The sequence below is a fragment of the Hylobates moloch genome, unplaced genomic scaffold (genome assembly GCF_009828535.3).
Source record: "Hylobates moloch isolate HMO894 unplaced genomic scaffold, HMol_V3 SCAFFOLD_13, whole genome shotgun sequence".
In the NCBI taxonomy this organism is placed as follows: Eukaryota; Metazoa; Chordata; class Mammalia; order Primates; family Hylobatidae; genus Hylobates; species Hylobates moloch.
Genome location: NW_026652288.1, coordinates 78,594,575 through 78,738,753, shown reverse-complemented (window position 1 = coordinate 78,738,753; position 144,179 = coordinate 78,594,575). Strand labels below are relative to the sequence as shown.

Sequence of the window (144,179 nt, the reverse complement as noted above, 5' to 3'; positions counted from 1 at the left end):
ACATGTTGAAGTTTTAACCCCCCATATCTTGAAAGTAACCTTATTTGGCAATAGGGTCTTTACAGATGTAATTAAGACATAAACTAAGAAGTCATACTGGACTAGAGTGTGCTCTAAATCCAATCATGGGGGCTTTTATAAGAAAATCACTGGTGTCCTTAGAACAGAGGACACAGAGGCACACAGAGCAGAATGCCATGTGATGACAGAGGCGAGATCTGAGCGATGTGGCTGCAAGCCAAGGAACACTAGGATTGCTGGCCACAACCGGAAGCCAGGAGAGAGCCAGAGAACAGATTCTCTACCTGAGCCCCCTGAAACGAACCAGCCTGGATGACATCTTGATTTGGACTTACAGTCTGCAAAGCTATGTGGGAATAAATTTCTGTTGTTTTAAGCCACTTAGTTTGTGGTACATTGTTATCTCAGCCCTAAGAAACTGACACAATATCCTACTTCCTATTTGGCTTCTCTCAATTCTATTTGTTCTTGAAACTTTTCGTGGTACTTTCTCTCCAAGTCTAGCAGCTGCAGGATGAGAAAGGAATGGCTTGAAGTCTAGAAGAATTTGAGCCCTGACTCAGCCTGTTTTTAACTCTTTGAATTCAGGCCAGTTACTCAGATGGTCTGAGTCTGTTTTCTCAACTATAAAATAGAGATTAAAAACTTTCATTCATTCTTTAATTCATCCATTCATCTGACAAGTATTGATCGAGTAGTAACTGTTTGTCAAGCACAGTGTGAGGCTTGGGGATTTTTTTTTGAGGATTAAATGAGATGAATATGAATATACTTTATCATTTGTACCTCAAAATACAAACCAAGGTGCTATTATAAGTAGGATTAGATGTATTGATGAGAATCAATGTTCTCGTTCCCTCTGGTCAAACTGGTAAATATTTGGTTAAAAAAATGGTTGCTGGTATTTCAAAGGACTGGAGGGAGAAACCCTTGGATGATCATAAGAGGGGACAGGATATGAGAAATTCATGAATTTATTCATTACTCATTCAACAAAGCAGACCTGGTTATATTCCTCAGAGTTTAGCCAAAGCCCACCATCATATATTGTCATTGAGATGGTTGATAATTGTGTTTTTTTTTCCTCCAAAAAGAGATAATATGAACAGTCATGTTTACTCATTAAGTAGTAGATATAAAAAAAACTTGGTATATCAAGGAGAAGGTAAAGTAGCTACTGGTGTTACATTGGCAAAACATGTAATAGAACATAAGAGAAAAAGTTATATGAAATATCTTGTAAGTCATGCAGCTGAATATTTGAAAGTTCAAGTCACTGGTACCTACATATGCACAAATAAAAGTGTAAAAAACCCTCCTTAGGAAATCTTTCAGGAGTTATCCTCTGATTTCTGTTGAGACCACCCGGCCATTTGAAAGACTACTCCCTCCACAGTTAGATGGCTTGACTTTCCAACTCTCATAAAGTGAGCAGCTGGCTGGGCGCGGTGGCTCACTCCTGTAATCCCAGCACTTTGGGAGGCCGAGACGGGCGGATCACGAGGTCAGGAGATCGAGACCATCCTGGCCAACACGGTGAAACCCCGTCTCTACCAAAAATACAAAAAATTAGCCGGGTGTGGTGGCGGGCGCCTGTAGTCCCAGCTACTCGGGAGGCTGAGGCAGGAGAATGGCGTGAACTCGAGAGGCGGAGCTTGCAGTGAGCTGAGATGGCACCACTGCACTCCAGCCTGGGTGACAGAATGAGACTCCGTCTCAAAAAAAAAAAAAAAAAAAAAAAAAATGTGAGCAGCCAAGAATAAGTGCTGTCCCATTAAAACTTTATGAAGTGATGTAGAGCCTGTTTTTTTTTTTTTTTTTTTTTCGGAAATCAGCTATACAGGTACTCTGTAGTAAAATTCCCATACAGAGGTACATTACTACTGGTCTTCTAAAAAAGATTGTGCTGGAATGTGGAAAGAGTAACAGAGAAAGAGCTCTGGACACACACCTTGAGCAGCTGGATCCACTGGCTTAACTCTTGGACTTCCAGCCTCATGAGTCAATAAATTCCCCTCTCCCTTTTTCCCCCAAAGCTAAAAAAAGAAAGACACAAGAATAAATGTTAAAATAATGATAGTATGTGTTTGTGTAAATAATACACAAAGATTTAAGGTTGCTTTTTAAATATTGTTTGTAATAAAAAGACCTCCAGCTATTACAGAACTTAGTGTATTAAGATTTTAATACCACAACCTACATTTTTTTCATGATATAAACTTTATTTTTTTTAAAAAAAGCTCAACTTGGCAATAATCCGTTCAAGATTCAAAGAGGAGTAATCATATCTCCAAACCTTGCCAGCAGTAATTCAAAATAAACTACCTAATCAGCAAGAGGAGATTTGTTTCATGGACTCTGAGGGAATTCTGGCAAACAAGGCTCATAAGTTTAATCAGCATCAAAAAATTGTAAGGGAAATATAGTAGCATGAATAATATTTAACTGTATCTATTCTGAACCATCTCACAATTGTATTCATAAGTTGTCCTGAAACCAGCCATAGCTGTGAAGGTTTTCTGCTGTTATAGCCTAAACACCAGACCCTTCTCTTTAACACCTCCACGATAGTTCTTATAGGGTTGACTGGTTGAGCTAAAACTGAAGTGAGTTAATATGGTCTGACTGTGGGAAAGATATTATAGAACTGAGCAGTAAGAGACAATTTAAGGCCTAGTATGTTCTACTTAGTGATGACAAAGGTACATAAGGGAATATGATCAGTTAGAGAAAATATGAGAATGCCCAGCACGGTGGCTCAATCAAGCCTGTAATCCCAGCACTTTGGGAGGACGAGGCAAGTGGATCCCTTGAGCTCAGGAGTTTGAGACCAGCCTGGGCAATGTGGTGAAACTTTGTCTCCGCAAAAAAAATATATAAATTAGCCAGGCACGGGGGTGTGCACCTATAGCCCCAGCTAGTTGGTGGCTAAGGCATGAAGATTGCTTGTACCCAGGAGGTGGAGGCCACAGTGAGCTGAGATCACGCCACTGCACTCCAGCCTGGGTGATAAAGTGAGATCCTATCACAAAAACAAAAACAAACACATGAGGAATTACTAGATCTAGAAGGATCTTGAAAATTTTGTATATTCACATGCACACATAGATATTCAGCTAAAAAGAGATACATAAAAAGAATAAGATCAAGTCTTTTGCAGGAACATGGGTGGAGCTGGAGGCTATTATCCTTAGCAAGCTAATGCAGGAGCAGAAAACCAAATACCACATGTTCTCACTTATAAGTGGAAGTTAAATGATAAGGACCTATCAACACAAAGAAGCAAATAACAGACACTGGGGTCTACTTAAGGGGGAGGGTGGGAGGAGGGAGAGGAGCAGAAAAGAGAACTATTGGGCACTGGGCTTAATACCTGGGTGATGAAATAATGTGTACAACAAACCCCCATGAAACATGTTTACCTATGTAACAAACCTTCACAGGTACGCCCAAACCTAAAATAAAAGTTAAAAAATGGTTAAAAGAAAGTTAAAAAAAAGTTTAAAAAGTTAAAAATATCTAAAACATAAAAAAGAGATACAAATATCACAATCTAATTTTTCATTTCAACCCCTTAACTTTCATTATAAAATGTTAGTGTTGAAAAAAACACAAGAGATGATCTAATTCATTTTTCTCATTTCGCAAGTGAGTAAACAAGGACAGGAAAGGCGAGATTACTCATTCAAGGCCACCAAGTGTGCAGAGTTGGTTGGAGTTAGGCAGACCAGATCCTGATGAGTCCGTGAATAGGACGAGAGCCTTGACGTGGGTAAGCTTATGTTTCTGGAGAAAGTCCTTCCCCATTTCCTGTCTTCTTCCTGTGGGCCAGGTACTTGTCAGCTTGTATATCACCAGCCCTTAGGTTCTCTACCCATATGCTCTTACTGACGGTCCAAAGGGTCCACATTTGTTTGTTTACTAGAAACCAGATGGCCAACTAACAGGAAACCCTAGAAAACCTTTCCTTATCTATGTACATCCAACAATTGCAAAGATATGTTCCCTTTGTTTACAGTATTTGATTGCTTGATGAGAATCCAGAGACATTTCATTCCCTTTCATTAGTATTTCCTTCTTGTACACTTAAAATTCTGCATTGTCCAAGAAAAAGTGTACTTTAAAATGTATGTGAAACAAACTGAGGTTTGTTTAATTTAATGAACGGAGGTTCATTTGATTTAAATGTCACCATTAAAGTGGGTTTGTTTCCTAAGTGTTCTTTTTTTTCTATCTATTGCTTATAGCTATTTAAAAAAAGAAAGTAAAGGATTTTTGAACTCAGCATCATCAATATGATAAAATAAGGACACAAGCACAGGGCTGGTGTGTTTTGAGGCCCCTGGCTTGAGAGGTGTCTTGTCGTCTTACTTTTTCTCCCGAGGCTTGGGCTTTGAAGAGAACAAAGTAGTTCTGGAGTTTCTCTCCCTTCCCGAGAGTCATTATTATCTGAAGAGCAAAGAAAATAAAGGAGAATGTTGCTTCACCGCAGCACTTCTCAATCTTTCATGCTTGTTTCATCTTGTGGTAGTGGTGGCAATGTTCCAGGCTATGGGGAAAATAGGCTCTTACATGGTGTGCTTAAGCAAAGAGTAATTCATTAATACTAACACAGATGACTACATAGGAACTAAAAGAAATAAACAAAAGGAAGAAGCCCTTTAGGCCTGCTAGCAACAATAAAGCCACTATTCCCTGAAGAACCACTCCTACGAAACAGTATTCTCTCTCAGGTACCTTGTCCCTAAAATTTCACACCCTCTATTGCTTTTTTTCCCAGCCTCAGTGTAATCCTAAGTGAACTATAATCTTAAGTCACAACAGAAAATTAGAATAAGATGTAAGTAATATATGTTATTCACTGAACTCACATCAGATATAATTGCTTTATGGAGATTCTCAAATTTGAAACATGTTCAGCTTTTCAGGCTTGCATTACAAATTCAATATAAAAATTCCTATTTGGTGATTTTTATTCAGTCAGTCTTTAAGGAGAGAAGATTAGCAGCAGCTGTTTTTTTTTTCTTTCTCAGATACCTGACAGTTACCCTTTCCACACAAAACTTTTCTTTCATTTTAACATTCTTTAAGTGGAAATCTTTCTAAAGTGCATATAATAAGTTTCCATGACCCTACCAGTAGGGAAAACAAAATGTAATTTAATTCTTCACTCTTCTCAGGATTATTAAAGCAGGTCCTGGTTCTCCATATGAAGACATTTCTTTGTCACAGAGCAGCATGGCCGTTGATAAGTGAATTGGGGCCAAACAAGCAGCTGCTAGGTAGAAGAGATCTTTCTGAGTCTCTGAGCCACTGGTCATCAAATACTTAGCATCAGGACAGACAAGTGGAGCCCTGATATGGCTGTTCTCAGAAGTTCTGGGAAGGAGTCCTATTTAACTCATCCAGAGCAAAGGCTTGGCATGTGACCACAGCTACACCCAGAATTACAGATGGGGCTGTCTCATGATTCTGTGGTAAGTTTGCTTCTTTACTTGGCTGCTGCTGCACAGTATGTCATTTACTACCCACAACGCTGTGAAAGAGGACTTCTCCTGGCTCCTTTCTAAGTGTGTGCATACGATGCAAAACCAAGTCTTCTGAGTGCCAAGTATAACTGGATAAAGGACAATGAATGAAATAAGATAATCTATTTTCTAGAAATACCTGAATAATACAACCCAAAGAATGTGCTTTACCTTCAAGCCTATGGAAATTCCAAGTAAATGTAATAATCCCCACCATTGAGTTAAATGGGTAAAGTTACAAACGTATTTTAAAGTACTAAAAACTGATCCAAACTTAGTCAAAGCACTGATTGCTTTATGGTTTGGGGCAAAGGATTAATCTTTGAAGAATACAGATACTATACATAATTAAAATCTTTACAAGGCAGATATTAATTTAAATTTCTTCATATTTGTGGGTATAGTTCTCTAGAAATATATTTTGTTGACAGACATTGATACTGATATCAATATCAGTAAGAAAATATTTATAAGAAAACATAAACAAAGGAGATTTGTTCATAACATTCACAAATGTTATAATTCACCCTATCAAACCTTCCTTTCCCAAGTTCTGGAATTACATACTAGCTCCAATTTTATTTTTTCAATATTATGTGCATTTTACAATTTTTTTTTTACCATTTTCCTATCTTGGCTCCTTTTTTCCTAATGAATGAAGCTCATATGCCTTATCTTAGTGTTGTTAACCTTATCCATTCTTTGGGCCTAACTTATGTTTCTAACTTAATTTCTAATCCTCATTTTACAAACCCAAAATTCTTGTATTATTAGACCTTTCATCATTTGTTGAGAAAGCTTTGCACTGTCCTTGCACCATTTCTAATGTGACCTGGAGCCTCTGTGACCCCTCCAGGCAAGAGGGATTGGTCCTTTATCCAAATTTCCGTAGCCCTTTGTACTTACCATGTGGCATCCATCATGTATTGTGCTATGTTATTATCTGCACACATCTTATCTCATTAGATTGTAAGTAACTTGAGGGCAGAATGTGGGCCATTTGCCCACATGGATGAGTATCATTCATGCTACCTAGCATAGTGCCTTCTATATACAAAATGCAGGATAATAGGATGATATTATATATGTATGAGTCAGATCCCTCTCAGTTGCAAAATAACAGAAATGCAGTCCAAGCTGGCTTAGTCTCTAAAAGGGGAATTTACTGGATCATATAAATGCATAGTTTAGGGATGCAGTTGATCTCAAGTATAAAAAGATTGAGGAGCTCAAAGAATGTCCTTACAGTTCCCTCTCTCTTCATCTCTCTACTCTTTCTATATCCATTTCACTTCATTTTTCAAGAAGGTATTTTTAACATGGTGGTCAAGAAAGGCAAAAGCAACCTCGTCTCTCATATTCCAAGAAAGACAGTCATTGGCTCTGCTTGGATTTCATATGGTCATACCAGATAAAGAATGAGAGCCTAGTTTCCCATGAAATACAAATACAAATGATAATAGTTTATAGATTTTGTAGTAAAAAACTATAAAATTACACTATAAATTACAGACTAAATTAACTTTTTAAGGACCTTCACAGATTAATGTAAGAGTTACCTTTACAATTTTTTAAATCTCAGTGAAAATATCACATCAACTAACATGTATTGCATGGCTTTGTATTATGTTCAAGAGATACAACCGATAGAAAAGCCGACATTTCAACCACTGAGGAATCATGGTCTAGCTGGTGGTTGACAAAATGTAAGGCATAACGAATGAATATAAGAAATGATATTGTCCAAGTGTTAAATATTTCAGCACAGATTATAACCTTACTAATAACTCAAGAAAGAAAGAATGATTGTGGAATAGAATAATCATTGAAGATTTTGTGGAGACAGTGAAAGCTGTTTTGATTAAAGAAGGAAGAATTGTTTTTGAATTGTTGGAAAAGGGTGGGAAGAAAATATGATCGAAGGAAGGAAAGAGAATGAAATTGTCTAGAGGTAAGCATTCTATCTGCAGAGACTTAATTGTAGGCTCACTTATAATGGATAATTTATGTTGAGAATAAGATTAGATGGTTGAAGTAGGTTAGCTTAAAGAAGGCTTTGAATCCTGGGTTCATGAGTTTAAATTTGATCTCTTTATTACAACTTTATTGTATGCAGGTTTTAAAAAGATGGAAATGACAATTCAGCTGCAGGTCACGATGTGAAAGGAGGACAGAAGCTATAATATTTCTGCTGTGAAATAGGGGCCACGACTTACATTTATACAGCTTGTGCAGTGCACAACCCTACTGGGCACCAATCACATTGCAGTTGAATGGTGTCTCCTAATATTGTGCAGTGCCTGAATTTTTAAACAATATATGGCCCATCCATATGACTTTCAAGAAAAAAAGAACACACCAATTTGACCAATGTGGAAGATAGGTAGATGCCATGTAGAAGTTGGAGAGAAGGTTTAAGAGAGAAGTGAAGACTAGATTATAGAATACCTTGAATGTTAGGCTAAGAAATATGAACTTTATCTTGTGTTTAATGCAGGGCAGAGTTTGGGAAAGCCACTGGGAAATTGTGAATAGAATAGTGAAGTTACAATTAGTGTTTCAAGAAAATTAAATTTGGCTACAGTATTCGGGGTAGATTCTAGGGACAGAAATTGGCAAAGTAGAGAACTGTTAGAAGATTGTTAGAGTAGTGCAGAAAAAAGTGGGCCATAGGATAGAAAGCACAAGAGTGATTTGAAGGGTATTTTGAAGAAATAGAAGGAGAAAGAAAGGCAAACAGAGTGAATGTCTTACAAAAGAAACACATAACCTAGGACCTATTATCATTATTTAGGTAGAGAGTAAAGGACAAAATTATATATTTTTTCAAATCACTCTCAGTGAGTATACTACTGGAAGTTATATAACTCTTTGCATTTTACAGCGTTTTCAAATATATTATCCCATTTGGATATAGATAATTTTTGAAATCACGAAGTAAAGCAATTTCCTAAGCTTATATAAAAGGGTCACATATCTAAAAAATAGAAATTGTTATCACCTACAATAGAATATTGTAATGACAGACTTACCTATGTTTATCTAGATGAGAAAAAAAATGAATGGGCAGTGATCCCAGCATGTCTAAAACCCACCTTTTTATAAGCCCTGGATTTTATTCCTTGTAACACTCCAGGCAGCTGTTCCTTGTCATTCCTCTTCCTATCACAGATCTTCACCTCAGCGCTTTCTAAAAGCTTTCTTTGACTCTATTTCCATCCTGTGTCATCTCTTCACTTGTCATCAAAGCTGCTGACAGAGTAGTGTATGTTTCATGTCTCTATCTCCTCTGCACTAAGTCACTTCTCAACCCTTTCCATCTCTGCAATTGCTCTCCCTGAATATAACATGAATCTTCTGTTTGCTATGTCTGTTGAACACTTTTCAATATTTACCATGTATAACCTCTCTGCAGTGAATGATACAATTTTCCTTTGTCTCATTTTTAAAACTCCTACCTTGGCTTCCTGGTCTCATTCTGCTTTATTTTGCTTCTGTGCCATTAACTTTCCTGTCTTTTCATGTTAACAATTTTCCAGAGCTCCATTCTTCACCGTCTACTCTTCTTATTATGCATACTTTTTCTGAGAAATTTTATCCACTCCCTCTAAAGCTTATATACTAATAGCTCTCAATTCTATATCTTTAATCCAGATCTAAAGCCATAGATGTATAATTGGATTCCCTGTACCTGCTTCATAAAACATGCCTAGCACCTAACTTCTTAGATGTGCCTCAAATCTGTTCTTCCTTCCATACTCTCTTTAGAAAGTATGGAGCCACCATTCATGCAAGGATCTAAAGTAGAAAACAGAAAGCTGTCTTTGATCCTTTCTTTCATTTTTATCCTCCACGTGATGGTCAATTTTATGTGTCAATTTGACTGAGCCACAGGTCAGTCAGATATTTGATTAAACATTTCTCTGGGTGTGTTTCTGCCTGACTTTCTTCAAACTGGAATATCAGTGTTCACACAAGACATCACTCTTCTGCCTTCACACTTAGACTTGGACAGGAGCTTGTGTTATCAGCCTTCCTGATTCTCAAGCCTTTGAGCTCAGACTGGAACTATACCATCCGCTCTCTTGGGTATCCGGCTTGCAGACTGCAGATCTTGGGCATTTCTGCCTCCACAGTCCCATGGGCCAATTCCTTCTAGTAAATGTATTTCCATAAGGAAAAATATATATCCTATTTCTTCTGTTTCTTTGGAAAACCCAGACTAACACAGATTTTGGTATCAAGAGTGATTGTAGAGGCATTGAATTTTAAGAATGAGTTTTCTGAATTGGCTCTGGGTTTTCTGGAGTTGGCTCTTGCTATGATCTTAATGTATCACCCCAAAATGTTGAAACTTAATCCTCAGTGTAACAGTATCAAGAGGTAGGGACTTGAAAAAAGTGATTAAGTCATGAGGGCTCCACCCCCATCAATAGGATTAGTGCCATCATGATAAGAACTGAAAGGCACGTGTTTTCTCCTATGTTATGTTAAGATGCAGCAAGAAGACGCCATCTTTAAAGTAGAGAGAAAGCTGTCACAAGAAACTGAATCTGTTGGTGCCTTGGTTTTGGACTTCCCAGACTACAGAACTGTGAGCAGTTAATTTCTGCTGTTTATAAATTACCCAGTCTAAGGTATTTTTGTTATAGCAGCCTGAATGAACTAAAACAGCTCTCTAATATTATTAGATTTAAATATAACATGTCCAGTAGTAAAGTAATTGATGATAGTTCACATGATCTCGCAACAGAGATACGCAACGTACCTCCATTGGATACTCGTAGTCAACTACTCACAAGAAGCAAGGAGCTAGGTGACTGTGTGTATGATGCTTACAAACATTTTGGAAATCTAACAGATATAATAAGGCTAACTGATTGTTCCTAATGCAGCTGGACAAAGTGGTGAAAAAAAAATGATGAGCTCAGGGATTCCAATTCTCAACTCAGGTGCATTTATATGATCTGAAAAGCTTCTATGTGTGCCCTAAGCAGACTCTTATCTCACAGTTCCAGGGCTGAGATTGCTGAAAATCAAATGCAGAATTTCATCCTGTGATTGGCTAAATTATAACACAAGTTGAACTCCCAGTCTTGAAGGGTGTCAACTGTTAAAGTGAGGGCATTGATTAGGAAAAACAGGGGTTCTATCGGTTGGAATATGCTTATGTGGAAAGAAGATCCTAATGAAGCTGGGGACATTGAGTCCCTAAATTCTGATGAGTCTTCTCTTCAGAAGACTGTAGAAACAGCTTCTCTAGTAAAAGTGGCTTCCCTACCCTCAGGGGTTAGTGACTCCCACCCCTCATATTTTTGGCCTTTCCACCTGAATCTGAGGGGATCAATCCTGCATTGCCTAAGGAAACTGGAGTGGCCTCCGCTGCAGCAGCTACCATGAAAGATAATACTGACTCTCCTCAGGACCCCACCAACACCCCACTTTGCTTCTAGACTAGACTCAAGTCCTAGTAAGTCCCTAATAGGAAAATATAAGCTGTATCTCATGAGGAAGTATGCTACATTCCAAAAGAACTATTTTATATTTACACAACAAAAATATGGGGAACATGTGTAGGAATGAATATTGAGGAAGTGGGATAATGATAATAGAAACATGAAGTTGGATCAGTATGAACTTATTTTGGTCTCACTAAGCAGAGATTCTCCATTTAATATTGCAGCTAACGGAGTGAGGAAAGGCTCTACCACCAGTGTGTCCGGTTGGTTGTCTAAAACATGGACCAAAATGGGACCCATCATGAGTGAAATAGAAATGCCAGACCTGCCTTAGTTTAATGTATTATAAGGAATTCAAATGCTTAGGGAGATTGAAACGCTAGAGTGAATTTGTCATTTAATACCTACTCACCCACCTGGAAGGGTCCAGAAGACAAACCCTTCACCACTACTGTGAGAAATAATTTCATAAAAGGAGCGCTGACATCCTGGAAGAGCTCTGTAATCATTCTTCTCTGTAGGCCGAACACTATAGTGGGGACTGTGGTCACTAAACTGAAAAATCTATATGCAACAGGAATAATTCAATCCCAGGGTGGCAGGGGCAAAGTGACAGCACTCAACCACCAAAGGCAAAGTGGATATGGTTACTGTAATGAACAGCAGAGTCAAAGCAGCAATCAGAATAGTCTGACTTGCACAGACTATGACATTGGATAGTTAATCATGATGTTCCTAAAAATAAAATAGGAAACATACTAAATTATTGTTTGATCTGTATAAGCCAAAAAGTTTTAGGTCAGGTGGACAAGAATCTAACCTGACTAATAAAAGGAAAACTGCCAAAAATTTATACTGTTACTCTTTCTCCCAGCCTTCCCCAAAGGGATCTATGGTCTTTTATTAGGGTAACTATTTACTGAGGAGAAGGAAATAATCAGACCTTTGGGGACTACTGGACACTGGCTCTGAACTGACACTAATTCTAGAAGACTCAAACATCACTGTGGTCCACCAGTCACATTAGAGGCCCATAGATGTCAGGTAATCAATAAACTTTGGCTCAGGTTCATCTGAGTCTTCTCCTCTGTCAACTGATCATAGGGAACTCTCTAGGATGCTACCGATATAGAGTAGGAGAGAGAAGGTAATGTGTCAGTTTGATTACATTGGCCTGCTTTCATTATGGAATGGGCAGCATTTTGTTCTTAGTGGAATAAAAACTTATTCTGGGTACAATTTTTTTCTTGCTTGCATGCAATGCTTCTGCCAAAACAGCAATTCATGAACTTAAAGAATGCCTTATCCATCATAATGGTCTTCCACACAGCATTTCTTACAATCAAGAAACTCAGTTCACAGGAAATGAAGTGTGGCAATCACCCATGTTCATGAAATTCACTGGTCTTATCATGTTTCCCACCATTCTGAAGCAGTTTGTTTGATAGAACAGTGGAATGGCTATTGAAGAATCAGTAATAGTGCTAGTTAGGTGGCAATAACTTGCAGGGATGCAGCAAGATTTTCCAAAACGTTGTATATTATCTGAATCAGCTTCTCCCATAGCTAGGATTCCAAAGTCTGGGAATCAAGTGGTGGAAAGGAAGTGGCACCACTCACCATTATCACTATTGGACTATTGGCAAAATTTTTGCTTCCTGTTCCCACCCTTATGCTCTGCTGGCCTAAAGGTCTTGGTTCCAAAGGGAGAAAATTTTCCACGAGGAAACAAAACAATGATTCTATTGAACTGGAAGTTAGGACTGCTCTCCGGCCGGTTTAAACTCCTCATGCATCTGAACCAACAGTATAAGAAGGGAGTTTTTAGGCTGGCTGGGGTGATTGATCTTGACTACCAAGGGGAATTAGAGTACTTCACAATGGAGGTAAAATTAAGAGAATGTCTGGAATATTGGAGATCCCCTGGGGCATCTCTTAGAATTACCATGACTTGTGATTTAGGTTAATGGAAAACTACAATAACCCTGTCCAGGCAAGACTTCTAATGAATCAGACCTTTCAGAAATGAAGGTTTGGGCCACTCTACCAGGTAAAGGACCATGATCAGCCTTGATGTTTGCTGAAAGCAAATAAAAAAATACAAAATGGATAATGGAAGTAGCCTTAAAAACAAGCAATGACCACATGACCAGTTACAGACATGAGGACTGAAATTGTCCTTATGAGTGTTTCTACTTCTTTTGTTATATGTTTGTGTGTATGAATATGCATATATACATAAACATGTACATATATACACACATAAATGTATAATAAACATCTTTATTTTCTTCTGTCTCTTATTCCTTTATCATGTAACGTAAGTTGAATTGACTTTATGTCATAGTATTTAAGTATTTTTAATTTTATATTAATGTATTTAAGTTATGCAATATCAGGAGAAAAATAAACATCACTCAAGGACTTTACCTCCTCTTCTGGGGAAGAGGTTAGCGTGCTTTTGGTTGTACACATGATAGTTTTATCATGTAAATTGAATTATAACCTTGTTATTATCTATATTTGGAGATTAACTATGTTTACGGAGATCCCTATGGGTGCCACACTGACAAGGAGTGAACTTGTGATGATTTATTTTATGTGTCAACTTGGCTAGGCCACAGGCTTCCCAGATATTTGGTTACACATATTTCTGGGTGTGTCAGTGAAGGTGTTTCCGGATGAGATTAACATTAGAATTGGCAAACTGGTAAACATTAGAACTGGCAAAAGCAGGCTGCCCTCCCCAATGTTTGTGGGGCTCATCCAAGTTGTACAAGAACTGAATAGAATTGAAGACCCAGTGAGAAATTTTTTTGCACTGCCTGACTTCTTGAAACAGACATCAATCTTCAGACAGATATTGGTCTTCTCTACCATTTGGACTTGGACTCAGACTGGATCTTACACCATCATCTCTCCTAGTTTTCAGTCCTGTAGGCTTGAACTGGAAGTAAAATATCATCTCTACTGTGTCTCTGACCTTCCAACTGCAGATCTTGGATTTCTCATCTTCTATAATTGCATGAGCCAATTCCTTAGATTGTTTCAACACAGACTAATACATTCCATATAATGAATCATCAATTCACTTCTACCTGGAGTTTTTCTCTCACATTTCATCTCAATTCTCACTGCCACTATCCTTATTAGTCATTCACAGTATAAGTTTAATGACGTTCTAATACCCGCCCCCCTCTGGTTTTGCCACTCTCAGATCTGGTGTTCACACCACTCTCAAGGGAAAGATTCTAAATTAAAGACATTATGTCCCTCCCTGTTCAATATTCGTCAATAACTTCCCAATGCTTTAAAGAAAAAACATAAACTTATTAGGATGACTTCCATAAACTATATGTTCTTTATTATCTGGCTTACTTTACTTGCCATAATTGTTTTGAGATACATTCATGTTATTTTGTGTATGAATATGTTCATCCTTTTTTATTGCTAAGTAATATTCCATTGTGTAGCTATACCAAACTTTGTTTATTGATTCACCTGATGAAGGACTTTTGGGTTATTTTAAGTTTTTGGCTATTACAAATAAAGTTGCTATAAATATTTGTGTAGAGTCTTTTCATGGGCATAACTCTTTGTTTTTTGTGTAAATACCTAGAAGAGAAATGGCTAGGGCACATAGTAGGTATACTTCTTAAGAAACTTGGCTGAGTGCAGTGGCTTATGCCTGTAATCCTAGCACTTTGGGAGGCTGAGGCAGGTGGATCATTTGAGGATGCGAGTTCAAGACCAGCCTGGCCAACATGGCAAAACCCTGTCTCTACTAAAAATACAAAAATTAGTCGGGCATGGTGGCACACACCTGTAATCCCAGCTACTTGGGAGGCCGAGGCAGGAGAATTGCTTGAGACTGAGAGGCGGAAGTTGCAGTGAGCCAAGATTGTGTCACTGCACTCTAGCCTGGGTGACAGAGCGAGACTGTCTCAAACAAAAGAAAGAAAAGAAACTGCTATTTTCCAAATTTGTTGCCATCATGTTACATACCCACCAACAGTGTATGAGAGTTCCAGTTGCTCCACATCTTCACTAGCACTTGGTATGGTTTGAATATATTGGGACTCATTTAATGGCCAATAATGTGGTCCATTTTGGTAAAGGATCCATGTGCCTTTTAAAAGAATGTGCATTCTGCTGTTGAGAAGAATTTTCTACAAATCTGAATTAGGTCATGTTAAGTGACAGTGTTGTCCAGGTCTTTTATATCCTTACAGATTTTCTGGCTATGTGTTTTACTAGGTAGAGAGAAGAATGTTATAAGCTTCAACTATAACTGTGGATTCAACTATAAGCTTCAACTCTTAGTTCTCTTGGTTTTTCCGTCATTTATTCAGGAGTCCTGCTATTAGATGTATACACTTTTAGTATTATTATGTTCTTTTGATAAATTGACCCCTTTATTGTTAGGAAATGACCTTCTTTATTCCTGATAATATTATTTTCTCTGCAATCTACCTTGATGTTAATATAGCCACTCCATGTTTCTTTGAATTTGTGTTATTATGTGCCATTTTTTCCTTTTCTTTTGGAAACGTTTAAAAACTTTTAAATGTTTAAAGTAATGTTAGACTTCCAGAAAAATTGCAGAAATAGTAGAGTTTCTGTACACCCTTCCTCCAGCTTCCCCTAATGCAAAATGTCTCTTTGTTCTCCCAGGTTATGTCCTCTATTAGAGAGATTGCCATGCTCCACCTGGATCCCCCCCATTTAAATGCTGCATCCTCCTCTCCAGGAAGTAGGTAGAAAACAAACATAAGCTTTGCTGCTTTTGTTTCCTGTCTCTCTAGGATTACTTTTGCTTTTTGTCTAATGTTTGAAATCATTGTTTCATATGTTTGGTACAGTTTTTTAGTTGTTCCAGGCTCTAGTGTAAATCTGGTCCCCCTATATAGTATTTTGAACCTACTTTTTTCTCAGCATTCAGCATATTATTGAGTATTCATTGAAAGCATTGGTTTAGTGAATAATGTAAGCACTCCATGCATATTCACTTGAACACCTTTACCATTTTCCTGCACAGAGGCTTTCAGTGTGCTTTCATTCTCAACAGCCAGTAACAGGCTATTTTTGGAGGACTACCCTCAGTCTGTTTGCACATAAATGGTAGGGAAGTTTCTGGGAATTTACTCCCCTTGCCCTATCCCTTAATCAATGACTTCATGGAACAAGAATATAAATACTGCAGCTTCCTTGCTCCTAATGGAACCAACTCTGAGTTATGATCTATACTTTCTCTACAGCCCTTCTGAGAGATTGAGCAAAAGTTACTTTCTAAGGGATTTTGCTTGTTTGCCGTCCCTCCCACCACCTTACTGTTTTTTAAAATAGGAATTCCTCTTAATAATCCTTTTTCACATTAATCCTTTCTTTCGGGTCCATTTCTGAGGATCCCACACTAGCATAACCAGTTGAAATTGCCGGTTAATATTCTTATTCTTATTCTTCTTATTATACCGTAACTTAACTATATAATAATATTCTTATTATACCGTAACTTAACTATTCTTCAATAGTTCAACCTTTAGGTTGTTTCTATTTATTTTTCCTACAATAGCTAGATTTGTAATGATAATCTTTGCATGAAAAAATGTTTCTCTGGGATCCAGATTACTTTCTATGGATAGATTCCTAGAAAGGAAATTACTAAATAAGAGCCTGAATGAACATTTTATGGTTCTTGATCGTATTGCCAATTTGCTTTCCAGAAAATGTGTATCAATGTATAGTTCTCTTTGCAGCATATCTTTTAAAATTTTTTACCATATTGAATTAATTTTAATATAAACTTTTTTAAAACTTTGCTAATTTTATTAGTGATAAAAGATTATTAGTAGTGTTTCCATTTCTTTAATTGCTAATGAGATTGAAAACTCTCTTACATAGTTTTCAGTTGTTTCTACTTAATGAATTATCTGTTTATGAACTTTGTAATTCTTTAATTACCATAGTGTTTTCAACAATGTACATAAAGTTACTTAATTTAAAGTTGTAATTTATGCAATCTATTAATCTGTATAAATATTTTCTTATGTGTTTGCTTTTAAATTTTTTAGTATTGTTTGAAATTCAACAGTTTAATTTTCAAGTAGTCCAATCTGTTTGTTTTCCCTTGCCATTTTTTCTAATGCTTCTCTACTTGGAAAGTTGTACTACATTTTAAATCAGATAAATGTTATCCTATATCTTCCTCTAGATTTTTTTCTTCTTATCTCTCTTTCTAACATTTATCTTATGAATTCCTCTGCTTTTTATTTTGACATATGGCAGGGGTGAAAAATAGATTCCATCTTGGTGCCAAGTTGATTCATTTACTCAGTAAAAATTTATTCAGTGTTTACTATGTACCAGGCACAGTGCTAGACATGATTAGGAAAAGAAAATGTTGAGATGTCTATTTTTTAAAGTGTTTTAAAGAGATTTTTTAGATGTTGTTTGTGAAGCTTTTTAAATTTCTCAAACAAAAAGAAATACAAATACAACACATCATGCTAGTCACATCTGAGATCAACTAGAAAGTGCACTTAATTGATTACTGAAGATGGAAGAGACAGAGGATGGGAGAAATGTGTGCAATGGCAGTTCCAGTGCTAGGGATCTTGCCCTCCTTTGATATGGTGTGATATCAACTCACTCCTCCTAGAAAACAGATCTTATGATCATAGATATGCTCAACAATGTTAAGACTGCAAATGAGTAGAAAGAATCATTATCCTGAAGAGAATAAATTGATTATTATGGTTTACTAAAAAATACCTTTTTTTCTCTCTTCATCTAATTACCTAAAAGTAGTAAGATATAATAAAAGTTTTTCTATGAATATTTTAACATTCTTGTGATTATATTGTTTATACCACTTTACATTCTAAATCCATTTAACATTATGAAATATTTGCATATGTCATAAACTACTTAGTAAGCATCACATCTAACAATTAACATAAAAAGAATTTTAATGGACCAATTACTCTTTTCAAAGAAGAAATAGTTTCTCTTCTTAAATATTTATGCATAGGTATTGTCTTGCAGATTCTCTATTGGGGATATTATCATAAACTCATGCCTATTTTTTGAGTGTACCCATTTAATCAAAGTAAATTAATACAAGCACACAAGACCTTAGGCCCTCAAACAAATTTCTTGTTCAATTATCTAGGCAATCTTTTCAAATTCCTTCTTTTTAGTAACTCTTCAGATCATTTGTTCAATAATTTATTGAGCCTTTAATATGGAAAATGAACTACTGTGCGATAGGATATTGCCATAAGAAATAATGGTCCATACATTCTAATGACTGAGGCAGACCCTTCTTTGTTTCTTAGAATCTATTCCTAAATGTAGCACTTCACATCTTTAACCTATCCCTCTCCACTGGTTCCTTTCCAAACACTGTTGAGTATATGCTATCCAAACAAGCCAAAAACCAAAAATCAAATGAAGCCAAGACTCAAAACCAAAAAGCAAACTTTATTTTAACCTGGTTTCCTCTATTGAAGCTACACCCAATTTAATCTCCCTTCTCAGCCAAACATATTAACACCAAAGTTCACCCTTACCACACCTCTTTTCATATTTACTTTTACCCATTTATATGCCATACTCTTGCAATTTTCTACCTCATCCCTACTCTGTTAACTCTATGGCCTATTTGGCTTTATTTTACTTGCCCTCTCAGTAGTCCTATCAGTAACACTCCCCTCTCTTGAAGAATTCTCTTCTGGATTCCTTTGGTTTCCTGGTCACTTTTTTCACATAATTTTTCTCGACCAACAATTCCTCCTTTTACCTTACTAGTCATTTGAATGTATAGTAGAAGCAATTAATGTTACTTACGCAACTCACTGGATTAGAGGAGGCTCTCCTCTTCTCTGTAAATCAGATCAACAGAAGCCTCCCTGTCCTTCCCCTCCACACTTCAGGGCTGAAGACTGGCACATAAGCTAATCTCAAATAGGTATGTACATGTCAACTGAGCTGTGTGCTTAGCAGAGACAAGTGGTTTATTCTAAGACTGTTTATGCAATTGTTTTTGCTGTTTTCATTATGTAATTTAATCAAATATTATGCAAACTCAGAAATATGAGGCTAAAAAAGAGTTATTTCTATGAAAATTAAGGTGAATGCTTTGGAAAAGCTCCATGATGGCTGATAGCGTAAAGAAAAGTTGCAGTCAAATTAGGTGAGCACCAAGACCAAGAAAAAAAAAATCCTTTACATTTAGATGCATTTTACATTGACATTATCTTACCATCCACCACTCAATGAAGCTGAAACTGGAAACTGAATGGTTTTCTACGGCTAAAAGACAAACCTAAGCTCTATCCAACAACAGGTCCACACATAAAGCAGAGGCCTTGGTGCCACATTAAAAGAGAATTCAGTGAAAGTACAGTAATATGTTTCTTATTTTATTCTTTATTATTTTTATTCTTATTTATTTATTTTGAGACAGGGTCTCACTTTGTGACCCAGGCTGAAGGGCAGTGGCACCATCATGGCTCACTGCAGCCTGGACCTCCCTGGTTCAAGCGATCCTCCCGTCTCATTGTTCTGAGTAGCTGGGATTACAGGTGTGAACTACAATGCCAGGCTAATTTTTGTATTTTTTTTTGTAGATACGGGGTTTTGCAATATTGCTCAGGCTGGTCTCCAATTCCTGGGCTCAAGCAATCTGCCCGCTTTGGCCTCCCAAAGTGCTGGGATTACAGGCGTGAGCCTGTACGGCCCATTTATATGTTTTAAGGTGTCTTCGCATCACTTTTATAATTTTTGGCTTTAACTGACTTCACTGATTAACCAATCACTTGTCTCAATTACCTCAAGAGGCTACCTTCTCTAGGAATATCTTGATTGCATCCGTAGGCCTATTCTTTTCCTGTTCTGCTCTTTCCCTGAGCAATTAAATTTCCAACCAGAGCTTCAATATAGTTTTTAAACAAATAAATACAAAGCCCGCAAACTCTTTGAAATGAGGATCCCTTGTTTATTCATCACTGCATCACCCATCTTGCACTCTGTCCTTGCACTGTGCCTTTCACACAGTAACTATTTTAAAAAATGTTGAGACTTAAAGTGTATTTAAAAATTAGTTATAAATTATAACCCAAGAATTAGAAGTCAGTCTTGAATGAATGTGTCACAAGAACATTTCTTTGTTTTGCAATCATAATTTACCCTTTCTCAGCAACTAAAGAAGCTCATTTGACAAGTATAATTGGAAAATTATCATTTTAAATTGGGTAGCTGAAGCTTAATTTTAAAAAGTAAATGGTAGTTTTTCTGAAAGGTAGGAAACTTTCTGAAGGTAAGCAAATGGTCCAATCCATTTTAGGTGGACAAAGACAAGTACCACTACGGCACTGAGTTTTACCTAAAGTGAGAAGTTTTGCTTCTCAAGTGCTGTGGGTTAATTTCTTAGGCAATTTTTCTCTGAGCTTTGCAGGAGAGCTATGGTTATCCTTTCCATTTTACAGATGAAAGAATTAATGGTACCAACAGTTACTTACTCTTGACCTTCCAGATCGTTTGTAACTTCAATGGGATTTGTGCCTTGACGCTACACATCTTGAATCATCTTCTAAATTCTTCTAAGGCTGGTTAGAATTGGGCAGGAGAATCAGGGACAAACTAGCAAAAAGTCAAGCCACAATTGTCACTCATCTGCTCTGCAGGCAGTCTAGAATTGTGCCATTGGAGTTCAGTCTTTTCATTTAATAGTTTCTCTCAAAATTGTTGGGTAGAATACTAAGTTAGTAACTCAGTTTTAATATCTTCCTATTAGTTAACATATCCAGTTTTCTTTCCTCTGATTAAGCAGCTAGTTAAAGGAAAGGAAGAGTCATTTTAGATTAGGCTACTTTGTCTTGAAGAAGGCAAGTCCAAGTGTGTGTATGTGAGTGGGTGAGGAATGGGAGGTTGGGAGAGAAGGGCATAGTCATAGTCTAAGATTCTGGAAAACTAAGGGGGATAACTAAAATATTGGATGCCAGGAGCTGAAGAGTTGAACTGGAGAGCAGAATGAAAAGGAGCAAGAGCGATCCAAGACAAATGTTTCTATTGCACAATTTTAATTTGGGCAGAATTTAATGCTGTGATAACTCAATTCTTCTTATATTTTGTTTGAAAATTTGTTCCACTTTATTTCTAACTAAAAATATTGGTAGTCATTTTGTTCTGACTCAAAATATTCCTGAAAACTATAGTTTAAATAACATTTATGAAGCAGATTATTATTTCCCTTAGGAATAATTCTAAAATTAAATGTTGAATTTCTGACCCAGGACTTGGCATTGGATACTTTATAAATACGACCAGCCACCCTCATCACAATTAAAAAATTACTATATGGTGTATCATATTAAAATTGTAATGCCAATTTTATAAAATGGTCATGAGTAAACTAAGTATAGCTTTCATAAAAATAAATCCAATAAACTATAATATTTTGGGGGAGGGGACATTAAAAATGTCATGTTTTACTGGCCACTGATCTTTTCCATGGTCTCTCTGCTTATCTAAAGTCTTTGACTATTAAAGGCAGTGAGTTGGTGAGAAGCTGGATGAGCCATTGGAAGATCTAGGAAGTTCACTTCTGAGGCTCACATATGCTCCTTTTCCATTCTTTCTAACTTCCTATGAAAATAAACTGAAAAAAAATAATGTGGTAGTTAGCTCATTATATGCTAGCTGTAACAAACATTAAGCAACACATTCATAATGATTTCGTGTACTGCCTTAGAATTTGGAAACATTTAGGGTTGGCTAGATCTCCTGCTTTAGAATGTTGTTAGAGGTTTGAAATGATAGTTCCTCTTCCTTTAGACTAGCTACACATCCTGTGGCAAATAGGGACTTCTAAATCACGTCCATTATTAGGAGTCTGTGTTCCAAAGGTATTTATTTATTTTTATTTTATTTATTTATTTTTTTGAGACGGAGCCTCGCTCTGTTGCCAGGCTGGAGTGCAATGGCACAATCTCGGCTCATTGCAACCTCTGCCTCCCGGGTTCAAGCAATTCTCCTGCCTCAGCCTCCCGAGCAGCTGGGACTACAGGCACACGCCACCACACCCAGCTAATTTTTGTATTTTTAGTAGAGATGGGGTTTCACCACGTTGGCCAGGATGGTCTCGATCTCTTGACCTTGTGATCTGCCTGCCTCAGCCTCCCAAAGTGCTGGGATTACAGGTGTGAGCCACCACACCCGGCCTCAAAAGGTATTTCTTAGTGATATTGACGGTAAGGTTTCTCTCATTGAAAAGCATTTTTACAAATAAGAGCTAATCATCTACTTTCTCCTCTGTCCTCCTCTTCAGACATAGTTGAAAACTACAAAGGTGGCAATGTAGTGACAGACGAAAGCAAGGCATAAAGATACATTGAGTGGGGTTCAGTTACTCAGTTATGCATTTAGCCACAGACCTTTTTCATTTGTTAATCTTCTAAAAATTACTACTAAGTCATTATCAAAATGCTATGAAAAAGGACTCTCAAAACATCTCTCACAAAATGTTCAAAAAGACTTAATACCTTGAACATAGCTTTCTTTACCTCTCAAAACAGGTCAGGTAAAGGTCGCAAGCAGCAAGACAAGTGTATTCATTAGGGGACAGCAAACTGATGAAGTGGCAAAAAGGTGAAGACATCATAGAGTGAAGATTGTTTTATAGGACAAATAACTTCTGTAATTGTCAGACGAAAAGGTTAAAATTAGTTTAACACTGAAAAGCTATTTTAAATTTTATTTAATATTCATCACCTTTTCTTAGGTGATGATTTCTCCTACAAATTACAAAATATTGAGTTCCATTTGTAGTAAAGAAATTTAAATAAAAGATTTAGACAATAGAAATTATTTACTCTAGGATCCTAAATATTATTAATTTAAAATCTTACTTTTAGAAATTACACGTCAGCTGTCTCTCTCAACTTTTTATTTTTTCCTCCCCTCATTTTGAAAATGAACAAATTTGATTAAAATGACAAATTCACTTAAGTTAGAGAGAATTAATGTTCCCAAATGTTATATTTGCCCTTCTCAAATGTAAGATCTTGAGTATCTTTAAGTTAATTTCTTCCTGCCTTAGAAATAAAATACTAAATCAGTAAAATTCTTCACGGTTTACAATTTAAAGTTAAATATATTGTTAAATATATGGAATATAGAAATATAATTATATATACTATTTTTAAAATAACAAAGAAGAGAAAATAAAATAGAATGAACAACACACCTTCCAAGACCAGTATAAACAGCTCATATGTTATAATTGCTACCCAAAGGCAATGTATGTAAATTCAATTTATAGGCCTTGGATAGCTTCCTAATGTTGGCCGCTCAAAATCTCTATACTGATATTTTCAGGAAACTAGCAGCATACTTTACCTTGGAAATGTAATATTATAAAAATACCACCATTAGTGATTTTATGTACTTCTACATACCCTTCTTGAATTTGAATAATGGATAAGTTCAGGTAATAACTTTTGCTCTCTTTCAAATTTTATGACTAAAATATTGAGTTGTGTTTTATGGCCTGCATTTATTATGTTCTGTAGAGTCAGCCAGCAGCTTTAGGCAAAGAACATCTTTGGAGTCTGGAATCAGATGCAAAGGAATCAGAGGTTTAAGATGAATCATACATTCAGGAAACATAATAATTTTACAAAGATTCTAAAATACATATTGTATAATATATGAGCAATAATTTTCCAACCTTCTATACAACATCTTTTTCTTTTGTGGCTAGGATAATTTTCTTTTCAAATATGGGGCAAGATTGTTGTCATAAACTTTTTTTATTTATTTATTTTGAGACAGAGTCTCGCCTCTGTCGCCCAGGCTGGAGTGCAGTGGTGTGATCTTGGCTCACTGCAACCTTTACCTCCCAGGCTCAAGGGATCCTCCCAACTCAGTTTCCCGAGTAGCTGGGACTATAGGTGCACGCCACCACGCCCAGCTACGTTTTTATATATATATATTTTTTTGTAGAGGAGCGGTTTTGCTATGTTGCCCAGGCTGGTCTCGAACTCCCAAACTTAGGCGATCTGTTCGCCTTAACCTCCCAAAAGTGCTGGGATTACAGGAGTGAGCCACCATGCCCAGCCTAAATTTGCATAGTGTTTTTGGAGGAAGAGTTTGTTTAACAAAGTACTCTGACAACAGTAAGGAATGTTTAGTTATGAGGAATTTTAAAGGGATTCCAGTAATTATCCAATCTTAATTTCTGAGAGTCAAACTAAAAAAGAGGAATTTAAAGTGGTAGATTTAATAACAAGGAAGATTATGTAGTATTTACACAACAAAACTCCCAAACTCCTTTAGATTGTTTTCTTTTACAATCAGATTCTCATGTTAATGGAGATACAATTTCTTACTGTAACTTGTTTAATAGAATGAGAACACTGTTTCTATTGAAGAAAAAGACATAGAGCAGGGTTTGGATCTGGATTCTAATCTTGCTGAGTAACTAACTTTATGCAAGACCTAAAAGGTCCTAGAGCTATCACAGTCACTTTGATAAACTTTGGCTTCTTTACCAACATGAAAGTCTAACACCCTGGCTGTGATCAGTGAGACAGTGTATCTGTACACGAAAGCATTTTGAATAATATAATGCAAGTTATTATTTATTAAGGAAAAGCACATGCAAGACACACTTTATTTTCACAGTGGTATAAATGCCACAGGCTAGCATCTTTATAAATTCAGTTTATTTTATGGCTTTAGCAACCTCTAATTTCAGAGTCCACCTAAAAAAACTTTTGCACCAGGAACTGTCTTTCTGTTGGCATTTAGCTAAAGAGATTTACCCCCATTTTGAGCAGTCACGCCCATTAGCAATGGTAACGACTAAAGTCCAGTTAGAATATAAAAATTATGCAGTGTATCATAAATTACCCCACACTATTGAGACAGATAAAATTTACTTTTCTTAGAATTCAGGTCAACAGCAGAAACAAAAATTATCATTTGTGCATAACCTTAATTTTTCCCCTCAAGTACACAGAAAAAATAAATGCAGTATACATTTCTTCGAAGAGGTTTGTGGTTATTACCTTTCCTGTGCTGTACTAGTTTTTACATAGGGAACCTTTGTTGCTCTTTAAAATGTAATTTAGAAATGTAACTGATGTGTTTTGCCACCAATAAAACAAATATATATGACAAAATGAATGGATACTCACTTCATTGTTGGGTAGAATACTAAGTTAGTAATTCAGTTTTAATATCTTCCTATTAGTTAACATACCCAGTTTTCTTTCTTCTGATTAAGCAGCTAGTTAAAGGAAAGGAAGAGTCATTTTAGATTAGGCTACTTCACCTCAGTCTGTACGATTTGTTTTTAAATTATTCTATTTGCAGCTAGAGGAGAAATGTGAGATCATTTCTTTCCTCTCTGCCAATGGCAAGCCGATTTCTCCAGCCCACGTGGACAATTGAACATTAAGTCTAGCGTGTTTCAAGTCTCCCAACTCCTGCCGGGCCATCTGTGGGCACACAATCTAGGCTAGTACACTGGATGGGGTAAGGCAGTCGACATGGCATCTCTGGTTTGACTACCGGGATTGTGCTATGTAGCTATCCCATGTGTCTGCCGCATCTGTTTATTGGGCAGGGAAAGAAAGTGTACTCAGCAGAGTGCACACAGTTACTGCCATCCATTCTTTCGTTCACACATACATTTTACTCCGCTCTCCACGTGCGTTCCGAGAACAGGATCACAAACACACACACTCAAATACACACACACACACACACACGTTCACCGAACCTCACCCAGACTCAGGCCCGGACAAGTCCCCCGCCCACCCAAAGCTCCCCGCCCCTCGCCCTTCCGCCTGCCTCTTCCTACCCTCTCCGACTCCACGTGGGCGCACCCCGGCGCCAGGCGGCCGCGCTGCCCACGGAGTCCCTAGCCGGCCCCGGCACTGGGAGGGAAGGCGCGGCCCTGGGGTCGGACAGACAAAGCGGGCATCCAATCGAGCCCGGCACTGCCTCCCCGAAGGGAGGGAGAGTCTGCTCGGACGGGCCCAATGAGCAAGGAGCCCGAGTGGGACTTCCTCCCGGAATCCCGTTGGCCAGAATAGCGGGGCCGTGGGTGACACGTAAGTTGGGCAGGAGGTGGCGGCGCGGCAGAGGCTGCAGCCGACCCGTCAGTGACACCGCTCTGCCGTCCCCAAAACCAGCCGAGGCAGCTGGCCCCCACCCTTCCACCCATTGGGCGGGCCGCACGGGGGCGCGGCCCGGAGTCCTAGTCCCTTTGTTGGGCGCGCACCCCCTCCCTTAGGTGGCAACAAAGTCGTGCAGTGGGAGCCGCCGCGAGGGGGCGGGGAGTGGCCAGGGCGGGACTCCAAGAACTGCCCGGGGGCAGCGGGGCCAAAAAGTGGGAAGAAAGAAAAAAGGCAGGAGGCATCTGGGGACAGGCGCGAGGGCAGCCGGCTCTGAAGTATGCTGAGGGCCCTCTCCCGGCCCCAGGCATTCGCGGAGAACGAGCCTCGCAGAAGTTTGGCTGCAGCTGCCCGGGCGGCGTCGATGGCTGCGCGCCCCGCGACGCGCGGGGGCTGAGCGGGCGCCACTTCCCCTCCGGGCCGGCTTTTGTGTCTGGCATCTCCTCCTCATGCTGCGTCTGGCCACCTCCTGCGGCGGCCGCTGCTGAGACGCTCGCTCGGACCAAGGGGAGGAGACGGCGGGGGCGGCCGCGGCTTTGGGTCCAGGCGGGACTATGGGAAACGGGATGTGCTCCCGAAAGCAGAAGCGGATTTTCCAGACGCTGCTGCTGCTGACCGTGGTGTTTGGCTTTCTCTACGGCGCGATGCTCTACTACGAGCTGCAGACGCAGCTGCGGAAAGCCGAGGCGGTGGCGCTCAAGTACCAGCAGCACCAGGAGTCCCTTTCCGCCCAGTTACAAGGTACGGCTAACGGGACGCGCGCAGCCGGTGGCCAACTTTGCCCCGCGCCTCCACCCGGGCAGGAAACGTGGCTTTGGTGAGCTATTGGCACTGTGGTTGCCACCTCTGACCTTCAGGGACGTCAGAGGTGAGCGTTTCAGGACTGCCGGCCCCAGAGTGTCAGGGGAGATGACATTCTCATCCTCCCGCTTCTTCCTCCCAGCGGTTAGGTTTAGAACTTGGTAGCACCAGCCCATCGTCCCACTGGGCGTTTGGTGGGCGGGTGCACGGAGAATCCTTTACCCGAGCGCTTGTCAAAGGCCCAGCTGCAATCGGGGTAGGGAAACTAGTAGCCCCCGCCGCTTCTGCCAGCCCTGCTCTAAGGAGCATTGTTCCGTGGATTCTAGGTATTTGCTTTCTTGTTGACTTTGTCAGTTGCTTAAAAAATGAAGAGTTTGGCAGAGATTTCTCAAACTGTGCTGTTTTTCAAGGGAAAATTAAGCCATGACCCAGCAGCTTAATTAAAGCCATGGTCCAGTCGAATGGAAGGAACCTAGATCTGGCCCTGCTAGTTTCTTATTTCTTATTCTTTTAATTTAATAGGATGTCTTTAGAGAAGCTGGATGTGTGGGAAAAGTCCACACTACATACCATTCACCATCCTGCAGTAGTTTATTTCTTTCAAAAAAGGTTTACTTGTCTTCCTAAGTAGCTTTTACTTCATCACAGAGCTGCATGTATGTATTTTACAGTTAGCTTCGGGAAGTCAAAGAGGAGAAACACAGGTTTTCACTTTGCCACGCACAGCAAACCCAACTTGGACAAGACCTGTAGAAGAACTTAAAGTTTGTATCCTTCTATTTTAGAACCTAATTTAATGTAATTTTCACAAACATAATTTACTTTTAATGTAAATTCAGAAACATTACCTCAAAGTCAGCACCATGTCGTCTTGTTAAGGACGTATCCTATACATATTTTTTTTTTTTTTGCAAGCTTTTACTTGTGGTTAGTTTTCAATACTTATGCAGCTTTCTCCCCAACCAAAAAATAATAATAAATAGCTGTAAGTAGCGAAATGTTGGCAGCCTTTGCTGATGATGCAAGTATAGCTTATTTAATATTGCTAGGAAGATAGATGCAAGCTAGAGGGATGTTTCTGTGTATGTGTGTGCAGATATAAAACAGATGCCTCTTCTTTGCTTCAGTTATTCTGAGTGTTTTCTAGTAAAAAATGTAAGATGAGAGAAAATGATACACATCTGATTGCTTGGACTTAACTTGCTCTTCCCAACTTAGAAGAAAGGAAACTATTTTTAGCTTACTGACGCTGCATAGCCACAGGCATTGAAAATATATGGCTGGGCTTGGCTCAAAAGTAAAACCCGTTTTGATACACTCTTAGGTTCAAAAAATTTTCTTTAAACTCATTGAAATTTACCCATGAGTTATTGTTGGTATGAAAATGTGGATATTTGTTTACTTATTTATTTAGAGATATCAGTAGCTTCCCTGTGAATTTCCATGGAGTTAGACCAAGGGAAAAATTTACTATCTAATAGTACAACAGGACTAGATGTTCATAAACATGGCTGGAAGGGGCATGTATGGTGGATTATATGAGGTTGTGTGTGTCTTGGTCTCTTAGGAGTCTCATGAGGGCAAAGGCTGTCATTTTCACTATTACCTCCTCAGCACCACACTGTGCCTGACACTCATTAGGGGAGTCAATGCATGTTTATTCAAACAACAAACAAAAATTATTCTGAACTGTGGCAAGTAAGTTCATCCCAGGCACTTTTGTCTTTCTGAGACTTTGCTTCTGTGTCTTTGCTTTTTGAAAGCCAAATAAAACAACAAGAAAATATTTTGTTCAGGTAGCTCCTTTGCTTCAACGGCCTATGATGGACATTGTTGACTGAGGCCCTGATTTCTGAATAATGGCCTTTATTTGCAGTATTTCATTTTGAAATTTTAGAAATTTCTTTTCTAATTTGCCTTTTTTTGGCGGTGGTGGTAGTGGGGAAGAGAGGTGGTAAATGGTAATACAGGATCACTAAAATGTACAACTTTTGTTTTGCAGTAGATGGAAATGTTCTACCTAATTTTAATAAGTGGCTTCAAAGTCCATTTCTTAATTTATTGTTTTGTCATTTCCTCTTTAATTATGGTGCTACAAAACTTGCAGTATGATTGTGCATGAAGAATTATTTCACAAGCAGCCTAAAGTTTTTGTTTGTTTGTTTTTTGTGGATTCACTTTTGACTTCTGTAGCATTTATTTTGGATTTCCCATGTGTAAGCCATTTAATGAACATTTTCTGATGGTATGCACCTTTTACTTCCCTTTTCCAAGACAAATGACATTTTACTCAACAGCACTGTGTGCCACCTGCATAGATGGGCTTTTAGGACATCAGGCTTTCCAGTCTTCATACTTGTTTAGTTAGATGGGATTGCTTGACCTGGCTTGGATTAAGATCAGAATTAATTACTTTAAAAAGAGTGGTCTTTTAAAAAATGACTCTTGAAAAAATTTCAGTAGTTTGGACCTATAACCTGATGATTTGCATTTGTTAAGTGAGCATATTTAGGTCACCTTCAGTTTAAGAATAGATTATACTCCATAGATTCCTTTGAAAGTGGGTTACTTGTAACCCCAAGTTACAAGTTTTATTGTAGAAGAGCCCCATAACTAGAATATTGCGGGGATAGCATGCAGAAAGGTCAGAGACTAGGCAAACCCCTTCCACTATGAAAATATCTATGTCTGCCTGTTTATCTATCCCTCTTAGCAATCAGTCATCTATTTATCTCCCATACTGGTACCTTAATTATACTGAGGAGTGGGGCAGAGGTCACATACTGGTGGCAAATAATCTTTGGCCAGCACAGTGTTTATATAACCTTTAAATTTTTTAAACTGCTTTCAAGTGAGCCATGCTCCATTGTCTGTATCTATAGGCAGTGTTTCTCAGTCTAGACTGCCCATTAGTATCACCTGGTGGCTCCCAGACCAATTAAATAACAGTCTAGGGGGGGTGGAACCCAGGCTTCAGTAGTCTTTAAAGCTCCCCTGGTGATTCCTGTGTGCAGCCAAGGTTGAGAGCCACACCTCTACAATCTTAAAACTGAGCCTTTCTGTGCATTTACTTTACTTGTTTGGCCCCAGAGACACTTGAATTTTTTATCTGAGTATGTGATTAAAAGCAGACTGGTTTCTAGACTGTAATTCAAATTCTAGTTCTACAACCTTTTGTGTGAACCTCGACGTTTTTCTTATTTATAAAATAGAGATTAGAATAACCTATTTTATAGAGGTATTGTGAGGATTAATGAAGATGATAGACTGTAGAGCTCTTAGCACATACTTGGCATATAGTAGGTACTGCTCTTTAAAAGTTAGCTGTTATCAGAATCCCTCTTTGAGGTAAGCTGTTTTATCCCTTTTTCTCTTGCCAGGTTTGTCATGGGTAAAAATTTTGAAATTGGCAGAATTTGTTTATGTAGCTAACCACCTCCTTTTATTGTACCTTAAATGAACATCAAGAAATATGCAAACATCCACTGTACTTTACTCAGAAGAAAGGACCTTCCTTGACAATTTAAACTTGGACTATAGTTACTGATTAACTCTGTTCTGGATCATATCAGATTAGGAGAGGGTGTGACTGCTAAGGTAATAATTATGTGCTGTAAGATCTGGGAGAGAGATATAACTATTTAAATTTTTATAAAAGGCATTTAGCACAGAGGCAAAGAGCCCGACATTCCTAAAACACAGTATTGCAATGCTTTTGGACTTCCAGGGATAAGGAGAAACCATCAATAAAAAGTTTATGTGAGGTTTATATGTTCCTATTCCAGATGAATATGTTAAAACTATTTAAAATTTTTAAAAAAGTGCACAAATGTGACCCGTAGAAGTGCAGAGTTACAAGTGTGGATTTCTCACATGCATATATTGAGTTGTGGTGAAGTCTGGGCTTTCAGTGCACCCAAAGAATGGACATGTTTACCCCGCAGGAAAATTTCCAACTCTCAGCCCCCTGCTAGCCTCCCACCTTTTGTAGTCTTCACTTCCACTCTCTATGTCCATGTGTGCCCATTGTATAGCTCCCACTTGTAAATGAGAACGTGCTGTCTTCGACTTTTCTTTTTCTGAGTTATTTCCCTTAGGATAATGGCCTCCAGGTCCATCCATGTTGCTGCGAAAGACATGATTTCGTTCCTTGTTACGGCTGAGTAGTATTCCATGGTGTATATATACCACATTTTCTTTACCAGTTCCCTGTTGATGGATGCTTAGGTTGATTCCATATCTTTGCTATTGTGAACAGTGCTGCAATAAACATACAAGTGCAGGCATCTTTTTTGTATAATTATTTATTTCCCTTTGGGTATATACCTAGTATTGGGATTGCTGGAGTGAATGGTAGCTCTATTTTTAGTTATTTGAGAAATCCTGATGCTGTTTTCCAGAAAGGTTGTACTAATTTACATTCCTACCAACAGTGTATAAGCATTCCCGTTTCTTTGCATGTTTGCCAACATTTGTTGTTTTTTGACTTTTTAATAAAAGCCATTCTGACTAGTGTAAAATGGTATCTCAATGTGATTTTAATTTGCGTTTCTCTCATGCTTAGTGATGGTGAGCATTGTTTCCTATGTTTGTTGTCTTCTTGTCTAGCTTCCTGTTAAAACTGTCTTTTCATGTCCTCTGCCCAGTTTTTAATTTTTTTTTTTTTTCTTGTCAAGCTGCTTGAGTTCCTTGCAGATTCTGGGTATTAGCCCTTTGTCAGATGCATACTTTGCAGATATTTTTTCCTGTTTTGCAGGCTGTCTGTTTACTCTGTTGTTTCTTTCCATGTGCAGACATTTGTTATTTAAGTTAAGTGTTTTTTCCACTGGGCTCCTCTAACACTTAGGATGGCCCACTGGCCTAAGCATGAATACATCTTGTCATTGGTTACTTCTTGCTTTCAACCTTCCCTAAATCTACTTTTAGAAAGGAAATGTTGGCCAAGCACCTTGTCTCTCACCTGTAATCCCAGCACTTTGGGAGGCTGAGGCGGGTGGGTCACTTGAGGTCAGGAGTTTGAGACCAGCCTGGCCAACATGGCTAAACCTCATCTCTACTAAAAATACAAAAATTAGCCAGGTGTGGTGGCACATGCTTATAATCCCAGCTATTTAGGAGGCTGAGGCATGAGAATTGCTTGAACCTGGGAGACAGAGGTTGCAGTGAGCCCAGTCACCCCGCTGCACTCCAGCCTGGGCAACAGAGCAAGACTCTGTCTCAAAAAAAAAAAAAAAAAAAAAAAGAGAAACATCTTCAGCACAGAACCAGGCTTTTTTTATTCCTTCATCTCCAGCATCTGGTACCTGGCATATAGTAGGTGCTCAATAAATAGTTTATACCTATGTAGTACTTTTTCTTGGCCTATTAATGTGCATATATATGGTGGTATTGTGGGCAGTGAGGTATAGTGGATACAGGCTGAGGCGTCAGAGCACTTGGATTTGATTTCCTGCTATCTTATTTTACTAGCTGTGTGGTCATGGGCAAGTTATTTAAACTTTCTGTGACTCAGACTATTCATATGTAATAATCAGGATAATAGTGCTTACAAAAGATTATCATGAGGATCAATAGTGTTAGCTGATGTGCAGTGCTTAGAAGGGTGTAGCTTGCATTTTGGATGATTGAGGAAACATATATACAACAGAGTGGTTCATAGACCTCAGCAATTTAGACCACAAGTGTGGGAAATGTGTGGTAGGTGTACTAATTTTCAAGTGCAACGTTAGAACTTATAACATGAACTAGACATTGTCTGTTAAATGGACATCTTCACTGAAGTACAACTTAGAGTTAAATGAAGAGACTATCATTTTTTGCTTGATTCTGTACCATTTAGAATATGGAACAAAAATACTCTCAAGTTCAGTAATTTTTATTTGTATGTACATTCCTTCCCTGAATAAAAGATAAAAGCTTCCAAATACCTTTTGAAGCTCTGATTCAGTGAAGCGTTCTTTTGAATATGTATGATTTGTACATAATCTATAATCGATTTCACACATTGTGCCCACCTTAGTCATCCCTGTAATATGTAACATGCCAACTCTAATGAGAGTACTGGTGTCCAGGTAAATAGTTGGTTGCTGTGTAAGAGAATTACTTGTTATCTGGGAGCCTTTAGTTTAAGTTCCAGGTAGATTGGAAGCCTTGCCTTGATTTCTTTTTATTCTTTCTTAGGAAGGACAGTTTCCAAAAGGGCTGGGGTACAATACCACATTACCGTGGCTGAAGGAATAAGTGAATTGGAGTTGGGGAAATGAATACTGACTAAATATGGTGTGAATCAAAAAGCAAAGGATTGGAGAGAAACCAGAAGAGGGCAGGGAGAGAAAAGGGGACACATATCACTGGTGACTTTTCAAAGTACTGAGGAAGAGTTTTGTTCACACCTTTATGCCCTAGAAGAAAAGCAGCAGGAAATGGTGATGGGAGAGCTGGTTGGGGCATCAGATGTGGTTTCAGTGCAACTCAGGCATTTACCAGCAGGGTGACCTTGAGCAGGCAAATAACCTCTGAACTTCAGCCTCTTCGTATTTGAATTTGGGATAACAATGTCTAACTTGCAAACTTGTATGGATTAGAAATAGTGCATCTAAAGTGACTAGTATGGGTCCTGGAGAATATTACTACTACCATTTATTAGGTGACTAGAACTACTGTTGCTGAATTAACACTGGGCTGCTTTTTATTTTGCCCAGCCTTTACTACATCTAGTAGGTAAGAGTGTTATTAGTGCTGGCCTAAAAGTGGCTCCTTTCACTATGTGCCCTACTTGGCTGAAACTTTTTGATTAAGATATTCTCACTCTGTCTTTTCTACCCTTTTGAGCCGTTTTTGGGGCAGAAAAAACCTGAAAATGCTTTACATGATAGCAACTAAAAGTTGTTGTTTTTCATTTTGACAGCCAAGGGTTCTTCTTTTATCATTAAGGACAAAGTGGTTTTGCTACTTTTGCCAGTAGATGGTTTATGGGTTTTATAGCTTTGTTTTGAAGTGAAAGTTATATATCATATAGCTTTATTATAAAAGAAAAATGATAAACTATATTTTCTTTTTAGCCACTGTTCTTTAGAGTGAGTTTTAGTAGAATTTTGAAAACTTATTTGAGGAAGTTAAATTATTTTTAATCCATAACATTTATTGAGTACCTACCATGTTCAGGTTCAGTGCTAAGCTTGTTACATGCATTATGTCATTTAACTGTGACACTAGCACTTTAATCTGAATGAGCAATGTGAGGCTTAGAGAGGTTAATTAACTTGCCAGTGTCAAGATCTAGCCTAATGAAACTAAGCTTAGAACCCTAATGTAACTTTTTCCATGGTGCATCATTGCCCTCAAAATTATTTTAGTGTCTCTCATGACAGTATATAATGGTTTTAAGAAAGTAGGTTAGGTGGGTCATGTGGGGATTCATGATACAATTTAGAATCAGAAATAACAGGTGTACTATTTGATGCAGCATTTCCAGGGTACAAGAAATTTGCTGCTGGTATGAAAGATGATTTTGGTTGATACTGGAGTTGATTTTATGTGGCATGTAGATGTTGCCTGAAATAACAGTGAATCACATAATGAAAAACTTATTTCCTTTCAGTGCTTTCCTGACAAGTAATGGAGAAATTCTCAGTTTGATGCTAGAGTCTCTCTCCTAGAGAGTTGCTTCTCTGTTTTTCCAAAGAGAATAGACGTTAGGCAGCCAACAACTTGATAGCTAGAATTTAATAATTGTTTTGTTGTATTATTGTATTTAATTTTAAAATTAAATCTATTACCAATCATTAATGCTATGTAAATCAGATTTTTCATTTATAAAGTAGTGGTGTAAAAGTTTCCTTAAAGTTTATTTTAAGGAAAAATAAACTTATTTAAGTGAATATTTGGTAAATTCAAAAAAGACTGTACAGGTTTTGCATGAGTATGGGAAGAACTCGCCTGAGGGGTGCCTGCATGTCTGAAGTTTAGGAATGCATTGACTGATCAAATTGGATACAGACACTGAATTTTACAGTTAGTTAACTGAATTCTAAGGTGGATAAGTCACTTACCAGGTGGCTTAAGCTAAGCTGAGAGCCCACATATTCTGACTCCCAGTACAAGATAATACCCCTTCACTGCCCTGTGCTGTCTCTGTAGACTAGGACCCTCTTCTCTGTGAGAAGAAATGGGCATTGCTATTTTTAAACAATGCTGTGTATTTCTGAATGGTATATTTGTGTTCTTTGTTTTTATTGGCCCATGAGTGCATATGCAGAAGACATGTCAGTCATTGTCCTTCACTGATAAGCTTTACTAAATAGGCTCATAGCCTAGAGGGACATGGGCATGAAATAAATTGCTCTCTATAGCTGTATGACATTTTAAAAAATACTGCTTTAATTATTTTTCATATATAAAATGTCACAATATGATAGTGAATACAAAATCAGGATGTGCTGTCATTCTGAAGGATAGGCATTATACAACATTGGAATGATATTATTTGCTTTTCTTTGGGAGTGCATGAATTTAAAAAAATTATAATCAGTTTAGGAGAGTCAAACATTTCATTTTCCAGTTCACATCTCATTTAAAATGCCTCCTTTAATTGGAATCTTTGTTACAAACAGAAAAAATAATCTGCAAATCAAGATATTTAGGACAGCTTTAATGTTGGTTATGTGTTCTCTTGATAGCTATGATGCTCTCAAATATTATAAACAGATTAAAATTTGGCAGTTGATAATTGACTAATTTGGTTTAGAGAAGTTTATCAGGTTTTATATTAGTGAGATTTATTAATAAATAGTGTATTATAAATCTATGATGCTTGCCCTTCTGCATCAGTAGCTCAATCTTTTAACAGACAGAAAATGTTTTAAAGTAGTTTATATTTTATTTAGAGGTTTGGGTGCTATAAAACAAGTTAAATTGTATTGATGTCAAACATCACTTTTATTAAAATATGAAAAATTTTTTTTTACTGTATAGGCGGTCATCACCTCAAAATTTAGACGTCATCCAAATTTGGTCCAGGTGTGGGTGAGGCCCCTTAGGTATCCATACAATCTTTAACTATAATTCTTCAAGTATGCTTCCTCTTTATCTGTAGATCTGTGAAACCAGAGTCAAATTACCTGCCCTCAACACAGCCATACAGTGGTAGGACAGGTGTAAAATACCTGGATATTCCTGTTAAAAAAAGGCAGAAATGTGAGAAAAATAGGAGTTACCTGTCCGTAGGAATTTTGAAGTCTGTCAAGGCAAGTGCTCTTGTAGTAGGTCTCAAAGCCTGGGAATAGTTCTCTATGGCTCTTGACTGTACCGTTTGGTTTCTTGGCTCCACTCTGAGTCATCTTTCCTTTTTCGTGAAAGGTGGCATATGTTTGCAGCTGAGTGGTTTTCTCAGCCTGCTTCCTACTGGTAGAATTTTAAGGACCTGTGGCCTTTTTAAATTTAGTACTGCTTCTACCTCTTTTGGTCCAAATAGGCAGTGGTTCTGCTGATACAATCTTCTCAAAAAGTTTGTGGGTCTCCTGTGAAACTTCTTTGAATTTTCTCCATTAGACAAAAGCCACATTCATGTATCTCCTGGAGATGTCTTCTGTACTTTGGGCTTGTGCCAAGATCGGGGAGAGACATTGCATGCCCTTAAATTTCCCAAAGGCTCATTATGAGGATCTGAGGAACCCTTAGGAGGTCCTGTCATCTGATGAAATGGTACTCTGAGATATCACTTTTGATCTTTCCAAGATTTTAACAAACCGATTTTATAGGACACCCTCCGCTTTTGTCTTTAGACCATGTTTTTCTGGTGGAGTCCTGGAATTGATCTTTTCTTAAAAGCTGTTTCTTAATTTCAACATTATTTGCTGTCTAGAGAAGCTAAGAATTTTCATAACACTCAAGTCCTGCCTCCTTTTTGTTTAGCAGTCCTTCCCCCAATGTATCTCTTTTTTCTCATAGTTTACCATAAGACAGTAAGAAGAAACCAGGTGACATCTTCAGCACTTTGCTGGTAAATGTCCTTAACTGGATAACTCAGTTCATCTGGCACATTTTATTTTTTTTAATTCCTATATAACTATAAGTGACTGCTAGTCACATTAACTACACTTAAGTATGGGTATTGCTAAACTTTAGCCACTACATAATTTTTAGTTTCCATGAACATTTTCTCACCTTCATTTAAGCCCTTCCGTCAGCCTTCTTAAATTCCAAAATTCTATGTAGAGTGTGTTCGAGGCACATTCTCATTAACACTTTTATTAAGGTCCACTACACAGTTCCAAAGCCACTCCCACCTTTAGATTTTTATGACAGCACCCCACTTCAAAATCTGTATCAGTTATCTTGTTGCATAGCAAATTATCTCAGAACTTAACTGTCGTAGAACAATGAACATTATCTCACAACTTCTGTGGGAAAGGAATCTGGGCTTAACTGGGTGACTCTGCCATGGTCACTCACAAGGTTGCAGTCAAGCTGCTGATCAGTGTTTAGTCACTTCAAAACTTGATTGGGATTAAGGGATCCGCTTCAAAATTCACTCAGGTGGTTGTTGATAGGCCTTAGAAAATCCATTTCCAATCACTCTCATCTGGGGCCTGCCACAGGAATATGTCACAATATCATAACTGGTTACCCCCAGGGCAAGTGTATTAGTCTGTTCTCATATTGCTAGAAAGAACTACCTGAGACTGGGTAATTTATATAGAAAAGAGGCTTAATTGACTCACAATTGCACAGGCTGTGTAGGAAGCATGGCTGGGAGGCCTCAGGAAACTTACAATCATGGCGGAGGGCAAAGGGGAAGCAAGCATGTCTTACTCTGATGGAGCAGGAGAGAGAGGGTGAAGGGGGAGGTGCCATACACCTTTAAACTATCAGTTCTTGTGAGAACTCAGTCACTATCATGAGAACAGCAAGCGGGAAATCCACCCCGATGATCCAGTCACCTCCCACCAGGCCCCTGCCCCAACATTGGGAATTACAACTCAGAGCTAAACCATATCAGCAAGAGATCCAAGAGACTGATAAACAGTGTAAGCACTGAAGATAAAAGTGAAGGTGTTTTAATAACCTAATCTTGGAAGTGGTATCCCTTCACTTCTGCCATATTATCTTCATTAGAATTGAATCTCTACGTTCAGCACATGCCGAATTCAGCACAAGGGAAGGGCTTAGTGAGGTTGTGAATTACAGAAAGTGGAGATCACTGGGGGCAGCCTTCGTAGCGGCCTACCATAAAGTGAGTATAGTTCTTTGAATATTATTATTGTCCTTGTTCGCAACATCATTATTCCCAAAGTTGTCATAAGCTAACATTCATTGAGCACTTGCTGGGTACCAACCACTGTTCTAAATCATTTTCTTGGATTATCTGACTCAGTGCTTTTGTAAAAATGTTTTACTACATTCTAAAATGTGACTTACCATTAAATTGGAAATATATTAGCAAGAAGTGGCATTTAAAATTATGGCTTCACAGGGAAATTACCTGGTGTTTCAACCGTTTGACCTGGGAAAAATTAAAAATCCACGTGACTCTCTGAAGTATAAACCCAGTCGGTAGTTCATTAAGTAAAATACCCAAGTGGAAGGCATCATGTCCTTGGGGAGTTTCAAAACCCATTGATAATATGCGAACCGTTTCTTTGGCAAGTAGATAGGAATGCACTGCAGTGTGTTCTTTTGACTTTATAGACTGCAGTCCTTGGTGAACTTTTCTTTTATTTGATAGGAGATTTTTTTGATACTTTTACTGGTCTTAGCAAGATATATTTGATTTAAAGAAAGCATTAATTGTAACTGGTAATTTCAACTTGTTCATTCACTCCTACTTTGAAAGTCATTTAAAAATTGCAATATATGAGTATTCTTTTGTGATATTAACAAAGTCAAAAGTAGAATATAAGAATATGCTATGAAAAGGTCATTAAGTGTGTTCTGAACAGTTATAATCCCACATTCATAGTATGTCTTCATTCACCTAAACATAGTTTAGTTATTACAAATACATGAGAAAAATATTCTTTTTATTTGACTTCCATTGTACTTTCCAAAACATATTTCTGTAAGAGATTGTATTGGGAAGTGGATAGATTATATTTTGTCAAAATGTGTTTGAGGCTGTATTTCATTCAAGAATTAAAGATTGTTCTGCTCTTGTCAGTGAGAAGTCATTGTTGAATTTCTGTAGAACCAGTGTTTCTCTTCCTGCCCCATTGCTGTGTGTATGGGTGCCAGGTTTCTGCCATGATATTCACTGGCATTCTAAGTTGCTGCGAACTCCTGCTCTTGGTGGTATTCATATCGACACCGTCACCCTCTCTGTAACATGTATTCTCTTCTCTATTCTCTTTGCCAAAACCAAAATGAGGAAAATTCCCTGCATGTTCTATAATGTATTGATAATGTGCCGTGTCGTTCTTAGAGAGACTTACATATTGTTTTTTCTGTCGTATCTTTTGCACTGAGTTCGAGCAGGGTCCATGTGGACTGAGCCTAGAGTATGCTCCCTTATGTTGAAACTGTCCAAGGAAGCAGAAGCTACTAGTTACCTAGAATGGTGGTATTTGTGAGTACATATGTGGCCCTTTATAGAGAGACTCTAAGACATCTTCATCTAAGGGTCTCACAGTAACAATATTTTGAGTAGGGGCTGAGCTTTAAAGAAAGTCGGCTTTGTCTTTACTGTTGGCTTCCAGCTGTTCTTAGAACTGCCTCCTATCCAGCACCAGCTCATTGCGTAAGACCACACTGAATGTTTTTCCTGTGATCCTGTCTTCCTTAAGGGTGGCATTTTCAATTTGGGATCCTTGGGGTGGGGGGGGGGGGGGGTTCATGAACGTCCTGAAAATGTATGTCAATTTTGTATATGTGTCTTTTTCCAAGACAGAAGCCATAGTGTTAATCAGTTCCTCAAAGCATCAGTGACCTGAAAAAGGTTAAGAACCACTGCTTTAGGGCAAATTCCTCCTGAGGTCTTTTCAAGTCCATCTTGGAATTTGACCTCCCTTAGTCCCACTCCATGAACCCCCTCTGGACATGACTATGAGTGGCAGAGTTTGTAATGGAGTAGTCAGTGTGTTTGCTGCTGTTCCCCTTAAGCCCTGACCATTAACTCCTCCCATCCCCAAATTAAAGAATAATTCTGATTGGACACTTAAATGGCTTTTAATAAATTGCATTCCTAGAATCCATTAGTAATTTCTTAGTAAAATAAAAAGGTCTTGCAATTACATGAGAAATGTGTACTTTCTGAATTGTCTTGTATTCATGATATTATTTGATCCTGAAAACAACCCTATGTTACAGAGTAAAGCAATATACTGTGTTATTACCATTTTAAATTTAAGGAAACAGAAGTCACCCAGCAAGACAGTGACACATGTGGGATTAATGCTCAGTTTACTTGAATCCTAACTCCGGGCTCTTACTCACACAATCCTCAGTTTCCAAGGCTTCCTTACCCTGGAGCTAAACATAGGCTTAACGGGACTTACAAAACTGAGTTTCTGACTTTGCCACCTCTGAGGGCACTCTACCTTTTTTTAGATTCTGCCAAACAGCTAAGAATATTCCCAGTCCGTCTGCTACCCCTTACCCCCTTCCCAACCCTGCCTACTATGTCCATGGAAGATGCTGATGGCTGCTCATGCTACTAATTTCTGCTTCACCTCTGCAGCTTTCCACTGTCAGTCTCAATGTGCTGGAGGATCCAGGCAGGCTCCATAAGGATTGGGTCCCAGGGTAACAAGGGCAATAGTCACTGGGGAGAATTCAGCTTCACTACCCTTTCTTTATGTTAATATCTCTGGCACATTGTTCTTGATCCAGAATTAGGGGATTGGGCTGTCCCTTCCCTTAGTATGATTTCTTTTCAGACTCGTCTGCATTCTGGGGTGTAAATAGGACTTCATCTCATGCTGGAATCCTGCTAACATTCACCACAGGCTGCTACCTGGTAGCATCTTTAGCTTGTCTTCTTGACTTCACAGTGGGGTGGTTTGATGCTCACCACTCAACTGAGTCTCCAGCTGTGTGTTTTAGATTCCAGGTGTCAAAGTCAAATCACTTCTATAAATAAATCAGAGATTGGTAAAAGCAGGAAAGAAAGTTCTTAGAGCCCAGGTTGCACATACCAGCATATGGGTATGTTTTGGTTTAGCCCACACAGTGCTTTGAAAAAGTTCACGGTAGTTTACGTATGGAAAAAGAAAAATATTTTATATAAACATCTAGATTTCCAGCATTGTGGGAAAAGTCCTATTGCAACACTGGACCTGCATTTCTGTGTCAGGTGAATGACTTGCTGCCTATTTGGAATGGGGCGTGTGGGCTTCAGTTGGCCAAAACTCCCACTGCCATTGATTTGGTCATTTATATTAATGGCCTGGCCTATATAAGCACCTAAGTTTGAAATTCTTTATCTTGACTAACATTTTTAGTTTATCAATGAAGAAAGTAAGCCTCAAAGAGATGGAATAACTTGACAACTGTGCTATCTAATACGGTGGCCACTAGGGTCCTGTATAGAAATGTGACTCCTAGTGTGACTGAGGAGCTGAATCTTTTTTTTTCTTCTATGTATGTCATTTTCTTTCTTTTTTTTCTTTATTATTATTATTATTATACTTTAAGTTTTAGGGTACATGTGCACAATGTGCAGGTTTGTTACATATGTATACATGTGCCATGTTGGTGTGCTGCACCCATTAACTTGTCATTTAGCATTAGGTATATCTCCTAATGCTGTCCCTCCCCCCTCCCCTCACCCCACAACAGACTCTGGAGTGTGATGTTCCCCTTCCTGTGTCCGTGTGTTCTCATTGTTCAGTTCCCACCTATGAGTGAGAACATGTGGTGTTTGGTTTTTTGTCCTTGCGATAGTTTACTGAGAATGATGGTTTCCAGTTTCATCCATGTCCCTACAAAGGACATGAAGTCATCATTTTTTATGGCTGCATAGTATTCCATGGTGTATATGTGCCACATTTTCTTAATCCAGTCTATCGTTGTTGGACATTTGGCTTGGTTCCAAGTCTTTGCCATTGTGAATAGTGCCGCAATAAACATACGTGTGCATATGCCTTTATAGCAGCATGATTTATATTCCTTTGGGTATATACCCAGTAATGGGATGGCTGGGTCAAATGGTATTGCTAGTTCTAGATCCCTGAGGAATCACCACACTGACTTCCACAATGGTTGAACTAGTTTACAGTCCCACCAACAGTGTAAAAGTGTTCCTATTTCTCCACATCCTCTCCAGCACCTGTTGTTTCCTGACTTTTTAATGATCGCCATTCTAACTGGTGTGAGATGATATCTCATTGTGGTTTTGATTTGCATTTTTATTTAATTTTCATTAATTTAAATATCAATTTTAAAACTATAGCAATATGAAATATTTTTCTGTTAAACACAACTCTCATTTTAATTGTGTTGTGTCTTACAAGATATTATTGATATATTATGGTGCACATTTACTTTCTACTTTTTAAAATGGGGCTACCAGATATTTAAGAGTTACAGACATTTCAGAGTGTATTTCTGTTGGACAGCAGTGACCTGACAGAAGTCTCCCAGCTTGTTAATGGCAGGTCTGGAATTTGTCAGAAGATCTCTGCAGCTCTAATCATATTTTTTCTCCATTATTAAAATGTTACCCAACTGTTCTTCTAATTCTTGAAATTTTTTGTTATTATATACTTCCATAGGAATTAGTTTTTCCTCATTTTTACGTAGCACATGACAGAAAAGAAATTTTATGTAAAGGAAAATTTAGCATCGTGTATTAGCAACAATAATACAAAGATAATTTTAGAGATTAATTTTAAACTTAATATTCATGACAAAGACTTTTTTTTACTTTAAGTGACTGACAATTTTCTCTGAAATATTTATTTAAGAAAACAGTTTCAGCATGTTCAAAATGACATTGTGTTTGATTTTGGAACAGGTATATATTAAAATATAGTGTAAAATTAATGATATATTTTATTGTAGTTTTAAAACTAGACAGAAATTACTATTACATTTAATATATTGAGTTCTTATATTTTATACCTAAGAAAACTTTCCCTTTTATAAATTTTGTATTTTTAGTTATCTAAATGATAAGATAAAAAGACTAAAACCCTTAACAAAGTATTGGGCATGTGTATAGCCCAACCAAATATAACAATTTAGATAAAATAAAATTGTTTTTGACATTTTACTTATTCAACTTTGAATTGTAACTTACATACATAAAAGTTCACAAATTATAAGCAAACAGCTTGATGAGACTTCACAAACACAACTGTATAACCAGCAATGAGATCAAAACACATGGCAAGACGAGCACCCCAGCAGCTCTCTTGCACTCATCTCATTCAAAAATTGTCTTCCAACCTCAAAGAATAAGCACCATGGATTAGTTTCACCTGTTTTTGTACTTTGTGTAAATAAAATCAAACAATATATACTCTTGTGTCTGGCTTCTTTTGCTTAACATTGTGAGATCCATCCAGACTGTTACATATAGTTGTAGATTGCTCATTTCTATTACTATGTTATCACCATTGTGTAAGCCTATCAAAACTTACCCAATTTACCGCTGATGGACATTTGGATATTGATTGCTGCCACTATGAATGTTCTAGTTCTTTTAACTTTTTTTTTTTTTAAAGGGACTAGCAGCTTTTTGATATGATTGATGACTTTTAAGATAATGCAACATAAGGACTATTTTGAGTGCATTTACAAAACTTATTATTGCTCCTTTCCTAGTGTTACTTAATATCATACAACCCAACTGTAAGTCCTGATCTGTTAGTACAAATTTTTAAATATGACCAAAAGTGAAAACAACTAAAACTTAAATGTTCAAAACACAAGCATTTGTAGCATTGTTAAGCCAGGGGATAAGCTGCCCAGAGGACTGCTTAGACATATAAGCTGGCTTGTCTGTTCTTTTGTTAACCATTATTCATGATTACTGGGCACGTGCTTTTTCTCTTTCTATATTCTAAAGGGGTCATTTTAAAAATGATTATTTATTTATAAAAATACAATAATAACAGACCCACCGATTGCCTTTTGTTAAATCAGTTTCCCTAAACAAGTTAACAAAACCCTGGCTTAGAAATGCTACCTCTGGAAAATGCTGGTTGAGAACTTCTACCACTGGAAAAATTCAGAATATAACTGAGCAGTTGAGAGGAATATTATAGAGTTAACGCAAATATCTAGTGAGTCGTTAAACTAGCTGTAAAAGTGTTTCTAAGTTAAAATTTTATGATTTTTAAATTCTGATGTGCTAGCTGAAGTGAACAGTGATGAGAATAAGAATTACTTGTAGTGACTCATATTCAGCAATTTATTACATACATTGTTTTCTCAGTAGTCTTGCTTTATTATATATAAATGGCAAAAGGGCAATGGTGATCTTTGACGTATAAAAATGTAATTGATTTTACTTTTATTACTTGCGATAATTTAACTTGCATTAGGCTAAAGTTTGCTACCATACAAATTATGATAGAAAAAATTAACAAAATATTTGTGTAAACAAAAATGTGTCCTATTTAATTTTTTATTAAAATAACAATGTTCTAAATTACTTAACAACATAAAAAGGAAAGGTCTATTCATTATATTCAAATAATTAACAGGGGATTCCTATCTAGTAATTGAGGGAGACCCTAAAAATATTGGTATTCAAAAGTAGTAAGTTGTACCTAGTGACATTTTTTGAATTCAAGATTCATACTGTCACCTCCCAATACTAGTTATACTTGTGAAGTTTGAAGGTAAACTGCTCAAAAATAAATAAATAAATAAATAAATAAATAAATAAATAAATGTATCTAGAGTATATCAAACATTTTAGGGAGGTGTGTTACTTTCAATTCATATGAAAGACTGTAAATTGTAGAAACATTTAAGGATACCAAATTATAAGTTGAGTTTAAGTGTAGCTTATTCTGTATATTTTAGTTTATTTTTGGAAATAAGGCCTTAGCAATAGAATGAATTTCTTTCTGTGACAACTTAAATCTTTATTAAAAAAATTCTCATTCTGTTTTCTGAAATACAATATAGCCAAAGAAAATTATTATTAGTTGAGGAGAGATAAATTTAAAAGGTTTAGTTTGATGCAACTCGTGTTACATGAGTAGCCATATAAAGATATAGAGTCAATATATTAGTTTTTGTTGTGTGTCAATTTCAGAATCTTAGTGGCCTGCAACAACAAACTTGCAATAATGAATATAATTGTGTTCACAGGGCTGCAATTTGGCTGTGGTTTGGTCATGGTGGGCAGGGCTTGGCCGGGGCTGATTTGCCTGGGCCTGGACACCAGGTCTTTGATCAGTTTCAGGTCAGCTCCACATGCCTCCATTTTACAACCTGGGCTGAAAGGATTGCATTACCTGGAGATGCTCTTCAGATGGTGGGTCATAGGAACCACAAAAGGGCAAGTGTTAACACTTGGGAATGGGCACACCATTATTTCTGTCCACATTCCATTGGCCAAACATTAATGGGGTGGTGAAGAATTCTCTGCCCCTCCGAGTGGTAAGCACTGCAGAATGCATGGCAGAATGTGGATGTATCATTGCAGTAGTGAGGGATGAAGAATCTAGCATGATGAGTTCATCTACCACAGTCAACTTCAAAATAGGTACAGTGTGAAATAAAAGAAGAAAACTTCCTTATTTGAAGAATCATTTTATAGTGATACAGACTTTTAAAATATTAACATCAAGATAATTTTAGTCACATTTGTGTACTTTTAGGCAGAGGGTATGAGTTAATAATGAATAAGCACTTAGCATAAATTCTAAACAAAAGGCAATAAGTAAATCTGCCCTTTAATTCAGCAAACTTCCTGAAGCACCTAGTGTCCATAGCTTTCTGGGATAATATAAATTTGGTTATTCAAGTGCTGCCGTCAAGTAATAGAATGTAAATAAAGTAGTCTGTTAAAAGCTTTCATACTGGATTTTTATGACTATTCTTTGAGTGACATAGAATAAGTAGAACATTTTTATTTAAGTATTTTGACATTTAATGTGTTGATTTTAGCAGCAAAAGGTGATATGATTAACCATTTTATTTATTTAATTAATTAATTAATTAATTTATTTATTTATTGAGATGGAGTCTCACTCTGTCGCCCAGGCTGGAGTGTAGTGGTGCAATCTTGGCTCACTGCAACCTCTGCCTCCCAGGTTCAAGCAATTCTTCTGCCTCAGCCTCCTGAGTAGCTGGGACTACAGGTGTGCGCCATGATGCCCAGCTAATTTTTGTATTTTTAGTAGAGACAGGGTTTCACCATGTTGGCCCGGATGGTCTCTATCTCTTGACCTCGTGATCCTCCCGCCTTGGCCTCCCAAAGTGCTGGGATTACAGGCGTGAGCCACCATGCCAGGCCAGGATTTATTTTTTAGATACTAATTTATGTGGATTAAAACCAAAGAAACAAACAAACAAGCAAAAAACCAGAACAAGTTAGAGCATGGCCCCACAGATAGGCTTGAGCATTTTAAATTTTATGTAAACTTCTGGTGAACATACGTAATGCTTTACTTTTAAAAAATTAGCATATTCACTTTGATTCTTTTATTTAAAAATTAAGTGAAAATATGTCAGTAATATTTAATGATTTAGCACCTACTATGGCAACTATAAATGTTCATACCCAAGACTTTGGGAAAAGGTTGTGGAAAATTTATAAAGGCAGATGTCTTCTCTCTGTTTTTAAGAATGTATCTGATTGTAAGCATTTCTTTTAAACACTCGTTTTCAAGTTGCACATTCATTAATTTCTTCCATTTAATGTGAGGTTTGTGTGTGTATATATATATGTATGTGTATATTATTATATATGTATGTTTGTGTATATGTGAGAGTGAGCAAGTGACTAGTCACTTATTATATTGGCCTTCTTTAGAAGATCACCAAATAGCAATTTGTTTATATTTTATCTTTTAAAACTTGATTCTCCATGTCCCCTTAAGAATGTCAGAAACTGAAAACTGGTCTTTAGGTCCACAAACATAGACTTGATTTGTCAGTGGCTATTTCCCGTGAGTCGTCTTGACATGCTTTTTGTGCATATGATAGAAGAAGCAATAAGAAAAGCAGGTGTGTTTTGACATGATCTTTTTGTGAACAGGGCTTGCTCAGAAAATTTCCACAGTAGGAACATGTAGATTCTTGTTAAGGCCTAATAAATGAAGCTCTAAAGGCTCTATAAAACTAGTGAATAGTCTGCCAATTACCAGTGTATTTGTTTTCTAACTTAAAGAAATACTTCTTGTCATTAAATTTGTCCCTTTAGAAATATGTTTATGTGGAAAGAAAATTAGCTTTATTTTTGTTTTTTCTCATCTCTGTTTTATTACTTAATTTTTTTTTTTTAACTTCACTGGTTGATTGCTTAAGCACTCACTTTAACAGTCTGGTTGGCATCAATCAGAACAAAAGGAACATTTCTACTGACTACTTAATTCTTTCATAAAAGGAAAAGAACTCCTTTCTAGGCTCCACAGCATTTTAATGACAAGAAGTTATAATTTTTAACTACAACACCTACAATTTATTTCTTGAATTTTGATTTATGTCTCACTAGATCACATCTAATTTCCTGTCTGTCTAGGACTATTCCAGTGGTAACTGGGTCACTCAAAAAACAGAACCTATTGGCATGATATGGGGCCACATGGATAAGTTTTTCATATAATTGTGTTCACTGTTTTCCAAATACATATCTAGGATCTTCCCAAGTTGTAATATTTCTAACGTCTTCATCTGCATTACTAGATATGACAGCTATATCTTTTGGCTCGACTAATGTAGGCTGTCACTTGGTTTTCCTGCTTTCACCCCAACCTTCCACATAGTAGCCCAGTAGGTTACAAAGATGATTCTTTGTAACATATAAATTAAGTAATGTTACTTCCCATCTGTCTTTGAAGGAAATTTTAACTCTTCTCTTACTACTTTGTTATACTTCAGTGACAAGATTGCAGTGATGTGGGCTTTTTAGCTGTTCTCAAGCTCATGCCTTTCTCATGTTCTTTATAACCGCCCTTATTTTTGTCTGGAATGTTCTTCCCTGATGTCTGTTCATCACTGGTTCCTCTTTATTCAGTCCTCTGCTCAGATTTCAACTATTTAGAAAGGCTTTTTCCTGAAAAGTTGACTAGTTATTTGTTGTGTAACAAGTAGCTCCAAAAACCTAGCACCTTAAATCAACAAACATAAACACTTCATATTTCACAGTTTCCTGAGAGTCATGAATCCAGAAGCAGCTTATCTGGATGGTGCTAGTCCTGGGTTTCTCAGGAAGTTGTAATCAAGCTGCAGTCTCCAGGGAGGATCCACTTCCAAGCTCATTCACGTGGCTGTTCCTCACTGTTGGCCAGATACCTGTTTCTCCCCGTGTGCGCCCCTCCTCGGGTTGCCTACATGTCCTCATAACATGGCAGCTGGCCTCCCACAGAATGAGGAATCCTCGACAGGAGGAGCCCAACATGGAAGCCACAGACTTTTTTATAACCTCATCTTGGTAGTGACGTAACACCACTTGGGACATATGCTGTTAGTCAGCCAGCCCCACTATGGTACCGTGTAGAAGGGGAGTACACAGGATGTGAGTACCAGGTGCTAGAGGTCACTGGGGACAATCTGGAAGCTTAGCTCCTATGGTAGCCCTGCCATCCCTGGAGATCTCACAGCCGCTTTTAACAAGCCTATGCCTTCTATATTTTCACCTTTGAACAATCTACAGAAGTTATACCTCTTCCTTTGTGTATAAGAAAATACCCTATGTAAACAGAAAAATGATAATAGTACCTCCACCCAAGTACTGTCTATCCCATTATCCTACATTATTTTCATATTTGCACTTATTAGCTGAAATCTCATTTTGTATTTCCTTGTTTATTGTATATCTTGTCTGTCTTCCACCATGAGATTATAAAGACCTTTAATACAAAAACTGGTATTTCATATCCATGCCCACTATTCTAATCCTTGAACTCAAAACAATGCCTGAAATATAGTAGGTAATCGATTATTTGATAAATGGATTAGATAGTTGGCCTTTTCAAGCCCCAGAAGTTTTATTTTAGACATTTTGTATGGATGTGTTTCCACATGCATTCCTATATTCTAAATGAGTTTACTAAACATAAATGTTATTAGTTTAACTCATATTTACTGGTTTACCTTATATAGAAGGCGCTATGCTAGATACACTGAAGTTACAAACACAAAGAAGACATGGTCCCTACCCTCAAGAAGTCCTATTGGTAAGGAATGGCAGACTATGATAGGCATCATATGAGAACAAGTAAAATTGCAAGGCTGGGGAAGTGTGAAACTTGGAGAAGGCTACACAATAGAATGCCTTCTTGATATTTTAGGGTTAGTACAGTTATTATTTTGTCCTGGAATACTGTGTTCCTTTTGACATCCTCAGAATATAAGAAAGAAGGCAACCATATTTTTTTAACAACAACAAAATTAGGAAGCCTGGTCTACGTAAGTATTATAGAAATGGAAATTATTTAATTATATATTTTTAACAACCACCTCACTGAAATGACTAAAAATACATGAAACTGTGTTTCATTATATATGATCATCATATATTGAGCAGTTTGCTCATACATTAAATAGCTCTAGATCAGTGTGTCTTTAGAATAAGTTCTCTGAGTAGTGATTGTTTTTTATAGTATTATTTGCTGTTGTTAGCTTCTTACTGTAGTAATTCTGCCTTCCTCTCCTTAAAGTTGCTTCATCTAATTTTTCTGTGGACTTGAAAGCCAAATAACCAACCTGGATAAAATTATATATAATAAGAATATAAAAGACACCCCCTCCAAAAAGTTTTCTTTTCAATTAAGTTTTAGGGAGGTTTTATTTTTAGTTTAGCTATTTATGGCCCATTTTTACATTTGTCTGATATTCACCTATGCTTTTAACAACTTTTCTTAACAGAGTGTTATTTTACTTAAGTTTTCTGTTGAACTTTTTGCCTCTGTTCAATATATTGTAGTTGGCTTTGGAGTCAGAATGCCTCACAGCTCTGCCAAGTTTTAGTTTTATGTCGTCAAGCAAGTTGTTGAGTCTTTCAGAACCTTTTTTTTTTTTTAAAATCACATCTTCTTTACAAAATTGGTATACAAAGTCAATGAATATGTTAAAGGCTAGAATGTTACTTGACAGTCTGTTTCCTTCTGCAGTCATTCACCAGGTTGAATTGACTTCCCACCCCGTCACTGAGTGACCAGTGACAAATGCCTTGGTGAACAGCATCCGTAATGGATACCAGTTTCACAGAAATGTCACAGTATATCTCCTGCAATGTAGGGCTGGCCCAAGACCACTCCTGCAGGCACTTTTGTTTCCTAAGATCATCAGTGCAATTTGGGGCATGATCCCAGTTGAGTTTCACCACAGAGTGGTACCAGAATTTGGCCCTATGGGAAATCCAGAGTCCAAGACTGGCCATAAAATTAAACTTTTCCTCTAGGTATCCTTCCGAGATTTGACGCCCAGAAGCAGGTTTAAGTGCTGTGTTGTATTTTCACTCCCTGCCTGGAGTTTACAACAGGGGAACTCTGTCACAGGGATTTCAGCCTTTGAAAAGAGTAAGATGATGGAAGTTTCATAGGGGGATGTATCAGTTACTGTAGATACTTAAAGTTAACAAAACATTCAGAGTAAGGAATTTTTTAATTAAAGTAAGTTCTACAGCATCCATTAATTACCTACATTTTTCCACTCCCTCACATACTTTCTCAAGTTACCCACCCTTGTGACTCATTCAGTAGCAAAATCAGTGAAGTCGGCATTCTCTTTTAGTCATCAAGCAAAAATGGGTCATCTCCCTGGCCTACTAGATTGTCTGGTCTGCCCCAGAAAATCTCTTTTCAGTTTGGCCCTCTTTCTGTTGCCATGTTTCCTTGCTTTTCCTGAAGGTAGGGGGGCGCCGGGGAAAGTGGGGGACAGTTTCCACCTACCATCAAGAACTTGCCATGACAGCCAGCTTCTTCACTCCAGGGTGCTTTCTTCTTAATGTTGTATTTATTGTATTCATTCATCATTCCTGCCTAGAGAGCAATGCTAAGATTCTGTCCTTGTCTTCTTTTAAATTCAGCTGAAATTCATTGAGTATCTATTATGTGCCATGCACTGAATTAGGCCCTTATATTTAACATTATGGATTAAAAAAAAATGAGGCTAAGTAAGTTTATGTGTCCAAAATCACAAAGGTAGTAAAAGAGAAGGAATTCGAATGTAAATCTGTTGACTCAAAATTCAGTTTTCTCTGTACTTTAGCATGACTCCCCTTTCCTCCATGCGTGCCAAGAGGTTAAACATCACTGATGATGGGATGCGAGCTGAAAGCCTTCATTAAGTCGTGCGTGAGCCTGTGCCACTGATACCCTCCCTCCCAGGCTCAGGTGACTGCTGTAATCAGTGTGTCCCAGGTACTATTCTCTGGGCCCAGTTTGACTCTGAATTTCCAGCCCCTGGCTTGTAGAATACACAAAAAAGCTATCACCTTTGAATTAAAAAGGACTAATCTTATAATAGACTTAGCAATTTAGAGTAGAAAACCTCCACTAACAAAGAAGAGCGAACTTATTATTGAAGGTATAGAAGTTGAGGAACTCACCTCTGACTTGTTTTTTAAGATATGGATTTGATCTTTAATCACAGAGGCATTACATTGAATAAATAACCTTTCTCTTTCAAGCTAAAAAGCAACAACCCTCTTCTAGAAAGTTCACAGAATTTAATATTTCTTTCTTTTTTGTTTGAACTTCTTTAATAACCTTAATGAAAATTAAGGTAGTTTCCATGGGTTGAAACCATTGGCAATTATTGATTAATTGTATTATTGGAAGAGAATAGTAAAAACAATTCATTTGGGTTTTATAATGTACAATTTTACTTTACCTTTGAGTTTGTATTTCACCAGATAGAAGATTACTTTAGAGACTTTAATGATGCCATAGTGTGAACACCCAACTCAGGAAGATGAAGAAACTATGTATTTTCCCAATTTGGAATGGTGTAGACCTGAGTTCAGGTCTATAAAATTTGGATTTTTTGTTTGTTTGTTTGTTTGTTTTGTTTTTGAGAAGGAGTCTCGCTCTGTTGCCCAGGCTGGAGTACAGTGGTGCAATCTTGGCTTACTGCAACCTCCACCTCCCGGGTTCAAGTGATTCTCCTGCCTCAGCCTCCTGAGTAGCTAGGACTACAGGTGCATGCCACCACGCCAGTCTAATTTTTTGTATTTTTAGTAGTGATGGGGTTTCACCATGTTAGCCAGGATGGTCTCGATCTTCTGACCTCGTGATCCGCCCACCTAGGCCTCCCAAAGTGCTGGGATTACAGGCATGAGCCACCGCACAGGCCTGGATTTTATAATTAAATACCTGGATGACCTTTGGTAAGTTACCTAGCTACTTGGCCTTTGTCATTGCCTAGTAAAATAAGGATTATGTTTTCTGGAGTCATGTGTGTAATGGTAAGTTACAACTTCTAGGAAAACAACTTAAAGTATTTACCTTACTAATGGTGAATTAGTAGCACCATCTTTCTATACAAAGACTTCATAGTTGAAAATTAACTATATTAATGATTTTATGTAACACTAAGGAAATAAAAATAGAAGTGACATAAATCACTAATGATCCCCTTTTAAGATTTCCTTTAAGGAAAGTTAGTTTAGCATATTACAAGATACTTTTTAACAGGCATTTTTATTTCTCTTATGCAGTATATTTTGAATGCTCTTTGAAAGGCTGCTGTTTCCATAGTTAATTCATTTTATTCAAAGACAGAACATCAAAGCAGCAAAACTCAATTAAGTGGAATAGTCAGGAAATGAAATATTCTGGTGAATTTAGGTGGCAATGTTAAATAGAAAACTTATTACCTTCTCTATCCATATGGCTTCTGGTCTCTGTATTTAAATCATTCCACTGAATTTGAGTTTTTATTAAAATCTCTGCTAATTTTTTTTCCTAGAAAAATGAAGGAAAATCAATTAAAGAAACTTCTTGTTTTAAATTATATTACTGAAAAGCATTTCAAACTATATTAATTGCTTGACTTCATTGGTAAAAATGTTCATCGTTGGAAACATCAATGCTCTTCCAGTACCGGTAATAAAGATCAGATGGGAAGATTCAACTAAATGTGTATTGTCCCTTGGGCCTAGCAATGCTCTGGTCATATGAGTACCTTTTTATCTTTCGCTTTCTTCCAAAAATTGAGTGTGAAATAAAACTCCACTTATTTTAAATGAGCATCATTTAGTGAAAAGAAAATCAGCGTATTAATTGGTATGATATAAACTTAAACAGATAGTTCGTGTAGCGATTTTAAAAGTGCAGTCTGGGCATGGTGGCTCACACCTGTAATCCCAGCAGTTTGAGAGGCTGAGGTGAGCGGATCACCTGGCATCAGGATTTCAAGACCAGCCTAGCCAACATGGTGAAACCCCATCTCTACTAATAATACAAAAATTAGTCGGACATGGTGGCATTCTCCTGTAATCCCAGCTACTCAGGAGGCTGAGGCAGGAGAATCGCTTGAACCCGGGAGGTAGAGGTTGTGGTGAGCCGAGATCGCGCCATTGAGCTAAAGCCTGGGCGACAAGAGTGAAACTGTCTCAAAAAAAAAAAAAAAAAAAAATGCAGAAAAGTTTTAAGAGGTAAAATAAGGCATTCGTAATTGACAAAGGAATCTCTATAAAATTTTAGTGTTTATTCTTTATTTACAGAATCAATGGCAAATGGGCATGCAACTCTTTTTTAAAATCTAAGTTGTTTTGTTTTGCTTTTTATGTATTCTTATTTCCATTTTAAATTTTAGAGAAATAAGAAAAAAATAGATGAACAGATAAGAAACTTCCCTTTTTAGTATTAAAAAAACTATCCTTAAGTTAACACTGCGGTATCTTATTGGATATGCATAAAAAAAGAACGGATTGTTTTTAAACATATTTTTATCCTGCAGGAAGTTGACATATAAACAGTAAGTTGCATACCTGTTTTTTAAAATTCAGAAAAAAATTGCTTTAAAAAATGTGACTATTCAGAAGCCACATTTTAAGAGTCTTTTTAAAATTTTATTTTCTTACACAAAGTGTTGAATGAGCAGTATTTGTCACAATGATTTTTGTGTTGGTTTACTTTCAGTTATTTTTGTCACAATAAGGAATGCAAGCCTAACAGAAAAATGCATCCATGAATTTTCAATATTTGTTTTATCTTACATAGATGACTTACTGATCTGTTTTGTTGAAATCTTGTGAAAGTTATTTTAATTCTATAGTGCAGTAGTATCACATATATATTTTCATCAAATATATAGTGATATTGTATATATTAATTTAAATTCAGAATGAGAAATTAAGCTCCTAGCATTTTTTTATTTTTCAGTTCTGAAGTTAAAAATGTGTAAAATTATTTTGTATATTCCTAGTGAAACACCAGCCCAGAAAATATTAATATACTCTGGTTATATTTTGTTTCTGTTCAGATTCATTTAAAAAAAAACTCTGAAAGAAAGGATGATGGAAATACTTTCTGCCCCACACAATAAATATCATGTATATTTTGCATATTGATAATTTAGGGTTGTTGTTCTTTCTGCCTTATGGGAATTTTTAATGAATCCTGGCCTTGTTTTTTTTTTTCAAATGGCTATGTTGTATTCTCTGATGCATTTAATATGGGAATGATTTGCTGGGTTCTGTCAGTACTTTGGCAACTACATTCATTCATTCATTCATTCATTCATTCATTTATATTCTCTATAATTACTTTTATTAACTACTATAACATTTAGTATGTTTCAGTTTAGAAAAATATTGAGTTTTAAATAAACAATGAAAAACAAAATACATAGAATAAAATACGCCATTCTATCTCGTGTTTTTTTTTTTTTAGAAAAAGATAGTTTTGTGTGTGTGTGTTTTTTTTTTTTTTTTAATTAAAGGCAACTACTTTTAGATCAGAAGAGTTTTTGTTGTTTTTTGCTCTTTTTGTATTGTGCTGTGTGTGTGTGCATTTGATGGCCTCTGAGGAAAAGCTAATAACCTCTCTATTTTTTGTTTGCCTACATATACTGCTAATTATGTATCCATTTAGATAACTGCTTAATGTGTATTCCTAAGTTTGTTGCTTTGAGTCAAGGGCTAGTATTCTTCATTCAGAAATTTGTGGTATATGAAGAGATGGACTAGTTGTAAGTATGGTAGTTTTTATTCCATCATTGAATAACTAATAAAGTTGTCACAAAATTATGCTCATTAGGAGCGACATATAATAGTGGGCACTTTAAATTTTTAAACAAAACATTTACCCAGTGTTTTTTCAAGATTCTAAAGCAAAAGTGAAAGAACTAAGCATGAATACTGACTAAAAATTGTCTTAATTATCTTAGTTACTTGTATTCATGCAGCTTGATGGAGGGTAGGAAGATACGTTGTATAAAGGATTTAAAAGTAAATTTCAAGATACTAGTGTGTTTCTCACAGTGTCTTGAATGACACGAAAACTACCATGTTAAGTGATTTATTTTTCTTATGAAGTAACTCTTCAGAAATTCAGAACATTGAAAGAAGACCATACTAAATCACCAAAAAAGTTTAATGTTTTTTAAGTTAATGCATTTTAAGCACTGTGCATGTGAGATAAACTAAGGCTACAAAAAGGTCACTAGATCTTCTAATGAATAGATACTAGTAATTTTTAATCAGCACCTCACTTGTTCACCCACAAAGTACATGTGAATTGGATGTATAAGTTCTTTGTATATAAACTGTAAAGGACTATAAAAGTATAGTTTGTTATGATTGATACTAAAGTAGGTATTAAAGGACACTTTTTTTTTCTGAATATATGAACATTCATCTACAAGTATACTTTACCTCATAGTGACAGGTTTATCTGCAAGGTGATAAAAGATAGAACCAAGATCTTTAGTGGAATAACTGTTCTCGCTGAGAAATTCTTTTTTACATTTTGTCAGTGAGAAAATAACAGCAAATAAAGGTAAAATGTCTACTATTCTAAGGGGTCTTACTTGAAAAGGATAGTTATAGTTTTATTCTCTATTGCTTGAAAATGAATATATAATATAATAATAAACATCAGCTACTCATGTTCAAATTACCATGAATACTGAATTATTGGTGGAATCTGGAACTAGTGAGGTTATTCTGTGCCTGAACTTCCTGTTTTCACCTACTTCCCAATTACTTGCAGCTGTCAAAATAATTTTAATCATTTTCAGATACTTTGCAGAAAAAAAAAGATCTTAAGCCCTTCAGCCCTAGTCAAGGGCCATAAGTCCTTCAGCTAAAAAGATGTTACCCCTTCTCTTCTTGTCGTCTTTTGTATCCCTGCTGAGTCCTTCTGTCTAGTCAGGTCAGTATTCTTTCTGAACATCACTATTATGTTCTAAGATCTTAAACATTTATTCAGGTCACTCACAATTCTGATTCTGTATCCTTGTCTTCTAAACCAGATCAGAGAATCAGAGGATGTTACAGCAGAAAGAAGCTTTAGAAATCAGTTGATAAGCTCTTTTATTTTACTAATGATGAAATATTAGGTATGAAATACTTTTCAGATTAAAAATTAAACCAGATCTCTGGACCTCTAGCCTCTGGCCAGTTTTTGTATGACATGTTGTTTACAGAAACATGCAAGCAGACATGCAGAGCTCTGCTGAGTCCATGGAGGAACCTGAAGGTTGGATTCTTCCACCTCTGTGTCCAGGTTGTCCACCAGATATGCTTGTTTATGTCCCAGTATGTGGAAGAGTTATTATGAGAAAAGTGAATGGAAAGTCATATACAAGACAAGGAAAACCAAGCAAGCATCTCATTAGACCCATTTGCAATTAGAGTGGCAGTTGTATGCATTTACTGCCTTATTATTTATTCAGTGTCAGAAAAGGATAATGTGTTCACATTTTACATAGTCATACATACAGAAAAAGAGAGCCTCACTGTAGGACACCTTAAGCATGGGCAGGGTCTTAGTTTATGTATAATATTTTTCAAGTTATTGAAAATCATAGGTGACAGATAAATAAAAAATAGTCTTCTTTTGCCAAAAGGCTTTTCCTGAAAAATCAGAGCCTTTCTTAGCATTGTGCCAAACTGAATCTTTCCTCTCTTACTTAAACTTAAGTCACTGAGCGTATTCAAAACCAATTTAAAATGAATTATGTATAGCTGATGCCACTACTCTTCTCCTTTACTATAAACATGAATATTTAAAATCACAGAATTTTAACATGAGGAGGACATCGGTGACTTAACTCTACAACAGCTTCATTTTATTACTGAGGAAAAAGAAGGTGAAGTTTCTTAGTTGTGAACACTGAATTTGTTAGTGTCAGGCAGCCAGGAGGTCAGGATTCTTGGGCCTGTGTTATTTTCCCCAAACTACTTGAGAAATCCTCATTAAATTATCTCTTGGCACCATCTGTTTCTCTGTGTCTTTTTTTCTCTCCCTTTTTTTTTTTTTCCTTCTGGGCTAAACCATCTCAGTCCTATTTAAGTTATATTCAATAGCCTGAATCTAAATTCTGTGAAATGGGGTTGAAAAGAAAAATCTGGAAGTCTAATTAGAATACTTATATGTATCATCAAAGATTTCTTTTTCTTTCTTTTCTTTAGCATCCAGTCATGCACCTTTCCGCAGATCTGGACTGTTTATTGATTTTACTGTGCTGCTTTAAAAGTTTCCCATGAAGCCAGGCATAGATTTTGCCTGTAGTCCCAGTGACTCAGGAGGGCGAGGTGGGAGGATCATTTCAGGCCAGGAGTTTGAGACCAGCCTGGGCAACGTAGCAAGACCCTGTCTCTTAAAAAAAAAAAAAAATCCCCAAGTATTTTGTTAAACAGTACAGATGTATTCTCTGATTTTCATGTAAAAACTTTAGAGGTTGCCAATGAATTCCTATGCATATATTGGTGTAAGTCAGGCTATCAAATTCAACTCTTCTTATAACGGACTCAAAAGTTTATCTTGGTATGTAACCATTAACGCTTTTCTTATGTAAATTTCATGAAATAATTGATAGGAAAAGTACATTGTTAACATTATGTGCTGTCTTGGATTTGTTTGTGTAATTCAGTCATTTAACAAACATTCAGCAGGTAACCACATTGTACCAGACTCAAGAGGAGATGACAATTTGCAGATCATAAAGAAGCTGACTTTCTCATAAGTAGCCCCACAATGTAGTAGTGGGAGTGACAAATCTCTACCTAAAGTATTATAAAAAGACTGTGGACAGAGATATGCCTATGGCCTATGGGAGAATATCTCATAGGATATTTAAACTGGACATCCAGGGACATCCACACTGCCCGGGGAAGCCTCCCGGGACCGTGGTGAAGGCAAATGCCAATCTCACCTTTACCATCTTGGGTGATATTATTTCCATGATGCAGGGCGGTGTAGTGGAAGTATCTCAAGGCCTGCTTGCCAGAATAAACTTTCACAAAATCCTCCAAATCCTCTTTATGTCACATCATCCTAAGAAGTCTCTTGCTATCCACCTAAAACCCACACTTCCATAAATACTATGCCGCTTCTTTTTTTTTCCTTCAACTTTTAGGTTTGGGAGTACATGTGCAGGATGTGCAGGTTTGTTACATGGGTAAACGTGTGCCATGGTGGTTTGCTGCACAGATCAACTCATCACCTGGGCATTAAGTCCAGCATCCATTAGCTATGCTTCCTGATGCTCTCCCACCCCCTCCCGCACTCTCCTGTCCTTTCTTAAAGGATGAAGAAAGGATAACTCTTATATTTGACCTTTGAGGGTCTCACCCAGTGATCTCAGCCTTCTACTCTTGAAGGCTTTTACATGCTATGCAGTGATAGTGATTAAAATGTTCCCTCTTCCCCCAAATCAGGCAGTGCCTAATATCTCAGTGGGGAAGATACCCTATTCAGAGTCACATATATTCTTCATAGCAAATCACCAGGAAAATATTCATTTCTGTAACCAATATGAAGAAAGGAAGTATATGGGCAAAACTCTGTACCTTTCTTTCAATTTTGCTGTGAACCTTAAAGTGCTATTAAAAAAATAAAATCTTAAAAAAGTATACTTTCACTTTCATCCCAAAGGAGAGCTTGAAATATCTGAAAGTGAAAAGAAAATGTAGGAGATCACTAAGAATTCTAGTCAAACTGGGGAAGCAGATTTTAGATGTCTCGTGTTGACCTTATCCCCAGTGTTGACTTTGTCTTCATGGTCTTTAGGAGTAACATCTTTTTAAGTTTCCTCAGTGGCAAATGTAAGAAGTTAAGTAGTTTGGTGGTGTTGGGAAATAAAATTCTAGGAAGAGTTAGAGGTGGCAGTGGTGGGTGAGCAGGGGGTTATTTCGGAGGAGAACTTGTGTTAGGCCTTAGACATGCAGGTAGTGGTGAAAGCAGGATTCCAGCTGTGACCTCTAGCTACCAGCAACCTGTTTCTTAGAAAGCTGAAACTGGATCCCTTCCTTACACCTTATACAAAAATTAATTCAAGATGGATTAAAGACTTAAATGTTAGACCTAAAACCATTAAAATCCTACAAGAAAACCTAGGCAATACCATTCAGGACATAGGCATGGGCAAGGACTTCATGTCTAAAACACCAAAAGCAATGGCAACAAAAGCCAAAATTGACAAATGGAATTTAATTAAACTAAAGAGTTTCTGCATAGCAAAAGAAACTACCATCAGAGTGAACAGGCAACCTACAGAATGGGAGAAAATTTTTGCAACCTACTCATCTGACAAAGGGCTAATATCCAGAATCTACAATGAACTCAAATTTACAAGAAAAAAACAAACAACCCCATCAAAAAGTGGGCAAAGGACATGAACAGACACTTCTCAAAAGAAGACATTTATGCAGCCAAAAAACACATGAAAAAATGCTCATCATCACTGGCCATCAGAGAAATGCAAATCAAAACCACAGTGAGATACCATCTCACACCAGTTAGAATGGCCATCATTCAAAAGTCAGGAAACAACAGGTGCTGGAGAGGATGTGGAGAAATAGGAACACTTTTACACTGTTGGTGGGACTGTAAACTAGTTCAACCATTGTGGAAGTCAGTGTGGCGATTCCTCAGGGATCTAGAACTAGAAATACCATTTGACCCAGCCATCCCATTACTGGGTATATACCCAAAGGACTATAAATCATGCTGCTATAAAGACACATGCACACGTATGTTTATTGCGGCACTATTCACAATAGCAAAGACTTGGAACCAACCCAAATGTCTAACAACGATAGACTGGATTAAGAAAATGTGGCACATATGCACCATGGAATACTACGCAGCCATAAAAAATGATGAGTTCATGTCGTTTGTAGGGACATGGATGAAACTGGAAACCATCATTCTCAGTAAACTATCGCAAGGACAAAAAACCAAACACCGCATGTTCTCACTCATAGGTGGGAATTGAACAGTGAGAACTCATGGACACAGGAAGGGGAACATCACACTCCAGGGACTGTTGTGGGGTGGGGGGAGGGAGGAGGGACAGCATTAGGAGATATACCTAATGCTAAATGACGAGTTAATGGGTGCAGCACACCAACATGGCACATGGATACATATGTAACAAACCTGCACATTGTGCACATGTACCCTAAAACCTAAAGTATAATAAAAAAAAAGATCCAAGATTAAATTTCTAAGATTAAATGATCTAAGCTTCTGTTTCGATCTTGATAACTCTATCAAACATCAGACATGTCTAAAACGGAAGGCACGGTGGACTCTCACTCCCTCCGCCTTGGACCTGGATCCACATTTCACACAGTAGTTAAGCCGGAAATATCGGCACCGTTGTCAGAGCTACTTTCGTAGTACACTTTGAATAAATCACTCAGGCATTTTGATTCTATTTCCTAAATATAGTTTGCTTCAGTGCATTCCTCACCCTCTGTCAATGATTACCACGTGTGCTTGAGTACGAGGTGAGGTTCCCCTTTCCCTGCAAAATTACTCCTCAGAGAAGAGGGAGTCTTGAAGTGGAGTCAGTGCAAAGCCTTTGCTATTACTGGGTGCTTTCTGTAAGGCCTTATTTTAAATAGAGCATTTGTGAGGAAGACACATTAGCCCCACATGACCCTGTTTAATGCGGTTAGGTATTATGGAGGCCGCCTGACAAAATCTTTTTTAAAAAGGGTATGGCAGCTTTGAAAATAGTGTGGGAATTTATTCTTAGGGATGTGTCCTCACAGTTGTGAATACAAAGTATCTTTATAAACAAACCTTTCCACTAAAAAAAAAAAGCCCCAATACATTCAAATTAGGGATATAGAAAGCATGAATGTGTTCCTACATTACAAATGGAAATGGCAACCATCCTGATTTTTACCAAATCCTATCTCAGGCTTAGGACAGAGATTTCCAGTGATGGCACCAGACCAAGATTCCACTAATGCTTTACTTCAGGTGATGATGGATATGCTTCGGAAAACTGTCCGAGGCTAAAAACCTAACTTGAGTTGATACAGGCACAGATGTCAGACATGCATGTGCAGAGTTTGGACCAAAGTGTTTTGGGAGATGTGGATATAGAAAAAAGTGACATATCTACATTTCTTGCATATTTCACTATTTTATTTATGTAACTAAAAATAACAAATGCATGATGTGATATAAACAGGTAGCTCTTTCATACAGTCTGTAAATTTTTGGTAAATGTTATCGAATTATACATTCACAAAAGTACACGAGTAAGTAAACAGCTCAATGAATTTTCACAAAGCAAACAGTGTAGCCAGCTCTCAGACCAAGAATCAGAACACCACCAGCATGAGAATCAGAACATCACTGGCACTCACAAATGCTCCCTCTTACTCTCTTCCAGTTATTGTCTGACTGCCGCCCCCACGTGCACCGTGTGAATAGTATCTTGTCTTCTGTCATCAGAGATTAGTTTCGCTTGTGCTTGTTTTTGAACTTTTTATAAATGTAATCATTCAGTAAGTACCACTTTGCTGTCTGGCTCCTTTCCTCATATTATGTTTGTGAAATTCATCTATGAATTATTTAGTTTGTTCACATTGCTGAATGATATTTTACATTTTGAACAACCACAGCTTATCCATGTTACTATGATAGATATTTGTGGTGGTTTCAGTTTGGGGCTATTATGAGTAGTGCTGCAATTAAAACTCTCCTGTATGACTTTTGGTGAATAAATGTCAAGTACTGGGTTGGGTACATACCTAGGAGTGGGATTTATAAGTCTTAGGATATATATGCCTTCATCAGCTTTAGTTAACACTATCTGTTTTCTGAAATGGTTGTACCTTTTTCACATCCATTAGCAAAGTAGAAGAGTTCTTTCCTCGACATTCTTGCCAACTATTGGTATTTTGCGTCTTTTTCTATATTAGCTGTTTTGATGGGAGAATAGTAGTACTGCACTATGATTATAATTTTCATTTCCCTGATAACTAATTTAGCTGAGCACTTTTTCATATATTTCATGGCCAGTAGGATATATTTAAGTGGCTGTTCCTATTCTTTGCCCCATTTTTTTTTTTTTTGCTTCTCTAAAATTTTGTATATTTGGCAAAAAAAAAGAGTCAATTCTTTAATATGCTTGCTTTATTGGCAAAACTGAAGGTCATGTTATATTCAAACAATATGTAAGTTTAACCTCCATCATACCTTTTTTAGGTTGCTGCCATGACCTGCTAATGAATCCATTAACCTCTACTCTCTCTCAGATGCTCTATCTTCTACACATATAAAGTTAATTTTACAATCATGCAGATGTGATTAAGTTCTTTTTAGCCCTATCTCACTCATTCTTCCCTGCTGTTATTATCCACCTTTCCATCAATCCTATGCTAGATATAGTATTGACAAAACTCCCCTATAAAAGCTCATGGGGAGTGGGTGAGGCACTCTTACTAAACTTTCAGATTGCCAGTAAATTCGGATTCAGTAGATTTGAGTTGGGTCCTGGGAATCTGTGCCAGTAACAAGCACTCCACATTTTTATTTTAGGAAAGTTTGAGGAATGCCACAGATTATTTTTTATTTTGTTTCAGTGTTCCCACACATTCCCTCTCCAATGTCTGGATTTTTCTCTATCCTTCCTCCATTGTCATCTGTCAACACCCAACCAAATGTAACCTCTGGGAGTCTAACTTGACTCTTCCAGGCTGAGCACATCACTCTATAATCAGATCTTACTTCTGATCTTCCTCACAAAACTATTACGTCATTGGCCTTCCCCATCTCAGCTGATAACATGCAGTAGTTTGATCTTCGGAATAAATGTAGAATCTAAATATTATATGACCTCCACAGCGTGCACACTGGTCCTCTTCTTCCATTACCCTCATGCCTCAATTACTGCAGAAGTAGTTTCCCTGCTTGCATCTTGTACCCATGCAGTCTGACTAGAGGGCTCAATATTTTAAAACCTAAGTCAACATCATTTCTGCTCAGATCTCTGCACCGGAGCTGGCATGGTGGTATGTACCTGTAGTCCCAGCTACTTGGGAGGCTGAGGCAGGAGGATTGCTAAAGCCTAAGAGTTCATGTCCGGCCTAGGCAACATAGTGAGACCCCATCTCTAAGAAAAAAAAAAGAACTCTCTAATGGTTCTCAATTTTTCCGAGAGTAAAATCCCAAGTTCTCAGTGGGCCCTGTGACCATTGCACTCTGCCCCCTCCCCTTCCCTTATGCTTTGACCTTCCAGGCTCACCCTGCCTCAGTCACTCTAGCCTGTCTGCTTCTCTTAGGACATCCCAGTGTGCTTGCACTGTACAGCTTTCCTATGGGCTACTCCCTCTATCTTGGAACAGTCTCCCCCTAGATATCTGTAGTACTGACTGACCCCTTCAGTCTTTCAAGCCTTGGCTCACATGTCCTCACTGAAATATCCTTCTCAGTGAGGCCTGCCCTCATCACTCTATTTTAAAATGAAGCCTGGCCCATTCTCCCCATGCCTCCAGTCTCTTTCAGTCTCTTTTACTCTACTTCCTTTTTGTTTTGTGGCAATAATTACCTGCTAACATATTATATATTCTATTTATTATTTATCATCTATAGCTCTCTGTCAGAATAAAATCCTCCCAAAGGCAAATTGTTTTTTATGTTTTACTTACAGTATGTCCCCAAATATCTGAACATTGCTTGGCATATAGTAGGGGCCCAATTAATATTTGTTTGATTTGTTGAATGAAATATTTGGGATGCAGTAGCAACCTTAAATAAGACTAAGACATCTCAAATAGCATCTTTTTACAAGCCTTACTTTTATGAAATCTTTTCCAAGATATGTTGCATATTTTTATTTTGAAGTAGAACTTGAAATTGGAAGTTTGAATGAAGGTGAGTTAACTTGTGTGTACTGCTACATTGATTTGAAGGAGAAGACGGTGGTAGTTAGGCTCATTCCAATCTAGTTGAGGGTATTCTCTGCAATATGACATAAAACTTTTAGGGGTTAATACTTGAGTACTGGATTTTAGGTTGTTTCCTTTTTGCTAGCATTACTTGCAGCGTCCATAAAGGCAAGTTCCTATTAAAAAATCAGACAACTTATGGAAATTAGATGTCTTTTAGGTTTGCTTCAAGCACATTGATTTTGAAAACTATTCATAGTTGCATTTTAAAAGCAATGTGCTTTTGCATATTTTATCCATCTTAAGGGCATTCTTGCACATGTTTGCATCAATTTTGGGAGCAAGAAACAACCCCCTCTTTTGCTTCCCCTCCGCCTCTCTTTTTCTCTTGTGCGTAATTTTCTGAAATACTGTGATGCTGTCCAGCTGCAATCTGACTGCTAGGTGAGAGAACCTGTACAGGTTCTATTTATAGACATCTAATTTTAGAATAACTTTTATTTCTATTACTGTGAGTCCTTAAGTTTCCAATATATATGTATGTACACGTATACATGTCTTTGAGAATATAATATTTGCTTTGTAGAACGCAGCCTTTTTATGGAAGAGGAGGATATTATTCCTTTCAGCTCTCAAAGAGATTCTGTTTAAGAATCTGCTGACTCAGCAGTTCATTATGTCATCCTAGCCCGGCTAACCTGTGGTGATCTCTAATTGTCTTATGTTTTACCTGTCTTAGCCTCTTCTTACAACGTGTATTTATTCATTATAAGCTTTTGTATAAGAGTAACTCCTATACTTTGGTGTTTCCCAAGGTGCCTAGACCATTGCTGGGTTATAACATAATAGCTCAGGGCAGCTAAGAGAAGAATCCTTTCATGAGAAGTGAATAGACTTCATCTGATCATCTGATAATGAGAATGATTATTAGTAGCTAAGCACTTGAAAGAATGCCAAAAAGAACAGCATGAAGAAATGTATGTTAAGTCAGCTCATACAATACTTATTTGAAAAAGCCAAATCTCAATTAGTGGCATGAGGAAAAGCCTGGATATAGTTTTATCCACAAAAGAAAAGGCAGTTAAGCACCAATTCAAGTCATGGGTAAAATTTCCATATAAGCTACTTTACAAACTGTATGCATTAGCAAACTTAAAAACAGACACTTGTGTGAACTATTACAGGAACTTTATTGTACAGTAAAAAAAATACTGCAGTTGCCAGGCAGTAAAAAAATACTTAATCTGACTGTTCTTTTTTTTCTCAGCATTCTGAAAGTGTCTATATTTCAGGACTATTATTTAACTAATGCTAATAGTGTGAGCCTACACACCAACACATAAATTTAATCTCTATTCTATTATCTGTCTGTTTTCTGGGACATGTGGTACTAATGAGCCTATCTATTTGGGAATTCAGTTAAAAAAGTGCTGAGGCATAAAAGATGGCAGGCAAAGGAGGAAAAGAATGAAATATCTTCCAAATGCATTTCAATCATTGAACACGTGCTGTCTAATATCACCAGATATTAGGAACGGAGGGATTGAGACTGAAGTTCTAGTGAGGGGCTAGGATATAGATGAAAAGGAAAAAGGTGGCTAGTCCCAACCTTCAAGGTACTTAGTTGTTCATTACTTCACTCACTCACTCATTAATTTATTCATGCAGTATCTATTGAATGCCTTGATATGGTGTGGCTCTGTGTCCCCACCCAAATCTCATCTAGAATTGTAATCCCTATGTGTCGAGGGAGGGACCTGGTGGGAGGTGATTGGATCATGGGGGTGGTTTCCCCATGCTGTTCTCGTAATAGTGAGGGAGTTCTTACAAGATATGATGGTTTAAAAGTGGCACTTGCCCCTTGTAAGAGGTGCCTTGTGTCCCCTTCATCTTCCATCATGATTGTAAATTTCCTGAGGCCTCCCTAGCCATGTGGAACTGTGAGTCAATTAAACCTCTTTTGTTCATAAGTTACCCAGTCTCAGGTAGTATCTGTGTAGCAGTATGAGAATAAACTAATACATGGCTGCAATTCAGTGTACCAGGGTGTATTATTTCGTTTTCATGCTGCTGATAAAGGCATACCCAAGACTGGGCAGTTTATAAAAGAAAGAGGTTTATTGGACTTACAGTTGCACATGTCTGGGGAGGCCTCACAATCATGGTGGAAGGTGAAAGGCACATCTCACTTGACAGCAGACAGGAGAACTTGTGCAGGGAAACTCCCTTTTTAAAAACCATCAGCTCTCGTTAGACTTATTCACCGTCATGAGAACAGCACAGGAAAGACCTGCCACATGATTCAGTTACCTCCCACCGGGTCCCCCCCACAACATATGGGAATTCAAGATGAGATTTGGGTGGGGGCACAGCCAAACCATATTATTCCACCCCTGACCCCTCCCACATCTCATGCCCTCACATTTCAAAACCAATTATGCCTTCCCGACAGTCCTCCAAAGTCGTATCTCATTTCAGCATTAACTCAAAAGTTCACAGTCCAAAATCTTATCTGAGACAAGGCAAGTCCTTTCTGTTTATAAAGTTGTAAAATCAAAAGCAAGTTAATTACTTCCTAGATACAATGAGGGTACAAGCATTGAGTAAATACAGTCATTCCAAATAGGAGAAATTGGCCAAAACAAAAGGGCTGTGGGCCCCATGCAAGTCCAAAATCCAGCAGGACAGTCAAACCTTAAAGCTCCAGAACTATCTCCTTTGATTCCATGTCTCACATCCAGGTCATGCTATTGCAAGAGGTGGGTTTACATGGTCTTGGGCAGCTCTATTCCTTTGGCTTTGCAGGGTACAGCCTCCCTCCCAGCTGCTTTCATGGGCTCGTGTTGAGTGTCTGTGGCTTTTTCAGGTGCATGGTGCAAGCTGTTGGTGGATCTACTGTTCTGGGGTCCGGAGGACAGTGGCCCTCTTCTCACAGCTCCACTAGGCAGTGCCCCAGTAGGCACTCCATGTGGGAGCTCCAACTCCACATTTCCCTTCCACACTGCCCTAGCAGAGGTTCTCCATGAGAGCCCTGCCCCTGCAGCAAACTTCTACCTGGGCATCCAGGCTTTTCTATACATCTTCTGAAACCTAGATGGAGGTTCCCAAACCTCAATTCTTAACTTCTGTGTACCCGCAGGCTCAGCACCCTGTGGAAGCTGCCAAGGCTTGGGACTTGCGCCTTCTGAAGCCATAGCCCGAGCTCTATGTTGGTGCCTTTCAGCCATGGCTGGAGCAGCTGGGACACAGGGCACCAAGTCCCTAGGATGCACACAGCACAGGGACCCTGGGCCTGGCCCATGAAACCGCTTTTTCCTCCTAGGCCTCTGGGCCTGTGATAAGAGGGGCTGCTGTGAAGACCTCTGACATGCCCTGGAGACATTTTCCCAGTTGTCTTGGGCATTAACATTCAGCTCCTCGTTACTTATGCAAATTTTTGCAGCCAGCTTGGATTTATCCTCAGAAAATGGGATTTTCTTTTCTGTCGCATGGTCAGGCTGCAAATTTTCTGAACTTTTATGTTCTGCTTCCCTTTTAATACTGAATGCCTTTAACAGACCTGCGTCGCCTCTTTTTTTTTTTTTTTTTTTTGTTGAGACAGAGTCTTGCTCTGTTGCCCAGGCTGGAGTGCAGTGGCACGATCTCTACTCATTGCAAGCTCTGCCTCCTGGGTTCACACCATTCTCCTGCCTCAGCTTCCCGAGTAGCTGGGACTACAGGCGCCTACCATCACGCCCGACTAATTTTTTTTTGTATTTTTCGTAGAGACGGGGTTTTACCATGTTAGCCAGGATGGTCTCGATCTCCTGACCTCATGATCCCTCCGCCTTGGCCTCCCAAAGTGCTGGGATTACAGGCATGAACCACCACGCCCGGCCCTGAGTCACCTCTTGAATGCTTTGCTGCTTAGAAATTTCTTCCACCAGATACTCTAAATCATCTTTCTCAAGTTCAAAGTTCCACAAATCTCTAGGTCAGAAGCAAAATGCTGTCAATCTCTTTGCTAAAACATAACAAAAGCCACCTTTGCTCCAGTTCCCAACAAGTTTCTCATCTCCATTTGAGACCAGCTCAGACTGGATTTCACTGTCCATATCATTATCAGCATTTTGCTCAAAGCCATTCAACAAGTCTCTAGGGAGTTCCAAACTGTCCCACATCTTTCTGTCTTCTTCTGAGCCTCCAAGCTGTTACAGCCTCTGCTTGTTACCCAGTTCCAAAGTCTTTCTACATTTTTGGGTATCTTTACAGCAGCACCCCACTCGACTGGTACCAATTTACTGTGTTAGTTTGTTTTCATGCTGCTGAAAAAAACATACTCCAGACTGGGCAATTTACAAAAGAAAGCAGTTTATTGGACTTACAGTTCCACATGGCTTGGGAGGCATCACAATCATGGCAGAAGGTCAAAGGTATGTCTCACATGGCAGCAGACAAAAGAAGAGAACTTGCGCAGGGAAACTCCCCTTTTTAAAACCATCAGATCTCATGAGACTTATTCACTCTCACAAGAACAGTACAGGAAAACCTGCCCCATGATTAAATTATCTCCCACCGAGTCCCTCCCACCACATGTGAGAATTCAAGATGTGATTTGGGTGGGGACACAGCCAAACCATATCACAGGGATACAATAATGAAATAAAGTAATTCAGAAATTCTTGCCCTCAATCGAGGTTCTGTTCTTTTGTGATAGACAGGGAATTAATAAGTAAAAATAAAGTAGTGCACAATGATCAGCACTAAAGAGAAAAATAACGTAGGAAAGGAGACTAGAAGTATTGAGGGCAGGGAGCTAGTTGCAATTTTAGACAGGATGTTCTGGGTGTGAATGCATCTTTCTAGTGAGGATTTGAAGGAAGTAAGGGAGCTAGTTGCTCAGATACCTGGAAAAAGAGCAGTGAGGCTCAAGGAAAGGCAGTAGGAGGGGCTAAGGGGAAAGCGTGTCTGGCATGTTCAGGCCTAACGGGGAGGCTGCTGGGATCGGGCAGGATGAACGATGGGGTAAGGCCCTGTGAGGGCCTTGTGGGGTTTCACTCCCAATGTGGTGAGAAGCCACTGGGAGGTTTTGCCCCCCAGGCCTGGGCCTTGAATGTGTAGGAAAGGGCTTATTAAAAATTAAATTCAGCCATAAATTATGAAGCAGACTCAAAAGATTGAATTTTATTGAAGGAATGAAACTGGAATTGAGTGAGAAGTAAAATCTGGGCTTCATGGTTTGGGAGTCATCTGTGAGAGGTTGTAGTTAAATTTTGAAGATGGATGCAGAACTCTGAGGAGACGTTTTTGAAGGAAACGAGAGGAGAAACCAAAGTCTGTGCCCTAGCGATGCCCTTCCCTACTCCTGGGCACTGGAGGGAGAGTCCTGTGTGAGGCTTAAAATGGTAATAGTGGTCCACCTCCTTTTTCTTTTTATTTCTTTCTTTTATGGGGGTTGTTTTCTAGGAGATCTCCAGTATTCTTTCTTAGACTTCTTGTAAGGTAAAATTATGGAAGAAGGAAGGGAAAAGTAATTGGAAGAATGCGTGATGTTGACTTTGTGTTGACCCATCAACTCATTCTTTTATGGAGGAATGGGGTGGGCGGGTGGCTGGCTTCCACCCCACCTCTGGTGATTTAGAATTACAACCAAAAACTGTTACATAAAGACTCTTAATTTCTATGACGTTAGCCCCAAAGAAACCCTCAAAAGTATTGAAGTCTGAGACCTATATTAATTTCAATTTATTCCCCTTTTTGTGTCACCTTTCTTACTATTATGCTTAAACATTCTTCAGTCACAATGATCAAAAGCATACTTTGTTCATTTTAATTTTTGTTTTATATATAAGAAGATAGAGGTACTTGCAAATCTAAATGTTTTCACAAGTTGAATTGTGTGACTTTCATACCAAGCTTCTGTTGTTTGTTGTTTGTTTTTTAAAAATAAAACATTATGTTACAGTCAGGACCAAAAACAAAATTTCACAGGCTATTTCTTCTGCCAAAGAAACATTGCCCTGTCTTGGTTTAAGATGTCAAAACACTTAGCAATATTTTCTGCCTAATTTTGGAGTGTTGCTTTCTGATTCTGAATTGGAGCAATTTGCCTTGAAATTGCATAGATATGCATTTTGCCCATAAGTGAATGTATACAGCTGATTTCTTGTGTGACTTTCAGATGGAAGTCAGAGTTAAAATGGAAAATTGCTATAGGAAGCTGGCACGTTTTTAAACTCCTGAGTGGTTTTGGGGGGAATAAAACCTCTTTCCATTCCTGGTTGCATGGAAAATATTAAACCCCTTTTAAGTAAGCAGGAGATGAGATGAGTATTATAGATTTTCATCTTTTCCTCCTGAGTTCTTGTGATTCAAATCCTATTCCTGTTGCAGTGTTATTCTGCATTAAAGATCTTGACTGCTGAGATTGAACCATTATTTTCATACTTATTTTTCCTGAAACTTGTTTGGTGCTATGAGAATATTCAATATATAGCTTTTTGTTGCAGAGATTTTAGCAGCATTAGTTCATCTTGACTGATGCCCTTGACTTCAGAGTATAAATAGAAAAATAGAGATAGGTGACAAGGATTGATTAGCTATCCTCATTCTAAGTGAAACAGTAAACCTAGCTAGATAAATCACAGCTCAAAAGCCTGGAGAATGCATGGTAAAAGAAATAAAGGTAGTGCGTATGTGTGTGTATGTGCTTAATAGTGAAGTTTTCTAAAAGAGGTACAAGCACAAAAATTCTGTCTGGTTTGTTCTACTGGCTTTCAGTTTTTATTTTTAAAAACTTAAGGGTTTAAATAACCTATGGAATTATTATTTGCTTTTTCTTTTATTTAAAGAAATTTTTTAAGTAAAAGAAAACTGAGACCAATGTCATTGCCTTTTTAAGTCAGATATATGTGTGTGTATACATCTGTGTGTGTGAGTGTGTGTGTATGTGTATATATATATATATGCACATATATGCATATATACACACACATATAATTACTTTGTTATTAGACTAACTGTAGGGTTGAAAGGGCTCAGGGGAGAGCACCTGATTTTTTTCTCTGGCACTTTTAAGCTATTTAAGCATTTTAATAGTGTTTACTCTGTGCCAGGCAGTGTTCTAAGCACTTGATATATATGAACTCATTTAACTCTGACATTCAGCCAAAGAGATACATCTATTATTATCCCCACAAACCGTACAAGGAAACTGAAGTTCACAGAAGTTCAGCAGCTCACCTCATGAGAAATGAAGCTGGGATTTTAACCCAGGCATCAAGGCTGTGCCTTCAGCCCTTATATTAGCACCTGCCTCTCTCCCTCTCCTCCTCTTCTTTCTAGATTTTTCAGTTCGAAGGGCCAGTTTTCACTCTGACTTTCCTTTACCTGATGTGGTTTCTTCAGCCTATAGTTTAAGGCTTTTTCAGTTTGTTTTCCTTTATTCTTTTCTTGAGCCTGGTGAAGAACAACCCTTCTCCATGTCTCCATCCGTTACTGCTGCTCCATTCTTTCACCCTCCTCCTCCTTGGTGATATTCTCCAGGCTTCAAACCATTTCTGAATTCTTAAGTTATATTACGTCAGGATTAGAAGCTGCTGTTATAATGATGGCTTGTCCAGTTCTGAGTAAGATAGTATTAATAGCACGATTACCTCATAGTTTCTGCATATATATACTCTATTCCTGTTTGCCACATCTTTTTTCGCCTGTATTTGCAAAAATACGTTCTTCTTGCGGTAACAGTTTGCTATTATGATGCCATGCTGTGTAGTCATGAATATTTCTCAGCTTTTCTAAGACCTTTGAAGTTTAACAATAATTCACAAACACGCTTGCCTTTCTGTGGACATTTTATAGGATTTATTCAGGTTATTTATGAAAGTTTATAACTGTGTCCTATGATCTCCTGGCTCTTGAGACACACTGCTGTTAATATGTTGAATGTGTAAATTTCCATTTAGTGTGGAACTGTCAGACAGTTGTATGATTCAGTTTGATAAATGGGTGCTTTGGGCCAGCTGTCAGGGCATTATTTTCCTGACTGAATCCCAGGGAAGAGAATAAAGAATGGAATACCATCCTGCACCCAGCACTCTTCACCCATATCCCCCACACTCCCTCTCTACTTGGTTTCATCTAGCAGAGCCTCCATTCTCTTACTGAAGATGAAATCATGCTGATGACTTCTATTCTTCCTAAGCCAAAGATAATTATGACCTGATTATCTGGTACCACACAATATTAAGTTTGCAAAAGTGAGTTTACCCTGATTGCTGCTGCATTGTATTAAGTAAACAACAATTCCACCAGATTGTAATTTGTAAATTCAGCTTTTTTCCCCTCTATCCTTAACCTTCTGCAATAATGTTTAATATTTAGTCTGAGGTGACTGGGGTGGGTGATGAACAGTCTGCCTTGTATGTTTTTCTTGACTATGCTGCTAGGTTTTATTATTATTATTATTATTATTATTATTATTATTATTATTATAGGTGTTGCTAGGTTAGAATTGTTTCCGCCTATACTGAGGACTTTGCTGCTGTAGGATCTTGGATAGTTCACCTGTTCCTTTCTTTGAAAGTTTTGCATGATTGCTGAAGTTCAGTCTATAATATGTCCATTAGTGCAATCAGATTCCCTTTTAACTGGCATATTTATGCCCTTTTAACTTTCTACCCAGACTGTAAGAACTTTGGCCAGTGGATTGGCAGTGAAGGGAGTGTTTTTCCTTCCAGCTGGGGAGCTTATGTGTTCCTGAGCATCCTATTCTTGCCTCTGTTTTATCATGATAGTATTGTAATTTAGCTCTTTCCCTATATGTCTCCCCCACCTCAGTGAAATTCTCAAAGACTGTGAGTGCACAGTTCAGGGCTTGGCTTTGTGATGTTCTATAGGGCTAATATTACGCTTTCCCTTCCTTTTTCCAAACTTAATTTAAGATGGGGTATTAGTAGTAATCCAAAGAACCTCTTAGTTTTGAAAGGATTTTAGTAATTGTCCAAGGGGCAAACATTTGTCCAATTGGCCAAACTTATACACATACATGTATATGTTTGAAAAAAATATTACTTCTTAGCAGTGAACTTGCAACCAAACTTTTTGGAACACAACTATTTTTATCCCAGTTTTACACTTCTGTCCAGGTACATAGTAGAGATGCCATAAATATAGAGTTATACTGAATTCCTTTATAATAATAATAATGCAGGGGGAAAGGATCATCTAGTGAATGGGAAAGGAACCCTGGTAGAGGAAGGGCACGGGGCAGGGATTATTGCAATGACTGCCTACGGATGAGGGGAAAGTTGAGATTGGGGTATGCATGTCATCAGAGGACCACACCATACCAATTTGAGTGGTCACAGGCATTCTAGGAGTTAGAGACAGAGATGTTAGCAGAGGTGTGAATAGAGGTAGGGTCTATGGTGATGGTAGATGGAGTCCTGAGAATGGAAGTTTTATATGGGGAGAAGGTATAGAACTCAGGAGATGATGGCCAACCTGGAAGGAGGACAATGGTGGTTGTTGGCCACCATAACAATGGAGAAAGGGCAAGAAGAGAGGCAGGGAATCCCTTAAGCAGCAAGGGGTTGCTGCAGGGATGGGGAAAGGGAGTTTTCTGGGACCCTGATGACTTTGACAGCAGCCAGTAGTGTTGGGGCTGTTCTGTGAATTGTATATGGTCAGCCAGTGATTGATGCTTAAATTGCATGTAGTCATGGGGAGCTTGTGACTGGCCAAAGAATGGAGTAACACGTTTGGCTTAGCCTGCCAAGAATGAGATCATATTTGACCATAACGCTGAACAAACAGGATTCAAAGGGTAGATCAGAATTATAATTTACTCTGTTCTCCTCTCCCTTGGTGCTTATTCAAACCATTCTGTGGAGCTGAGTTTTCTGTTCCTGGATGAAATCTTAGACAAACTTGTTTGCTTCACTAACTTCTCTCAGATTAAAAGCAAAAAATAGTTCAAAACTTGTATTCATAAACACACAGTCTTGGTTCATTAATTGTTATGTCTGGTCTAGTCCAGGACAGTTCATTCAAAGGTAAGCCTTCTCCCTCCTGTCCAGCTTCTGCTTGCTGTAGGTGTGGAGCCTGCAGCGGGAAGGAGCGTTGTGGTATGCTTCTTCTCCCTAGTTGTCTCCCAACATATCTACTCTTCCTCCCCTACTCACCAGGCGACTCTGGATTCTTCAGAGTAGACTAGGTGGGGAGGGAAGATAAAGGGCAGAAAGGTCTTACAGAACTGAACATCGGTTTGCCGCTGGTTTCATCTGGCTGTGGCTGATGGTGAACCTGACTAGTTCTTTCGTGGACCCTTTTATAAATTCTTTGGAAAGTCCCTTCCTTCTCTATTTCTGTGCTTCTCTAGTCTGTTTTCAGTGACGTAGGAGGAAGGAGGAGATACACCTCCTCTTTCATTCCACTGGTATGCTGCTGAGGTCTCCTTATGGATCCAGGCAGCCTTAATTCAGATGCAGATCATGTTGACTTTGTAGTACTTATGGAATATTTAGGAGAAAATACCCTTCTAGAGTCAGAGAGAAGCCAGAGGTGGAAGTGTAGATGTGGGGGTAACTGCTGTGCAGATGATAGTTAAAAGTCATGAGATTGAGCAAAGTTGCCCAGGAAGACAGGAGAAAACGATCTCAAAAAGACACTTGCATTTAAGAGGCCTAGAAGGAAATGGAGCGGGCAAAGAAGGTGGAAGCATCATTCAGAGTATTGGCTTTAGAAAAGGGCAGGCTGGATGGGAGCCAGCCCAGAATAATGCCTGTTAGTATGTCTGTTCTTTACCTGGAAAGGGGAACTTAAAACACATATGTTTTTATTTAAATTGTGTAAAGACTCTACACTGTTTTCTTCCTGTTTTAAAAATTGATGTTAATTTTACTTTTAAATTTCTAATTCTTTGAAGACAAAAATGTTAACTCTTTTTTTCCAGTTGTATATGAACACAGATCAAGATTAGAGAAATCCTTGCAAAAGGAAAGACTTGAACATAAAAAAGCAAAGGAAGGTAAGTAAATACATAATTTGTGTTCTGTGTTTTTCCAGTACTCTTCTTTGACATATCATATACTTGGTTTACAATTTTTTTTTTTTTTTTTTTGGCTAAGATAGTTCTCAAATCAACCCAAAGTCAGATAGGTGGACAGAGAAAGACATGTCAAGTAATATATTATGCGTTGTGCAAGAATCCCTATACAAGATTGGATTTAGAATATTGTATTCAGTTTATGCCACCTTGTGATAGCTCATATATTGGTTACACTTATTATTTCAGGAATACTATATAATTTTTCATCTGAGTATTAAACAGGTATATTACTTACACCTGGAACTTCTGTCCACAGATATTGAGGGGGCTGGGGTTGGGGGGAAGTAACAGGATGCATTGTCCAGAATATGACAAATTTTATACACATACATATATATTTATACCATAATGAATTGATCCCATTGTCCATTATATTTTCAGTTATGCACGTGTTTTTACCTTATGAAAGTTTTTATTGACACATCAGTTGATTCAGTTTGAAAGTTAACATTTAGGACAGCCACTAGGCAATGCTGTCAATTTTTATTCGAATTTTTCCATAAAACACAGGCCTTATACAGCTGATGATTTGAAGTTATCTGCATTCTGATATTTATTTATTCATGTTTTATGATAAATCTTGAAATTTAAGTTACATATTCTGTCTGCCTACCTTGGTGGGAAGGAAGAGGATAGCAGAGGAGGGGCAGTATTGGTTAGGATGTTTTACTGACCCTTGGATTGAGCCTGTGCGAAGAATAGAAATTCAACATCATTAAAATGCTTTGATAAGATTTGGATTCTCATTGTCTTCAAATGCAGAGTGATTTTATAGAGCCATCTAGTGGATAATAAGGTTTTCAAAGCATTAAAGATGGCTTGGCTGGCTTGATTTCTGTTTTCAGGAACTGAATGATTTTAGTGTGCCATCTAGTGGATAGCAATAAATCACCTTTGTCTTCAGATATGCTCCATTTTTTCCCTCCTAAATTTCAAGGAGAGTTAATCACAGAGATATTCCAAAAGCACTTTTAATCAATTGGCTATAATTTGGATTTTGTGGATGCAAGATTTACAGCTGTAAGGTAAAGAGGAAGCTGTATGTTTTTTCCAATTCTTTCTAAAGCAATGAGAGCCAAAATAAAGTATGTAAATCACCAAGTAGATTGTTTTAAACCTAAAACACGTTTGCAAGCATGAGTAAAGTTTGCGTGTATTTCTTTAGATGTTTAAAATCTGTGTAGTGAATTATCACTGTTTTTTTCCATCTTGTATTTTCTAGATTTTCTTGTTTATAAGTTAGAAGCACAAGAAACATTAAATAAAGGAAGGGTAAGTTGTTTTTTTGTTGTTGTTGTTTGTTTTCCTTAATTTGTTTTCATAAAACTTGAAAGAGAGAGAAATACAGTTGCAAATTCTTTTACTTTTTGATCCCTGGGATTATAGGACTGACATCTTTTTTTTTTTTTTTGACTGCCAAAAAATTCTAAGAGGAAGACTTTAAACTTACCTTTGCTTATCACATTGTTGATAATAGGGATAAACTGGGAATAACCTTAATGTTCAACTATAAAAAGAAGATTATTTCATTTATTTGTTTGCAGTCTCTCTTTTTTTATAGAATGTAAGATTTATTTTGGTTTGCCTTCACATGTGTAACATCCAACACAGGACCTGGCCTAGAGTTTGCATTTAAGAACATTTGTGGAATGGGTGAAGGGATGAATGATACTGGCATTTAAAAATATTTTAAAGTCCAAATTAACTGGATAAAAGCTACTCTTTTTCTTACTCTAAGAAAAGTATATAAGCATTAATTTAAAAACATTGATATTTGGGGGTATTAAAACTAAGAAGAAGCCAAGCGAGTTGGCTCACATCTGTAATCCCAAAACTTTGGGAGGCTGAGGCAGGAGGATTGCCTGAGGCCAGGAGTTTGAGACCAGCCCGTGCAAAATAGCAAGACTTCAAAGTACAAAATATTAGCTGGGCGTGATGGTACACATGCCTCTATTCCCAGCTACTTGAGAGCTGAGGCAGAAGATCACTTGAGCCTAGGAGTTTAAAGCTTCAATGAGCTATGATCCCACCACTCTACTCCAGCCTGGACAACAGGGCAGACCCTATCTCAAAATAAAAAAACTGAGAAGAGGTACTTCTTTGGATAGCCCAGGAGGCCATCAGCTTTCAACTCTTGCTTGCTTTTAACAGCACTAACCAAAGCTGTGTGCACTTGTAATTTCCTTACAAATTAAAGCAGTAAAGTGAGGAAACAAAAATGCAGTTCATTTTAGAAGTTTTTAATAAAAATATGAAAAAAATGCATGAGTGTATACTTGTGCTGGCAGGGTAAAGTGAGGGATATGGTACCTAAACGAACAACATAGCATAGGGAGGGAAAACAATCAGGTGTCTTTTGCATACTGACTGGTTATGGCTACCCGGGACCGTTGGGTCCATATGTGAAGATGCCCCATAGGAACACAAAGATATACCCCGGGAACCTGGAGCTCAGGACATGCAGTTCAGCCAGAGACTTAGGCTCAAGTTTCAATCCTGGCTCTGCTACTTAATGAAATATTTGCTCTTGGCGGGTTCCTAATCTTTACTCAGTTTCTCACTCTGCAAAATAGAGCTTCACTGGGGTAAAATCATGTATGTAGAATTTCTTACCCACTGAAGTTCAGGGAAAGAAAGTGCCTTTTCTCTTCCCCCTTTAAGCCATGCTCAGCTTGTGAGGCCCGCTCCGCATCGGTTTATTTCTTCTTCCCTCTTACCTCAAGCACCCAGCGCATATATTAGCCCTGTGCGGTGACTCTGTGTCTCAGGACAAGTTCGTGTGTCTGGGCTCCAGTTCTTCTGAATATGAAAGTGGAAGGAAATCATCTCTAAGGGTTCTTTCAAGCTACCGTTTTATGATTTCATATCCTGCTTTTTTATTCTAAAATCTAGCAAACTAAGGGGATTGTTAAAACTTCATTTCTGTGTTAAATCGATGGCTCCAGCGACATCTTGGTTCAAATGTAGAATTCATTTTACTGTACACGAGTGAAATAAATAAAGTTATATTTTAAAGTGCTTTAAGCTGTATTTAACAAGAGAGCCATATTTATCTTTGTGTTTTCTTTTTTTTTGATTTACAGCAAGATTCCAATAGCAGATACAGTGCACTGAATGTCCAACATCAGATGTTGAAAGTGAGTAATCTAAAGTTGTTATTTATGAATAAAAGAAAGGATTAACTAATACTTGAACTGACTAATGGCCTTTAAAGTGATTAAAGAAAGTTTACAGAAGTTGATTTGTATTGTAATATGGCATATTAAAATCATATTTGGCTAAAAATTATATATAGTTGTAATAGCTCATCATATTTATCACTCGATTACATAGAACATTTTAATTATTACACATTTTCTTATAAATCAGGCTCTTGGTTACCTCATTTTTAATTTTCTTCTTCTCTGTATCCATTAGGGTTTTATGTTCGTTTACTTTCTCACAGTGGTTTTCCTTAGACATTTTCTTTTATCTTACACAGACTGAAGGCTGTAGAACTATTAAAATGCTTCCTTCTTGTTACTAATATTTAATAAATGTCCTTTTACTTACCACAGGAACACAATTTATTATTTAAAGATTCTCCTTCCTTGGTCCTTGAGTAAAACTCATTATTGTGTGTCAGGAAGAGGATCATTGTTTCTGTCAAACTGGAAGAGACGGGCAGCATGCAGTTATGCCCTTCTCGCAGGATGCAGATCATGCCAGCATCTCCACCCCACCGTGCCTCCCCCTCGATTTCTGTTTGCTATTGTCTTTCCCTCTAATATCAGTAGGGCATGCACTTTTTATTGAAACTGGAATCTTTTCTTATTATCAAGAGAGCAGTAAATGAATTAAAGCAAACCATGCTTTCACATTAAGCACTTGGAGACTGTAGTGTTTATCTAGATCATGATTACATTGTAGGATTATAATCAGAAATAAGGTAAATAAAAGTCAATTCTCTAAACAGTTGATTACTATTCCCAAAGGGAAAAGTCTCATTTACTCTCTCTCTTTTAAACTGAGTTACCAGAAAGGCTGAAATACCAAAGAAGAAAAATTAAATGCATTGCTGGGAAAACATCAGATCGAAAGAGGAAATCCACAATACCCAGGGAGGGATAATTTTGCCATTAGCTTTACCTTGTTTCCACAGTAATATGTGTCCCTGGGAATTTTCCCACATTTTTCCCCTTTCCATCTCTCATGCTAACGTCTTAAAAATTAAGGGGAAAATTATTTTTGGCTGTGATCCCAACTGTTCATTTGAAATCCAGGGGAAATGGAGGGAAGCTGCACAAATTAAAGCAACTTGAGAAAAATGAAGCCTATTTCTTCATGTGTTTGTGCTTTCTTGCTTTCATTTGTTTTTGTTTACTGTGCTGTCAAGAAATAGACTCTCATATAATTCAGAGATGTATATTTCTACTCAAGTTTTCATCTTTGCAGAGCCAACACGAGGAGCTAAAGAAACAGCATAGTGACTTGGAAGAGGAACATCGCAAACAAGGGGAAGACTTCAGTAGAACATTTAATGACCATAAGCAAAAATACTTGCAGCTCCAACAAGAAAAAGAACAAGAACTTTCTAAGCTAAAAGGTATTTGGAAATCTGATTAGCCAGTTTATCTCTAAATAAGTACTGATATTAATGTTTCAGTGCAACTGTAGACTGTTGTTTTGAGTGGTGATTGATTTACATTTATCATGTGGTCCTTTACCAGCCACTTTTTCTTTGTAACACATGTGTCTTCATCTATTTGGGTTTGTTTAGGGAAGCAGAATAGAATATGTTGTGTATTCTGTTGTATCGTAGCATATTCTCTTGTATCTCAGTGGGGCACATGGCCCTGTTGGGCAAGATGATTCTTCTCTTAACTGGGTTGCGAGACATATAGCATCTCTGATCCTTACCCACTAAATGCTATAATGCTTCTCAGTTATTGCCACAATCAAAAATTGCTCCATATATTTCTAAAAATCTCCAAGGGAGCCGAGACTTGCTGTTGATTGCCAATAGTAACTGAAAAAAACTCAAGTTCTACAGTCAGACTGCCCAAGTGAATCTTGGCTTCTTCACTAGCTATGTGACCACGGGTAAGTTGTGTGACAACTGTGGGCTTCATTGTCTTATCTGTAAAATTGAGATAATCATAAAAATATCAACCTTGTAGAATTGGTGTAAGAAGTAATTTACATAAAGCATCTAGAATAGTTGCTCATAAGTTTGCTACCCATCAACATCTGTGTCAGATATTTTCATAGTAATATGGAACAAAATATGTCACTTTTCTGAGTGCATGTGAGTCCTGGAGAAAGAAACTAGTGCATTCTGCAATCAAATATTTAGGTGAACTCCAGATTAATCACAAGACACACGTCTTCCCCACTTTCTACCCGGGATGGTGGCTCACGCCACCTAGCACTTTGGGAGGCCAAGGTGGGTGGATCACTTGAGGTCAGGAGTTCAAGACCAGCCTGGCCAACATGGCGAAACCCCGTCTCTACTAAAAATACAAAATTTAGCTGGGCATGGTGGCACATGCCTGTCATCTCAGCTATTCGGGAGGCCAAGGCAGGAGAATTGCTTGAACCTGGGAGACGGAGGTTCTTCCAGTGAGCCAAGATCACACTAAAATTAAATGCATTGCTGGGGCATTGCACTGCACTCCAGCCTGGGCGACAGAGAGAGACTGTCAAAAAAAAAAAAAATAGGTGCTAAATAAGTTTAAAGTGAGATAATTGGTTTTAAGAGGCATATGGTGCATGCAAAAACAGTGGTCAAGTCCAAATAAAGTTTGTAGTCTAGTTCACTGTACTGACCCAAACAGTTTCCTGGTTTTGGTAATGTACTGTATTTATATAAGATGTCATCATGATGGGAAGCTGGGTGTTGGGTCCTTAGGACCACTCTATACGTTTTTTGCAACATTTCTCTATAATACAGCATTTCAAAAAAAGTAAGTTACAACAAAAAGTCATGCAAGAGTTACATAGTCTTGAGGCAGTACTACAAAGGGTTAAGGGTCAAAGGTCTATACTTTCTGATTATTTTATTTTTATATATTTTTAAAATTTTAAATTATTTTTTAAAATTTGACTGAAATGCTGAAGCTTTGTTTTTAATTTGTGAAGAGACTCAAATCTGAGTACACCTACCCATTATATTTTATTCCTAAGGGTATGCTTATTGACATTAACACCTCATTTTTAATTCCTAGGTAACAAAAATTCCTTATCTTTTGTCTATAATGCAAAAGTTGTTTAAAAGCATTTAAAGTACTGAACCAGAGTGGATTGAGATGTCCAGCTAAAACCATGCTACATCCCAATACAATATAGTTTTTGTTGATTTTGAGTATTATATTGTCTGAGTTCAAAATAAATTCTAAAATAAGTTATAGGCGGCTTTAGATATGAAAATAATAGAAACAGAATCCTGAAAGTTTCAAGGCTTTATGTGTGATCCTTCTTTTTCTAAAATAGAAACTGTATACAATTTGAGAGAAGAGAATAGACAACTAAGGAAGGCACACCAAGACATACATACACAGCTTCAAGATGTCAAGGTAAAAGAAAACCAAACGTTTCACTATTTAGTGTTTGCCTGCTTTATTTGGTAGAATGACTTTGAAAGTCATTCCCTAATTGGCCTGCTTTACAAATCCGTGTTGTTATTGTGGGCTTTGCATTAACTGGAGTGTACCTAATATTTTTACCACTTCAGCATTGTAAGCTAAAAGATGGTCTGAAAATCTGAATATTCTCATTAGTACTGAAATTATTCTCATGCTAAATAGTTACACATTAATAAGCTTTTTCTTTATAAAAGTTTACTAATAGTGAGAGATTTGTTTCTTTGGTTTTGATTTCATTGTAAATAAATGATTATGATATTTGGGTAGCACGTTTTAGATTTTGGAATACTACATACAGCGTAGTGTTCTCTCTACGTTGATTTTTAAACTTAACACATGCTGCTACAGCAACAAATAAACAAGCAAGTAACGTTTGGGTAGCCATGTCACGATCAGCCAAAGAAGAATTTGTCGTAGAATGTTAAAGCTCAACATGTAAAATTCTTTTTTGTGTAGCAACAGCATAAGAATTTACTCTCCGAGCATGAACAACTTGTAGTGACTTTGGAAGACCACAAGAGTGCACTAGCTGCTGCACAGGTTAGAAGGGTAGCAGCCTCTGTGGGTTCTTTTACAAGTCTGCTTAACATTTCTCAATTCCTTTATGCATGTAGTCTCTTACAAGCCAATCTTCAGTGAGTTCCTTAGGACAGAGCTATCCTAATCCTGAGGATCGTGCATGCTTTCAAAATTCAATCAATAAAATATTAAACTTTTGATTATTTTTTGCGCTGGTTTTGCAGTACCTAAATGATCATTTCTTTCCACTCTAGTCCCTACATGCAGTAGTCTAATGTTTAAATCACAGAAATGATCTCACATATATGGTCTTTTGCAACTATCTGATCTGTGTTGACTCTTGGTGTAGTATCTGTAGGATTTTATGCTGCTAGCTACCTAAATAAACTATTGTCAGACTTTTTCTTCTGTGCCTGCCTTGCTCCCAGCATTCCAGCCTACACACTCTCCTTTTGGAACGAGGCTTATGGGTTGTTGGTCAAATTACAGAAAAGTAGAAGAGTCAACAGAGAAGGAAAAATAAGAGTCATAAGCTCCATTTGTTCAAACCTAGAACAGCCCCTGGCACAAGGCAGGCCCTCAGTATGTATTTACTGAATGAACAGGGGAACAAATACAAGTGTTGGAGAGCTTATTAAAGCGATTTCATGCTAAGTGTTATGCAGATTTCTAGTAGAAGGAAGGAAACAGGAATGGCTAGTTTAGTTGCTGCTGTAAACTAGATCTTCACTTTTATTCTTACTGGAGGAATTATGATAAAAGAGCAAAGGTAAACTATCTATGCTCATCAGGAAACCCATGTTGGTTTTCTTTTTTTTACAAAATTATTAAAATGTATAACTTTCTGTCCCTGACCCATCTCAGAGGCTGTAGCATCTGTGTTTGTGAGATTCCTTTTCTAGACAGTCATTGATTAGGTGTCTCCTCCTAAGTTGTAGCTGTGTAGTGATTTTTTACATGTGTATAAATGAAATTGACATCAGGGATCATTTCATTTCACATCTTCTTTATAAAAATTTTTGTCAAGTATTATTTTATATGAGGCTGTTCTTCATACTATAAATGTGACAAACTGATTTGAGTGCTCTGTGTGCTGTAACGGCCATAAATGTTAGACTAAGCAACAATTTGAAAATCCATAGAAAGATAAGTAAAATCATTTATTTGATGACCAAAACCAAATTCTGGAGTAGCACTCTGACAGTATTACTGACAGCGTTTTATAATAGAAAAAAAAAATTTTGGCCGGGCATGGTGGCTCATGCACGTAATCCCAGCACTTTGGGAGGCCGAGGCGGGTGGATCACCTGAGGTCAGGAGTTTGAGACCAGCCTGGCCAACATGGTGAAACCCCTTCTCTACTAAAAATACAAAAATTAGTCAGGTGTGGTGGTGTGCACCTGTAATCCCAGCTACCCAGGAGGCTGAGGCAGGAGAGTTGCTGGAACCCAGCGGGGTGGAGGCTGCAGTGAGCCGAGATTGCACCACTGCACTCCAGCTTGGGTGACAGAGCAAGACTCCATCTCAAAAAAAAAAAAAAATTTTTTTTTCTTAACTTAACCTATGGTTATAGTTTTCTATTTATTGAAATATCTTTTTGGGGGAGGATGCTCAAGGTTTGTCCTGCCTTTAAAAAAAGTGTCAGAACTAGGTGCAATCCTTAATTAGAGCCATATGTGTTAGTTACTTTGGGCTGCTATAACAAAACACCCTAGACTGGGTGTCTTATAAACTATGGAAATGTATTTCTCACAGTTCTGGAGACTGGAAGTCCTAGATCAGGGTGCCAGCATGGTCAGATTCTGGTGAGGGCCCACTTCTTCCAGGCTGCAGACTGTTGAATTTTCCTTGTATCTTCACATAGCAGAAAGAGACCAAGAAGGCTCTCCTGGGTCCCTTTACAAGGGCACTAATCCCATTCTGGAGGGCTTCACCCTTATGACCTAATTACCTCCCAAAGGCCCTGCCTCCTGATCCATTACATTGGAGGTTAGGATTTTAACATATGAATTTTGAGAGGACACAAACATTCAGTCTGTAATACCGTATTAAGACTTTCCCCAAATCTCCTTTAAAAAAAAAATGCTGTTTCAGGCACCTGTATTTCTCATGTAAATCATCTTAGGAGATTCTGCCTTGACAACCTGATTTTTAAATGTAGTTGAGTATTTTATTTAATCCTCGCAACCTTGTGAGTTATATAATATTGTACCCTTTTGTAACTAAATAAACTGAGATGAAAAGGGAAGTAAAGTAGCTGGCCCAAAATCAATGACCAGAACCAAGGTTGAAGCTCAGGTTATCCTGACTTTGAAATCATGCTCAACTCTGAAGTGATATTTTTTGAGACTTCCTGCATCACAGGTACCTGGGCCTTGCCCTAGACCTGTTGAATTATAATTTCAAGAGTAGGGGACCAGGAACCTACATTTTAAATATGGTCCCTAATTATGCAACACACAATTACTGCCTTCAAAGATTATGTATCTAGGAGAAAGAAGGAGTAGAATTGAGTTTTGTGTATTGTTGCATATTTATCTTAAAATATTAAAAGCATTGCTATGTGGATGTCATTTATTTTTTACCTCCAAAGTTGGTTTGCAAATATTTAGATTTCTCAGATAAAGGCCATTGCTAGTCATATGGTGTACCTTTGTACAAAATTATTAAAAGGCAGTGCCCTGGGAATTATTTAGCAAGCAAACTTCATTACCCTAGTGTACATTAGAAAGAAGCAAAAAAAAGCACCTCACTCTTGGGGTGGAAGAGCAGTGTACCATGGTGCATAGCTGTGGCAGCAGGAATGCTGGTGGGTTCTGGCTCCACTCATCTGCTGTGCCCCACACACTGAGGAGGTGGCCCTGTCTGGGAAGCTTGTTGAGAAAAAGACTTCTGTATTCTCTGCATGTGTTTATATGTCTGTTTACACACACAGCATTTCTGTTTTCAGGATAACAGTGTTGGTGTATAGAATGAGCAAAGTATACACAGTGTCTCTTGATTTTGTTAATTAAAGTAATTGATTTTTTTTCTGATTTTCTAGCTTCTTGTATTAAAAATATTACACAGACATCCACACATCTCACCCCATGTACACACAGATGCAGCTGTATGAGCAGATTCTAGTCCTGTACCTGTGTTAGTACCTTTGTCACTTTAGAAGAAAAGATCATTCACAATCAAGGATAAAAAATCCAGTCTATATCACAGCTGTGCCACTGTTTTCCAGAAACCACAGAGCACAGTGTAGGAAACATTCTAGCCAATAAGGGATTCTATTTGAGCACAAATTAACTGAGGGGGAAAATGGTAGCCTGAGTAATTTATACGTGTGTGTGTTTGTGTGTGTGTGTGTGTGTGTGTGTGTGTGTGTATTTAAAATTTATTTTAAACCTATGACTCCTTTCTACTGAAAGATTTTACTCAGAGCATATTGGTAAAAGGTATCTGCACTTGTGTTTTTATAATTGTGTGAGTTTTTAATGGATTTTTTAATGTGATAAAACATCACATAACGGTCTTTTAATAGTGATATTTATATTAGTAAGTTATTTACAAAAGTTCTGACTTCAATGTAGTATGGGAAACTAACATCTGTCTTAGATATTTTTTCTGTTTCCTTCAGCTCTGTTTCTAATTTGCATGTGCTCAAAAATGATTAAGCATGCCCAAGTAAGAATAGTGAATGCATGGAAACAATCTGTATATTTTTCTAACTTGTATTTAGGTACAATATTTTTGTCTAGTTTTACAGTGTACCCAAATGCCCATCTATGAATGGGCATTCATAGATTCCCTCCTCAAATTGTGCAATTTATATGCAGACTCAAGTTGCAGAATATAAACAACTGAAAGATACTCTGAATAGGATTCCAAGCCTTCGAAAACCTGATCCAGCAGAACAGCAAAATGTGACCCAGGTGGCACATTCTCCACAAGGTTACAACACAGCAAGGGAGAAGCCAACCCGAGAGGTGCAGGAGGTAAGAGGCGTGAACTGGTAACCTATGGTTAGGTCACTTTCTCTGTCAAGCTGCCAAGAGGGGACCTGCTTTTAATATTGCCAACTTTTCTCAGAGAGCAGTAGTTCTCAAATTTTAGTATATCAGAATCGCCAGTAGGGCTTGATAAAACACAGATTACTGGGCCCTGGCCCAGAGTTTCTGATTTAGTTAATTTGGAGTGAGGCCTAAAGATTTGCATTTCTAACTGATTTAGCTGGTCTGAGTAGCACACTTTGAGAACTGCTGCTAGTATTTTCTTTTTTTCTTTTTTTTTTTTTTTTCCCCGAGACGGAGTCATGCCACATCATCCAGGCTGGAGTGCAGTGGCACAATCTTGGCTCACTGCAACTTCCACCTCCTGGGTTCAAGCAGTTCTCCCTGCCTCAGCCTCCCGAGTAGCTGGGATTATAGGCGCCCGCCACCACGCCTGGCTAATTTTTGTATTTTCAGTAGAGACAGAGTTTCGCCATGTTGGCCAGGCTGGTCTCAAACTCCTGACCTCAGGTGACCTGCCCGCCTCGGCCTCCCAAATTGCTGGGATTATAGGCGTGAGCCACCGCACCCGGCCGCTGCTAGTATTTTCTGAGAAAGACTTTAATGGCTTTGTCTTTATTCATGTAGGTTTGTCTTCAAGGAGCTGTAGTATCTGAGTTTTTCAAGGTTGGGGATTTTGCGGGGGTTAGGGTGAGAAGGTTAAATGATCATGAGAATTTCATGTGACAGTCAACCCACTCAAATGTTGAAGTTAAGAATATATTTGAACTTGGAGCAGTGCTAGGTCTACACAGAGCATGTCAAACTTTGAATTAAATGACCTGTTTGACACTCTTATGAGTATGAGTGCTAGTCAAACAATACACCTTTTTATATTCTTGTTCTTTATAAAAATTAAGCCTTACTTAAGAATATCTCATAAGTGAGACATCAGAAGTAGTTACCATTACCATTAATTTCTACAAAGGTTTTTTTTTTTTTCAATCATCTGTAATATAAAATAGGCAATATGGTTATCTTTCTGACAAAGTGGTTGTTTTAAACTTTTAAGTTCAGGGGTACATGAGCAGGTTTGTTACGTAGGTAAACTGTGTCATGGGAGTTGGTTGTAAAGATTTATCTTATCACCCAGCTATTTAGCCTAGTACCCATTAGCTATATTCCTGCTCTTCTCCCTCCACCCTCTGATAGGCCATGGAGTGTGGTGTTCCCCTCTATGTGCCTGTGTGTCTCATCATTTAGCTCCCACTTATAAGTGAGAACATGTAGTATTTGGCTTTCTGTTCCTCTGTTGGTTTGCTACAGATGATGACTCCCAGCTCCATCCATGCCCCTGCAAAGGACATGATCTTGTTCTTTTTTATGACTGCATAGTATTCCATGGTGTATATGTATCACATTTTTCTTTATCAAAGTCTGTAATTGGTGGGCATTTAGGTTGATTCCATGTCTTTGCTATTGTGAATAGTGTTGCAGTGAATGTGTCTTTATAATAGAATGATTTCTATTCCTCTGGGCATGTACCCAGTAATGGGATTTTGCTGAACCAAATGGTGTTTATATCTTTAGGTCTTGGAGCAGTCTCCACACTGTCTTTCGTGATGGTTGAACTAATCTACACTCCCACCAACGGTGTATAAGCATTCCTTTTCTTCATAACCTCGCCAGAATCTGTTATTTTTGACTTTTTAATAATAGCTCTTCTGACTGATGTGAGATAATATCTCATTGTGGTTTTGATTTGCATTTCTCTAATGATCAGTGATGCTGAGTTGTTTTTTTTTTGTATAATCGTTGGCCACATATATGTTTGTGTTAGTCCGTTTTCATGCTGCTCATAAAGACATACCCTAGACTGGGTAATTTAAAAAAGAAAGAAGTTTAATTGGACTTACAATTCCACGTGGCTGGGGAGGCCTCACAATCGTGGTGGAAGGCCAGGAGGAGCAAGTCCCATCTTCCATGGATGGCAGCAGGCAGAGAGAGAGCTTGTGCCGGGTAACTCCTCTTTTTAAAATGATCAGATCTTGTGAAACTTGTTCACTATTGTGAGAGCAGCACAGGAAAGACTTGACCCCATGATTGAGTTACCTCTAACTGGGTTCTTCCCACAACACATGGGAATTCAAGATGAGATTTCGGTGGGGACACAGCCAAACCATACCAGTGTCTTCTTTTGAAAAATGTCTGTTCATGTCCTTTGCTCACAAAGTGGTTTTTAACATTAAAGAGAAGACTGAGAAAACTTTCCTCCAAGTTATGGGAATAATAAAGTTGATATGAGTAGACTTCATATATGAGCCTTTTCACTCTGTTCAGGGTATTCCTTCAACAGACAGGTTCAGTATCTTCATGGACTCTTATTCTTTCTCAGGCTTATGTTAATAACTAAAGAGTGCATGACCAGATCACTGGCCTGGCAGTTGTTTCTATTTTCTGCCCTTGTCAGACTGCCAGTTTACTGGATTAATCTTCCAGTGACTCAGATCTTCAGTTTTTCCATCTCTGAGGTGGAGATAGGAGTTATCTGCACTAACCTTCCTCGCTAGGATATTGTGAAGATAAATGACAAGTGTTTGAAAGTACTTAGAGCTCTTCAGAGAAATATTTTTCTGTGAAGCCGGGGCAGTATTATGTCAAACTTGCCAGATATGTGAGGATGTTGGTGGAATGTGCAACTCCAGTTGTCCTCAAATGTCTGAGAAAGGACTTTTCTCCCCAGTTTATTAATACAGTCCAATTTCTCAGATTTGATAATTATATCTCTGCTAATTTAAGAATAGGATTTCACATTTATTTCAATTTTGGGAGAGCAATCTGACCAAAGAAGATGTTTTTTTGTTTTGTTTTGTTTTGTTGCTGATACTGAAGGTTAAAGAGAAAAAAAGGGTGATGTTTGTTTCTGTCGATACACTATATTCTCTTCCTCGCTTTCTAGGTAGTGCAGATCATATAGAGATCGCTGAAACTTACAGGGAGAACTGATTTGAGTCAACTAATTTTAGAGGAGGGATATGCTGAAAAAGACATTTCTTTTTTTTCTGCTCAGGGTTTTCAATATTAGCAATAAAAAATGTTTGCAAAAGACCCCTGCTGGTTTACAAAGAATTACTACTTTAATACATTAAAAACATTTTATTGTGTCTTGTTTAACAGGCACTATGTTGAACTAACATGGATGTTCATTAGTAATGGCATTCTTTTTTAAATTAGTAAACCAAACTAGTAAAAACTAAACCCAACTCCTCAATTTTATCTTATCCTTCTCTTTTCAAATAATTATTGAAAACAAAATTTACATTGAAGAAAATTATGTAAACATTTCATCACTTGAAGTTTGAGGTTTTGTTCCTTTTTATTCTAAGGGAAAATAGGAATTAGAGTACTTCTGAGATATTGGTTACTTGGAGGTTTTATTTTCCAGGTTATTTACTGTATTCTTCACAGATGAAGTTTTGCTTATATTATCTCTATTTTATAAGTGAGATTACGCAGTAAGAAACTTAAATGACTCCATTGCAGCCATAAAGCCAGGACTGTATATATTTCTAGACACCTTCTTCTGTTGTAGCCCCATGCCCCATAGACATGGAAATAAAGAAATTACATCATTACTTTTGAAATGGAAGAGTGTCATTCCCAGTGATGTGCTTGGCCTAGGTGTCTCGAAATAGTGATGTGTGGCACAACCATGAAGCAATTCCTGGAAGAGCAGAAGACGCAAAACTCTATGCTCCCACCCATAAGGAGGCAGAATTTCAGGCTCCCCTAGAGCCAATCCAACAAGAAGTGGAACGCAGAGAACCTGAGGAGCATCAGGTGGAAGAGGAGCACAGAAAGGCCCTGGAGGAGGAAGAAATGGAGCAAGTCGGGCAAGCAGAACATCTTGAGGAGGAACACGATCCATCACCAGAGGAGCAGGATCGGGAGTGGAAAGAACAGCATGAACAACGAGAAGCAGCCAACCTCCTGGAAGGACACGCACGTGCTGAGGTATGAGGTCACCCGCTTCTGGTATGGTGTATTGGGATGGAAAACCTGGCTTTATTTTTACATATTAAGGTAATATATCACAATCTCTAAAATAGAAATGTGAGTGATTCTACTAAACATTATGTGCTCATATTTAAGTTTTCTCTTGTAATATTAATAGCATAGCTATTCGCATACCTTAGAAAGATGATTGGTGATGAGAGAGCACAGCTGTTGTATATGTGCCTTCTTCTTTTTGTCAGTTGTACACAGTCAGAGATTCATTCTCACATCACCTTAATAGAGTAGAACAGGTGAGCACCCGATGGGGCACCTTCCCAGTTTGTACCCAAGTTTTGTCTTGAGCATCTTGAGGCAGAGAAAAGTCTCATTTTCTATGATCGGGCGTCCTCCTCTCCCTGTTCATTTATTGTCAGTATGTTGCCTTTTGTATTCACCTTCAAGGTGGTTATTATCAAAAATCTGATTTTACTACTTGGAGATATTCTACTAGGTGAGCATATCTAGACAGCCTCTGCTCAGGATCCCTTACTAGGCACGCCACTTACACGTAAGACTTTTTCCTTTCTTAAAAAAAATGGCCAGGATGATTATAAATGATGCTTTAAAAGAAAACTCTACCCTTTCTTCTTTTAAACCAACAGTTAGTGCAGCTAGATGCCTTTCTTTTACTGTCTCTAAACTGATTCAATAGTAGGTTACCTGGCCTTTACATGGATGCTGATCACCTTCTATTTATAACTCTGAAGTTTTATTTGGCCTCAGATTTTCTGAGACTTCAAGCTGCTTGAGGCTTTAGGCTAAGCAGGTGTGAAGACCTCTGTAGTTGCCCTCTTAGATAGTTGCAAACTTAACCTCAGAAAGCTTCTTCCAGTCTTGTGTCCTTCCCCAGTAGGGAAGTAATTCCCCACCAGCTTTACTTCCCAACCCTCTACCTCTTTCCTTTAGTGAGAATTCTGTGTGCTTTTGTTAGTTGGGGTATGGCAAGGAGGATGGGGAGTAGCTCAGTGGGGTACAGACACTTTTTATTGATGCATAATATATGTATATATTTTCAGAGTATGTGCAATATTTTGAAACATTCATATAATGTATAATGATCAAATCTAGGTAATTGGGATATCCATCACATCAAACATTTATCTCTTTTTTATTTGGGGAACATTCAAATTCTTCTCTTCTAGCTGTTTTGAAATATAAGATAGATTATTGTTAACCGTAGTCACCCTACTGAACTACCAAACATTAGGTCTTATTCCTTCTCTCTAACTATATGTTTGTACCATTCATCAGTCTCTCTTCATCCCCCCTTGCCAGCTTCTGGTAACCACCAATCCACTCTATCTTATCAAGATCCCTTTTTTAAGCTCCCACATGAATGAGAATATGCAATGTATGTCTTTCTGTGCTTGCATTTTTTCACTTAACATAATGGCCTCCAGTTCCATCCATGTCGCTGCATATGACAGGATTTCATTCTTTTTTATGACTGTGTATATGTACCACATTTTCTTTATCCATTCATCCGTTGATGGATGCTTAGGTTGATTTCATGTTTTAGCCATTGTGAGTAATGCTGCAATAAACCTGAGAGTGCAGGTATCTCTTCAATATAGCAGTTTCCTTTCTTTTGGATATGTGCCCAGTATTAGGATTGCTGGATCATATGGTGGTTCTATTTTTAGCTTTTTGAGGAAGCTCCATACTGTTTTTCATGTTGGCTATACTAATTTACATTCTCACCAACAGTATACGAGGGTTCCCCTTTCTCCACATCCTCACTAGCGTTTGTTGTTGCCTTTTTGATAAAAGCCATTATAACTGGGGTGAGATAATATCTCAGGGAAGCAGAGTTTTAAGAATTGCTCTATCAGATTTCCCTTTAATCAGAAGGCACCATCTTCTCAGCCATTCTTAGATTCTTTGAAAAAAAAATTGAATATCTGCTTTTCCACTATTATCTGGAATGTGGCTTTTTTTTTTTTTTTTGGCTATGCTTAGCCTGGGATTGGTATATACATTACTAGAGTTAATTAGCATCCCTTCGTCTTTAACTGTTCACGGAAAAAGCCTTAGGCATAGCATCAGGTCACAGATTTCCCAGTTAATGTGAAGTTACCAAAGTTACCAACTACTTGTTTATATCAGAGCCTTGTGAACATAAATTTTACAGTTTGAAATTGTTGTCTTCTGTTGTGCCTTCTGTTCCATTTGAGAAGAGAGCACATTGAAAATCTGCCTTAATACCAGCAGTTGGAAATATCAGCTGCTAAAGAAGCCAAGGGTGATTCAGAGAAAGTTGGGAAATAGGAGTTTTTGGACTTCATGTATAATCACAGTTCACCTGACATATAGTCATTAATAAACCAGCTCTGCCTCCCGAGTTTGTCAGGAGAAACAAATGAAGAGAAGACCCAGAGGAGCTAACCCCTCTTGCTCTGCACCAACTCTTTTTTACCCTAGGTGTACCCTTCAGCTAAGCCAATGATCAAATTCCAATCACCCTATGAGGAGCAGTTGGAACAGCAGAGACTGGCAGTGCAGCAGGCGGAGGAGGCCCAGCGGCTGCGGGAACACCAAGAAGCTTTGCACCAGCAGAGGCTGCAGGGGCACTTATTATGGCAGCAGCAACAGCAGCAGCAGCAGCAGCAGCAGCAGCAGCAGCAGCAGCAGCAGCAGCTGGCAAGAGAGATGGCCCTGCAGAGGCAGGCTGAGCTTGAGGAGGGCCGGCCGCAGCACCAAGAGCAGCTCCGGTAGCCTTCCCCTTCCTCAATGAATGAAGACAGCCTCTGCTCCAGTTTTCATACGCAAATTAAAAACAGTTTTGTGCATTTGTGATTCATGAAGTTAAGGGGCTCATATTGCTCAAATAGCCAAGGCAGGACAGCTACTTGAAAATTAAATACCAAATATTTAATTTTAAAAATAATATTTTTTTCTGCTAAAAAGTGGTAGGTTAGGTCTCCAAATAGCCTTGCAGGCTTTGTGCCAACTTTATTTTATTTTATCATTAAAAGATATTTTATCTTTTTAAGATACCTTTGAAAGTGTATCTGGAATTTTTATTATACCTAATTGCATACATAAGAGGTTTTTAAAATTTTTTCATGGCTTCTTAAAAATGTTGAGAAATATTACTTATTACTGTCTTTAAAGATAAATGACCTATGTCAAACTGTGCCTCTGAATTTGTCTCACTGGATTTATCGTGTTTGTGTCTCTCATAGGCAGCAAGCTCATTATGATGCTATGGATAATGATATTGTTCAGGGAGCAGAGGACCAGGGAATCCAAGAAGAGGAAGGAGGTGGTGAGACTTCCTAGAGGATGAATGTTTTAATAAATTACTTGATAACATTGTATATTATCAACGAGCCAATATTATATAACATCAGTGAGCTATATGCATACCTAAGTGCAAAGGAGTTTTGTGAATGGTGTCTTTTTCTTAATCCTCTTAAACAGTACATGCTGGTAGTGAAAAATGCTCAAGGTAATCTGTTTCCTCTCTATCATTTTCCCTGTAGTTTAAGCTTTTTGTATACTAAATATTTATAATATTTCTGACAAATTATTATAGGATTATTATGCTTTGGGAAACATCTACATTTTCTCCTTACCTTGGAAGTGCTTACATCATTGCCTTAAAATGTTTTCAAATTAAGTCAATAGTAGCTTTCATTTATGATAAGCACTTAATATGTAATTTATCTAATATTGCTTACTGTTATAATAGAACCAGAATGTAACTAACTGTCTCTCTGGCACCACTAACACTTAGATGTGTATCTTTTTCTAAAAAGTCAAAAAGAAAATGATTACATACAACCTCCCTCAATAGCCTGTTGTGATATTTTACAGCTCTTACAGTCAAGAAATTGTTTTCCTTATGTCCCCCATGTGGCACTTTAAGCTTTTTTGTTCTAATATCAGTAAAACTAGAGAATGGCTTGTCCTCTTCTCTATGTAGTAAACCCCTTTGTGCACTTGAAACCTGATGGTAAGTTACCCTGTATCATTATTTTCTCTAGACTTAGTGTACTCCATATACTTAAACTTTCCTCTTCTGTCGTACTTGTTTTAAAAAGTGATTCGTTCTTCTCTTTTTGTGCTCATACAATTCTGTTTATCTAAATATTTTTTCAAAAAGCAGCAAGTAAATGTCTGAGTATGAATGTGTGCTGTTTCTGGGCTGTGGCGGTCGTCATCATTACTATATCAGAAAACATGTGATGGGCTATATTTGTTTCTGAGCTCCGCAGATGGGGCTGTTCTTCCTTGCATTTCCTGAAACTATCAATTTCTTCTTTTGGAGCCCAGCCACTTCCTCTGATATTATCAAACATTAGTTGATTTCTTCAGCAGTGTCCAATCAACTGGGCTTTCTTTTATTAAGAGAGTTTTGATTGTTGTTGTTTTCTTGCATATGGGGGAAAAATTACAGCCCCTGTGACAAATATTTATTTTAGAAGAAAAGTATCTGACCCATATCATCTCTTTAGACACACAGTCTATGAAGAGAACATAACTTTATTCAGAAAAGCCAAGACATAGGCCTTATGCTGAGTTAACAGAGGTGGAGGTATTATAGTCTGTAGAAAAGTCCACTGGTGGCTTTTCTTTGAGTTGAAAGGGAAATCCTGTTTGATTCATTTTGGGCTGATTTTAGTTCCTTTGATTTTTTTTGCTAGCCTATGAAAGAGACAACCAGCACCAAGATGAAGCAGAAGGAGATCCAGGTAATAGACATGAGCCTCATGAACAAAGACCCCGAGAAGCCAACCCAGAATCTGAGGCAGATGTAAGTATCCTCTCTTCTGCCCCTGACACATGTAAACTCATATGGTGGGAAACAGAGTTGAAAACTTGCCTGATGCCAGCCTCCAGCCCCAGATATTTCTGTTATATCCTCAGCCCAGAAGGAAAATAGCTTGCATAATTATATATGGGCAGTGTTTTTAACTGTAAACCATGGTGTACGGGTATGTGATGAGCTGGTTTAAAAGTTGTTCTGGGGAAAAAAAAACAAAACCAGGATTTTTTTTTCTGATGACTTTTAGATTAATAAAACTAAAACCTAGAAAAGCAAAATTGAGAGACATTGAAATATGTAGTAACTCTGAAAGATAGGAGGAATAAAAGGCAAATGTGGAAATTGGAGATGGGACCGGAGAAAGGAAGCTAACCCTTCCGGAGCATGTTGAGCAGTCTGCTAGTGTTAGATATGTTGTGTGACTCTCTGTAATCTCTTAGCAGTCTAGTGACCATTTTAATAAATATATGGATAAGGATATGTGGTCTAAGACATGAAGAGTTGTTCAGGTATGCAATGGTAGAGAAAATTTATAATATAAGTAGGTAGACATCTAATAACCAGCATTGTTGTTTGTGTTTACCAAAAAAGACTGAGACCTCCAGTTCAGCTGAGTGGGCTAGATCCTTGGCCCTGCCTACAAGTAAAGCAAGCAAATGTTTAGTGAGCCTGTTCCTGTGTGTATGTGTAGATGACTTTTACAACTTATTTTAGCTGCCCTGTCATCTCTTGCTAATAGATCAACTACCGTGTTTATAACAGTCAGTCTGTGCTATCACATGGGCCATGTTTATATTGATCCATTGGATTAAAAGGAGGACCTTGCTAATCATCAAGAAAGTCATCCTGCTAGCTACTTAAAGCCCTTTTGCTGGAAACAGCTTTTCCACTTAACTTGCACTGAGATGTGGCAGAACACCTTTCCCTGGCATTTCTTGCATCAAGATTTCTGAAAATATGCTCCAGGGAACCTAGTCCTGAAATATTTTCAGGAAAGAGCAAATACTTGAGAGCAGAAACATGAGAGAGCAAGAGACTATCCGTGAGAGAGCAAGAAAGCAAGTGTACAAAGGCCTGCCAATGTGCATGGGGTGGGAGGAAGGGCATTTCAGTCACTTGTTTGGGAACTGCTGTAGGCTTTGATTACTTGACTATATGATCCTTTACTTTCCTGTCATCTGTTTATTTGTTCTGGGGAACATGCTGGGAAACATTGGCCTTTGTGCCATTCTTCCTTTTAATTAGAAATGGTTAATCCCACTTGTTCCTCTCTTTTTCTATTTTATTTGAATGTAACAACTGTGCCTGCTAATTCATACCTCTTACTTGGTCGGAGTTGAGCTAGTCAATTTTATGAACGTTTGCAAAAGATATTTGGTACTTTTTTCTGAAAAGAATATGTTACATTTTTCCTGTATTTCCATACAAATTTTTGATAGTGCACTAAAGAAAATCCATATGACAAGAGATTGTGGAGTAATTAGAGTTTAGTATGAAGGTGGTAATTTGATAGTCTCTACATTCCCAAGAATAGTGTCATTTGCACTGGAATAACATTCATGGCCAGGGATGTGCAGATAATAGATCAGCTGAGACGGCAGTGAACTCTCAAACATGTTCAGGACTCCTAAGTGAACTGAAGTAGAATCTTGTCTGGAGAAGACTGATAGAGGCCAAATCCTACTCTTTGGCTTTACTGTCCCTTAGAAGCATTTACAGCTTTAGTAAGTGTCCTATTGATGACCTGGGAGTGATTGGGGAAGCTCATGACAAGCATCACTCTTCCTCCCCATCTCAGGCTCTAAAATCTAAATCTTTACTAGGATGTGTATTATTTGGAAGGTGCTTTGGGAGCTTAAGTGGAAAATTGAAATAATTCTAAAGTTGATAATATGAAGGGCCTTTGTTGAGCACAGTAATTTGGGAGATGAGTTGGGGAGGACATTTTTCATAATATATTGCCCTATTGGGCAGTTGGGTAGCTCAGCCCTTTTTAACTCCCATCCCTTGCCGGTTCAACATCTCTCTGTTTCATGGGAGTGATTGTTAATAAAGAAATTGGATCCATACTAGAAAATGACCATTTCCTTTTGAGTTAGCTGTTTTCTTGTCTTGTCTCCTTTTCGCATCCTTTTTATGGGTCCTTTCTGGTATGGGCCTTCTTTCCCATCAACCACTTTTCACCTGTTGACATGTTAAAAATTGCTTGAACAGGGAAGTTAGTATAAAAATCAACATAGCAGCGAAAAGAGTTAATTGCCCATCTAAATCCCCCACCTAAATTAGTATTTTTTTTCTCACTTGGTCCTCTGACTTTTATTAATTATTTTCTTGTTCATTCAGTTCTGTTCACATTACTTGTGTCCGTAGAGTTTTGAGGACTATTTTGAAATCACTTGCAGGAAAGAAGTGCTATTTGAACCTCATTCTGATTCATCAAGCCTTTGACAAGTAAAGCAGGAGTTTTCTCTTTTGACAGTGCGATGCTTGATTCTTGTGAGTCTTGGCAAGGATAGATCTGAACAATTCAGGGAAGGACAATTTCATTTTCTGCCAGTGGGCAGCCTTTCAAATGAAATTAAACTTGATCGTCAGTTTTGAAGTGATGGTTGCTTTTTATTAAAATTTTACAGAGGGCAGCTGTAGAGGATATAAACCCAGCAGATGACCCTAATAATCAAGGTGAGGATGAATTTGAAGAAGCCGAGCAAGTGAGAGAAGAAAATTTGCCAGATGAAAATGAAGAGCAAAAACAAAGTAATCAAAAGCAAGAGAATACAGAAGTGGAGGAACATTTGGTGGTAAGCAGATGCCATGAGGAAGGGTGGATTTAACTGGGCTATTTTAACAAACATCTGGTTTATGTAAAAGGTTAGTCATACTCTACATTGACGGAAGGTTTGCCGCTTTGGTGGTTTTTAGGCCCCTTTATGACATGATATGTCTGTACTCTGAGAGAGAGGGTAACGGACATCCTGGGCTTTGTATTGCAAGTGATTACTCATCATTTCCTGGCCACAGATGCTTTGAAAGTGCCCTTTTCATGGTGGCATGCTTGTCCTTTGTCCCAGAGTACTGTGTAAAAGGCATCTCTGATGTACAGTAACATGAACCTGCCCTTTTGTTTCAACAGATGGCCGGAAATCCAGACCAGCAGGAGGATAATGTTGATGAACAGTACCAGGAAGAGGCAGAAGAGGAGGTAGTAAAAATTGAATCCCAGAGACTGATCAGATTGGTCTATCACACACACTAACCTTAAACAAACCTCAGCAGTATCGACTTTGACATGCCTTCCACAGAAATGTTCAGAAAGATTTAAGCAGGATAAGAAAGGGTGGTTTAAAGCAAAAATGGATCATGGCACTGGAGACATCTGGTTAGAAGATAACAAAAGCAGGGTAATAGAATCCATCTCTTTGGTTCTCATCTGAAATTTTGAAATAAGATGGCATTTGGCTTTCCAGGAACGGTGGACTTAGATTTGTGTGATCTTTTGTAAGAATATTTTCTCCTGTCTCCCTCTGCACATTGAGGGAATCTGGACTGCCCCTGTAACTTTCTCTTCAGGCATCTGCCCAGTGCCTACCTCACAGGAATACCCCATAGTGTCTATCGGAATCCACTTAACACCCTTCAAACATTTTTGTAAATTTTACAGTCTCTCCTTCTGGCCTCTTCCCTCGTAAGAATTCAGTATCTTAATTAAATTTAACAATAAAGAGGAGGAAAAAGATGTAAAGAGCTCAGTTGAATAAAAGGCATTTGGATAGAGTTTCTTAATATTTTATTTTAGTTGGCTTTTCATTGTAAACTTCGGGCATCTTGTTGTTAATTAGATATAAGTAGCATTTATTGTGGTGCTACTTATGGTGTAATTGATTTATTGTGGTGCTACACGTGGTATAATTGGTGAATGCTGTTTGTTGTAGCCATTTTATCACAGCATTCCGCTGCATAAACAACTGCAGTATTTAAGAGTCTGATACAAATTAGGCCAAGACCCTGTATTTAGTCTCATTATGGACCAGTAAGTAGTTCCCAAATTAAAACCCTGGTTCAGAGCTGCTTCTCAGCCAGGTGTCTTGCAAATGTGTGGTTTTATCCCTAAGGGGAACCCCATGGGAGGATGGACATATGGCAGACTAAACAGACACACCCCACCACTGGAGATCCCATGCAGAAATCATGAGCTGTGCTCTCACACACACAGTTCCCTCGACTAGGTCTGCTTTCTTGTTCTTACTGATTTTGTAAGCTTTTCAGAGCTGTTGATAAAATTTGTGCTTATACCAGGAAAACAGAAAAGGATGTTGCTCTTTAAGGTCACTGGCAACATCTCTAATAACATGCACTTTAACTGGCTTGATCTTTGTGTTCTTTGGTCTCTCATCCTAATCAGGACCCTTGGGTGTCTTGTCAGAAAGAGAGCAGCAGAGAAAATAGCGACCTTGAATATTAAGACATTTGGCAAGAAAAAGATATTCATCCAGGCTTCTCATATAACAGGATGTCTAGACTAATACCACTTTGTTTTATTATGTCCAATACTAGGAATCTTTGAGGGATTAAAAGAGAAAAGGTTCACCTGGCTTCTTTTTAAAAATTCAGAAGGTTAAACATAAAATTTTAATCAGTGTTTACTGATTCCTTTTCAATTTTATATTATGATCAGTTAAGTCAGAGGAGAGAAATCCTGAGATCCAAGAGGAATCAAGAGTAGAAAGAGAAGAAAGAAGCAAGAGGAAAGGAGAAATGGTGCTAAGACAGAGGAGGTTGCCCTGGCTGTGTACTGCCTAAACTCAGCAACTGCTCCCCATCCTGCCAATCATCCCCTTCAGATCTGCTGGACTGACAGGACTCTTCCTCTTGCTGCACCTGGCCCCAGGTCCTAATTCTGTTTACCTGGTTGCCTGCCAAAAATTCTTAAAGCAGTGTTCAGGCCTCCTCCGGTATGTGCTCCAGGTTACCACCCCGTCACTGAGAACTGTTGTTCCATGTGCTCCTAGTGGAAGTCCCACGTGCCCTTTTTTCTTCCCAGTGTAAACTTTCCTCTCTGCCCCCGAATGTCCCTTGTTCATGCTGTGCTGTATTTTTGTGGTTATGAGATGATTAATGTTTGCATCTTCCCACCTCTGTCCATCGTTCCCAGGTCTTCCCTTGAGAGAGAAGAGTGGTTCCCAAATACCATTTAAGCATTAGTGATAGAGACAAAGTTCTTGTCAGACTATGGCAAAATGAGAAAAATAAAGGGGAACATAGAATATGGAAACACATATTGCATTGTTTATAAGTGCATATGTGTATGAAACCTCATTGGTGGAAGCACTCAGAAAATTCATGAAATGTTACGGAACTGTGCATTGTTTTTGTTTTTTGTTTTTTGTTTTGTTTTTTTTTAATCTCCGTTAAACCTTAGAGTCTTGCAGCTGCCCCAGCTAACCACTAGAATGCAAGGCCTGTGGCTGCCATCACTTCCCTCCCCCTACAGCACACAAACTTACTTTTGTCAGCATTTCCTCCTGGGGAAGAATTGCATCTTGCCTGGGCCACACCTGTTCAGAGGTGTAGCCCATCAAACTTACAGACTTGGCCTCTAAGAGGACCCAAAAGAAGTATGATTTTAGGAAATTTATACTACCCTGCCTTCTTTTATCTTAGTGCAGTAGTGTTACCTTTCTAAGACATAAAAATTATTATTACTTACAAGCATTTCTTGTTTCTTGTTTGGGATTGTTTGAGTGGAAGGCATGATCCATTCCTTACGTTGCTTACATTCCAAACGTTTTATCACCTTGTAAGCAAACAAGACAATTTATGGCATTGCCAAAAAGTGCTGTGTATGCTTTAAAATTATTTACATGTTCAAAAATATATAGATTAAATGACCAAAAAATCAGAATACTTTAATTTCCCTCAATGTAACTGAAAACAGATTAATCTGAACGTGCAGAAGAGAACAAGTACAAGGCATTTGTTCACCTTCACTGGCCAACTATGTACATACACCTACATGAGACTACCAGCCTGTGAATCACCGTGTCAAGAAGTTTTTCTTTTTTGTTTTGTTTTGTTTTTTGAGACAGAGTCTGACTGTCACCCAGGCTGGAGTGCAATGAGGTGATCTTGGCTCACTGCAACCTCTGCCTTCCGGGTTCAAGCAATTCTCCTGCCTCAGCCTCCCGAGTAGCTGGCATTACAGACATCTGCCACCATACCCGGCTAATTTTTGTATTTTTAGTAGAGACGGGATTTCACCATGCTGGCCAGGCTAGTCTTGAACTCCTGACCTCAGGTGATCCTCCCACCTCTGCCTCCCAAAGTGCTGGGATTACAGGCGTGAGCCACCATGCCTGGCCAAGAAGATTTTCAGTTGGGAGAAACTCTCTTGTTAAAGCAGGGTGTTCGTCACTATAGCTAATGTTGCTCGAAGGCCTTTTGTTCATCACATTCTATCTATCTCTTTGGATCCTACTGTTCTTACCTACTTGAGGCTCAGCTCTCTGCCCTGGTGCACCCATAATATCTTCAATGTGTAAAAGAAAGGTGTTAATAGACACCAAGAGAGGGTATCTAGCCAAAGTCCATTTCAGACTCTTTTCAGTGGACCTGTTTTATTTTGGATTTGGCCGTTTATTAAACTTTGTGTCATCAGATAAGGCTCATTTCTAAAATGCCTACAACATATTTCAGTAGATAAAAATAAGTAACAAGAAGCATTGTTTGGGAAATCTGACAAAGCATTGTGACAGCTTTAGCAGGATGCTAAGAGGGCTAGTTGTGGGAGACATAATCTGTATGTCTACATTATAAAAGAGTATCATTTGGCTTCTGCTTATTATTCTAGTCATATTTTAAAGATCAGTTAGAACCTCCATATCATTTTGTTCCTTTACATTGCTGAGAAGCATTACTTAAAGGCATTACTGCCTTTAAGATGAGTTTGCATTGCTTTTGCCCCAAATATCAGTAATATGTTACTAGAATAATAATGTGTATTTAACTAAGAGTCTGTTCTCTATATGTGTGGAAAATTAGAAAATTTTCATTTGTGGATTCCCTAAAGAGTCGTTGAAATCAGTGGTCTCTAAATAAGATTATACTGACAACTGGTAAACAAGTTAAATTTTCTATAGCCCATCTCCAGAGACTAATGAGATAACTTAGCATCCATCGTTACTCAAGGAAATAGTTCTTTGTCTTTGCTGTGAATAAGGATCACCTTGAAGAGTTTGTGGCATACACAGATTTCTGGACCAGACCCTTACCCTTGAGATTTTGATCGTATCTGTTATGGAACCTAGAAAGCAGAGTTCTTCACAAGTGCCCCTTCACTCACCCACCACCAGCTGATTCTGACGGCGCAGGATCATACTGTTTAGAGAAGTAGTCCTAGGGCAGGCAGTTGTGGATGGCATCTGGGAAGTCTGAAACTCCTATCTGTGTATATATGCCCATTTGCTAAAGACTTTCTAACCAAAGTCTTAAAAGGGTCCATGAATCCCCAACCACACATACATACGGGAAATTAAGGATCATTGATTTTTCACCAATGCTTTTATTTTACATATAAGAAATTTGGGCTTCAGAGGGGTTAGTTAAAAATTTGAAGGTTGCGTAGCTTTTATTTATTGTTAGAAACATGATTAGAGCTCACCTAGGTCTGATTTTAAAGGCTACCATAATTAAGTATACCATGCACAGTAACTATATAGCTGATATGGGGAAGTTCTTTATAGAAATTAGTGAATATAGACAGAATGATGGAAATAGAAAGTGACCCTTTTTTTTGTAACCCCTAATTGAAGCAATTGATCTAAGCAACAGTCATCAATGAATGATGTTACTAGATGAACAGAGGTCAGGGAACTTTACCATGAAGGGATCAGGCTGTCACCACCTGAGCTCACTGGCCAACCTTAGCCTTACTAAAAGTGGGACAAATAAATGTGTGTGCCTCCTGATGTGATTTTAAAAATATATGAAATGTACACCATCACCTCTGAAATACCCTTATTTTTAAAATTGAACCTGAGTTCATTCAAACTTTTATGCTAACTTCCATTTATAGGAAGTGTTGGGACTAGAGAAATGAGTTAAGTGATATAAAGAAGCAAATAAATTCAGCATGTGGGTCATTTTACAGGACTGCAAATCCATAGCAGTAGGGAAAAAGGGGGAGTGAATCCCATCTTATGTGTTCTCTTCCTTTAAATCATGATTAGAACATACCAACTGTAAACAGACATTAAGACAGTCATAAAAATGTAAGTGTGGACGAGACATCAGATGCTACTATGGAATTATTTTATCAGGTGTGATAATCACATTATGATTATATAAGTTGTTTATTGTTTTTAGATATATATACTGTGATATGTGAAGGTAAAATTACATGATATCTAGAATTTTTAAGAATAATTCACTGTAAAAAATAGAAAAGTGATTGATGATGCAGGTGTGGCAATATTGAAATAGCTTTTGAACATTGGTGGTGGCTCTAAGGGGTTTATTGAATGATTTTCTTTGTTTGCATGTGCTTGAAGATTTTCATAACCAAAACAATTGACCTTATGATTTATACAGTCAGAAAAGTTGCAGAGCCAAGGCTTTAGTCCAGGTCTTTCTGACTCCATAGTATATGTTAGGAGTTGGCAAACTACAGGCTGCAGCCTAGTTCATAAGTAAAGTTTTATTGAAACACAAACATGTCTGCTTGTTTACATATTGTCTATAGTTTTTTGTTTTCTTTCTTTTTTTTTTTTTTTTTTGCTACGTAGAGTGGTCAAGTTGTATTGTGAGAGGCCTTATGGCCAAGAAAGCCTAAATATTTGCTATCTGGCCCTTCACACAAAAAGTTTGCTGATCTCTGATTTAGATATTCTTCCTGCCATACGGCATAGACTCAAGGCTGTTTTTTTCCCCAGTCTCAACTACAACATTTTAATGTTTATAAATAATATATTTTCATTATTAAGGCTGTGAAAGACATGTCTTTGTTAATCAAAATTGATAGGGACACTTCAGCAATTTAATGACATTTCAATTAGTCAGACCTTAAGATAGCCTGAAGTAAGTGCTTCATTGTTTTCATCCCAATGTCCTGTGGAATGTTACTATGAGGTTCTACGACTATGGGCAGAGGAGATGTTATGGACCACTGATAGAACCATAAGGTGAGACAAGATAGGTGTCTTTAGCTCATTCCGCCAGGAAATATGAATACAATAGATATTCAATGCCTTTGTCCTCAAAATGTATTTATTTGGTACCAGGTTAGTTTAGAGGCTGTGGGTCAAACTGGCGTTGGACTGGTTAGAAGAGGTTCACAAAGGTTTGGTTCTGCCCAGGGTATCTTTGAAGAGTCACCTTTGTAGGCTCTCGACAGGCCAAGTTTTGTCCAAAGCTCTTCTATGAGGCTGCAGTTCATTCTTGTCTCACCTGGGCTGTACACCTTCAAGCAGCACGTAATTTGTTTCTTCTGAATTATAGCATCTGTATACTTTTCTTCCTTTGTTCATTTCTTAGATTTTTCCCAGTCTCCTCCACTCCCCCCACCAAAGTAAGTGATTTTTGTGTTATTCAAGGATCTTATTCTCTGATCCTAGAACAGATCGGACTTTCTTTGGTATTAGGAGACAGCATTATACTTAACCAATGTTCAGCAGTTTTTTTGAAATGCATTCGAATGACTTAAACATTTTGACATATGTATGGTTTTCAAAATAGTTAACAAGTTAGAAAATGCCCTACCCTGTATTTCTGTGAGATATGATCATTAAATAGAGACTATTTAGCACAAATATTTGGATGCTTGCTTTAGTTTACATTTTGAGATAAATATTGGGATCATTTACACAGTAATAATAGTGCACATAAATGAAAACTACTTAAAACAGAAAGGCTGTATTGGAATACTGAAGAGAGAGAGGAATTTTTGAGGCAGTTCAATAGACTATTTCATAAAGAAATTGAAATGATTGTCTTATTTTCTAGATATTTTAGCCAGAGAAATATATTCTTAAGTATAGAACAGATACATAAAATTTCTACTACATTGTATGTAGGCAGTGGTGTCTACTTTTTGTGCCTTTACAGAGGATTTATAGAGGCCGTGGGTTGGACAAGCTTGATCTACATAGTGACTTGAATAAGACAGGCAGTTCCTGCCTCCATAGAACTTACCTTGTGTCACAGCTCTCAAATTTCTACAGTTCTCCCACATGGAGAAAGGGGAATTTTAATTTTATTATTTTATTTTTGGGGAGACAGGGTCTTGCTGAGTCATCGAAGCTGTTGTGCAGTGGCACAAGCATAGCTTACTGCAACTTTGACCTCCAGAGCTCAAGCGATCCTCTGCCTCAGCCTCCCGAGTAGCTGAGACTACAGGGGTGCACCACTATGCCCAGCTAATTTTATAAATTTTTCTTTTTTGTAGAGACAGGGTCTCACTTTGTTTCCCAGGACTCAAATTCCTGGGCTCAAGTGATCCTCTTGCCTCAGTCCCACAAAGTGCTGGGATTATAGGTGCGAGCCACCACGCCTGACCAGAATTTTTGATTTTATAAGCTAAATTTCTTCAGATGTTTTATATTTGGAATTTTAACCATTATTCAAATAAATCAGAAATTCAAACAGAAAGGTCCTATAGTCAGGATCAATCACATTGATTTTTGTAATAGGTGTATTATACATTTCTTCACACCTAGTAGATAAATCCTTGACATATTTTTCAATTGTATATTTAATTTTGCTTCTGCTATTTTGAGTGAACTTTTTGGAAATCAAAATATATTATTGCAAGTGTTTAAATGGTAACAGTGTCAAAATAGGTTGTCGCAAGTGCTTAAAAGACAAAAGTGTGTAAATGATATCTGTGGTTTGTTTTAGGTTCAGGAAGATTTGACTGAAGAGAAAAAAAGGGAACTAGAGCATAATGCTGAAGAGACCTATGGTGAAAATGATGAAAATGTACGTCTGGGATACCTATTTCTATTGAGCACTTGAGTGTTTGTGGGTGTGCATGTGTATAGGAGAGATGTATGTATTTGGGATAGGTACCAGTGGGTAATGGTACCTCTGAATTACCACTGAATTTAACAGGCCCACCCGAAATTAGGAGAAGCTGTGACAACATGAAAAGTAGGAGAGACAGCAGCACTGTTGCTTACATATCATTTTTCTTCCTTGTTTTTTTCCTCCAAAATTGAATAATTTTTCATCCTGTTTTTAGAGAGAATTATTTATCACTATACTATCTCTTAGTTTTTCTTTTTTCTTTTAACTTTAAGCCTGATGGTAAAAACAATGATGGAGAAGAGCAAGAAGTTCGAGATGACAACCGCCCCAAAGGCCGAGAGGAACACTACGAGGAGGAAGAAGAGGAGGAAGAAGACGGGGCTGCAGTTGCTGAGAAATCGCATCGAAGAGCTGAAATGTAGCTGTGCCCAATTTCTAGACAACGCTCAGCCAACGGATTCTTTTCAAGCTGCTCAAACATAAATCCGCCTACTGAACTCTAGGATATTTAATTACAAAAATTAAGAACTTAGACTTTTTAAAAACTTTTGTATTAGAAATGCTCATACATTTATATGAATATATTTTGATAACTTAGGTCTAGAGCTTCTTTTATATTCAAGCTAAACATGAAAAAGAAGAAAAACAATAAAGTAAACCTGAGCCCCCAAGTCCCAATTTTTTTGATAGATTATGTGATGTTGGAAAGGTCATTGATTTTGTATATGTTTCAGCGTGTTACCTTTCTGGCTTCCAGTTTCCAGGTGTTGTTTGTTTGCCTTTGATAAAATACAGGATTTAAGAACAGAGAGTACTGCAAAATTCCATGCAGACTTTAAAGAGAATGGTCCATTTACTAATTGCTGCCTTTCAGATGTCTTTATGTATAGTTCTGATAGACTTTTCACCAGTCTATGTATCTCTGGAGTGAGATCTATGTACAAAGTGACATACAATTGGAAATCCATTTTTGTTGTAAAGACATTGTTTTTCAGACTTTTCAGATCAGTTAGAAAAATGTTTGTCATTGCTTTAAAATCATAGCTGTTCTGTTTAAGAGGAATTGAATTTAAAAATGAGAGAGTATTAAAACTCGTGGCAGTATTGTGGTCTTAATCAGATATTGCAGCATTCAAACAAGGTATGGACACATCAACATATTCACCTTTTTGAAGGACCAGTGACTTGGTTAAAAACTAATGAGTGTTTGTGTGTGGTGTTTTCTATGCGAGCACCCATTCTCGATTTTTTTTTTTTTTTTTTTTTGTCTGAAGCCATTGATTGATATTCTTGTTTCAGTGTCTGGTTCCCTACAAGTAATATATATTTCCTCTTTAAGCTCTGTGCCTCAATATGCAATCACTTTGATAATAAGTATAAATATGAAGACATACCAAACTGCAAATAGGATTATTTTTCAAAACTATATGGTGAAACATATGGTGATACGATAGACTCTTATGGTTTTTTTGTTTGCTGGGATTGGGTCTGCTTTTTGCCTATGTGTAAGGCATTTTAATGATTGTGAATATAATAGATTCCTTAAAATAAGAAAATTAAAAATCAGAAACTTCCGTTGGAGTAGAGACATTTCAGTTGCAAGCATAAAGATTTTTAAATATATAGCACTAGGTTATATAATCCATATGTGTGTGGTTTTGTATTAATCAAATTAATAAAAACATTTCATTTCCTACCATTGTATGAATGTAATTTTATTTTTTAATAACCACACAGATGGTTTTGATTGTTCCAGTTGAGTGATTGTGTATGTACACATAGAAATGTTTTGTTCAGATGTACTTTGTGTTTCCAATAATCAGAAATCTTACCTTTATGTATAAAAACCCATTATGTAATGTAAAATGTATAATATTGTACATAATATTCAGAATACAATTATTTTGGTAAATTAGCTTGTATTTTTAATGTCCCAGTTGCTGTATTTAATTATTTGAACCATACCGAAAGTTGGTAACAGTCAATAAAGCTAAAAAAAAAAGTGGCAAATCTTTTAAACTATGTGGTCGCTTATTAGTTTATGACCTTCTAACATTCTTCACTTCTTTTTCATAAAAAAAAATTTTAAGAGATACCAGTATAAATTAATGAATTATAAAGTGCCTTTTCCCACCTGCTTCTGTTTTCTGTATCTTTCTCTACTTGGATTGGCATGTGATTTTCCATTCTTTTTCTAAAGAAAGAGCTAAAGATGTTTATTTTATTTGAGCTAGTTCTGAGGGAAGAAAAAAGAAATGGGGGTGTAGAACGTATGAGAGTGTCATGTGCATGCACACACACAAAATAAATGAAAAACTATTAAATCCCCCTAGGAAAGCAACAATCACAAACCATTCTACTCTGTATAGCACCAAGTTATAGGGCCATTCTAACTAATGTCTAGAGGAGAACTAATCAGCCTGAGCTGATCTACGTTAATGAGGTGACAAGAAATAAAATGTCACCAGTATTTTATCCTGCCAGTTAGTCTGTGACTGGTGCAAGCAATAAATCAAAGGATTTGGTACCAGGAATATAGTCAGGGTGGGGTGGGGGTTGTGGGAGGAAGGCACGTTTATTAGCAATGAGTATAATGGGGCACAACAAAACTAGTACACATGCAACGACTGGTTATTTGCAAGAGTGATTTGGAAGAGATCTAGGAGTAAAAGCATAATCTTAGCCACATGTGCCAGTGACTTAATTTTACAAAGGAAAACTGTTGATGTGTATTGAATGCCTTCATAGTGTAAGAAGTATGTGAATAGGATCCACTTTAATCCCCACAGTATTCCTGTAAGATTAATGGAATCCCCTTCTCACAACTGAAGAACCTTGTCTTCCAAAGCACTTCACATTTAACTTCTTTTAATGCTTAGTTTTGTTTTTAGTTCTATTACATTATGGTACATCTATACTATGGCATCTTACACAGCCATTAAAAAGAGTGAGTTAATTCTATTTCTAAATCACCTTCTGTGGCTTCTGTTTTACTGTTATTTCCTAGTTTTTTCCTAGCATACTGATGACATTATCTTTTTTACAGGTTCCTCTTCTTATGCCTGCTCTTTCAATATTAGTGTTCCTTAGGTTTTGTACTAGAGGTATTTTTTCTGTTCAATCCTCTTCCCATCCGTGTGTTATACAAATGTCTTGAATCCGTTTCCTTAGCCTAGTTTTCTGTGTCCCATCCTATGTAAAATACGTACGTTTCAAAACTGAATTTGCCTTGTTAAAACCTGCTTCTCTTTCTAGGCTTTGTGTCTCAACTCATGATGTTTCCCAAAACAAAAACATGATGTTTGTCCTTGATTCTTCTCTCCTTTTGACTGATACCAAAAATATCCTCAGATTTGCCCACTTCTCTCCATACTCACTATTCTGGTTCGGACCCCTGTTACCTTTTACATGGACTAATATAACTGTTCTCTAAATCATTTCTTCATTTACTCTCTATTGCCAATCCCTAAAATCTGTACGAGTGTGATTTTTCTAAGGATGCCACACCTATCCCATTATAAAATTTAACAAATTGCTATTGCTCATAGGAAAAAATCCAAACTAATTAACATAACCTACATAATTCTTTATGATCTGGCCCCATCTTATCCCTTCTAATACTGAATCATAATAAATGTGATTAATCTTGTCAAGCACATTCGTCTCCTAATGTCATGGTGTCTGACCTTAACCCATGTGTGGATGGGAAATTGACTTTTGCAGAGCTAGTAATACTATCCCATCTCCTTGGACAAAGTGCTTGACAGAGGACAGGCACTTGACCTAAAATACATCAATTCAATTCCTTCCCTGGAATTTTTTGTTGGAAGGCAATCCCTCCATGGAGTTTCCACGCAGCTTGTGACAGTTTTTATCCTAGACTGTGTTTTCAATGATATGTGCACAGCAAAAAGCCTTGGAAGCTAGAGACAGTATCTCCTTCTGGGTCGGAGGGCAGATTTGTTTCTTGACTTGAATAATAAAGATGATGTCTTCCTTTGGGAAAAAGTTTAGACAGGTTTGACAGCAGCTTCTTTGTAAGATGAGGGTTTCCTAAGATCAGGGATCCTCAGCTATGACAGATGCCCACTGTGTGTGCAACATCCACTTGGGCTGCTCTGCATTGACCTCATGACACCCGGAGCCTAAGGTGAACTGATGTGAACATGAAGCTCACGACTGCTGTTGGATCATGAGAAATGGAGTCCTTTGTCTCTGACCCAGCAGTGTAGTTCCTTCTGCCAACATCCATGAAACTGTAGCAAGCAAACTTGTTAGTTGTAAGATGGATAAAATCTCATACTCTGCACAATCATTGGCATTTTTGCAGGCTGTGACCGATAGAAAAGAGCAGCTCTGTTTTCTCTCCTAATGGTAAAACTACTATGTCATGAAATCAGGGCTTCTGGTGTTCATTTACTTTGTTGTGTGGAAAAAAAAATAGTCTATAAAAGTAGACAACACATTTTACCTATAAAGAGATGCAAAAGTTAGAGGCAGAGATGACGAGAGAGTTGTGGCATTTTTTCCAGTCCCTATATCTTGCCATCCCTGATGCCAGCCAAATCTCTCTATAGGTTAGTTAATGATCTAATAAAATCTAATGTTTCATTTGACCTAGTTGCATTTCTGTCACTTGCCACCTGAAGATTTTTGACTAATACCTGAATTACATTCAGTTCCTTTAAATCATCATGTTCTCTTATATCGTGGTATATTTGCCACCTACCCTCCCCAGAAACACTGTTCAACCCTTATTTGCTCTCCTCTCTTTTGCCTGGCTGGTTGCTTTGGGTGTCACCTTAGATACCAATTCCTCTGGGAAGAGTCTACCTCCCACTCTTCTGACTCCTAAGTCTGGGATGCATACCCTTCTGTTCTATAGCACCCATGTTATCCATATCATATCACAGTGCATGGAAGCAGTCTATACATTTGTCTATACTCTCCTTGATATGTATGTTCTGAGAGTAGAGACCATATTTCTCTTGTCATTATTGTATCCCAAGCACTGGCATATAGTAAATTTTCAATAAATATTTTTAAAATTGATAGCTTAGAGTCCTCATCTGTAAAAAGGAAATATTGATTATTTCAAGACCATATGACACATATTAATAAATGGCAGAGCTAGGAATTCTTCCTAGCTCAATCTGATTCCACTGTTAATTTCAAATATATCAAGGATTGTTTGGATCATTGTCCATTGTCACATTCTGAGCTTCATATATTAAGAAGGTATATATTAAATTCTGCAATAACAAGTACTAAGAGGGTCAAAAAATGAATGAAGTCTCAGCCACAGGCTCTGGAGGAGGAACAAATAAGTTGGAATTACTTGATCTAAGAAAGAGATAGTCAAAGAAAGAAATAACATTGTATGTCTGTCTTCTTTGAATCATCAATTGTAGCATAAAGAATAAAGAATTTCTTGAGAAACAAGTGAATGAATCTGTGAAATCTAGAGAGGTTTTCAGATTAGAATATATTCAATAATTAATTGTGATTGCTGAGAGGCCTGCCTAAGCTGAGGAATAGATGCTATATCTGCGAGACGTTCCTTGGGTCTTGTGACTGTGATGGGAGGGCCAGTTGTTATGGTGGAATAGGATATGTACTCATCCACTGGTTGGCCTTTTGTCTCCACATTATCACTTCTGCCCCTCGTTTGTAGCAGGTCCTGTAACCACAAGAGTAGGCCAAAACCTGATCTTCTTCTAGACCCCATCTTCTAGACCATAGTGATTGATGGAGGAAAGCAAGCATGTCCCAAAGTAGCCCTTCAATTTCTCAGTCTGAGATTTCTGCACTGAGGCTGAATAAGACAAATGCTGTCTAGATGCTTTGGAGATGGCGTGAAACACATACACCAGGAGATTGCAGGAGTCATAGTCCTCATCACGTGGAGAAAACCAAGTTGCAGCAAAAAAGAATGATGCCAATACATAAAAAGGAGTTGGAATGGAGGGAAGGAGGAGACAGGAGAAGGCAGGAAAAGGAGAGAGTCAGAAAAAGGCACAAAGAAAGTAAATGGTGTTCAAATTCCCATGTTCTGCCTTCCTGTGATTTTATTTGCCAGTATATCTCCCTCCTTTTTATAACTTAACTAGTTTGATCTTAAACTGACCAAACTAAAGAAAACTGACTTACTTCAGCATTATGTATTTTATGAAGCAGAACAATATTAGCGTGACAAAGGAAATATTTTGATTAACTTTTAGTCCTTTGGCCTCAAATGTAGTTAAGTTTTAATAAATAATGACATGGTTATTTAAAAAAAAATCTTTTTTCTTCTTGGATCTGTCTTTGAGGCCCAGAGGATCTGTGATAAAAGCTTTAAGGATTATCGTTAATGAAGTTATGAGTGCTCTTGTATCCCCATTCTTTCGTCTACATCAAAAATTGGCAAACTTCTTCCATAAAAGGCAGACAGTGAATCTCTTAGTCTTTTCAGGCCATGAAGCCTTTTTTGAAACTACTCGGTTCTGCCTTTGTACTGCGAAAGCAGTCAGAAGCAATACGTAAAGGAATAAGCATGGCTGTGTGCCAATAAAACTTTATTTACATAAACAGAAAGCAGGTCAGGTTTGGTCTTCAGACTGTAAACACCTGGTCTACATGGTCCAAATATTTGTTGTAAAAACAGTTATTTCTATAGACAATAGAAGATTTTGAGACCATCAGCTATTAAGGCTTTCTGGTTCTTTGTTATAATCCCTTCCATTTTAACTTGGCAAGCACTCAACATTATCTTTGTTGCTACATTTGTACACTATTTTAAGTAATTGGAAATGAAATCCTTTTGTCCTTTACCACCTTGGCCGAGCTTGTTCTCCCCATTCCCTGTATGTTACTAATGGAGCTGGAAATTCAGTGTCATTTCTGTTTATCTGTTATTAACACATACTTAGCATGTCTCATAAAGTACATATCTTTTAAAGAACTGGTTCATTGGAACACGGGCTTATACGAGATGAGATGATATCTTTTGATCTGGTGTGTCCTTTCTTCTTTCAAAATTTAAAGTATGGATACCAATTACAATAGCTGTGTATTAATACATTAAATTCAAATTTGTGGTCTTAGCTCTGAGTGTTTTGGGTTCTGTGGGTATCTAATTCCTGTTAAGTTTATATACCCTGGTAGAATTAGACTCTATTTCATAAAAAGAGTCAAAATACATTTTATATTCCATAAAACCTGGTCAATTATCTTCTGTAATGGTTTTAAAATTGGTTCACAAAATCTTTGATAGTCTTCCCTTCAAGAGATAGAGCCTAGTTCCCTTTCCCTTCAGCATAGGCTAGACTTAGTTTCTGGCTTCAAACAAATAAAACTGAAGGAAAGTGACCATGTATGACTCAGAGATTCAGTCACAAAAGCCAATTTAGTTTCCTCCATGTTATCTCTGTTGGATCACTGACTCTGAAGGAAGCCAGCTACCATGTTATAAGGCTATTCAAACAGCCTTGTAATGTGACCTTCATTCACGTGGCAAGGAATTGAGGCCTTTGGCCAACAGCCTGTGAGGAGCTGAGGCTTCCTGCCAACAGCCATGAGTGAGCATGGAGCAGATCCTCCAGCCCCAGTCAAGCCTTCAGATGACTGCAACATGACTGCAACCATTTTAGAAACCCTGAGCCAGAACCACCCAGATAAGTTATCCCAGACTTCTGGCCCACACAAACTACGTGAAAATAAATGTTTATTCTTTTAGGTTTGGGAGTAATTGGTTACACAACAATAGATAACTGGTATATCTTCTAGGCAGAATTTATGACTCAAAAGGGAGAGGTCAGGGGTAAAGATGATCTGCAGCTGTATGGTGTTACTGGGCAGCCAGCCAGCTGCTCTGCTGGAAGACAGGTTTAGATGTGTTGGTGAAGGAAGATGGAATTCAGCTTAATGAGCTGAATAAATTTAAGCCAATTTATATGTTCAAAATTATTAGATAATATTTTGGCAGATATTAGTAACCTTTCAACCTTGGCTACAAACCTGGAAAGTTTTAAAATTATGATGCCTGGATCCCATTCCCAGAGACTCTGAATTAATTGCTCTGTGTTGCAGTCTGAGCATCAGGATTTTTAAATTTCCCTAGGTGATTTTAATGTGCAGCCAAGATTGAGAACTACTGCTTTGTAAGTTAGGAGTTGGAAAGAGTAAGCTTCCCACCTCAACATTTCTCTACCAGATGGCAAATTACAACGAAAGCAAGTCTCAGACCAAATCTGCAAAGCAAATATTTACAGGCAAGTCAAAACAGACATCTAAACTTTTCTGAAGCCCCAATGAAATTATAGTTCCCAATCTTTTCAGGCTTTCTAGACAGGCATGAGGCATGAAGGATTTGCTCAGGACAAATCCTATAATATTTCAGGAGCGGAATTCTGTTAAACCTCTAGTTACATCCTGTGCCCAAGCCTTCCTTTAAGAGGCATATGTTCTTCTGCAATGGGTGTTGGAGTTATCAGATCCTCATACCTCTTTGTGAGAGGGTAGAGGTGCCTGTACCACACTTCTTACAACTCATTCACATATTTTGAACAATATTTCCCCAATGAAAAGAAGTCTTTAAGATCCATAGTGCTGGCCAATGAAACACTTAATGCTGAATTGAGATAAAGATAGTGGAAGCATTTATGGTAGCAGCCTTCAGAATGCAGACTTCAATGAGAGCACCAGTTTCTCAACACTGGCTGTGTATTACATTTTTAGAAAAGACCTCCAGACCCCACCCCAGTCTAATTAAATCAGAAGCTCTGAGAGCAGAGCTTGACATTAATATTTTTTAAAAGCTTCTCAACAACTTATGATTGATGGGGTAATAGTTATGAGAAGATTGGGACTCTGAAGGGGTAGAACACACAGGGGAATTTTTTGGGGTAGTAAAATGGTGTTTGGGTTGTGGGGGTAGTTATACAAATCTATACATGTATTAAAACTGATTGAACTGTACAACAAAAGAAATAAAATATACTGTACAACAAAAGAAGTATGCTGTACAACAAAATAAAATATTAAACTGTACAACAAATAAAATATTGATTTTATTGTATGATAATTTAAAAATAAAACAGTATAACTGCTAAAATATTTTTGACAGCCCTCTGATGATCTCAATGTAGAGCCAGGATTGAGTCACTGTATTAGATTCTTTTAAGAGCTGGTCAGCCATTGCTGGGGTGTGTATTCATAATTAGGCGCCGCCAATATTAACCCCCTAAGTTGACTATCCTCTAACCACTAACCACACACATGCCCATACCCTTGTTTGTAGGCACGCCGCATTGTCTATGGTGAAGTGTTTTTTTAATAATTACAAATATTATATAAAAGTGAGATACAGCTGTCTTTCACAGATTAGATTCGCACTGAGGAATTTTAGAGTATGGCAATGGGAAATTGCATGAGTCAGTAGTTTTATTAATCTCTGCTCTTAGAGAAAAAGCTACTAGTGTGGTTGCTCTCCCTCAAAACAATGTTTCTCAAACCTATTAACTCTGGCTTTTATAGAATAACGCAGAATCCCAAAAGGAGAACCGTTTGGCAGTTTAATTAGTTTTATTTCTAACTGAGACCACAGGAAGAAATAAATGTATCATGAAACAACGTGTATGAATATATGTGTATATATTGTACAAATAAAATAAAAGTTTCAAGAAACATAGGCAGGCCTTTCCTATTTTATTGTGTTTCAATGGCGTGTTGATCATAACATCATGATGCCCTGATGGTGAGCCAATTACAGTTGACTGGACAATAGAACCAGGTTCTACTCTGGAATAATAGACCCAAGCATTTATGCTTCTCCCTGCTGTGACATAAGGAGACAGATAGGAATTTGACCCATGGCTATACCATTCACTAGCTTCCGGAAGTTAGACGAGCTTCTCGATCTTTCTGTGTCTCCACTTTCTCACTTGCAAATAAGAATAATTGTAAAAATGTTCAGGTTGTTTTTGGAATCACTGGATCATGTGACTCCATCAATTCCTAAGTTCCTCTTCCTCTCTTCTTCCTTTACATTTAAGTTAAGACTCAATGAGAAAGAGACTGGAAATGGAAGCTCTGTACTATTTCTTACATTGGAGGCCAGAAGACTAAATCGGGATTTATCATCTTTTCTCGTTGAATGATGTCATGTGGTAGCTAGGACATATCAGAGCTTTCAATATATGAACTATTTAGTGATCTCAACCACAGTAAACATCCTTTAATCTTCAGTGATTTGGACGCTCTGGCTGGAGACAGACTAATACATTAAGCAGCTGCTCTGGCCAAAGAGGGTTGAGTAATAATCCAAACTGACCTGACCATCCACAGCCTTACTTTAAGCAAGAAAGTTTCACTTTCATGGATTTAACTAACAAAAAATTAATAATACATTAGGAAAATAAGATGACTATCCTGGCTAAGGAAATAGTCATGCAGTCTCTGTGGAGAGTTGGTTAGGCCATACCATAGCCAGGGTTGGAAGCATCTTTGTCTGAAAGTCCTGGGAACCACCTCCTCATCCTCCCTAAGCCTTACCAGTGCAATATCTCACAGGGCTGTATAAAACTCAATGAACCATAGCAGGTGCTCCTCAGTTGTTCTGCCTCCCCACTTTTTATTTCCTGTTTAGTTTTTCCTGTTTTTATTTGTTTGTTTGCTAACCAGCCTACGAATATTTAAAATTTTCTTAACTGAACACTAAGACTTGAAGACTTGAAGTCTTCAATCAGGGATGAATGTGTTGACATAGTGTGCTGTCTGGATGAGGCAGGTTATTCATCTCCACAGAATCTCAGGTAACTAAAATGCGTACCATTGAACCATTGTAACTTGGAGCTGGGGTGCCGCTGCATAAAGAGCCAGAGGATCCTGGCTGCCAAGAGGTGAGAGAATGAAGACAGAGGACTGAAGACTCATGTGCCTAAAGCTACCAACCCTGTTTGTCCCTAGCTATGAGTAAAGTAATAAAAATATTTTGCATTACAGTTTAAAGATTTTGGCTCTTTGCAAACTCTCTTACTTTCATCCCAACAGATCGCTGACCCTGATTTTTCAAATGCTTTCGAAGCTTTATTCTGTATCCCTACTTTGGAGTGGGTGTTAACAGCGCCTGGGAGTTTCTGCTATCTTCTCTTTTTATAGCATCTCGGCTTCCATTTCCTCAGAGCTGTAAGAAGGCACATGGGCACAGTCAAGGTTAATAGAATGAAGACTGTGATTCCCATCCTTCTCCTCCGCTTTTTCCTCTGTTAGCCCCACACCTGGAAATATTCCTGGTTTTTGAGGACAGAACAGCTGAATTAATAAATGCCTGTTTGTATGCACATAGAACAGAAGAATATACGCACTTTAATCCTTTTGGTGTTTCCCTGTGGCCTGTGCTCAGCTCTTGAATTGATGTGTGCTACCTATGGATAGATAAGCTTGGCTTTGCTTCCTTCCTCCTCACTCTACCATTCATTCTCCTTGCACTATCAGGCTGGTGACGTCAAGATGCTGTGAGCCAAAGTTCAGTGTGGAGGATCAACTAGCCACCAGCCAACATCGCATAGTTTCCTGACCTTATTTATTTTTAAAATATTTGATGTCATAAGGATAACAAGACAAAGTCTACATTATGCCAGGGATTGACTTCTGGGAGGAATCTTAATGCTAATTCAGGTTTCTTGATAGCTTAGAAAAGCAGACATTCTATGGCTTGATAGTACTACTGATTTTATGTGATATCTACGATAGAGAGAATTTTCTCATTTAGCATAGACTGTTCAATAGCCATTAAAGAATGTCATAGGCATTACTAATGGAAACTGAATAGTATAGTATGAATTTGATGTGCAGCTGAGACTCTGATATGAATGTATGATCAGTTTTAATGAAGAAGTAACTGAGCTGAGTATCCTTATCCATACATAGAACCGATGAATTAAGAGGGACTACAACATTTACTTGTACATGTTTCCCAGCCCGACATTTGAAAAGAAATCATGAGATTTTATACTGCCTCTTTAAGCACATTTTTTTCATTTAGAAACTATGATCGTATCTTTACCTTACATATGAAAAATTAATAAACTGTCATTTGTATTTTTATGACTAGAATAAAGAACTAGTCAGCACCTTCAACTCACAATCCTCTCTCCTTTCTTTTTCTCTGTTATTTCCCTAAGGATACAGTTCTGGTGTATCTTTAAATCTGTAAGCGATACCGAAGAGCTAGAAACTTGTCCAGTGATTCAAACACACTTAAGTCCCAAATGCAAAATTTGGAAAAAAATTCCAAAGGTAAATATTACTTTTGTACCAACTGAAAATCACATATTTCTTCCTGTTGCCTGGAAATACCCTTAGCCTCTTAAGTGGTATTTCTTAGAAAACCAAGAAATTACTATAATTAAAACATAACTTATAGCTCTAGATTCCAATTGACATTGTCATTATCTAAAGTATCTTTGAGTTATATTTTCAGAATTTAATGCAGTTGCCAAGTCGCATCGAAAGCAAAATGTAAATATGAGTAATGTTTCAAAGTAAACATTCTCAGGGTGACAAAAAACGAAGGGTTGCTGTGAGCAAATAAAACAAATTATTAAGCCATTTTGTGTAATTACAAAATTTTGTATAATTACAAAATGGCTTAATATAATTAGAATTGACTTTAGTAATTTTTTTGTCAACTTAAAAAATAGTTGACACATTTATTATTCACAGTTAATTAATGAATAGTTTAAACGTAGCTTTTGAAATTATTTCCAAAGTTATTGTATTATTTTCATGAATAAGCAAGAAGGCAAGGAAGGTTATCTGCTTTGAAAAGACCATGGGAGTAGGTTTGAATTGTCCTTTACCAAGGGCTCTATGAAATTAATTGTACAATATGAGAATCTTAAAACATTACCTATGAGGTAGAAATAAAATAAACCATAATAGATGTTAACAGAGAAAATATAACTCTAGTTTCATATCACTATATAGCAATAATAATTAACTGGTAGAGATTAAGCTTATCTAAAAGCTTAAAGAAGATATTTAAATACTGCTTTGAAAAGTGATCATTTTAGATAAATTAAAAAATATATATTTAAAAATCAAGAATAATATTTATAGAATATTTTTTCTTGCTGATGTCTAGGCAATTGAAGTATCAGCAAATTTCTATCTAACAATGAGCGAATATTAGAATTTTACATTAGTGTCTACATTAGTTTCCCAGGGCTACCTGGGAAACTTATCACAAACTTGGTGCCTTAAAACAGTAAGAATTTATACTCTTACAGTTCTGGGGAACTAGAAGCCTGGAATCAATGTGTGAGCAAGATTGATTCCGTTTGGAGGGCTGAAGGGAGAATGTGTCACATGCCTCTCTCCTGGCTCTGGTAGTTGCTGACAACAATGTTCCTTGACCTGCAGCTGAATCACTTCAATCTCTGTCTCTATTATCACGTGGTGTTCTCTCTGTATGCCTCTGTGTCTCTGTGTTGGCACAGAGCCTTCATTTTTTTTTTAGATGAAGTCTCGCTCTGTCACCAGGCTGGAGTGCAGTAGTGTGATCTTGGCTAACTGCAACCTCCACCTCCTGGGTTCAAGCAATTCTCTACCTCAGCCTCCCGAGTAGCTGGGATTATAGGCACCCACCACCACACCTGGTGAATTTTTGTATTTTTAGTAGGGACGGGGGTTTCGCCATGTTGCCAGGCTGATCTTGAACTCCTGACCTCGTAATCCACCTGCCTCAGCCTCCCAAAGTGCTGGGATTACAAGCCTGAGCTACTGCACCCAGCTGAGCCTTCTAATTAGCACAGCAGTCATTGGGTTTACAGTCCAATTGAATCCAGTATGAGGTCATCTTAACTAATTACATCTGCAGATACCCTATTTCCAAATAAGGTAATATTTTGAGTGTCTGGGTGAACACAAATTTTGGGGGACACTATTCAACACAGCACAATGTTGTATCTTTTGCAAAGAACAATTGACTGTTTAAAAAAACTGCCCAAAATACATTTTTGGTGTTCATATTGTGAACTGGTAGTTAAACAATTACATTTGGGAAATACATTGTTTAATTTTTGTTAAATTTTATCAAACTAAAGAATTGGGGAATAATAATAATTGCTATTTTAGAAAATGTTTGCATAGTCTTCACATACCTTAGCAGAAAGAATCAACAAATATTTATTGAACATTTACTATGCCCAAGGCACTTCATAGAATATTGGTCTTTCATTTATCTAAAACAAGATTACTATTGATAGAAATATTTATAGTATTCATTTTTGATTGATTGCAATACCCAAAGAAGGGCATGAGATATTGAAAACAAACACAAAGAAGAAATAGTACTTTTCCTCAAAAGCTTTAAAATAAAAATATACTGCATTTTTATAAAATATAAAGAGAAAGAGGCAGTTGGTGAGGAAAAGACAAACTGCTACTTATTAGCCAGATAACCATGGGCAGGTTAGTAAATTTCTCTGCATCTTGGTTTCCTCATTTATAAATGGGGTCAGTAATATTTCTGTCTATCTCAGATCATTGCTAGAAAGATTAAATGACTATATGCATGAAATGTGTTTAGAATTGTACCTAGATGCATAAACCTTTGTGTAATAGCTATTGCTACAAGGGAAATTAATGCATATAGATATTTAATAATTGTGTGGGACAATATTTAAAGTCTTTAAAGTCTTTAAATTCAAATAATCTCCAGAAAATGGTTTCCAGTAAACACTGGGTAACTTGGTAGTTATAAACAAGTTATTTGAGATAGCAATTGCTTTTTTTATTGGCAGGTATCATTTGTCTATTTCAATGTAATGATTGGTTTTTACTTGGAGAATGTAATGATTTATTCTGGTGTTGAGTTTGCCGTTAAATGTAAATCAGGTGGAAAAACTTAAAATATTTGAAGAATTTGAATGCTATTGGTGTGTTTTTTTGACCTATGTGGGTTTGAACGGTTCTCCCTGTGAGGTCCTGTGACAATGGTTATGAAACTCTCTCGCTTGCACCCCATAGGAAAAGACATATAGAAGGAGATGGAATACTCACCTTGAACATACCTTGGTCTCATGTTCGTTCCTGTCTCCAAAGAGGAGTCCTTTGCCGCTGTTGACTTCTCAGGACAACCACACTTCCTTGGATATCTACTGCCACAGACAAAACCATACCATGGAAAGCAGTTGAATTACTCTGATTCTGATGTTTTCTTTCCCCAAACCAACCAAGTCTAGAGTGGGAATTGAATGGAGGCTGGATAATCACAAAGCTTCTGAGTACAACTTCACTACTGGCTACCGAGCAGTACTTTTTTTTTTTTTTTTTAATATGGATGAATGATATTTTAAGGGGGCTAATAGGCTGCAGCTAGTGGGAGGAAATACATTTGGGTAATTAAGGTGAGGACATGAAGAAACCTGCTGGCTACAGATTGCAGCTGTATTCCACCCAGTGTATTTGTTATGGTTCAACTGAGTTGGGAAACCTGCAATAGGCCTGGTTCCACCACTCACTGTTCCACAGCTACAATTTAACAATGTCCTCAACCTGAAAAGGGTAGAGTGCACACTGCATTCTTCTTCCCACATGCCTCAATGTGTCTTCATTTTCTTTTACCCCATCTGCTTCCTGTAAGTTACTTTTACAGTTGCTACCCAAAAAGGGAGAAGAATAAATTTTTGTAAATTTAAACTAATGTCAGATATTAAGCAGGAAATCTGTAAAACAGTATTTCCCTGGGAAGTTGATAAGTACTACAGGAGAAACGCTTCCACAGAAAAGTAAGGCTGGGAAATGTTAGGTTATATTACGCTAAACTAAAATTGGGAGGGTGACCACATGATCTATTGTCCAAACTGGGATAATTTAGAGAAAAAGGGAGCACTGTTGATATTATGCCAGGGGAAGCATTAATCAGATTGTTCCAGGCAACTATGGAAGTATGGTCACCCAATTCATTGTATGTCATGTTAGAATCTTTAAAATGATAATAAACATTTGCTTGGGAAGAAAATAGTATATACCATCTCCCCAAAATATATGTGGAATATGTCGAAGGTCTGTATTTAAAAGTGTTTGTGAAATGTTGGTTTTAGATATGTACTTAGAAATCATAGATTTTGTACATTCCCCCTCATTTCAAATTTTAAAGGAAACCACATAAAAACCAAAAGAAGGCATTATCATTTCCATATAAATTCAAATGTCTATGGATGATGTTAGATTCTTTAATGAGGACCTTAATTGTGTAATATACATCCTTGGGATTAAAGGTTTTTAAGGATGGCTGATATCTCATTAACTTTTTAATAATGCTATAATACCACAGAAGAAAATTAGGTCTGCCCCTAAAGATCATTAGAACAGTCTGCCTATTTTGCCTACATCTTCATCATGAGGACTTTTGATTTTAAGAGTCTTTAATGGTTGTTTCAGGAAAATGCTTTATTGTCAGTCTTATTCATTTATGGACATAAGATCATTTAAGTACAGATTCCCCTGTTGCTGGGGAATGTTTCCTACTCTGTAAAATGATAATGAGAGTTTAATGGTTCACTTCACCCTTGAGGAAAAATGGTTTCCAGCACATTTGAGATATAGAGACTTTGCTTTCTCTGGAAAGACAAAAACCAAAATTGACCCCAGTTTTCAAGCGTTAATCCTCCAATGGTTAATAGGATATTATTCTTAGCATTCTTTAATCTGTTTTCAAGAGGCCCCAAACTCGCTGATTAAAATCTAGCAAGGGAAAGAAAAGAGATGAGAATTGTGAAATAAAGCGTGAAGACAGCAGGACACCATAAGTTAACAGTTGTTAATAGACTTGTGTTATTTGCTGATCTAAAGCACTGGCGTAAATCAGGGTAGGTTAAAGAAGGTCAAGGTGGTGAGAGATAGGAGAGTGAGAAAAGGTACAGGTCGCTTGGACGGAGTGAATGTTAAAAGGAAAGCTCAATTTACCTTAGAATAACAGCTGGAACATTGTAGGCACTCAACAAACCAGTCACTATTCAATGAGTAGTTGTTAAATGAATGAATGGCTCACAGTAATCAGATCTGAAATGCTGTTTCAATATAGAGATAAAATGATAATTTAGAACAATTTTTTTAATCGTAAAACAAAAGAGGAGAAAAGTGTACTCTTCCTTTTCCCTTGAGCAAATCATTGAGATTCAGATTCTAATTTTAGTGTATAATATTTGCTCTACCCTCCTCACTTGACTGTTTGAGGGTATAGTTAATATGGATGTCTTATGCAATCATACTGGATTATTATCCTTTGAGGGAATATCAATAATTTCTTTTAGAAAGCGTTTTCTTACTGAACAAGTGACCAAGTATCTACATACGGAGGAGAAGATGCAATGTGGAGATACCTGGCTGCTGCACATATATATGCTACTAATGGAACAGCATGGATCAGTGATTCTGAATGTCTTAATGTGCATTAGATTCACCTGGGCAGCTTTTACAGCCCACCTGTGTCTGGCCTTGCTCCAAGAAATTCTGATCTAATTAGTCTGGATGAGGCTCAGGAATTGGTACGCTTTTAAAGCTCCCCAGATGATTCTACATGTTGGTAGAATTGAGAACTACTATTATAGACCAAAGTCGGGGGTGCGGAGAAAGGAAACAAGGAGGGAGATAGAGCCTACAATTTTTCCTATATTAATTTAGTAAATATTTCATGAATATTCTTTATGTGCCAGACACTGTGCTAGGCACCAGGCATATATTAATGACTAATGTCAACAAAATTCCTACCTTTCTTGACCTTACATTCTAGTTGGAAAAGGCAATAAACAAATACATATTTTATTGATTTTTTCCAGCTTTATTAAGATTTAATTGACAAACATATAGTGTACAATGTGATGTTTTGATATGTGTATACATTGTACAATAATTGAATTAAGCTAATTAACAGATACTTCACCTCACATACTTATCATTTTTTGTGGTGAGAACATTTTAGGCTTACTGTCTTAGCAATTTTCAAGTGCACATTAACTGTAGTTACCATGCTATACAATACATCTCCAGAACTTACTCCTCTTGTCTGACTGAAACTTTGTAACTTTGATCAACATATCCACATCACCCCCTTTCTCCCAACCCAGCCCCTGGGCACTCACCATTTCACTCTCTGCTAAAGTTCAACTTTTTTGATTCCATATATAAGTGAAATAATGCAGTGTTTGTCTTTCTGTGCCCGGCTTATTTCACTGAGCATAATGTCCTCCAAGTTCACTCATGTCGTTCAAATGGCAGGATTTCCTTACTGTTTAATAGCTGAGTAGTATTCCATTGTATATATAGAGCACATTTTCTTTATCCGTTCATACATTGGTGGACACAGGTTGATTCCATATTTTGGCTATTGTAAATAATGCTGCAATGAACATGGGAGTGCAGATATCTCTTTGACATGCTGACTTCACTTCCTTTGAATATATATCTAGAAGTAGAAATGTTAGATCATATGGTAGTTCTATTTTTAGTTTTATGGGAACCTCTATGCTGTTTTCTATATGGCCGTACTAATTTACATTTTCATTAACAGTGTACGAGAGTTTCCTTATCTCCACATCCTCGACAACACTTACCTTTTGTCTTTTTGACAACAGCCATTTTAACAGATTTGAGGTGATATCTCATTGTGGTTTTAATTGGCATTTCCCTGATGTTTAGTGATGTTGAGCATTTTTTATATTCCCATTGGCCATATGTATGTCTTCTTTTATATTTAATTGAAGACATATATATATTTCATAATTTAATGCCTGTAAAATAATTATACATTTTACATTGAATGTGATAAAGTATTGCAACATTTAGTTATTAGACAATTTTTTCTTAGTGGTAAATAGAATAATGGTACACATTACATCTATGAGATCTTAGATTCAATGAAATATAATTTCAGATAGAATCAAGGAAATTAACCTCTCCATAATAAACAAGGCTTCAAATCACATAATCCATAAGTTACAAATCTCAATTAACAAAGCAGTCGTTAACAAATTACTACCCTGAATAAACACTGTGATTCTTTCATCAAGGTTTTACTTCCCTGGACCAACACTGTAACTTTTCTACAGATCCTACATATTTAAATGAACAAATACCATGAATCTTTAAAGTGTATGTTGTCAGTTTTCAGACACAATTCTCCATGAGTCTGTTATGTTTCTCCACATTTTGAGAAGTGAGGTGCTGACTGCCCTTTGTATAAACTATCTATTCAAGGATGTTTGTGTAACCAAGAGTCTTGGAAGACTGAGATAGTATCCTCCCACAGAGCAAAGGGCAGGCATGCTTATTGCCCATTGTAAAAGACTCAGGTCCATCAGGAAATATTCCCATGTAACAAATCTGCACATGTACCCTCTGTATCTAAAATAAAAGTTGAAATTTAAAAAAATACTCATGTTTGCTAAACTCTGCTGCATGTTCAGGCACTATCTAACCCTTTTCACATTGCCCTTTGGGAACTGGCTACAAAGTAGCAACATAATGCCCCTATTATAGTGGGTATGGTTGAAGGGTTGGGTAATAAATAAACTCTTGGCCCAGGTCCTGCCTCATAGTGATCCAGAGGACCACAAGTTGTCATTTTCCCACTCCTAAATGAATAATTACAATAGACATACAGAGTAGTTGGCAAATCCTCCACAGTGATTCCTTGGTCTGTGGAATAAGAGTTAAAACTGCTCCCCTACCCATCCCAAAGCAGTAAATTACTACAATTTTTATGTCCCACTGGGGATTAGCAGGGATTAGAGTTGCCCTTAAATACCTAAAGAATGCCGAATTGGTGATTCCTACCATATTCTCTTTAAACCAGACAAATTCTGAAGGATGAGAGTGAACTGTGCTAAATGTGCTATCTTTGCCAGAGCAGAATTACTGGCCTGAGGTGTGTTGTATGCTGCCAGTGACCTGGTGATACATTGTTTTCCAGCCCTATCTGGAAGACAATCAGAAATAGTTTGCATTCACTTGGGATGGAGAAGAGTATATATTTTTTTCTCTTACTCCAGAGCTATCTTACCTTTACCTTCTGTCATAATATAGTTAAAGGAACCTGGACTATTGAGATGAACAGCAGAACATCACATTGGTCCATCCAATCAATGATATGTCAATTGGACCAGCTGAGCAACAATTGACAAGTACATTAAAGGACTTGTTAAGGTGCTGCATTCCAGAAAGGGAAGAAATGAACCCTATGATGATTTAGAGACTTGTCCTTATCAATATAGACTATAATACTCCAGTGGTCGGAAGCATGTTGGGGTATCCTCTCAGAAGCAGAGAACAAATTATGGCATGTTGTACCTCACACCATTTAGAAGAAATTACAAGAACTGATAGGCTACTTCAGGTTATCAAAGCAGTATATTCCCAGGCTGGAGAAATGATTCTAACTGATTTACCAGGTGATAACAAAGGCTGCCAACATTGATTGAGAAATGCCATAAGGAAGGTTTCTATAGCAGACCTACCCGAGTACAAAGAACTTGGCTGGTTGAGCTACATCACCCAGAAGCCTCTTTAGTATTAGACGTATCATCTGTGGGCAAAGATGCATGAATTTCTGGAAATCCTCTCTTAGGGAAAATTTATCTTAAAAATATGAGTACTAAGAGGAAGAGAGGTATGCAGAAAAACAAAAGAAGGAAGAGTATCTAATACTTAGATGTTTCTCACAGTATTATTTTTATTACAAAAAAGTTAAAACAGCTTAAATGCCAAGGAAAAGAATGGTTAAGCAAATATTCAGACTTTGGAATACTATATAGAAGTAACAATGATGTTCAGGAAAAAATACTCGTGTGTGTGTAACACTATGTATACAGTAGGAACATAAATCATTAACATCATCGTATTTATGACAGCAGCAAATACATCCAACATTTATTAATTTGATAAATAGTGTATTAAGAACACAGTGTCTAGACACTGTCAATACAATGTCCATGAGAGCAGAGCTTTTTCATACTCTTTTCCATATTCCCAGAACCTTAAATAGTGCCTGACATATTTTTAGGATCTCAATACATATTTATTAAGTGATTTCATTGAGTCTTTATGACAGCATATGAGATAGTTTTTAAATGTCCCTAATTTTCTTTAAAATGCTTTATCATAGATAATGAGATATAAATGTGTGTATATTAGTTTTTATATATAACCCAAAGACATTTAGTCAACAATTCAAGTATTCTAACTGGAAATTCTCGTTCAGAGGTGATTAGTTAATATTGAAAGGCATTGATTAGGAATCTAAACTTCAGAGGTGCCTATACCAGTGTTTCAGGTATCACTGTATGATTTTTCATTATTGAGTTCATTAATTATCACAGGGACATTTAGTGGAGATTTCTTACTGTTGAAATGAGTGATATTCTGAATATGTTGACTAGGAATTATTTATACATACCTACAAACTTGCTTGAATGGTATATTTAAATCAAGGAAGTCCAATAACCTAATACCTTTGGATCAATACTTTAGATTTCATTATCTGTTCCAACTGTGATAGCTGATCCTCATCTTGGAATATCGTTAACAGCGTAGTCTCTGAGTAACACTTCTAAGAAAACTTCTGTGGGATTATGTAAAGATAAAGAACTGGCATCCCTGATTGCCACAGAACGCTTGTATGTTTGGCAGAAATCAGTCTGAGCCTTGCTTTCATTGCTATGGGTCGCCTGACAGAGAAGTAGCAGCGGAGGAGTCCTAATTATTGCAGGTCACCACTATTCACCAAAAAGAACCTGGTAATTGTGAAGACCAGTATTCGCTTAGGTTCAACAGGGATTGATAAATACCATTGTTATCCCCATTTTATAGATGAGAAATCTCAGGCTTAGAGAAATAAGTAATTTATCAATGTGATAAAAACTAGATAGAGACAGAACTGGAATGGAAATCTGAGTATTATTCTAATATCCCTTTCCATGCACTTAAAGCAGGTGAAAAAAAAAAGAAAATACCAAAATGTATTATTTTAACCATGGGAGAAAAAATAAACCTCCTAAGCAAAAATTGTGCAATAAGAAAAAAAAATAACAATTACTAATCGTCTGTGGGATTATGAGCAACTGTTTTTCTTCCTACTTCTCTGTATTATACAAAGTTTCTGCATCTAGTGTGTATACATTTATAAAGAAAAAAACTCCAAAATGTTATTTGATTTCTTTTTTAAGCATTTCTGGCTGAAGCAAACCATTCTCTGAATGTTCCTCAAAATAGGATATGTAGAGATAAAAATACCTTCATAGGCCAAACAAAATTCGTCATGTGTCATATCCCTAAAATATATTTATGCTGTTGATACAGAAGTTTTGACATACAAAGAATCTCAGCCAGTGCATTATTTTCCTATTATGCGTATTTTTAAATTTTCTATAATCTATTTTGTAACAACAGAATATTGATTTTATTGACTAAAATAAAGTGTTATCATTATTTCAAAGCCATATCAGAAGAAATGTTGAAAAGGAATAGAAATATATTGAAACTTTATGTTCTACTTTAACTTTCCCTTTGCATAGTTTATGTGAATATAATAATAAAATGCATTGCAAGCCTTGCTAAGCATACCCCGGATGAAAGAGGAGGTTATATTTATGTTTCCTTGTTAGTAATGGGAGAGCTCTAGTATGCTTCACTTGTATACTGTCTGAGTTTTTTAAGCTGGTGAATTAGCATATGATAAATACCTATATGACTGACTCTATGGATGAACAACTTTAGTTTAGTGATACTCTTTTTCCAAAATTGTTTTCAGTAGAGCAATTGTTCACTGAGTTTTGTACTAAGTTACTTTTCAATGGGTAAGATATTTTAGAATGTTGGTTTTTGGTGGTGCTAAGAAAAAAAGTAAGCCAATTTGATAGAAGGGTTTTGTTTGTAAAGTAACAGGTGGCAGGATAACAAACTCTTTGCCTCTCTGATTCCTCTATCTACACTTACACATGTGTATAATTTTTATGTTTAAGTAATATTTTTGATCATTTTTTATTTATTTCAATAAGTATAATGCCTAAATTTTGAGAATGCCTATATTCTGATCTTGGTAACAAAAAACAAAACTAACAATGTTATCATGTCAATTGCTAGAATTGTATTATACTATCCAGGCAGTGTCATCTAGATTATCTGTATTTCTTCAGTACAAAAGTAAAACAATACATTGCTATGTTATTGACCTAATATATTAACAAATGTGTGAAGACTTGTATGTGTGTGGTGGGGTGTGGGGGGCACTGGACCAGCTATTTTATTATTTTATTTTATTTTATTTTATTTATTTTATTTTATTTTATTTTATTTATTTTATTTTATTTATTTTATTTTATTTTATTTTTTTTGAGACGGAGTCTTGCTCTGTCACCCAGGCTGGAGCGCAGTGGCGCAATCTCACCTCAGTGCAAGCTCCGCCTCCCGGATTCACGCCATTCTCCTGCCCGAGTAGCTGGGACTACAGGCGCCCGCCACCACGCCCGGCTAATTTTTTGTATTTTTAGTAGAGACGGGGTTTCACCGTGGTCTCGATCTCCTGACCTCGTGATCCGCCCGCCTCGGCCTCCCAAAGTGCTGGGATTACAAGCGTGAGCCACCGCGCCCGGCCCTGGACCAGCTCATTTAAAGCTGACAGAGAAATGGATAAAATTTCTTTGAGCACTGCCAAGCAAAGAGACTAGCCTCAGTGGCGTTCCAAGTGACTAGTGAAGAGGGGAGGTCTGGCTAAGATGGATCACTGATCTCCACCAGAGGTTAGATTCCAAAGATTTTTTTAAGCCACCTGTTCTAAAACATAGAAATACAAGACAGGGAAGAGGCAGTCTTTGGTCTAAGTGAAAAATGTGTACTCGACTGCCTAGGATTCTAAACAGCTTTTCATCACTTAAATATAGCATCCTGTTTTGAAACTCTTCCACATAAAGCAAACATTATCTTATAAATATTGTCATAGAACACTTAGGGTCCATTGAAAGGCTGCCTTAATACTTTTCCAACGTAAAAACAAACAAAACATTTTATTTTATGGTATAAATTTTTATATTATATTGAAATTTGGCCAATTTTTGCTTAAATAATTATAGAAAAAAGTCACTTGATTTTTTTAATTTTTAATTTTAATTTTTGTGGGTACATAGTAAGTGTACCTATTTATGAGGTACAAGAGATGTTTTGATACAGTCATGCAGTGCATAATAATCACATCATGTATAATGTGGGTATCCATCCCCTCAAACATTTATCTTTTGTGCTACAAACAATCCAATTATACTCTTAGTGATTTCAAAATGTACAATTAAATTATTATTGGCTATTGTCACCTTGTCGTGCTATCAAACACTAGGTCTTATTCATTCTTTCAATTATATTTTGTACCCATTGACCATCCTCACCCCACCCCCAGCACCCCACTACCCTTCCTAGCCTCTGGTAACCAACCCTCCTCTCTCTATCTTCAAGAGTTCAATTGATTTGATTTTTAGAGCCCACTAATAAGTGAAAACATGATATTTGTCTTTCTGTGCCCAGCTATTTCACTTAGCATAAGGATCTCCAGTTCCATCCAAGTTATTGCAAATGAGTAGATCTCATTCTTTTTTATGGCTGAATAGTACTCCACTGTGTATAAGTACCACATTTTTTTTTATCCACTCATGTGTTGATGAACACCTTACGCTGTTTCCAAATCTTGACTATTGAGAATAGTGCTGCAAAAAACATGGGAGTGCAGATATCTCTTCAATATACGGATTTCCTTTCTTTTGGGAATATATCCAGCAGTGGGATTGCTGGATCATATGGTAGCTCTATTTTTAGTTTTTGAGATGCCTTCAAACGGTTCTCCATATTGGTTGTACTAATTTACATTCCCACCAACGGTGGGATTCATCATTGTCTGTCTTTTGGATAAAAGCTATTTTAACTGGGGTGAGATGGTATCTCATTATAATTTTGATTCGCATTTCTCTGATGATCAGTGATGTCGAGCATCTTTTCATATGCTTGTTTCCTATTTGTATGTCTTCTTTTGAGAAATGTTTGTTCAGATTTTTTGCCCATTTTAAAATCAGATTATTAGATTCTTTCCTGTACAGTTGTTTGAGCTCCTTACATATTCTGGTTATTATTCCCCTGTCAGATGGTAGTTGACAAATGTTTTGTCCCATCTGTGGGTTGTCTCTTCACTTCGTTGATTATTTCTTTAATCAGAAGCTTTTTAACCTGATGCAATCCCATTTGTCCATTTTTGCTTTGGTTGCCTGGGCTTGTGGGGTATTACTCAAGAAATTTTTCTCCCAGATCAATGTCCTCGAGAATTTCCCCAATGTTTTCTTGTAGCAGTCACATAGCATAAGCCTTAGATTTAAGTCATTCATTTTTATTAATTTTTGTATATGGTGAGAGATAGGGGTCTAGTTTTATTGTTCTGTCTATGAATATCCAATGTTCCCAGCACCATTTACTTAAGAGACTGTCTTTTCCCCATTGTATATTCTTGGCACTTTTCTTGAAAATGAATTCACTGTAATATGTGGATTTGCTTTTGGGTTCTCTATTTTGTTGTACTGGTCTATGTGTTTGTCTTTATACCAGGACCATGCTGTTTTGGTTACTATAGCTCTGTAGTACAATTTGAAGTCAGGTAATGTGATTTCTTCAGTTTTGTTCTTTTGGCTTAAGATAGCTTTTAGGATTATTTTTTTCTATTCCTGTGAAGAATGCCATTGGTATTTTGATAGAGATTTCATTGAGTCTGTAGTGTTCTTTGGGTAGTGTGGACATTTTAACAATATTGATTCTTTCAATCCATGACTCTGAAATATCTTTCCATTTTTGGTGTCCTCCTCAACTCCTTTCATCGGTGTTTTACAGTTTTCATTACAGAGATCTTCCACTTCTTTGGTTAAGTTAATTCCTAGGTATTTAATTTTATGTGTGACTACTGTAAATAGGATTGTTTAGATTTCATTTTCAGAGTGTCCACTGTTGGCATATATAGATTCTATGGCTTTTTGTATGTGATTTTGTATCCTGTAACTAATGAATTTAACAGTTCTATAGGTTTTGTGGAGTCCTTACGTTTTTCCAAATAAAATATTACATCATCTGCAAACAAGGATAATTTGACTTCTTTCTTCTTAATTTGGATTCCCTTTATTTCTTTCTCTTGTCTGATTGATCTAGCTAGGACTTTCAGTACTATGCTGAATGGCAATGGTGAAAGTGGGCATCCTTGTCATGTTCCAGATATTAGATGTAAGGCTTTCAGTTTTTCCCCATTTGGTATGATACTAGCTGTGGGTCTGTAGTATACGGCTTTTTAAATGTTGAGGTATGTTCCTTCAATACTGAATTTTTTTAGGTTTTTATTTAATCATGAAGGGATTTTGAATTTTATCAAATGTTATTTCAGCATCAGTTAAAATGATTTTTGTTCTTCATTCTACTGATAGGATGTATTGTGTTGATTGATTTGCTTATGTTGAAACATCCTTGCATCCCAGGGATAAATCCCACTTGGTCATGGTGAATGATCATTTTAATGTATTGTTGAATTTGATTTGCTATTATTTTCTGAGGATATTTGTGTCAATATTCATCAGAGATACTGGCCTGTAGTTGTTTCTGTTTTGTTTTGTTTTGTGTTTTTTGCGTCTTTGTCTCATTTTTGTATTAGGGCAATACCGGCCTCATAGAATGAGTTTGGAAGTATTCCCTCCCCCTCTATTTCTTAGAATGGTTTAAGTGGGATTGATATTGTTTCTACTTTAAAATTCAGCAGTGAAGGCACTGGATCCCAGGCTTTTATTTACTGGGAGACTTTTTATTAGGGCTTCTATCTCACTGCTTGTTATTGGTCTGTTCAGGTTTTGAATTTAAACCTTGGTAGGTTGTACATGTCTAGGAATTTGTCCATTCTATCTAGATTTTCCAATTTATTGTTATGTAGGTGCTCATGGTAGCCAATAATGATCCTTTGAGTTTCTGTGCTGATAGTTAAAATGTCCCTTTTCATCTATAAATTTATTTCTTTGGGTCTTCTCTCTTTTTTTCTTAGTCTGGCTAAAGGTTTGTCAATTTTGTTTAGTTTTTAAAAAAGCAAATTTTTATTTCATTGAGTGTATTATTTTCTTCATTTCAATTTCATTTATTTCTGCTCTAATCTTTATTATTCATTTTCTTCTACTAATTTTGGATTTGGTTTGCTCTTGCTTTTCTAATTTTTTAATGGGCGTCATTAGGTTGTTTACTTAAAATATTTTTTCTTTTTTGTTGTAGGCACTTACAGCTATAAACTCCCCTCTTAGTACTGCTTTTGCTGTATCCCATAAGTTTTGATATGTTGTGTTTCTTCTATCATTTGTTTCAAGAAATTTTTCAATTTCCTTCTTAATTTCTTCATTTACCCACTTGTCATTCAGGAGCATATTGTTTCATTTCCATGTATTTGTATAGTTTCCAAAATTCGTCTTGTTATTGATTTCTAGTTTTAGTCCATTGTGGTTAGAAAAGATGTTTGGCATTATTTCAATTTTTTCAACTGTTTTAAGATTTGTTTTGTAACCTAATATATGATCTATCCTTGAGAATAATCCACATGCTGAGGAGAAGAATGCACATTCTGCAGCCATTGGATGAAATGTTCTGCTAATATCTATTAGGTTCATTTGGCCTATAGTGCAGATGAAGTACAGTGTTTCTTTGTTTTCTCTGTCTGAAAGATCTGCCCAATGCTGGAAGTAGGGTGTTGAAGTCTCCAGTTATTACTGTATCAGGGTTTATCTCTCACTTTAGCTCTAATAAATATTATTATATTTCAGGGTGCTCCAGTGTTGGGTGTGTATATATTTACAATGGTCATATCCTCTTGCTGAATTGACACCATTATCATTATGTAGTGACCTTCTTTTTCTCTTCTTATAGTTTTTGTCTTGAAATCTATTTTGTCTGTTAGAAGTATAGCTACTCCGGCTCTTTTTTGGTTTTCTTTGGCATGGAATATCTTTTTTCATTCCTTTATTTTTCAGTCTATGTGTGTTTTTATTGGTGAAGTGAATTTCTTCTAGGCAACAGATCATTGAGTCTTATTATTGCATACATTCTGCCGCTCTATGTCCTTTGATTGGAGAGTTTAGTCCATTTGCATTCAATGTGATGGATAATAGGGACTTACTCTGGCATTTTGTCATTTTGTTTTCTAGTCGTTTTGTGATCATCTCTTCCTTCTTCTTTCCTTCCTGTCTCCCTTCTAGTGAAGGTTATTTTCTCTGCTGATATGATTTTGTTTCTTGCTTTTTATTTTGTGTATGTGTATCTATTGTATATTTTTTGTCTTCAAGGTCTGCTGTAACCACTCCCTGGCTATGGCCTATTTTACTCAAGGCCCTGGGACTCCACAATCAGTAGATGGCAAAGCCAGTCAGGCCTGTTTCCTTTTTTTCTGGGTGGGAAGTTCCTCCAGGCCCCCAGTGGGTCCAGAGAGTTCATCCAAGAGCCACTGACTGGAGTCAAAATCCTTACAAGTCTACCTGATATTCTGTTGTACTGCAGCTGAGCTGGCACTCAAATTACAAGATGCTGTCCTTCCCACTCTTTTTTCTCCTTTCCAAAGGCAAAGGAGCCTCACCCCATGGTCACCACCACTGCAAGCCCATAGGGAATACTGACATACTACTGCTGATGTTCCCTTAAGGCTTAAACGCTCTTCAGTCAGCTTGTGGTGAATTTTGCCTGGCCTAGCTAGCACTCACCCTTCAGGGCAGTGGGCTCCTATCTGGCCCAGGGCAGGTCCAGGAAGCCTGTCCACGAGCCAAATCATGTAATTTGGGACCCCAAGTGCCTGGTTGGTGCTCTACTCCACTGTGGACCAGATGATACCTGAAGTCAGCAAGTCTCAGAGGCTCACCCAAGGCCTTCAACATCATATCTGGTTATTGCTGCTGGCTATTCAGGACCCAAGGGCTCTTCAGTTAGCAGGTGAATGCTGCCAGGACTGGGCTGTTTCCTTAAAGGCAGGAGGCTCCCGTCTGGCACAGGGTGTGTCTAGAAATGTCATCTGGGAGCTAGGGCATGGAAAGGGGACGTCACAACTCTGACCAATGTCCTATCCTGCTGCAACTGAGCTGGTATCCAAGATGCAAAACAAACTGCTCCCCGTTCTGCTCTCTCCTCTCCTCAAGTGGAGGGAAGGGGTCTCTTTTGGAGCCATGAGCAGTGTAGCCTGCGGTTGATGGAGGGGAGAGGCCAGCACTCCTTTAATTGCCCTGGCTGGTGTCTCAGTAGGTCATATGTTCCCAGTCCACTGGCTATGGGCCACGTTCAGCACTAGGACTCACCTAGGAGTTATAGTCCTTGTGGCATAGACTGCCTTTCAAGTTTATTTAGGGTCACAGTGTACTTTAGTCTGCAGTGGCAAGGCTTGTGAGAACTCAAGCTTGGACCACTAGGATCACTGATTTCCCTCTGGCTAGGGCTAGTTTAAATGCTCCTTCCATGGGCAGGCATCAGCTGAGTTTGGTCCAATTTTGTTTTCTGCTATAACAGGGCAGCACTGAGTTCAATGTCTCACCATTGCTATGCTCTCCCTCTCCCCAGCATACAGAAATGCTCTCCAGATACCACTGTTGCTGGGGGGTGCGGGAGGGGTTGTGTTGGTGATTTGAGACTGTTTTTTCTACCTGTTCAGTGCCTCTTTCAGCAATATGAAGTTAAAACCAGGTACTGTGAGTGCTCACCTGCATTTTGGTTATTATGAAGGTGCTTTTTTCTGTGTAGATAGCTGTTATATTGGTGTCCTTGTTGGCAGCGGGAGAACAGCGGAGCCATTTATTTTGCCATCTTGCTCCTCCCCTCCTTGCTTTGATCTTTTAGATATAAATTTATCCCATTAGTTTTCATACCAACAATAAAAATGTACTTTGTTTTCTGTTTTAATTGAAGTTGGTAGAAATTTCAAATTGCACATAATTTGTGTCTTGAGCTTTCCGTTAGTAAAATTAATAACATTTTTTAAATGTTTATAAGTTTCTTTAGTTTGCTTTCAAATTAGTTTTATGTGTGTGAATTGCATTATTTGTTTTAAATGAAGATAAATATTCTGTTTCCCAAGCATTTCTTAAAGTGTATTGTGTCATAATTAGTAGTTGCATTTTTTTCTGAATATGTTTTAAATCTTTGAGGGAAGAAATTATTTTAAAAATTTCTAACCTCTAAAAGGCTAATGATAAAGTCCTGTACATAGCTGAACTTTAATCTTATTAAATTGAATTGAATTTACACATTTAAAAAGGAAGAAATGAGGAGTAAGAAGAAAGACACAGAGAGAGGATGGAGAGAGACACAGAAAAGAAACCGAGATATTTAACAGGGAAGGAAATGCCCTTTTAGAAAAGATCAAAGGACCTGGATCATTTTGCTTGTTCAATAAATTTCCACGTCATAGGATTCACCTGTAAAAACAAGAAGAAGAAGGAGAAGGAGAATGAGAAAGAGAAGGAGAAGGAGAGGAGAAAGAGAAGGAGAAGGAGAAGAAGAAGAAGAAAAGAAGAAGAGGGAGAAGAAGAAGAAGAAAAGAAGAAGAGGAAGAGGAAGAGGAAGAAGAAGAAGAAGAATAAGAACAAGAAGAAGAACAAGAAGAAGAAGACAGGCTTCTAGTGTAGGCAAAATTAACAAAGGCAAAATTAACTTGGGATAATAAAGAATTTCTTGACCAGAAAAATTGTTATATGAAAGCACAAAACAAATAAAATTTCATTGTTCTCTGTCCTTTTGACATTCATTGTCAAATGATCTCACCAGATGGAAGTATTTAACCATCAAAGGAGGATTTAGAGGAGGAGGCAATTAAAATGGAACTTGAAGAATATTTTGGATTTGGGGCCTCAAAGTAAAAGGGGAAGGAGAAGGAATAACAGAAACAAAGGGCACAGAACCCTGAGGGTTTAAATTGGGAGCAGCTCATACACAGGAGAGCCACAACTTAAAACCAGGCCTGGATTCAAACTTGGGTCTATCAGACCAATGTGAATTCCTTTTGGAACTCCAAACTTGGTGCTTAAATGCTCAAAATTTAGCCATAAGACATTTTTCCTGCATCCTGTAGAATCAGGACATGAAAGGTAAATAGGGATTTCTTTGTATAGAATTTCTAAAGGGATAGATTAGAAAAGTTGAGCAGAAGAGACTTCCATAGTTGTAATGACCTTTAGTGACCATCTGGTTCTCCCCTCTCCCATTAAAATGTGCCCATTAGAATCCGGAGAGCTTAGAAAACATGAACAAAACAAGCAGCTAGTTAGTGCCAGAGCTGCCTGCCATGTAGTCCAGGAATCTTTCTTTAGGGAGAGGCAGGTCCCAGATTGTGGAAGGCAGACGGGCTAGATTTAAACCCTGTTTCCATCTCTCATTACTATGTGAACTAAGTTGCAGCCAGAGATAAATTTATTTGCCTCATGGGTTTGTTTGGATGACAAAATACTATAATATAGCGGTTAAGAACATGATAAATTTCTTAAACATTCTGTCTTGATACCCTCATATCTAATTGGAAGACAGTAAGTACCTATTCATAGCTTTGTTGTAAGGATTAAATTGAAAAAGCCCTTAAAAAACTGTTAATCCATGGAAGTGTTTAGGGCAGCGACTGACACACAGTTATTGCTTCCTAGACACTTGTTAGTAGAACCATCATCATGAATGGAGCAGGATCTACGCGTTTGAATCCTCTTTCCATCACATCTTATCTATGTGTCCTTGGCAAACTTTTCTGTGCCTCAGTTTCTTCATCTACAAAATGCAATTAAAAAATACCAACTTAATAGGGTTATTGTGACAAAGAAAGAAAGAACCTAGGAAATGTTTGATATATACTGTGCACTCTTTAAGTCAGCTAGCTGTTTTTCATTATATGAGAACCACCACAAGATTGGTTAATGGCTGTTATTTTATTTATTTATTTATTTTGAGATGGAGTCTCACTCTGTCGCCCAGGCTGGAGTGCAATGACACAGTCTCGGCTCACTGCAACCTCTGCCTCTCGGGTTCAAGCGATTCTCCTGCCCCAGCCTCCTGAGTAGCTGGGATTACAGGCGCTCACCACCAAGCCTGGCTAACTTTTGCATTTTTAGTAGAGACGGGGTTTCACCATGTTGGCCAGGCTGATCTCAAACTCCTGACCTCATGATCCACCCGCCTCGGCCTCCCAAAGTGCTGGTATTACAGGCATGAGCCACCACACCCGGCCCATGGTTGTTATTTTACATGCAAGGGATATAATTTTATGGAATCTACACAAAACTATAGAATGACATGTTTAGAATGTTTTAATGTAAACATGGAGATGAACAAAGGAAAAAAGTCAACACACAAAAATCTAAGTGAGGAATGATGAAAATTCCAACTATTGACTGTGTTTAGAGAGATGGCATTTTTTGAAAACATTATATAGATATATTTCAAATTCTAGTCAACAGTTATTGCTTATTCTGGAGAACTAAGATTGCTTCTCTTTGACCTAAAGCCCTTTTATCATTAAAGCTGAAGCAATCTTAGCTTTAGGAAGAATATGGAAAATCCAAAGAACAAAAAAGTAACTGCTTTTTAGAGTATAGAGTAATTTTTAAATATAATTATATATTTTTATATAAGATTTAAAGAAAAAGGTAGATTTTTAAAAATTAAATGTAATTTTTAAGATTAAAAATGCATGTACAAGTATTTATAGTATTCACATGGTTCAAAATTCAAGAAGTATAAAAGAATATCTGGTGAAAATTCTCCTTTCCTCTCCTGAACCTTATTCACCTACTTTTCTGCACAGACAACAAATGTTATTGGAGAATAAGGAGAATATTCTGTTGTATGAATTCACTACAATTTTTATTTAACTAATCTCGTATTGAGGGACATTTACCCAATCTTTCACTATTACAAACAGTCCCACAATGAATAACCTCATAAAAAGGCCATTTTGTGAGAGGATGATTTTATTTGTAGTATAAATTCCTAAAGTTGGGCTTGCTGTTTAAGGCCATGTGTATTTAAAATTTGTTAAATATTGCCAAATTACCCTTCATAGAAGTGGCAATAATATACACCCCCAACTGGAAATATATCAGAATTCTTCAAACTAGACTTTTCAGAGTCTGTTAAAATTCTGGAAAGGGGAGGGGTGAGGACAATGGAATTATCACTATCACTCAAACAGAATATCAGGTCTGGTGCTCACTCCTGGCCATTTTCTGCTGAGATGACAAGTCTCCAGAGAGTTCTCAATTTGACATGGCTCTGCGTTCCACATGGCATGGTGGCAGGGGAAGTGAGAGGTTCCTGGAATGTGGATTTGAGGGTGGCTTTGAAGGGTGGAAGAAGCACTGAGAATTTCTGGGCCTACAAAAGGCTTGGAAATGCTGAGAGGGGCAGTGAAAGAGAAGAAAACTGGGCTTAGGACCAGGAGGTCACAGAAGGCAGAGACCTTGTAATCAGCAGGGGTAGCCAAATCTGATATTATCAGTAGCAAATTATACCCCCAATACCAGATGTGACCTTACAGATAGTTGTGTAGAATGTCTTTTCCTGAGCCAAGCAAGGGAAAGAGAGAGAGAGGCTGCATCAAGATGAGACACCCTGGCCAAAGACCAACTAGGGCTGACATTCATCTCTTCTCTAATGTCAGAATAGTATATAAACTTGTATCATACCTGGGGGTAGAACAAGGACCCTGTGCTGTCTTGTTTCACCATCTCCTCTTGGATATGTTTTTTTTTCCCCCCAATTTGTCCAATGCCTTTACCTTGGATCTCTTATTTTTCTGTTGCCTTAGGTAATTTACTCCTAGTTGCAAACCATGAAATCTTATGTAAACATAATGTAAACATAAAGAGACTCATAAAACATGGGGAAACTCACATGAACTTCAGGGAACTAGGCCGAGATATAAAACCAACAGCAATGCAGCCAGCAGAAAAGTCCAGCGAAAACCACAGTCACCATGGCTCGTCAATAGATTCCTGATGCTGGGCAGGGGAGGCTAGAAACTCTGCCACAGCTATTCCAGAAGAACCAGGGGCCTCTGCCACCACACCTGCCCATCTGGAAATACTTGTCCTTGTGACTGCCAGCTGCCTTTGTTGCTCACTTTCACATTCAACTCACACAAGACTTGATGGGACCAGGCCACATGTAGAGCTCTACTTGGAAATGTGCCTGGAAAATGACTTTGTTAGGTTTTTCATCTACGGTACAAGAGGACTAACATAATATATGTCAGAATGAATGTTGCATGAACCAAATGAGAGTATCTGCTTCACTCCATGTTTCAACTGTGTCCTTTACATTGAAGAGTGCCACATATATAAGTGCTGAGCCTCTGATCTGTGTTTTCAACTTCCTGCTGGACAGAGAAAATGGCTTCCTCATAGTGTGGAAGCAACATCTCTTTTAAAATAACATTTTTTTTAAGGGATTCTTTCTCCTAAATGAACCTTGTCCTCTATATTTAGCATCCTTGGCTGAGGTCCCTAGATACATGTTCTCGCCACTCTGTCTTCTGAGTTGTTATTTTGAACAGGTCTCCCAGATGTGCAATCTTTCTACTGAATACCAGTGGCATGATTATTGTGCTTCAGCTGCAAATCATTGAAAGAATAAACAATTTTTAAAAGACATTTTGATTCCGAACCAGCATGCCAAACACAAGATGATTGACCATGCAATGCTCTCCTTCCCACTACACACAGGTGTATTCCTCGCCGTGTTTTTTCTGTGTAGGTGGATTTACAACTTGGAAGTCTCTTGATAACACACACAGCAGCGACTGTCACCTGACCAGATCACTTTTCTAGAATAGCCTGTTCACAGTCTTGTTCTATAAGTCATTTCTTGGTTTATCATGTAACTTTGCTTCTTGTTCCGTTTCCTCACTCTTTTCATTTGTAAGTGTACAAACATTCCTTCTATCCATCGTTTACTGTTCTGCTGTCTTATCTGGTACAAACAAGATTATCTGCCTCACCCTACATTTTAACGGTGAACTTTCGATAGTAGAATTACTCATTTATATGTACCTGAGCCTCAGATCTGTGTTTTCAGCTTCCTGTTTCTGAACTTCATTCAGTGGTTCAGTTGCTCCAAAGTAATTTTCACAAACACATTTTTGGTATTTTTTTTTTTTTTTTTTGAGACGGAGTCTTGCTCTGTCTCCCAGGCTGGAGTGCAGTGGCGCGATCTCGGCTCACTGCAAGCTCCGCCTCCCGGGTTCCCGCCATTCTCCTGCCTCAGGCTCTCCGAGTAGCTGGGACTACAGGCGCCCGCCACCACGCCCGGCTAAATTTTTTTTGTATTTTTAGTAGAGACGGGGTTTCACCGTGGTCTCGATCTGCTGACCTCGTGATCCGCCTGCCTCGGCCTCCCAAAGTGCTAGGGTTACAAGCGTGAGCCACCGCGCCCGGCCTCACAAACACATTTTTATGCACAAAAGGGAGGAAGTGAACACATGCTGCAGTAAAAGGAATCTTGTACAATTGGTGAGTAAATGTGAGCTTTGCTCTCGTCCTGAGGGCTATAGATTTCCGGAGTCAGTGTGCCGAAAAACATGATTAAGAGACCCAACAGGCAGGGTTTTCATCTGAGCATATATGGAAACGCTTTTAGATGCAAGAAATGCAACAGCTTGTGTTAGCGAATGCTATGAGTATCTTTGTCTCTTAAGAGACGGTAGTCTTTCAAAACACCAAATAAGGCTAAATCAGAGGTTTAGGGGACACAAAGTAAAGGCTAGTAGTGGTGATTATAAAAGATTGACTTTTCCCTCTTTATATTTCACCTTATGTCCTTTAAAGAAAACAGTTTGTATCTTTTCTTACTGCTTGTAGTTTTTGAAAGCTTATTAACAACTCCATTGACATTTTGCCTGTATGAGATCTTCAAGTGAAATAATACTTTATGAAATGCAGACACAATCCCTTTTAAAAGTTTTCTTAGCTAAAATGTGCTTCTGTTTTGTCAATTTAGTAAACTCTGTGAGAAATTACTTAAGGCTTTGGGGCATTAGGAATGGGGCATTATTTCATTTTCATGAAACAAGTCTTTTAAAAGAATAGACCATGAGTAATTTCCACTTATTGTTTTTAAGTTCTCTAGAAAATGCCCCTTTCTCCTTATGCATAAAAGTTTGTTGTTTAAAGCTACAAGGGTGAATGATTTTATTTTCACTAGGAATTTCTCCTTCAAAAACCAGATATTGATTATTTTGTTAGACATAAAGTCATTTTTTGAAAATTTGTTCCTTCTTTTTCTTGAAGATGAGCATTTTAAATGCATGCTCCTGCATTTTCTGATAAACCCCCGCCTACTTAAGTTCTCCGCATCATTTCAGACTTTTTTGTGTTTGGCAATAATGAGATAGAAAAGGAGTTTGAAGAAGTGAATACAAAAAAGATTTCTCTTGTGTCGAATTTTAAGATTTTTTTTTTCCCAAGAGTTTTGAGTAAAGCCATTTTGCACAAAACACTACTAGTGAGAATAAAGAAATTGTAGAAGAGATTTTTAGTTGAAGAAGGCTTTTCACTTAACGAAACAATGGCAACCTGTATCCATCTTGTATTTATTGAGGAATAATAGAAAACATTATTTCTCTCTAACACATAAGAGCACTTTAAAATGACTGATGAAACAGTTATGCATTTAATTATAAATATTTGCTTCATACACTGCATAACTATATATTTCCAAAGTTATTAGCTCTCAGCCCCACTTAGAAGGGAGAAACAGAGATTTAGGGTGCATCTCCTGCACTTACCCATAATCTTCTCCTCTCCAACCCATACTTTGTAAGTGCTCTTCGCTAGCTTACGGGTACACATATGGTCACATATCTAATTTTTTAAAATGCAATAATTTGTACTCTTCATATAATAGATTTCCAAAAGGTTTGTTATCCCTTTCTGTTCCCCAAATCTGTCAAGACCTGGCTTACTCAATTCAAGAAAGCGAATCTTTCTTTCAAATGCCTCAAGGAAAAGCAATGATAGGAACAGATCAATCCATTAAATAGTTGGCCCCAATTTGAGGATACCATTAGTTCTGGTGTTGTCACACTATGTCACTGTTAAAACTAGTTATCTGCAACATAATACATCCTTGTCCACTCCTACAACAATGCTTGTGTTAATCAGACCCATGCCTAGAGAGAGTTGTACCATTTTGGGCTTCCAAGATTAAAATTATTTTATTTTTACTTTGAAATAAAAGTTGTTGGTATCCTATATACCTTTTACGAGGCTGGTGTGCCTACCCCACAGCTGGTGTGAGTACTGACTGCTAAGAGCTCATAGTCTTGGTCTTCTTTAAGTACTGACTTTGGGGAAACTAGAGCTTCTTGTATGGGAAGTTACACTTGCACCTTCTTGCACCTTTTTTTTTTTTTTTGAGACAGAGTCTCACTGTCTCCCAGGCTGGAGTGCAGTGGCACAATCTCGGCTCACTACAAGCTCTGCCTCCCAGGTTCATGCCATTTTCCTGCCTCAGCCTCCCAGGTAGCTGGGACTACAGGCGCCCGCCACCACGCTTGGCTAATTTTTTTTTTGTATTTTTTTAGTAAAGACGCAGTTTCACTGTGTTAGCCAGGATGGTCTCGATCTCCTGACCTCGTGATCCACCTGCCTTGGCCTCTCAAAGTGCT

At 37.6% G+C, this 144,179-nt stretch overlaps 1 protein-coding gene across 4 annotated transcripts; it reads left to right on the top strand.

The window, feature by feature from the left end:
• Nucleotides 1-26,125: 26,125 nt before the first annotated feature.
• Nucleotides 26,126-108,478, top strand: GOLIM4 (golgi integral membrane protein 4). 4 transcript variants are annotated; one of them, XM_032173960.2, is made up of 16 exons: nucleotides 26,126-26,934; nucleotides 75,354-75,428; nucleotides 76,732-76,781; nucleotides 78,593-78,646; nucleotides 79,944-80,094; nucleotides 81,981-82,063; nucleotides 82,589-82,672; nucleotides 86,476-86,634; nucleotides 90,310-90,642; nucleotides 93,106-93,395; nucleotides 93,870-93,949; nucleotides 95,334-95,443; nucleotides 98,089-98,256; nucleotides 98,589-98,657; nucleotides 106,346-106,426; nucleotides 106,747-108,478. In XM_032173960.2, the coding sequence occupies exons 1-16, from the start codon at nucleotides 26,748-26,750 to the stop codon at nucleotides 106,894-106,896; spliced, it is 2,124 nt and encodes a 707-aa protein (XP_032029851.1). In that variant the 5' UTR covers nucleotides 26,126-26,747; the 3' UTR covers nucleotides 106,897-108,478. The 4 variants fall into 4 exon arrangements, with proteins under 4 accessions (XP_032029851.1, XP_032029850.1, XP_032029853.1 ...); XM_032173959.2 differs by having other exon boundaries at nucleotides 93,870-93,952; XM_032173962.2 differs by lacking the exon at nucleotides 82,589-82,672.
• Nucleotides 108,479-144,179: the final 35,701 nt, after the last annotated feature.

Excerpts from the sequence above, each read along its gene's own strand:
- GOLIM4 (XM_032173959.2), top strand. The coding sequence starts at position 26,748 with ATGGGAAACGGGATGTGCTCCCGAAAGCAGAAGCGGATTTTCCAGACG. Across the intron at positions 98,257-98,588 it reads AAGTGGAGGAACATTTGGTG|ATGGCCGGAAATCCAGACCA; the intron begins GTAAGCAGATGC and ends TTGTTTCAACAG. Across the intron at positions 106,427-106,746 it reads ATGGTGAAAATGATGAAAAT|CCTGATGGTAAAAACAATGA; the intron begins GTACGTCTGGGA and ends TTTAACTTTAAG.